Genomic DNA, 122700 nt, shown 5'->3' with positions numbered 1-122700 from the left:
CTTATTTTCAGGACAGCTGGTTATTGCTCCCGTTGCTGACTCCTCATCCAAGGTGCGATGCCTGAATGGCACCAGGCCGCACGCCTGCGTCACTGCGCAAAGGCACCGCCACCTGTGGACAGGCCTTGGCCGATGGCACGCAGGGACGTATTTCCGCAAGCATGTCCGCATTCAATGAAGCCACCGAGGTCGCCGTCGCCGCTCGGCTGCAGGGGGCTGCCCCGGCGGAGCGCCACGCCGTCCTGCCTCCCCGAGGCCAAGCAAAATGGCGGCAAGTCTCGGCCCTGCCGGCGGCGGAGCGCTCGCCCCGCCCTCCCGCGCCTGGCCCAATGGAATGAATGGCCTATAAATAGCGGCCAATGGGGCGGCGGGTCGCGCTCTATATAAAAGAGGCGCGGCAGCAGTACCGCGGCTCCACTTCGGCTAGGGCAGCAGCGGGTCGCTGAGCGGGCGCGGAGGTCCTTGCTTTAGCTGCGGAGCCCTCGGTAAGTCCCGGGGCAGCCGAGCCTTCCTGCAGCTTTCAATAAGATTATTTTTTTAATTATTATTATTTTTCTGCTACGTGGGGTGGAGCCGGTCCGGCTGAGGAGGGGGAGCGGGGGTGCGGTGGGGGGGGGGGGCAGTGCGGGGCAGGGGCGCCCGGCGTGCAGCCGGAGCGGGGGACGGGGTGCAGGTGCTTACCAGGCTTGCCCCCAGCTGAAGCGGGCCCCGCTCTAAAACCAGATTAACCCGGTATTTAGCAGGGTAGTTACATATGCTCCCCCCAACCAGGTCCCCTGAGGGAGCCGTCTGTTGTGTAATGGCTTGTTGGATGCTTCCCACCCCTCCATTCCTAAGTCTGGGAGCAGCCGGGGCTCCGCGGGCGCGGAGGGCGCCGGGCGCTACCGCTGCTGGGGCCGAGGCGGGGCACCCCCAGCCCCGGCACGGCAGCGGCGGGAGGAGGCGCGACAGCACACCGAGGGCATCGCGGTGCCGCCCCGCTCACCTGCCACCCGGCCCGGGGTCCCCCCCCGGCCGCCCCCCCCGCCCCAGAGCCGCCGGCGGGGTCTGCCCGGCGCTACCGCGGCCGCTCCGTGCGACCTTGGGCGCGTCCCTTGATCCGGGCGGTGCCGCGGAGGAGCGGGGAGAGCCCCTGCCCTTGTGGCGGGGATGTTTAAGGACGGGGCAAGGCTGGTGGAGGTGAAGAACTTTTTTCTTTCCTCCTTCCTGGCTCATGTGGGAGGTGGTGTAGCAGCAGAGGTGTGAAAGGCACGGGTGGAACGACAGCCAAGGTGACCTTGCCTGGGTGCCTGGCTTTCCCCCGAACGGTGTGGAGGCCTGCGGAGCCCCCAGTGATAGGCTTCCCCTCTTTCTCCCCTAGTGACTGCGGTAGGGTCAGACATGCCCTTCTCAAACAGCCACAACCTCCTGAAGATGAAGTACTCTGCTGATGATGAGTTCCCTGACCTGAGTGTTCACAACAATCACATGGCCAAGGTGCTGACCCTGGACCTGTACAAGAAGCTGAGGGATAAACAGACTTCCAGTGGATTTACGCTGGATGATGTCATCCAGACTGGGGTAGACAACCCAGGTAATGGCTGGGGACCGTTAGATGTGCGTGACAATCTGTTCTCCCTCCTTCCTGGAAGTGCTTCTTGACAATGGCACCCAAAGCTCTTGAGCTGCTGAGAGGCAAATCTCATAAAGCATTGAGAGACGGCTCTGAATGTGTGACTGTGTAAAAAGAGGCCTGGTTCTATCAAGCCATGTTCTGTGCTGTGATCTGACATATCAATTCCCAGACGCTTCAATTATGTAACTGCTCTGCTAAATACTTTCAGTCTAAAAAAAAAAAAAGAGGGGGTAAAAAAAAAACCCAAACCAAATGCATTCTAATTATAACACAACCCGGGGGGGGGGGGAAATATAATGTTGGCTGTTCTGGTCTATTCCTATTCCAAACTGGTTATGTGATGTTCTGTAGCACTTCTATGAAAAAAGGGGGAGCAGACGTGTTTACATGTTAACATTACAGTATTTATTTTTACTCTAGCAATATCAAAATGGCCCAACTAAATAATCAGAGACTGCCTCCTGATGAGGAGTACCCGGACCTGAGCACCCACAACAACCACATGGCTAAAGTTCTAACCCTGGATTTATACAAGAAACTGAGAGACAGAGTCACGCCCAGTGGCTTCACCCTGGATGATGTCATTCAGACTGGGGTTGATAATCCTGGTAAAATGCGTTGAGAATATTCTGTGTGAGCCAGCTGAAGTAACTGGTGCTTTTGAATATGGTGACTTAAAACTAATCATGTGGAGGTGGTATTTGAGCATGCTACAGCAATGCAGCTCTGTAGCAGAAGGAACAAAAAGTGAAGCATGCTTGCTTACAGCAAAGCATGATTGTTTAGACATAGTTTTATCTGGTGGTCTAAATTAGCTAGTGAAGTTGGATGTGCTGTGCAGATCTGTCCTAAACAAAGCCTGACAAATGAGTGTGGTTTAATGGCAACAGCTGTGGGTTTCCATAGTACTGCGTTTGACTAACTGGATGAAGTGTAAAATGTAGGGTCTTTCCAGATCTTTTTATGTAAGAATGCATTTCTAAGTGACTAGACCTACCACTGGAGAACTTGCTTGGTTAGTGCTGTGCTGGAGTACAGCCAAACATCACCCAAACTTAGCTCTTCTGACTTTATTACCACTCCAGGCCATCCCTTCATAATGACAGTAGGATGCGTAGCCGGTGATGAAGAATCCTATGATGTGTTTAAAGAACTCTTTGATCCAGTTATTGAAGACAGGCATGGTGGCTACAAACCAACTGATGAGCATAAGACCGACCTGAATGCTGATAACCTGCAGGTACAAACTCTTCATCAATTACTGATGCCTACTGGTCTGAGGAGTGGGTAAAGTTGTTGACAGCTGCCTAAACTGATTGCTCAGGCTCTGGCCCCTTCACTTGCATGCGGCACAGATACATGGGCTGTGTGTCCAGTGCAATCGGGCTTGAGCTTGCTGCTGTAGGGTGTTAGCACCTGGATAGAACAGGGCAGCTGGCACCCAGGAGGAGCTTGCTCCGTGTGCTGCTGCTGCAACGTGGGCCATGAGCTGTAGGTTGTAGTAGTAAAGCTGAACAACACTGTCCTAGGAGTGAAGGACCGTCATAAACTTAACGGTTTCCACTATCTGATCTTTGACCTTAAATATCAGTTGGTGGTATCATACTATAGAATAGCCATTGTTATGGCTAGGAGTAGGGGGTTCTGCATATTTCATGGATTGCAAATGTTACTGTAGACTCTAGGAATTCCTAATGCCATGTTGATTGGCTAGGCGTAGCTTGTCTTGAAAATAAGAGACTCTAGATGACAGTAGTGAATAATTCTAATTTGCAAGAGTAAACACCTACCTGAAAAACAAGCACTTGCCTTGTGTTAATACCTCTAGATTGCAGATTGGAAGGGGTAACAGAAGCCCAGACCGTACTCTGAAGTGAACAGAAAACTAATGGTCAGGTGGTACCCCTGTTTTCTAGCACTACTTAGTTGCCTTAGCCTCAAAACAAGGGTTGTGTTACACAGATACTTGAGCTACTGCTGAAGAAAGTAGCCCTGGAGTAAGACACTGGCTTACAGACCAAGTAGTCAATATCAAAGTATAAGGTGCACACTGAAATGCATGGGAGCTATATGTGTTCAGAGTAGGTATCTTGGCAGCAGTGTTGTACTCACTGGTTTCCTAATTTTTAGGGAGGTGACGACCTGGATCCCAATTACGTGCTAAGTTCCCGTGTCAGAACGGGTAGAAGCATCCGTGGATTCTGTCTTCCCCCGCACTGTAGTCGAGGAGAGAGGCGGGCTATTGAAAAGCTCTCTGTTGAAGGTAAAGTGAGAACTTGGTGCCTTTGGGGAACTGAAGTCCTTTGCGCAAGCGCTGTTCTTTGCAGTTTGGAAATGGAGGCAGTTGGCAAAAGCTGCCTCCCTCAAGACTTGGTCTGAACATAGAGCCTTCCCTGAAAAAGGCTCATTACGTTACAGCTGCCTCAGCACTGCAGTTTGTAGCTGAGAGCAAGAGTGCATGTCAGAGGGAAGCTGGACTGCATTAAGTTGACCTTTGCTGATCTTGAAAGCTTCTTCATATGTGTGTGGGGAAAGAGGTTGGTTCATCATATTTCGAACCTGAAATGTAACAGGTATGTGGCAACTTCAGGGCTTGAGTCATGGTTGCAGTATTTTGTGGCTGTTTTTTAATTGACTTTCATTAATGTTCAGCTTAGAGGTGTAGTCTTGCTCCAAATGTGCAGTTGACTAGAGTGAGATTTAGTTTTCAGTGGAACTCCTCAGCTGCGGGGTTTTTTTTATTGCCTCCCAAATTCATCAAGTGAAAGGAAAGGATACACTCAAGGTGCAGTTCTGCGGACTTTATAGAGTGTAGTTCCAAAACCTGTCAAGGACTGTTAACTTGCCCTTGAGTAGAATAATACTGTTTGTTATATTCATGACCTTGATTCTCCTTGGAAGAAAGCACTCGACTTCTACAGTTAAGCAGCACTAATGATTCTATACTGCATGTAAGGGAACAAAGGCTACTTGTATAAGCCTGGAAGGTGCAGACAAATCATCTGATACTGCCTTAAGTTCTGTAATGCCACAAAGGCATTGCCGTTGCAGATGAAAGCAAGGGAGGAACCAAACCCAGCAGATCAGACATTGCTGTACTTTGTATGTGGTCTCTAAAGTGCTGGGAATGTCTAGCCCCTTTGGTCCCATCCTAAAAAGTGACTCTCTCTTTCAGCTCTGGGTAGTCTGGAAGGTGATCTCAAGGGGAAGTATTATGCTCTGAGGAACATGACTGATGCAGAGCAGCAGCAGCTGATTGATGATCACTTCTTGTTTGACAAGCCAGTTTCTCCTCTTCTGTTGGCATCTGGGATGGCACGAGATTGGCCTGATGCCAGAGGTATCTGGTAAGTATGTCTGGAAGTAAGGAATCATATGAAATGCCTGCAAAAAAATCTTGTAGTTTTGGCTTGTACTGTTGGGCAGAATGGCAGCTTTTGAATTCATATTATTGAATCTAATGAGAAACTTGTGTGATATCCTCTGGGGAAGTTGCATCTAAACCAGCATAACTTGGACAAGTGTTACCATGCACCACATAGGGCTGGTAGGAGGATCAAGCCAGTTTGGCTAGCCTGTAACCAGAGGCTACCCATCCAGCACAGGTTAGCGAAGCACCAGACAATAATTGAATCAGCTTATGAAAGTAGATCACTTCTGAAGGACTAGTTGTGCCACTACATTCAGCTCTTGTCTTGGGAGCTTAATGTAACCTGAAAAAAAAAAAACCCAAACCAAAAGAACCCACCAAAACAAAAAATAAAAACCCACACACAACGCTACAACACTGGCTTAGCTCAAGCTGGATACTGGATGCATAGCTGTTCCCTTGTAGTCTCATCACTTCTGCTTGCAGAAACTCGCTGATGCTGGACTAGTATGGCTTCACCTGTACTAGTGATAAGATTTTCACCCCCTGCCCTCGGAGACTAGGTGACATGAGTTGACTGATGCAGACATGTGGAATAGAAGGATTCTGCTTGTCAGATGTAGGTCTCCTGTATAAAACGCTGCATCTCAGGAGCTTCTGTAGCATATTTAACTTGCTCCCTTGTAAGCTAAGGGCTAGGTTTTTATCAGCTGGTATCTTATTACTGCAGCTGCTTCAATACAGCCCAGAGGAAGCATGCTTTGTTTCTGTAGGTCACCTTTAAGATTGCATCATTTACCTGCAGATTGCCAGCACTAGATAGCGCTGTCATATGAGCATGACTAATCTACAGGCTTGAAGTGTAAAGTCTCGGTGTTGCCTGCATAAATAACTTTCCCCAGGTACTGGTTAATTTTTGATCCTAATCAAGCTGAGAAATTATCAGCATGACAAATATTGGTGATAGTACTTGCTGCCAGCTGCAAGCTAGGACAAGAGGGGCTCATTGGTGTTCAGAGATTTTTACAGCATCTCTGAAAAGCCTGATTGATCTAAAATTAATAGTGAAAACTCAACTTAGTTCTCTAAGGTACAATGTATGGTTTAACAAAATCTGACAAAATTCTGATAAAAGGCTTTGCTGTACGTTGTCAGCTTGGTGTCATTATGAACATCACTGTACAGGGCTGCTTTGAAGTCTGTACCAATCACTCTTCTGCAAACTCTGTCAAACAGATGAAATCTCTTAAATTGGTAAACTTGGGCCACAAGTGAGCTAGGGGGATGACTGGATTTTACAGTTCAATGCTGTAAGGCTGGCTAATGTCATGTTATTACTACTTCTGACCTGTTTAGATGCAGGCCAATTCAAACTACCGCTTGAAAAGAGCAAGGTAGAGACTACTAGTTGAACTCTATTAGGTCCTGTGTGGACAAAAGAAGTAAGATTAATTGCTTTGAAGAAGCAACTAAGCGAGCCTCTTGAAATAAAAGCTTCAGTGATGAGTAATTTGGTGCTATTACAGTTATCTTGAAAATGTCAGGTGGGACAGACAGCAAGCTGTGTATCTTGTCTCCTAGGCACAATGATAACAAGACTTTCCTTGTCTGGATCAATGAGGAGGATCACCTTAGAGTTATTTCCATGCAGAAAGGTGGCAACATGAAGGAAGTATTTACCCGCTTCTGTACTGGGCTAACACAGGTAAATCAATATTGCCTGAGCTGTAGGTTCACATGGCACATATTTCTCTGGTTAGAGCTGAGAATGCAAACTTTCATGACCCTCTGGAGTCCTGCATAGTGGAGCTTCATAGCCTGGGTCTCTGGGAATACTCTGATGAGGTCCAGAGCTTGTGAAGGTTCTGAAACAGCTATACTGGCAAAACATTGTGGCTGTGAAATCTAGAAAAATCCTCTGATGTGGCACCCTTATCCAAGAGTCTAAACTGTACTTAAAGGATTTCTGCATGGTTCTATAAATCAAGCACTGTGATACCCTGGGTGGGAGGAGAAGTTGCTCAAATGTAGATGGGCAAAGCTGGACTGAAGTTTCTAGGTTGAATGCTTTTCCTCACCTTCTAGTCTTGATATGAACTTGAGCCTTACCAGCCCCTTCCTTAATCCTAATGGACGTGCCAGCTCGACATGTACTAAATCAAGCTTCCCAACAGATAGTGACTTCATATTTTGTAGTGTAGCTTAATCTTGCTCCTAGCAGTCAGACAGGCTAAATTTAAGGCCTTAAAAGCCCCTTGTTAGTGGCCCTTTTTTCCTAAAGGGAGGGGACTTATGTGACTGACTTAAATAGCTGTTCAAACTGTTGTGCCTGTTGCTACGTAACTGAAGCTGTAAATGAGTACTAATGGATGACCTACATCCTTCAGGCAGAGAACAATCTCTAAACATCCATTCTCTCTATTTATAGATAGAAACTCTCTTCAAGTCTAAAAACTATGAGTTCATGTGGAATCCACACTTGGGCTACATCCTGACCTGCCCATCCAACCTTGGAACAGGGCTCCGTGCTGGTGTGCACATCAAGCTACCAAACCTTGGGAAGCATGAGAAGTTTGGAGAAGTCCTCAAGAGGCTTCGGCTGCAGAAACGAGGCACAGGTGACAGATGATACAGTGATGCCCTAGTCAGCCTGCCCTAAGACACCAGCAGATGCCTGGCTATAGCCAGAGCCATGTCTGGTTCACATGGTGCAGAGCCTGTCAGACCATCCCAAGGGTACCCTTGTAAAGCACATGGAAAGAACCAAGCCTTAAAATCATATCCTGGAGGAGCTGAGGATGCCAGTGCTCTGCTTATACCTTACTGTATCTGGCTATCTACATGTGTCCTATGTGGTATTTTGAGTGCCAGATAAGGTAGACCTGGTGGCAGCTGTCCCATCCCTGCTTACAACAGGAAATCCTGATTCAGCTTCTGGCTAGAAAATAGCTACAGCAGGTGCTTCTGACCATGGGTTAGATTGCTCATGGGTTAAAAGAATAAAGAGCTGGCCTAAAGCCATCCTCAGTAGCTCGTGTTGGCAACCACGTGCAGCTTTATCTCCCTACATGTAGGAGGAGGCAGCAGTGGCAACTTGTAGAGAATTGTCTTGCTGTGTTCCCACCTCAGGCTAGTGAGGGAAGAAAGGTAGGCTGACCTGCTCCAGCAGTGGTCAATGTACTAACTAAATCTCTTGCTCCAGGTGGTGTGGACACAGCTGCTGTTGGAGGAGTGTTTGATGTCTCCAATGCTGATCGTCTTGGCTTCTCAGAGGTGGAGCTGGTGCAGATGGTGGTGGATGGTGTGAAGCTGCTCATTGAAATGGAAAAACGCCTTGAAAAAGGCCAGTCCATTGATGACCTCATACCAGCTCAGAAATAAAGCACTTTATTCTCATGCTTCCTAACTTATTGGATGAATAATAAAATGTCACTCCAATTCAAGCCCCTGGGGTCAGAGCCCACTTAGTTACACTGTAGAGAAGTCTTCCATCCATCTGTGTTAGAGTTTATTTTTTTGATGGCTGAGATGTTGCTGAAAATGAAATAAACTATTGTTTTGGCCTGAGATGTCTTAGATGTGTTAACTGAATGTCTTTGAGATTTAAGTGACTTGAGTTTTTTTTTCTTCGTTATGCTAGAAGTGGTAGTGGACAAAACCAACCCATCTTCCTGCCTGTGCTGCTGTAGCCTGCTTGAGTTTGTGTGGTTAAAGCAGTGTCAAAAGTGAACCTTTAACTTGATTGCAGTTGCTGTAAACCTGAGAAGTAGTGTTAAATATGAGTCACTGCACACATGCCCTACCTGCAAGGCTTTGACTTGTGCATCTGCTCATGGCAACTGTAAACTGTCATTATCCTGACTACAGCAAACCAGGCTGACTCCTGTACAGGGAGGGGAGACAGATCTGGGTACAAAGGATGACTGTTCTCAGATGGGTCCTCCTGGGGCTGCAGGGCAATGCTCTGAGGTTAGATTTCTGCCCATAATAATACTGACACTGAGCTAGTTTGTGTGGAGAAGATCACATCTTTAATCTGGAGATGTGTAGCTAGTTGGTGTAAACAACTAATTGCTCTTCTGGGGGTAAGGAGTGAGGTGAAACCAATTAAATCCATGCTTCTCTCTAAGCGGGTTTCAGCTCAGCCAGGGAAGAGATGAGGGCTGTAAGCTGCCAGTTACAGGAAAATACCAGATAACGAGCTTTCTTCAGCTGGCCCTTGGCCCATGTACCAGTTGTCCTGTGAACCTGAAAAGAAGCAGTGTAGTCAATTAAAACATGCAAAGTAGTTAGGGTTTTTTTCCACACTGGGTCTGGCTTGCAAGCTCAAGCTGTTCTCTGGGTGTGAGCTTACGGGGTTGTATCAAGCAGGTCTGTTCTCCAGAACGGCTGTAGTCAGCGTACACGTGTGTTTGCTGTATGGAAGCATTACGTTATTAACCTACAAGAGCAATGTTTTCCAGAAATACTGATAGCTAGGAACATCAGACCCTTAGTAACAACACCTTCTGCAGCCCATGCAACCTGGGAAACAGCACCTGGTCAACAGCTCTACCCGCTGCTAAAACCTGGCTTTTATGGAGGGAGCACAATGAGAGGCTGATACATAGCTTCACAGCGTGTAGCTTTATATAGGTTTGAGCAGATAACTGAAGCTTTCTTTTGTAGAGGCTGTGATATTTCTAAGGCTGTGATTGCAGGCTGTCACTTAGCTGAAGTGATGATTCTAGTTGGGGTAAGCTAATTAAATTTTGGAGAGGGAAAAGCTGAGTGAACATCTCCAATCAGATTTATTTTTTTTAATGTAGCTTTCTATATGATTCAGATTTAACTGGGTGGGAGAGAGGAGATCACATGTAAGAGTTTTGTTCTGTGCTGAATGATGTTCCTGTACTTGAGTTAATCAGCACAGGGATTTTTCTGTGTGAGGCTTGTGAGAGCAGGGAAGGGAAAACGGTGCAAGAGGCAACCGGTTGGTTCTGTATATTCTTTAGATCCCCCTTGCTGTGCTTTGTGTCACTGTTCACAGACGCTTGGCAAATAGCTGGTGCTGCATCTTGTAATCAGAGAATGTTCATTTAGTGGTGCCTTTCCTCAACACGGCGTCATTACTGCACTCACAGCAATTAATGGAAGGAGATTCCTGAAAACTTACCTATTTTTTTGAGCTAAATCAGCTGAACTAATAAAAACATCTCTTTCCCTATGCATCTTGTTTCTCCTGTGTACTTAGCACATCAGAGCTACATCTGTGTTGTTTTAGCCCCTGGGTCCCTGCAGTCTGAGGCAGGACCTGCAGCTGGCCAAAAAATTACGGTCAAAGCAGCAAGCTAGTCTTTAATGCTTGCATCCATCTAGAAAATATTTCTTTTTAATTGGTTTCCCTTCCCAGCCACCACCTTTGCTATGTTCCCTCCTGTTGCTGCCACAAGGAATAACACGACTGTGCTTTTGCTTCAGCTTGTACAAGGCAATTGAAAATATTTCAGAGAATGAACCTGTCACGGCAAAAGACTGGACACAGCCACCTACCCCAGCTGGGACTTGTTAAAAACCTGTGATCAAGAGAGAAATTAAACCTCCGATCCGCTTGCCTCAAAAGCTTTGGTTTGATTCTCAGCGTTACTTACCGTCGCGCCCTGGGCACCGCAGGTCACTCAGATACTGCGGCCATACGAGGTAGCTTGCATGGACCAGCTGCTCGCTCATGGCTTGGGCGCCTGAGGTGGTGCTGGGCAATGGCGAGCCGCCGTGGCTCCGGGGTGCCTCAGCCTTAAACTGAAGGGACGACCCGGAGGCCATCAGCCGCTGCTGTGCTTTATACGGGGGCACGGCAATTAGCCTTGCCAGCAGAGCCACCCGTGTCACGTAGCTTCTGGGAAGGATGTGGGAGCTGGCACGGCCGGAGGAGCCTTCTGGGTGGGTGACTTCATGTGCTGCATCACACCCAGTGGTGACGGTGCTGCTGCCCGGGCCAGGAGCGGTGCATGGGCTCCTCCATCGGCCGAGGGTGCTGACGATGGGTGCAGGCTGTGGGAGGAGAGAGGTCAGGAAGCCCTTCAGGCCAAGTGGAGTGTGTTGCATCTCTGGGCTTTCCAGCGACATTTCAGCCTCTACATTTCAGTCACACAGAGGTTCAGGAGCTATGATGGCCGCTGCTTGGGCAGGGAGAGCAGCCGAGCTCCGCCGGCCATATGTGGGCCTTGTGGTGGTGGCCACCTCTGCGCACCCTGCCTCCACAGCCGCCATGCTGTTCCCCGGCTGCCGGCTTGTCACTCAAAACACGCTCTGTCCTTATAACATTTTCAAGGGGAATTTCTTTTTGTCTTTTTGCTCTGAACATTTCCGCTTTCCTCCGGGGAGCAGCCACCTGGCCCCAGCCTGCATGCGATGCCTGTGCGGGGCCATGCCCGTGCCAGCAGCACCCAGCCAGCCCGGTCCCCTTCCCTTGTGGCACAGGCATCGCCCTGCTTGCTGGGACCCTGGTGTCCTTAGTCAAGAAACCAAGATTCTTGTGAAACCTTTTGGCTCTCACATTACACTTAACCAGCAACAGACTGCCTGTAAATGCTCCTCGTTCCACTTCCGTGCTATCTGCTGGGAAATTATTCATGGTCTTTCACCCGCTTGCAGACTAAGCCACACAAAGGCTGGTGGTAAGCCCAGCGTTATGGCGCGGACCCTGGGTACCCCGCCACGCCGTGGGAAACTCCCCGGCCTGAGTGAAGTGGTCAGGCTCCCCATACACCCCCTTGCACCCCCAGCCAGGCAAGAGGACGGGGCAGCTGCTTCCCGAGGAGGTCTGGGTGCACCAGGGAGGCTCCTGCTTCCCAGGATGATGTGGCCAAACCCTGCGATTCCTCTCTCATGAAAACAAAGTGTGGAGCAAAGTGGCTTTGCCTGCTGGCTGCCCGGTGAGAGTGCTGCCTGGGGCGTGGGAGGCTGCTGCTCCAGTCCTGCTGTCCACCGGGGATCCTCACCTCGCTCCGCTCGGCTCGGCCCAGGGCAGGGCAATGCCGTCCACCGGCTTTCCACCTTGCCTACCACAATTCATCCATCACTAGGCCAAGAAGAAAAAGGAAGGTGCTATTGCCTAATGTCTCCGGCACCTATCTGGGAGGGAGGAGGTTTAGGCTCCAGCCTGTCCTCAGGTGAACATTACCATATTTTTTGCGCAACATGAAATAGCTTGAGCAGGAGAGTTTGAGTGATTTTTTTTTTTGGTTTTTTTTTGGTGTTGTTTGTTTTTGCTCCACCCACCCACCCACACACAAAAACTGCGGTAGCGTGGTGGGCGGGCATGCTTCGGAGAAGGCAGACGGCATCACAGCCTTTTCATCTCCTGTTTGCTTTGTTTTTTCCCCTGGGGAAGCAGCCTGCCAGCAGGCTCCTTTGGCTGCTCCACGTTTCTCCGGCTAGTCTGCCTTCCCACCTCCCCTAAAAAAATCATAGTTACAAAGCTGGAAATAGCCCGGGTGACCGCCTGGCCCAGCCCTCCACCTCTGTCAGATTTTATTTGTCCGTCCCTCCCAGCGAAGGGGGAGCCAAGCCCAGTGATGGAGGAGGACACCCCACAGCCCGAGATGCTTAGATGAGAGGTTAATCAGGACCAGTTCTCTTGCATCGCTTGCCCCTTTCCCACTGGTTTTAATGCGTTAGGATCTATTTTCTTACACAGAAATTACACTCCTGATCAGCTCCGTTCCAAGCCATGGCCTGCTTGCCCTGCGTTCCTGGCCCCACGGCACCTCTGCCTCATGGGCTGCGAGCTGCTGGCCACCACATGGGAAAACTGGTGGTCAGGGGTGTCCTTGCGCTGCAGAAGCATTCATAGGTGAAGGCACTGGGTTTCCCCTGCCTTTTGAAAAACCATCTCTTTTTTTTGTCCTGTCCTCCTGCACGGAGCCAGGTTGAGTGTGCCAGGTGAGAAGCTGTATCTAGTACACCCACAGCGTGGGTCTAGTAATTCAGTTGGCAGCATGGGCTCCCACTGGGATCGACAATTAACGGGGAAAATCTGCATTACCAGACAGGGTAAAAATAAAGAGAGATGCATCCAAACCTACAAAAGATTTTTGTTTTCCTCCCCCAGACAGTAAGTAAGACTATGAGAAACCATATAATACATATACATGTGTATATTTATATATAATGTTTGGTTTTATATATAAAAGTGTGTGTGTGTGTGTGTGTATGAATACAAACTTTCAAAGGGCAAAATGTCTCATGCTCAACACCTGACAAAATGGATAGAAAGGGTAACACTTAGAAAAATGTGAATGTTGAGGTTTTTAATGAATGTCAAAAGCTTTAGCTAAAAATATGGAATGGGCAACCCCAAGCTTTCTATGGTGCAATTACAGAATAAAACCAGAATTGAAGATTAATTTGACAGGCGCATGTGCAAGCCCCAGATCTATGTAAAGACCTCGGTTTCTCACTGTGTTTAGTTCTGTCCAATTGCTCTTTCCACATCCATTATTGATGACTAGAGAGTAAAACAGAATAACCTGTGCTGAGGAGACCTTGGAAGTGTCAGCTTATAATTTTGCAGTGACTTATCATGATGGTGTTTTATGGTAGTACTCGAGCACAGCAAAGCTTTCCTGGATTACTTGGGAATGAGTGACACTGGAAAATAAGTGAATTAACTCAACTAAACCAGCATGTTCTTTAGCCTGGTCGGGCAGAGCAGTTAGTGCATACATTGGGGACAGGGGTTTTTGCGTGTAAATAGTGGCTGTTTGCAGTTCAAATGCTGCTGCACGTTCAAAGCACAGTGAAACTGGAGGGAAGACCAAGAGCAGGTTCAGTGCTGGTGCCAGCCCTGCCCATGGGAACCGACGGAGGTTGTGCACCAGCTTCAGCACAGAGGGGATTTCTCCTGCTTCGCTGCCCCAGCTGGCCAGGGACAAGCTGGAAGTGACCACAACAGTGAGACACAAATGAGATGGCTTTAGGGCACTGGGTGGTGAAGTCATCTTGGGCAGGAAAGCTGGTGTTTCAGTAAGCGTGGGCCAGGCTGTGTCCTTGCTGCCTGCCTGCAGAAACTGGCTGGTCTCCCTCCACGGCTGTGGTGAAATGCCCTGAATCATCACTACTCACCGCTCAGGCTGCTGATGTTCCCGGGCTGCTGGGCAGAGCACGCCTGCCATTGCCGGGAAGCCAGCAGAGCCGTCCTGTGCTGTGCTGGTGGTGCCAAACCAGAGGGCCATGCCAAGAGTGAGTGACTGAACATGTCCAGGTGGGCATGAGAGGCGAGAACTCCAGTGGGAATGGACACCAGGAGGTCTGTGGGACCATGCTGCTCCATGAGTGGGCTATCTTCAGCAAAGGGCATCAGGATACCATCGGATCGGATCGCTGCCGTAACAGCCTCCGAGTTGGGACTTGTCTGGGGAGAGACGGCTCCAGGGATACCCGTGGGAACTTCTCTCATGCACAAGAAGAGGATTGCAATGGACGGGAGTATTCCAGGCCCCCAGAGCGTCAGCTCCTTGCCATGGAAGAGTGATGAATGGCTGGGTTTTTTTATAAGTCATTGTTTTAAGGCAAAGCATCGCTGAGCATCTTGAGGATGCTCTTTCCTCAGGAGCTGGAATAATGGAATAAATTCCTTACTCCCTTCCCTCTGCCTCTGGGATGTGGCCTCTGCCCGGCCAAGGGGACACACTGATGCCAGCACCGCTTCCTTTCCTCTGTCTAGTGGGTGGCACGGGGTGCTCTTTGCTCCCATGGAAGGGTGATTGGTGGGGCCCCAGCAGTGCCCCCAAACTTGCATCTACCTAGAGGGTGGAAAGGACCATGAGAAACCAACAGCTCAGCTACTCCCACTGCTGAAAGCCTCAGGAGAGGCTTGAGTATTTCTTACAGCTGTCCTGGAGGCCAGAGGAAAGCAGAGGAGGGAATGCAAGGCCAGGCATGCACGAATGCATGTGCAAGTGCTTCCATGTACCCATCTGCCCCTGGCACTCAGCCTCAGAGTCCACCGGGTGCTCTGGGCACGTCCCCATTCTGCCTGTGGCTCTCTGGAGGCTGATCCCCAGCCTGCACTGGCTCTCACAGCATCCCAGAAGGTCCATCCTTCACCTCTATCAAACCCTTGTGACGCTTCATCCCAGAAGCAGGAGGTAAGTGCTGGGGAAGTGTACGCTTCCCCGCCGCAGTGATGTCCCAAAGGGCCGTGTCCTGGCAGTGTCCCTGGCCACCGGTGACCATACAGACCATTTCTCACTGCAAGGCACCTCCTGATTGCATTAACGTGGAAGAGAGTCAGGTTGATAGCATCTTGGAGGTGAGAAAGTAGGGGTTGCACCAGCTGGCTCTCCGCAGGGCTGTGTGAGAAGCACCTACTGCAGCAGCTGGTGTGTATCGCACCTTGCATCTGAGCATCAGCCAACCTTGTGCAACAGCTGAACTGCCCACTAGTTATCTTACCAAAGCGCTCGCTCTGACTTACTCATTCTGTGGGGTGCTATGAAGTGGGGCAGGGCTGAGGGCTTATCTAGGCAAAAGGCTGAGCTAACCTCACAGCCAGCGAGCGGGGGACAGACCAATAGAGTTGTAAGCTTTATTTTCTGTGACTTGGTGGTTTGGCTTTTTTTGGAGCTCTTTTTTTTTTTTTTTGGTGGTTTTCATTTTCAGTGAGCCCTGTGGTTTGCAAAGAGACTTGTCAGCAGGGTGGAGACTGTGCAGCTTAACACGGGGGGAGCTGCCTGCTTCGGTTTGCAGGCAACAGCCTGTGTCACTGCTGAGCCAGAACAAGGTGATGAGGACAACAAGGGGACAGAGAAGGTCTGTCTCCACTGGACCTGCCACTTGCTGCTGTGGGGCAGCACCCCTCAGCATGGGGGCTGGTTTCCAAGTATGTCAGAGGGGAAGGATCCCTGAGGCAGCACAGAGCTCTGCCTTGGTGCCTGTGCCTCACTTCCCAGCTGAAACACAAATTTTGGATAAAACCAGGCCCCAGTCCCAGTGGGGAATTGTCAGTCTGGCCCCAGCAGCTGCCCCTAGAGCATCCAGCCTCTTCCCCACCCAGCAGTCGCAGATGCTTGGCAGCATTTCATCCCGGTGGTTACTTGTGTCCTCACACAGGCAACAGGATTGCATGTTTCGGGATCTAGCCCTGGGCTGCTACCCAATGCTGAGAGATGCCACGTCCCACTCCTTTCCTGGGGGGACCAGGATGTCTCCAGGGGCTGAGCACCCCTCCCTGCAGCCCCTTCCTGCTCCCCTCGAAATGCCTTTGCATTGATTTGGGTGGTCCTGATGCCTGGACATGACAGCCCTGAAGGCATGGCTGGGAAGACCCTTGCACGTAGGTTAAAAGACAGTTTTAAAAGCAGACAAAAGTTCTATTTTGTTTTTCCTCACAAGGAATAAGAGGCCCTTGAGCAGTATTTATGAGCAATGACACCAAGCGGAGGGTCACCTGGAGCCCCTGAAGAGCTATAAGACAGCAGATGGCCAGTGTATCTTTTCCAAATACTTTTATATAATCACCGTCAAAGCCAGCAATGGCATGTCTTTGTGGTTAGTCTATGTGCCCTTTCAGCCTTTACTTTCCTGTGTACCTGTACACCATCCATCTTTTTTGAGATCATTTCCATTTCGCTTGCCATTGATGTGGCCACATTGGGATTTTTCATTCAACTTAGTTCAAGAGTGAAGCCTCCATCAAGAACAAGAACTCTAGAGAGACATCATCTCATATAGGAGTTGTTTAAATGCCCGGCTGATGGGCCTTTCGGCTCAGTTTATTCACCTTTGGCTAAAGCCAGCCTTGAGCGAGATTACACAGATTACCTAAAAGGGATTTGGAATAAACACATCGAAAAAGATATAGAGAAACAGTGAAATACATTTATAAATGCAAGAGCTATTGGAGGCTGAATGGGCATAGGAACAGTTACTAAAAAGACTCGCAAAACTAGGAAGCAAGGCAAAAATTTTTAAGATACTAAGAAACATCTCCACATGGGTACCTGTGAGGGGGGAAACACTTTGTTGTTTGCCAGTTCTCTTAGTCCCATGACACTTTCAAACACAAACATCCACCATTAAACCCTTATTAATCCTCCCTTCTGTTTTCTGTGCGGGTCATTTCGCATTACTTAATACTGAGCTGAGGGGAAAACCTAATAAGACAACCACTAATCTTTGAACTTGGCACATAATTCTCTGTTTGCTGTTTCTCAGCGTGTTCTTTCTTGTCGTTCCACCCCACTGAGAAAAGCCCTGGCGTGCCAGCAGGGGTACCTGTGGGCAGCAGCAGCCAGCTGCCGGCAGCGGCCAGCCTGTGCTCCCACCGGGACACGGTGGCTGTGGCCGAGGGGCTGCAGTTTCCAAACGAGCTGTTGTGGGAGATATTTTGGGACCTGGAAATGAGCCTCTCGGGAAAGGTAACTGGTGGTGAGAGACTATTATCAAGCTGCACTAAGACTGTGGGATCCTTGGAAAATAAGACAAGAAAATTAAAGACTTATATATTTATTTTAAGCAATGGCACTTACACTCTGCGTGAAGCGTGCAGCTTAATCATATTTTAGAAACAGCTAAAAGCTTGGCAGTATTTTCTTTCCTTTCGAAAGCAGAAAAGCCTCCTGCCACCCCTCAGGCAAGGGAACACAATGCTACGCTGGCAGAAGGAAACCTCCAGGGCTGGGCTTTGGGGGCTCCAACAACAGTGAAACCCCAGACTCTGATATGGAAAAGGAAACAGGATCACTCCTTCAGCTTACTCCGGGTTTGTGCTAACACTACTTTGCACTTGTACGATGTTGCATTTAGCAAAGCATCATGCAGGCTTTTATCATTAGCCCCATTTTACAGCATGGAGGAAGCAGCTTTGCTGAGGCTGGGGACAGGGTGGCCAAGGTGGCTCTTGGACATAGCCCTCTGCCTTCCCACTCACCCTCCCCAGAGATGAGGGTTAGCCTGGTCACTCTTCTTCTCCAAATGGAATATAGGAAGAAAAAAAACCCCTGGTTTGAGGTGGTGATTCCTCCCTTAGCTGAGTTCTCTCTCACATACAAACTCACTCACTGCCCTGAGCAAGGATTTCAACCAAGTATTTTTGTCCCAGCTAGCTGGATTGTATTTATGCCCCTTTTAGTCTGTTCCTTCCTCAAGATTAAAGAAACCACCACAACAACAAAAGTAAAAATAAAGTACAAAGGTCTCAAGAGCTCAACCTTTCCTCTCCCTGCTGCCTGTCCTGCACAAACAGAAAATTCCTGCAGAATTTCTCTTGGGAATGGAAAAGGCTGTAAAAAGCACGTTAATGGAGGTAAAGATTCCAATGGTCCACTTGCAGCCGGAGACCCTGCTCCCCCCTACGGGTCACCTCCCACCAGTGTGGGGAGGGCACCAAAGGGGACATCACCTTCCAACCCAGCTCAGGGCAGACCCTTGTGCCAACCCAGCCTCTGGCAGCAATAAACCCCTGCAGCAGATGTGGCCAACTCCTGGTCCTCAGCCCCACAACTCCTTGTGCCAAGCTTTGCCCCCCAAGTTTTGGCCAATTTGGAGTGTGGGCCGCCTTGTGCCCTACGCCCTGGGATGCAGGATGGGTCTGTGCCACCCCAGGTAGGCTCGGAGGGCTTGTGGGGCAGCAGGAGGCATTGCAGAGAGCAGGGACCACAGCGAGGGTCCACCTGAAGGAGCCCAAACAAGGAAAGGGGGTAAAAGCAGGGAAGAGCCAGGGAGAAATCTCCTTGCAGGGTAAAACCAGGGCTGGGAAGCCTGGCAGGCTGCATTCCCTTGTTCTCATGGAAACAGGAGCGATGCCCTCCAGCTTGGCTGTTTTCTTAGTTTATTTTTAAGGGCGGCTCCTGTTTATGTTGGCGAGCGTTTCAGCAGCCCCCTTCCTGGGGGCTCCCCCCGGCAGGACCCCTGGGTGGCCTTCGAGGAGCAAGGCAATGGGGCGGCATAGGAGGGAGGGTGCCCCTGCGCTGGGCAAGCGCTATCTAATCAGGGTGATGGCCGGAGCCCCATGAATGGCAGCGCTGGCAAGCCCCAGCCCGCGCGCCGAGGAGGTTCTGACGAGATGGTATTAACTCCTGTATCTGTTGCAGGTCTAAGTCACACTCGGCAGAGGCCAGGAGTGAGAGCTGGTGTCTTCTGACTTCCCCTCTGTGCTGAGCAGGCAAGGAATCTTCTAAAAAAACCTCCCTTGGCCCAACCGCAGGAAATAGCCGCTTTTCGAGTAGTCGGGTTGAGCAAGAGACTTCCAAATCAGGGCATCTCGGTCCCCCCACAGCCTTGCACCACCTGCGCGTGAGCTCTGAATGGGGAAAGCTCTTTTCTCCCTGTGCTAGAAACAGGTGCCTGTCTGTTCTATTAAAGGATATTGTTTAATCTCCAGCTGGGCTGATGTTCATGCAAGCTGGAAGCTGCAGCCCAGCAGAAATCCTTGGCAAATATCATTGGGACCTCAGGTCTGTTTCGGGATGCTCGTGTTTTTGTGAAGGGTGCAGCTCTGAAATGCAGCAGGGTGTTGCTGCAGAGCTGATGGGTCCTGGGGACTGAGCCCCCCTCCCAGTGCTTGGGTGGTGCTTCCACGGGGCAGCCCCCCACAGGTGGGGGCTTTCAAGCTCAGGAAAGGGGGACATGGCAGCAGCCCCTTGAGGTCCTGCTGGACAGCCTCCACCACGGAGGATGGACAGGTCAAGTGAGCACCCACCAGACACAAGGAGCTGGCAGCAGGGGACTGTGCTGCTTGCAGTGAGCAGGGTCACAGCACACAAGTGCACCTACCACCGGGAACCCCAGCAGCCGGCTGGATTTGGGCTAGGCTCAGGGACACTTAGCCTAGCAGGTGGTGAAGGCTGCCACCACCATTAGCCATGACCGAATGCTGCCAGCAGGCCAGGCACAGCCCTCTGTCCAGGATTTGGTTACTTCCAACGCCATTGTCCTCCAAACCCAGGCGGAGTCCACAGCAGTGGTGTGCAGAGGGGTCTCCACTCACCTTTGGAGCTGTATTTCCAGGCCATCCATCTGCAGGCGACAAACCCAGGGCTACCACAGGTTGCTGTGGTTTGGGGCTGACCTGTTTTAAACCACAGATTGTCCTTAGCATCACTTCAGAGCTGACCACGCTGAATGGGGCCAAACCTGACATGATGTTTCCTGCAAAGCATTAGGGTTTCTGCTGACATGTTCACCCTACTGAGGTTCATCTTGGCCCACAGGTTCACAAAAGCCATAGCTGACATCGTCCAGGAGCAGTCAGCAGGGAAAAGAGCTCCCTTGCTTTTTCCTACATGCACAACAAAGCATTGAGCTTTGCCTTTAGCTCAGACATGGGCAGGTCTGGCTGCCAGCATGCTGAGCCACCTCTGTCCCTCCTGTCTTCTCCTCCCGGCTCCTCAAAGGCAAGGAGAGGCACAGGCTCATCACAGCAGCAGATTACTTTTTCCACAGAAACAGAGGACTGCTTCAGCCGACGCACTGTCATTGTGTTGAGCTCAATCCCATCTGATCTGATTGTCACTGTTGTTATTTCCATAACAGTTTTTCCTCCAGACTTCCAACATGTTCCTGTTCTGGGAACACATTACTTCAGCCCTGCCTGCTCCTGGGGCTCAGAGGTTTCAAAAGGCATCTGAGAGACCTGTCCTTCCTGGTAAGGAGTGCTCCTACCCTTGGATCCTCCTGGGACGTCATCTGCAGCATGTCTTACGTGGGGAGGAGCTGCCTAAGGGAGCAGGACCCTGGCAGGGGCCATGGTAGGAGGCATGGCCCATCGGTGGCCAGCCCAGGAACCGCTTGGGCTGGGGCAGGAGGGAAAGTTCAGCTCCTGGGTAGCACTGAACCAGAGGGTGGCTTCACTCCTCTGCCAAGGGAGAAAACTTTGCTGGAATTCAAGCATATGACAGTCTAAGCAAGCGCCAGTGCTCAAGGTTTTCCTGGGTTGAGCAGGCTAAGAGATTCACAAACCAGCTTGCTGCTTCCTTCAGCGGTGGCGGTGAGATGGTCACAGTTATCCAGCCAGGGAGGCTTCAGCGTACATCCCCCAGCTCCCTCCCTGGGATGTGCACAGGACATCTCTGGTCCAGCTGGCACAGGTGGCCACGCTTTGGCCATAGCCAGGGCTGTCAGTGAGCTGGACAGCCTTTTTCAGCACTGCTTCAAACAGATACCAGCTCCTCACAGTGAGGATCCGAGAGGCTCTCTGGGTCCCCAGAGACATCACTGGCAGACCATCTCCCTGAGTTGACTCTGAATATTTATGACATCCAGAAAGGATAGCAGCATCTTGTACACAGACAAGTAACAATGGAATTGATGCGTTGTGCCTCCTCCTAGTTCTTTGCTGAGCTGTATGACTATAATACAAGCTTGAAGGTCCTCCTGATAGTGTCCTTGGCTGCTGTGAACCCCTTCCCTTTGCCTTCTCCAGGAGGGAAAGTTTCAGCAAAGTTCACAAAACACTGAAAAATTATTGCTTTGCTGAGAAAAAAATTTGGGACTTTCTCAAACTACTCTGCTTACATCTACCAACAGAGAGCTTTTGTTGTCCTACACGTCAGCCTACCCACACTCATTGCGGCGGCCAGGAAGAGATCTAACTTGAGACTTGGGAAAGTCTGACTCCTACTCTTCCTGCCTTGTGACAGACACTTGCACAAGCTGCACCACTCCCCGTGTGCGAGGCCAGGACCTTCCCTTCCCTTCCTCTTTTGCACAGGGTCTAGGCTGGGACACAGGGAAGGTCCTTCTGAGGAGTGGCCAGAAGAGCCCCCAGCCAGGCAAAGGAGAAGTTGATCTAGCAGCTAGACAAGAAACCAGGGCTAGGAAGCATCCCAGACCCAACCCAGCCTGGATTCAGGCCAGAACAGAGAAATGAAAGCAGCCGAGATAGGAAGAGGCTTTTTGTTATGATTAGGCAGCAGCTTGTCCTTCACCCGCCGCCTTGCCCTTGTCCTGGGGCAGCATCTGCCCTGCCAGCCACAGCTACTGCGATGTAGGGTAAGACAGCAGCAGACCAGGGTGTTCTTTTGTGGAGAACCATTACTAGAGAAGGATGTGCCACTGGATGATCTTATTTCTTTGGGTACTCCCCCACACATCCCAGGCCGGACCCTTGCTGCGGGCAAGCAGCAGTGACCACTGGTGACCATGCACTGGTTGCACAGGGATTGCCCCAGTGGGGTGCAGCGGGGTACAGCGGGGGGGGGGGGGCCTGTTGCAAGCACTAGACAGGGATGTGGAACAAGCAACTGTCCTAAAAACTGACCCAATCCTCCAGCACTGCCTGGTAGGAGGGTGTCGAGGGAAGGAACTGCTGCTAGAACATTTTAAAATCCATTGATCTATCATAACTACCTGAACACAGAATAGAGGCAGAGATCAGATCGCTCCAGCCTTTCCCTCTTCTGGACTCTGCTCCACTTCTGCTCGGCCTCCTGCTTTGGGAGATGGCCTAGTTAGGGAGCCCCGACACCCGCAAAAACAGATTTTAGTACCTTTTCCTGATTCTCAGCCCACTCCGGGATTTTCCACACGGCAGCTGGTGAGTGGGATTGCTGGCAGGCCTTTTTGTCTCCGATGGCATCAAGGCTGAGCAGGGCTGCGTTCTAGCTTCTACTGGGTTTAACACCTCATTTCCTTTGCTGTCTGCCCCAGAAAGGTGGGGAAAGGAGGCTACGTGCCCTTTAGGCTCAACAGCAAATTGTACAGCACCATGCAAGCACAGGCAGTTTGCCGTGCTACAAACCGAAGAACTGGTTTGGGAGCTCAGAGTTGTTGGTGACTGCGTTTTCTTTGTGCATATGCCGATTTCTAAATGGGCACAAGCTGCTCATCAGCACACCAGAGAGCTGGCGGAGGTCCTCTTAAGCTGCACAAAGTGGCTGCTCATGCCTCAGCCCTTTGCTCTTGCACCAGAAGCCAAGCTGGAGGGTGCTCTGCAGCCAGGGTGGGTGTCAGGTACCCCTTGGAAAAAAGGCTGAGGCCTGGGTCTCCTCTCATCTCGATACAAGCATGAATGTCAGGTACTCCAGCACAGGCAGTCACCACCAGGACTGGTGATGCCTCCTCTCTTGCACTGCACTTACACAACTGTAGAGCCTAGCTTTATAGCATAGGAGGTATCCAGAAAATCCTCTGGCACAGCAAGTTCAACATGGCCAATACTGCACAAGAGGTCCTTGCCAGCATGACCCACATGTTGGAGACGTCCCCAGTCAGTACACCTGTCTACATGGTGATTAAAGAAAAGGCAAGTTACAGCAATGAGCATTGGTGGTGCATGGCTCAGTTTGCTGTAATTTTCAGAGCTGTCTCCAGCACTAAAGTAATTTCATTTGAAAAGACTGACTGACACTATTGCTTCCAAGACATTGCTGTGGACATGGAGAAGTGGAAGCTCCAGGATTTGCCACCCTGGCAGGCTGCAGGGTGCTTAGGCTGGGTAGAGGCCATGGCTTCAGGTATCCCAGCCCCACCACTGGGGTTCAATAAACATTTGGATGTCATACCAAAAGTACACACGAATTTGAGCAGATGTTGGTAAAAAGGTTTGAGCTGTTGGAAAAGCGATACTGAACTCCTAACAGAGATGGCCCAGCACAGCTTCCCCCCTGCCCCTCCTTCCTTAGTCCTCTTCCCGTATTTGGTGGGAAGCCACTTTCGAACTGAATCAAGGTCTCCCACCTCTCAGGCCATGGGGCTTCTGCAGGTTAAAGCCGTGTAGAAGTGGATCTCTCCAGAGCTCTGGCTGGAGCAGGCCAGTGTAGCTTAGACTTGCTAAATAAAGGCAAGAAACTACCATTTTCTGTCTCCAGGCATATATAATCCTTGCTCTAATAAGCTGCGAAGGTTGAGCCCTGCTGGCAGGAGCAGAGTCCCAGCAGTGTCCCGCACAGCCCTTGAGAGTCAGTAGGGGGGAATCAGACCCCTTCAGAGGCCAGAATTGAGCCCACAAACTCTGCAGTACCCTGCCCACGAGGTTACTCTATCACCAGTGAATTGAGTAGCATAAACCCCCATTTTCTGCAACCAGCTGATCCTGCAGAAGAGGTGACTGCCACCATGGTCCATATCCCCAGCCAGGACACTTGCACTTGCCGTAAGTAAAGACAAAAGGGCCTGTTACAGCAGCGAGCAATTAGCATAACCACAAATTTCAATGCAATACCATGCTGATCCAGAGCTTTACCTCCCAGGATTTTGGTCTTCCATTTAGCAGCATGTCTATCTTTGGTTCAGTCCAAATTTAGGACGTGTTTCCATCGCCTGCCTTCCCTGAACTCAGCTGCTAAATCAATGTAACTCAGCTTTGCAGTGAGATGCTGAATGCTACTCCTTCCAAGACAGACAAGAAAACTGGGAAAAGGCATCATCCAAGTGACAAAACAAGGCAAGGATGAAACATTCTTTTTTCTCACATGTTGTTGTAGGACAGAAGGGGAGGGTAAGGTAGAGGTAACAGTAAGTTAATGAGAGATACTGGCTGCTGGTTAAACAAACAGCATGCCTCCCCATAAACCTTGGCTCTCATCCCTCTGCTTTACTTTTATCCTTGACAAATGCTTTTGTCACTGCCTTTACTTTTACTGCTTTGCAAAGGTGGTTCCACATTTCCCTGCTTCTTCAGCGAAATCAAACAGATGTGAAATAGTCAAGAAAGAAAAAAAATGTGTCTTACATCATGCAACACTCACCCTGGCAGACCCAGCTAATAATGTCAGGAACAGAAAGAAAATTGGAGAACTATCTTTGGTCTTTTAAATTACCCAAGCTATTAGGTGCACAAACTAGAGCCCAGCTCTCCTTTGTGCCTAGCAGAATTCACCCCTATTCCATCAGGATTCACCCCAAGTGTGGCTCTGACTTAAAAGTGACCTTTTAAGGACAGCTGCCTCTTGACGGGCAGATCTGGTCCCTGCTGTGAACTGTCATGGTTTTAGGCTGGTTTCCCAGAGAAACAAGCCTTATGTAGCCATGCACTGTGTGCGAGCGCCTGTGCTTGTGCACGCTCAATCTGTTCTCCCTGTAGCTGTCGAACCTGCAAACCAGCTTCCACGAGGGCTGGTGGGCAGATCAGAGAGAAACATCCCTGCAAGTGTCCCGCAGGCAGAGCTTGGAGGAGGAACGGCCCTTTCATACAGCCCCTGCGAGCTGCAGCTTCGCCCCTAGAGCTGTTTGCACCCACGAATACAGTGCAAGACAATATGGGAAACGGCACGCTGAGCCCCAGACGCAAATCCGTGTGAGCCAGGGGCCACCTGAGGTGGTGCTCACCGAGCTCCTCTTCTGCCACCAGCAAGCTCCCACCACCTATCCCTTTACACCTTGCAGTATTCCTTGTAATGCCTCTCCTAAGCAGAACCACAGCAACACAACTGGGACAAGCTTTTCCTCCCACTTATGGAGGCCTCCCAGTGAGAGCAGGCTGCTCCTTGAAAAGCCACAGCAACGGGACACTCCTGCCCCTGGTCATTCGCACATCCAGCCCACAGAGCAGTCTGGAAAGCACCTAGGAACTGAAGTCACCCAGAAGAGATGACTGTCCTTCCTCCTCATGCTGGAGACTGCTCTGAATTCAACCATTCGTTACAGCTTTGCACTTACTGGAGCTAAACTGCTCTCCAGGTCTGCAGAATCGCTTCAGCAACTGAACACTGGGGAGCTTTGCCATGCTCTGTACCACAGACCAGCGCTGAGACACTTCAGGGGCCCTGGAGCACTTGTACTCTTTCCCCAGCTGGAAGAGCACTTACAGACCCAACGGGCAGGGATTCGCAGAGCTCCAACACTGCAGGAGACCTCAAAAAGGGACCGTCCTTCGAATTGAGACTAGCTCAAAGAAATGTTCAGCCAGAAGGGTTCAGCCAAGGCTCATCTCTGGAGATAAGGAGAAAGCAACAAGATGCCAGGGACAAAGAGGTTCATAAAGGGGTCAGTTAGATAAAACTACTGAAATATATATATATATATATATGTATATGATCCAACAAATTTGCTCTGGTGGCTGCTCCCAGACTGGTAACGAGAAACAGAGCTTCCCAACAGCAAAATTCTGCTCTTGCTGCTACTACCTACCACACAGCCATGCACGAAGTGCTGACCCTGCACACGCTGCTCGGCACGACTCCACTGCAACCAGTGCTTTAGGGCATCGCCTTGGGAGGCACAGGAAAGGGCTCGGCAGTAGCCGATGGGTCTGGCACCGCAGGATGGAGGGGACAAGTCACAGGGCTCCATCACACACAGAACACAGAACACAGAGCAGCCCGAGACTGACCAAAACAAACAGCTTCTCCGTTTCTACTCACCAAATCCAAACACCCCAGCAATAAACGTTAGTACCAGTCACTATTAATCCCCCAGTGACAACACTTTGGTTATAATAAAAGTGAAATCTGCACCAGAATATACCTTTTGTAAAAAAATAAAATACCCTGAGCAAGTAAGGATGTTTCACTTGCCTACTTGAAGCACAAGCAACAAGATTTGTTTGGAGATTCAAACAGACTGCAGGCACGGAAAATGCCAAGCATAAAGCTTTACAGTGTTGCTTAATACAGTGAAATATAAATGGCAAGTGACCCCAGATTATTTTAGAAAAGGCTGGCTGCAATTTACAGCCTTGATTAGACTGATTACTAAAGGATGAACAGCAAAATAGTTTCAGTAATCAAATTTCTGAACAGGAAAATGCAGATTCTTACTCTTTAAAAGGCTGGAAATGAATTTAAATATTCCGTATGACTTTTGCCCTTCACAGCAGAAAAGCCTTCTGCCCAACACGGTCATTTTCTAGGAACAGAGATGGAACAAGGCTTGAAAAAGAAGTGGAAAAGGGTTTTGCAGCCCTACAGGTCTTCCATGGTGAAGCTAAGGGTTATTTAACTACACCTTATCCTCAAAAGCGATAAACCATAATGTAAAGTTAAATGTAGCATTAGGGTATTTTTCAACCCGAAAGACAGGCGACTTCCATCAATACCTTGTGGCGCATTTTTCCCCCTACTGCGTGTATAACAATAAGTCAAAGTTGTCTGAGCGGATGGTAGCACAGATAACCGATGTGAAATCACTGCTCTGCATAGAGCAAGCAATCCTCGGAGCTCTTTTCTAAAAATACTCCGGATGAACACCAACCAGAGCAGCGTTTCTGCATTTGGGAGACATCCTGTGGCCGCCGCTGACACTGCAAGGTCCCCCTGCAGCTCGCCCTCCCTTGCAGAAGCGGCCAGCCAGCCCACCCGCCCGGGCCATGCAAACACCTGCTCCCCAGTGTCCCCGGGCTCCAACCGGCAGGGTGTTTTTCCCATCTGTGTGGAAACACGTGTGAAAGCACTTCATTTCATGCCTCTTGGCTGGGTAAGCTGGGGGGTGGAAATAATTTTGTGCTTAGGAAGACTGTGTTGTTTGTAGTTGGCTAGAGCGCTCCCGCCGTGCTTGTCTCCGTAAGAGATGCCTCCAAGCAAACAGGACTTTACCTTGATAGGCAAATGATTGAACCAGTATTCTACTTCCCAGTTTTGCACCCCCGTATGTTTTAACACAATTCTTTCCGTGGTATTTCATTATCTGATTTTATTCACCTAATACATTCAGTGTGCTCAGCAGCTACAAGGAAACATGGAACTGTATGAGTATTCTGGTTTTATGCCCTGCATTGCATAAGGCTAAGCCTGTAACATAAGGGTATTAATGGGATGAGAACAACATTTCTATGCCTTGAAATTCAATGCTGCCGTTCCCACAGCAACCCTAACCATGGCCACTCTGCATGAATTTTACATCAGAGGCTCGGAACACACAGCTCCCAATACTCAACACACAAGCGAAAACCAAGCAAAAGCACTTTTCCCGCCTGTGGCAGATACCTGCGAAGTCACAACACTACAAGGTGTTAATGGCACTTGTCGGTGAAGATGAACTCCCAGCAACTGGCGATTAACGCCCTGAACACGGCTCCCATGCAGATACTTACGGGATTCATAGTGCTGGTATTAAAGCAGCTTCTGTTTCCCGTTATTGCTGGACCAGGAGTCCGGTGTTTGTACCAAAGGTTCAAACATTCATAGAAGGCTAAAAAAGACCAGTTAAGGGTCTTTCAAATTCTTTCGCTTCACATACCGTACTGTCTCAACTTCAGAAGCATTGGGTGAAGAGACAAGTCCTCCATGGTTTTGCTCATTTTACCCTGCCCTGGTGCTTGGAGGCAGTGCCTGGTCGTACATTAAGAAGTGTCCAGCAGAAACGGGAACATGAAAACCATCGAGTTATCCAAGTTTAAAGGTTGGCTTTTTCCTGCTCTTGTCAGAAGAAGCACACACACGGAGAACAATTACTGTATCTGCCTTGTGTTTCTTGGGTTTCTCTAAGCATTCACTGTCACTGCAACCAGGCCACTGACAGGCCTTTGGTATGAACATATGTAAATTAAAAAAAAATATAAATCTTACCAATTGCACTAGGTTGAGCTTTTATTCAGAGCTTATGCCCCTTCCTGCTGCGTAACAGTTGTGGTATTTTTTCTGAAGCGATGGAGTAATGGGCAGTGGTAAAATCCAGAAAACAATTCACTGCTACCAGAGGGAAAAATTCCAGTCAAGGGTGGAATTTTCACAACCACACTTCATCAATGTCAGATCAAGGGGTTAATCAGCAGCACCGGTGAGTTGTAATAATGTGAGCCTATCATTACATGAAAACTCCAGGGCTTTTCTATGAATACGTATAGAAATGAGATTGTATTGACAGTTGGAAATGGGGGAAATTTGCAAATCAACGTTTAAAATTACACATCAATTTACAGTGGGATCAGCTCTCCAAAACTGTATTTAGGCTGCAATGTGAATTAGAAAACAAAAATTTTACATTAGTACGACTCCCTCAAACAGCAGAAATACCATCTACGACCATGATTCTCTAAATATTTAACTCTTAGGCTACCAAGAAAAGACACTGTCTTCGATAGCTGATCGCAGACTGCACAGCAAGAAATACCCAACCACCCCCCCCTTGAAATACGAAGAACAGTCCAGCAGGACACCGCGTGAGGCACCCGAGCCCATCAGGAACCGAAACCAGCCCAGCCAAGAGGGTTTTAACTCGAAGTAGCCATGATTAGAGCTGCTGCTCCAGACCAGGGCTTAACAGAGAAAATGGTTCCCAGGGCTGGCTGCAGTCCTAATTAAACTGCAATCCACCACACGGTGTGTGACACAGCAGCTGTGGGAAAGGCTGATTAAAAGCCTCTACACATTATCCCAATAGGCCCATGGATGTCTGAGCTTTTAACCAAATTGGTGTCTATTTAAAATTCCAGATCTGCTTCAGTCTTTCCATATGACTAGAAGGACTCACTGAAGCTCTGACTTAATTTAACATAAAGTGTTGGGTTTTTTTTAAATAATCTTGACAAAAAAATGCAGCAATTAAAAAAAACTGGGGTAGGGTATCCCACTATATTTGATCTTGAAATTTCACTGTAATACACGAGAAAAAGGTGAACCTTGCCCAAATCTGTACTAAAAACCTTTGAACCCAGAACTAGCTGTTCCACTGACCTACCTTTCTCCACTTCTTCTCAACATGGTCAAGGACCTTAGAACTTGTAAAGAGGTCAGATTGAAGTGTTTTAAGAAAGCCCAAATACAGGGAAGGCTTGCATGAGGAAAAAGTTTATCTGAATTTGTTTGTAGCTGCTTGGTATTATTTTTTTCTAATGCACCTATCTCTATAAACACTTTTGTTTAAAGCAGTCAACCCCCTGCAACCCCAACTCTTAAGATATTTTTCTCTGCCAGACCCTGTAACCAAAAGACATAGTCAGAGCTGGATGACGTGGGTTTTAGTGATGCAAATCTTTAGTCGCAAGCCCATTACAAACACCCCCGAACACACCATTGGGACCACACATTCCATGACGCCAGTCATGCCATTACATAAAATCACTTCTCAGTTGCTAGACGCACATCTCAAAATGCCTAGGCCTGCTGCTATCTCATCACCGTGCACTGACCTCTATTTGGTTTTAAGATTTGTCTCTTAAGGACAGAAAAGACAGCTGTAGTTCTGCAGAGTCATAGCAGCAGCAGTGCTGATAAACCTACACAGATTCCCAAGGAAGATGCGCAAGTAAAAGGCCTGTGTTCAGGAAGAAGTTCATCCCCGGTTTGGCGATCCGAAGAAAGCAGTCTTCCTTTCCAGACATCTTCTAGAGGCTTGAACAGTAAGTGTGGCAGTATGCTAAAGAAACACGGGTATATTCTTGCAACTTGGTAATTTTACAAGGCATTTGGGAAGTTAGCTGTTAAAAACCTGTTTCTGATTATAAGTAATTTTTTTTTAATGCCTCAAATACAGATTTACTCCTAAAGAACCTTTTGAGAACACTAAGAAAAATACTTAAGTACAATCTTTAAATATCCAAAGTATGATACTGGTGGACTTTTTAGAAACAATTACATACTTAACAGGTGAAGTAGGAAGAGAGTATTTCAGAAAACATTTAATATGAAACCTTTTGGAACTTCCATCGAATACAGATTTACATCATTTTATCAGAACACTTTTTCAGTTCAGACAACAAAGTGCACTGCTGGGTGAAAAAAATACATTTGGAGGAGTGCTTAAAACAAAGGAAGTGAAAGGATAGGTGACCATTCACCTGAGAAAGTACAATGACTGCCCTGAAATGTCTTATTGCTATTACAAAATGGAGTTTTCATGGAAAAAACCATACTGAGCAGCACAGGCATGGGCAGAGCACTGAAAGCCAAATGAACTCCGGTAGCACCTGGAGTTCTCAAGCCATGGTATGATACAGAATATACAGAGAATAAAATGCAAATTCAGGAACATCTACTACATTTAACAACTATGATTACCCTTTAAACTAGCATAATCAATACCAATGCTTAGGGGGGAAATGAGGGGAAGTCTGCTGCCTTCACAGACTACAGATCACAAGAACTAACTTGCAAAATGCTAAGGATTTTGCGTTTTCACCTCGGGTCAAATCTGAACTGTGTACTATGAATAACTATTAGCTCACTGCAAATTTAAAATGCAAATTTAGGCTCCAGTTTAAAGCACATGTTAAGTACATGCTTAAGTGCTTCACTGAAATATAACCATAAAACATCAATACAAAAAGTCAAGTAGATAATGCAGGATATTATCTACAGAAGTCCTCGATGAAATAAACAAGTATCACTAGGAAACAACGCATAAGAAATCTCTTTGTTCTAGTTTGCAAAATCAAATCTGGCTCACCACAGCGACTGTTAAAAAGTGGGGACCATCCCAGAGTAGCTTCGCGTCCTACAGAAAGCTAGCTGGCCATCAGAGAGTTCATCAAGGGAAGTTTTCCACACTGCATGTTAAAAGAGCGACAGTGGACTCCCTCTGCAGCAGAAGCTACAGACACGACTGGCACAAAGCCATAAAAAGCAATACAACCAGAGCCAAGTGGAAGCAGGCTGGAAGAGAGCTGCAAGGAAAAGTTTTAACCGCTACTGCCTATGGCTGTAGTTTAGCAAGTTGGATGTTAACGATAAAGGAGTTAAGTAGCCAATTTGATTCCCACTTTTGGGTTTAAATACTGTGTGCGCCCAGAACACAAAGGACAGTGCTGCCACACGTGCAGCAATACCTCAGACGGCACAGACTTGGACGTGGCGACTTGCCTCAAAATACGGTCATTATTTGAGAATCCTTTTGTGCTTTCTATCAGTCTGACCTCACCTAATGTGGAGAACTTGGTCTGAAAGAAAAAGTCACTAGTCAGCATTTAGCACATCCTGCTCATTCTGTAGAGGAACAGTGGAACAACAGAGAAGTGTTCTTAGCTGCAATCAATACTCATAAGCCAAAAGGACAAAGATACAATTTTAGTAGTTGAGCAGAAGCAGAAGAATGGAAGCGTTTACCCAAATTTTAATGCACAAATCAACTACACTTTTAAAATTTGATTCAGACTTAAATAATAAATAGCTGGGCAAAATATAATGCAAGACTTACTCAGTAAAAGTGAATTTTTAATAATCTCATGAGTTCTACTTAGAAAACAGGACTAATAATGTTCACAACCGTAAATCCAAACCCTTCACACACTGGTGGTTTTTTTGTTTTTTTTTTTTTGCTTAACACAGCAGTGAACTGTAAACCTGCATTTACTGGTTATCGCTTCAGTTATTTTAAATATTAACTCAAGTGTTTCCTCCTTGGCCATTTCAATTTTTAGCACCAAAATTAGCCCAAAAAGAGGTACTGGTACAGCTTGATGTTGTAAATGGATTGTTTACATATAATACTTTATATATTATACACACATACTGTACATTCACACGTCCACACAAACAGGAGGCATATTTAAATGAATATATTCTGTGTTTCAATTTATGTCAAAGACTTAGGAGCAATGGAAATAAAGCAGAAGGGGTAATATTTTACATAGTAGGCAACTTTAATGCTGTAGTGCACTTATAAAAAAGTCCAACTCTCCCTCCCAGCTCAGCAGCTTTTTTTTTTTTTAATATCACTATTCAGAAGGATGCAGAAGTTATTGCCTAAATGTTATTCTATACATTTCCATCGGAATTCTCAAAAACACTTGAAATTGCTAACTAATTTACAACTTAACTATTTTTTCCTGTTACAGCTTTAACTCATTGGCAATTTTGGAAGCAATGTTTTTAAAAGCTATGGATGTTCCTGATATCCGCTTAAAGCGAACTCCATTCAGGGACAGTCTTGGCAGTTTACACACCTCCATCTCCCACTGTACAAGGTTTTCCGCATGCCCATCCCCATGGACACAGAAAAGCAAGAAACGCTCTCTTTGTTCATAGTCACAATTATTGGCATCCAAGACCTTTCGTATTTCCCTCATCATATCATTGGGATCCATGGAGCTGGTGGTTTTCATGCTCCAGGTAAAACGCAGTGACCGGGGCTTGGCTTCCTTGTTCTCATCCTTCTGATCCACAGCTACATTGCGGCTGAAAGACAGGAATTTATTAGTTAGCAGGGCCAGCTACCTTCTCCACGCTTCATGTTAGTAAAGCAAACTAAAACTCAATGCACACTACCAGTATTAGAGCAGCATCTAGAGGCTCCGGCTGCGAGCAATGCCCCACTTTCCTAGCTGCTGTACACACAAGGTAAAGCATTAGCTGCTGGGGCCGAAACAAAGGTATGGTACAACGCATGACACAACTGGAAGTCACTGGAGTCAGGAGCACAAGGGGAAGGACCTACGTGCATTACCTATGAATTGATTTTAAGGCAGGTTCTGCTCAAACCCCTATTCTTGGGCCACACGGACAGCTGAAACACCTGTTCTGTGCTAGAAGTTTCTGGAACATTCAAACAGTGGCGACTTGCACCAAAAGGGTGCTTAGCCCAGGTCATGGGAGTGCCAGGCCATGGGAGATGCCCGCTCAAGCCCGTGCAGAAAGATCCTAGGGGTTCCTCTGTGTTGCGACGGAGGGAAGACACAGTCACTCAATATGAGTGATCAGCAGACTTCCCTCTGTGGCAACACCTCTGCACCTCCTCCTGTGCAGCATGTTGCAGACCAAGCACTGGGAGGGCCCGCGGAGTTGCACAGTAGTTAGCTGCAAGCAGGAGGAAGGACAGCAGGACCAGGGGCCCATGCCAGGGGTCACCCACCTCCTGCCCCGAGGTCAGCAATACGCTGCCCAGTTCTGAGCTGGTTCAGTTTCACTCTGGCTTTTCTGAACTTGTACATGTTTGAGAGGATCACCACACCATGGGCTACTGGGGTTACCTTCAACAGGGAGGAAATACTTTATCTCTAAGTTGGTCAGTAACTTGTTTAATACCAACAACCACCAGAAGTAAAGTGATGAAATCTTGCTGCTACAAGCTATGCAGCTCAGTGCCTTTGAGGCTGCAATGTGGGAAGGAGAGTTTGAAGTCACTATCAGACACCTCCTCAACCTTGCTGGTAAAGACAGCGAATTAGAGGGTTACGATTACTGTCACATTTCTAAAAGATAAAGCAAAAAACATTGAGGCTGCATTTCCCAAGTCTGCAACTTTTTTTTTTTTTTTTTACTAAAAAAAACCCCTCTTCCTTTGGTAATGACAGTTACACAGAAATGTTCCAGAAATTTCTAATTTGCAATGGCTCTTCTACTTCAGTTAAAATCAGTGGTCACGGAGCTGAAGAATAAGGAACTACATTTGGATCGCCAGAGAAAAAATGTGACAGATTTGCTCTATGAATATTGGCGTGCTGTCAGTCACCTCTTCAAATTCACTTGTCCTCAGAAAAGAGAATGTCATGCTTAAGCATTTTCGGAAAATGCTTAATCTAACTGACCCCAAACCACGCAGTTTAGGTCTCACATTGAGCTTCGAAGTTCATTTTACAATATTAAGTCAAGCTGCTCTTTACAACAGTTGGCAATGAATTTCTGGTTACACAATGCTTTTGTTCTACCACCATTAGGGAGGCAATTATGAAGAAAAATAAAAAGTGATAACAAGGTCAAAACTAAATATATTTCTCAAAGATAAACCTATTTCATAATTTTACGTTCTATTAGAAAGACTGCCAGTAACTGCAAGTCACAGGATTATGATGTCAAATTCAGCTATGTGATTTGCCAGATGTTATAAAATTCAGCAAGCGAATTAGAGTGCTTTGTTTTAACTTTAAGTTTTTATTTTAATAAGGCCGTAATGGGAGAACATCAGCTTTTATTCAATGCTCATTTTATTTTTGAAAGCTTTTTGTACTTGAAAACAGCTGCCAAAACCAGCACAATTTTGATAATTTCTACTAATTTTTTTGATATGCAGATTTTGGAAGAAGAGTATAACATGAAAAATACCGTTTAACTAGCTGTGATTTTGGAGATGAGAAGTATCTTACCACACTTCAATGGTTATTCCACGTTTGCAGCCTCACTAGAGACCACTTACCTACACATCTACAAGACAACAGCAAATTTTAACAACTAAAATGCAAAAACCACACCACACAAGGGAAAAGGCAAGAGGAAAGATGAAAGTTTAGAACCAAGTCAGTCAGTGCTTTACTAGCCGTCTTGCAGACAGAAATGCTTCTTTGTTAATTTCAAAGCCTTACACAAAACAAAAGCTGCTGCCTGAAGCCACTATGCCACATAATCAAGGGGGGAAAGGTTCAAACTCACCTAAGGAACATTTTAAACAAAAATTTTACCCTCACCTTGAGCCCTCAAATCTCCCGTTCCTCTCATATTCAGTCGGGAGCCTCATTGAAAAGAATGCAGAAGCAAAAGGAAGTGGGAAAGAGAAGACAAATCTTACACTACAATATACAATATCTGAGTAGTTGCTAAAAGATACTGCAATCATACCACAGGTGTGTTAAAATACAAAGCGACAAAGATGTAAAGAACTTCATGGGTTAGACCAAACTCAGAATGTAACACATTGCCAAACCAAATGGAAGTCTAAACGCTACAGTTTTTAAGATGACCATAACTAACTCTTACAGGGTGTGTTTATATATATTAATACTGTAGAATTCAATGAACAAAGTTTAACTTCTAAAAGCAGAAAATGTGAAACAAAAGTTACAAAGCATATTGAAGTTATTGCATTATTTAGTAAGTACCTCCTAGAAGAGGAATAACTCCCAATTATTTTTAGGCTAATGATCTTTAGAAGTTTTATTTGGGAATACAATATACTTTTGAAAAAAATACTTAATTTACAGACAAGTCTGGTCACCCTGCATGCACAACAGATCTGAGGTATTAGGTGTTTAAACAATACCAAATACCTTAATGCAAAAAGAACAAGAAGCATATACATTTTAACAAAAGTTTAGAGGCAAATCCAGGATTCTTGAGCTGTGGTAACTCCATGCTGTTAATTCCCACACCGATGCATCTTCCGCATCCAAGAGTAAGCTTAAACTTTCTGTCTTCTTGCATCGCTTAAAGCCACATTGCTGATCACTACCATTTTTTAAAAGCCCAGTATCAAGCAGAATTAAGGGGAAAATAATCTTCCTCTACCTTCCCATTATTGCGGTACCATGGTTCAACATCTCAGTGTTAATTCTGCTCAGAGGGAAGCTGCCTTTGTAAGACTCTTACCAAGACTACTCTAAGCTAGTACACAGCTTAACTGAATAACGTGAATTATTAAAGCACTTTGATTGACAAGTGTCTAGGGACAGGAATGTAAGACAGCTTATTTTTTTGATGCACAGCAGTATTTACACGAGGGTGTGTGGAGCATTACCAGACTTAATTTCCTCCTTTCCTTCCTTTTGAGGGTCATGGTGAGGGACCAGGATTGCGAGATGACCCTGTGCAGTCCCTGCCACCAGGAAAGACACTGTGGCAGTGCTGTGAGGAACGTGGTGGCAGCACTTGCTGCATAGGCTATGGAGCCTGCTCCCTGTTCAAAATTCACACTGCTATTGCAATAGAATTCAGTTAAGAAAGTGGTAAGTCACACAACTATGAGCTGCTTGTCACAACAGCATCTAATCAGAACCCTCCCTCTGAGGAACTGCACAGCGCAGTACGACAGGGTCTCTGCTAGGAAATGTTCACCACTGACTAACGAACAGCTGTCACAAACAAAAAGGGTAAGGGAAGCAAGAAGAAAACAACTGACAAGTCCTCAACTAATTCACAGTGGGGTTTTAATGGTGGTTATATTCATGAGATCTTGTGCTACTTGCCTATGGAGGATACAGGAGAAGGTAGAAAAAGATTTTAAGGCCTGCATATACAATCCATGAACAACTCAGCAACTCTGTAGGACCAAGAAGGTGGGATGGGAAAACCATCACGTGTACCAGCTGAACAAATCCATGCCTTTCAGATGATCTGGGCAAGGCTTGTTTTACTGGGCAAAGCAAGCAACTAGTTCAAAGACACTGCTCAACCGAAAAATTGAGAGTACTTGAATTTTGAAGAGCCTACTGTGTTCCTACGAAGTGAAAGATGACAGCTTTGTTAAGAGCTGCAAGCATTTAGGGATTTCTGGGTTTTGTGTGGGTTTTTGTGTTGTTTTTTAAACTTGCCAAAGGTTGTAGAGAAACAGGAGCATAACCAGTTGCCCCAACAATTAAGCCATACTGTTGACTGGAATCTGTCCAGAAATGTCTGCGAGGAAAAATCCCTGATGATGTTCTTAGACCCTTTTTAGGTTGAAATTCAGCCAAACTGTTCAGTTTTTAAACCACTATACTCTCAATCTAAGAAAGGTCATTATTTACCAAATACCTGCCACTTTCAAATAATAAACACTCTTTCACAGAAGCCTCTCAGAATATCCTTACTTTTCCCATGTTTTTCCATGCATCAATGTTCCATTCATTTAGCACAAGAAACTGCATTTGGTGACGTGCATCTTCAAATATGAGCCATCATGCCAAGCTTTGGAGGGCTGTACCAGTCTCTCTAGATGCTCCTTTCTTCACAAAGGACATGGTTATGGTCCAGTTCCACAGCCCAGCACTGGTGCTTTGGGAACTGTTACTCACTGTACTGCCAGTATTGTTTTGGTAGCTCTGCAAGTCAGATGCAGCCCGAGGCTTCCTCACTGCTAATACAACCCTCACTTCTGCGGGAGCTGCAACTGGCTACTTTATGCTCTAGATGTTCTGCTTTTGCTTGTATGTTTACGTAAATTAATTTTATGAACCAAGATGCTCCTTGGTCTTGAGAATGGAACAAATATATAGGAAAGTTATGTTTTCACTTGTCATGCAATGCCTACACACTACCTCATTTATGGTTTGTGAAAGGCTTTCAAAAATAAGAATGTTTCCATACATCTGAGTCATGCAGTGTTTTCTGTTCTTTACATCTTTGTACACTCTGTGTTAAAAATCCAAGTAGATACAAAGAAAACTGTCTAAAAAAGATGTGGAAAAACAGCAAAAAGTGGAAGATGCTAAAATAAGATCAATTTATGGAAATGGAGTAAAGATGCTACAATAAAATTCAGATCACAGAAATTGATTTTTGCTGTCAGAAAAGAAGTTACACTTCCACGATATGCAGAATGGCAAGCACAGGGCATGGTGCAAGATATATATATATTTTATACCTCTGAGTACCAAGTACAGTATTAGAACTCAGTAGTTTAAAAAAAAAAAAGAGCGAAAGATTATCTACTTTTGTTCAGCTCCCTAGAATGATGCTGCAGTACTATATATACACATGCTGTTGAGTTACAGTAGTTCTTTCAGTATCAGTGACAGTGAGCTTAGGTAAGATTCACAGCATATAACACAAGAAGAAACTGTCAAAACTCCCAACATTTTCAATTTCATTTTGTACCTACATGCAGATCAAGTATGGAGGGATACCACACACGCTTAAAACAGAATTTAAAAAGCACAGTCTAGTCCTGTGTAGGTGGTGTAAGCCTTAGCAAATCTCTTATTCAAAGACATATTCATGGAAGCTATAGCAGCTATTTCCACAAGAGTCTAAGATTCCTGGCCTCAAGTCAAAGGAAAATGTTGAAAAACATCAAAATATTAGCTTTAAGTCTCAAATTTGAACAATAACTTTCTAGCTTAATATTGTACTCATACTAGCATTTTCCATCTTTCTTCAGAGCAGCAGTGTAACAAACTTACATGCATCCAGTTGCGGAGATTGCACAGATCACAATCCCTTTTTTAAAAGCAACGTGACTACAGAGGCTCAAAAGCTCCCCCTCACAAAGCAGTACGTATCCACAGCTCACGATGCACGATAGGTTAAAACTATTGCTACTGCTCAGTTTCATCTGTATGCTGTGTTGGATGGTTTCTTTCCTTAAACTAACAGTTGGTGCATGTTCCTTTTCTCAAGTAAGCTTGTGACAATGCCAGCCAACCCAACCAACACCAGTTCTAAACAGTCATTTTTGGAAGAGCTCCGATTATTGTTGTTATTCTTCTTCTTGTGGTATGGAATTTACTTGTTTAGTTGGGTAGGGACATTTAGACTCAGACTGTACACAATAAACCCAAATTCAGTCAGCAATTTACATATCTTGGGTCTCCCTAATCTAAGTATTTCCTTGAAATGGTCTGACAAACTTCAAACCATAATCACATGCACAGACTTGCATTTTCAAAGTTAAAACAGACGTCTGTTTTTTGGTACTGTCTCCCTATTTTTGATCAGTAGTTGGAAAATGGAAGTACCATCCCCTTTAAGAAACTCCGAGATATGATACAAATAAATAGAGTATTACAAAGTTATACTGGAAAATCTACCTGCAGATCAAAATTGCATAACCAACTTTCATGAGTCATAGCGAATTAACGAGATATATAGCAAGCTGAATCATTCTCAAATTGTAAAACTAAATTCAATCTTTTGGGCGTGAAATGTGAATCAGACTTCTGAGCTTTTCCCTTTTGTTAACAAATTTGCATAGACGTTATACTTTTTGTTTATAACTGAAGTGCTCTATTTGCAGTTCACTTGTAATTCACTTCAGCAAAGGCATCCCATTTTAAAATACACAGCCACTACTGCACCTTCATTCAGTCTTTCATGCAAAACTCTTGAGATTCACAACTCTGTTCAGTTTGCTTTCCATTGTATCAACTGCAGAAAACACTTCAGACTGATTTTTACAAAATATCATAAAACAAAAAGATAGAGAATGTAAATTTAGCATCACTTACCTTTATTTGCTTGCAACCTTATGTTTTGTTTATACTTTCATCATTGTTATCAAACACCTCATTCTTCAAACATAAGCATGCTAAGTGTATTAGTACAGAGAACAGAATTACTTTGGCACTACCAACTCTATCAAAGAAAGAAGAATTCACAAGGCATGCTTAGCATCTTGTTATACAGGTGCCACAGATTCTTAAGTATCATCATGAGTTAATGGATTTATTCTATGCTTTCCTCTCAAGAGAGAAAGTATTTAGTCCTCAGCAGAAAGTTTAGTTTTCAGAAAACCAAGGCTAGAAAGCCAAATCTGTTGTTAATTGCAGGAGCCACTTTTTTTTAAATATAAATAAATCCTACCTTTTGATAAACCTGAATGACATGTTTCTAAAAGAAATTAAGCCAAAATAATAATTAACAAAAAGTTTTGTACAAAATAAATTGAAAAAGCCATTTAGAGCGAAACATGCAAAAAGATCTCATTTAAAATGCACAATGAAATTACACTACATACATTCTGAGATTAGGCAGATGATTTAGGGTCTAAAGAGTCAAACTCTTAGCATTGCTACTTCCAAACTTAATTTTTCTGGGAAACATGGCACCAATAGTTATTAGGAATTAAAATACGTACTGGTGTCGAAACACAAACTCACAATCTACAAGGTCACATAAAAATATGTTTGGATCTTCTTCATATATTCCAAAGAGAAAGCAAAAATCAGTAACTCTTCTATAATTAGATCTTGAGTATCTTCAGTTAGGTTTCTTCCTTCACAACATTAGGTCAGCCATGTTGTGCCAAAAACTGCCTTAAGTATTTAGTTAATTTAGTGCAGAAGCTGTTAACAATGGCCTACACCAGAACATAAGTAGTTCATAATCAAAAGGATTCTGATTCCCCACAGAGAATGCTAGAATAAATTAACAGGTTTTACGGGTTTTTTAAAAAAAATATTTAAAAAGAAACATAACCATGTCCTCTGATGGCACTATCCACCTCCTTACTAGTTTGTACAGCACCTAGCGTAACAGAGCCCCAACTGTAAGAAGTCCTCCAAGTGCAAACTTAACCATCTGTAACAGTGCTATTGTGTTACAACTGTATGTTATTTAATCAAGTCCAGATGGAATTTAAACTATTGTCAAAAGCAGTGCGGAAAAACTTCAAGAAAACCACATTGCACTGTGAAAGCTGAAACACTGAGGTAATGGTAGAAGTTTGAATGCAGCCTAAACAAGTGAGCGAAAAGCTTGCAAGTTCACAGTTTGAGCGTCCACATTTGGAACATCAGACAGAAAATTCAGTCAGGATATTACGAACAAAAGCACAGACAGAAAGATGTGCCAAAAGGATCTGTCTGATTAAGACTTCATTTGAGAAAAAGCAGATGACTTAATTCTTACAAATACCAAAATTATTCTTTTATCTGTCCCTATGTTTTAATTTCTTATCTGTTATAATTTCATATAGCACAGTATTCCCAAGGAAGCGTTAGCTAGAAGACAGCTGAGCAGGGTAAAACATTTACCAAAGGCTAGTCTTCGCGTTATTGCTTTTCACAGAAAAAAAATCTCACATTTTAAATAAATTCATTCCCTAAATTGAAATCAGCCAGTTGTGAAAAACTAGAGTTTGGTTTAGCATTATTTTATAGGAATGGAAGACTATGAAGAGGATGCTGAGAGGGAGGCATGTATAGTCACAGAACAGACAGGAAGGAAATGGCTTGGTGCTGATGTGACATAAAACTTAAAAGAAAAGCAAGCAGGCCAAGATTACAATAATGTATTTCAAAAAAGTTCACATGATGAGAAGGATACAAAAGCATGGAGATTACCTTAAGAAAAACAAAGCCTCACTTCTGCAAACACAAGCTGTGGATATCAGAGTGGTCTGAACTACACAGTATGTGAACTGACAAATTTTAAATGTAGAAGAAAAAGGTGGTTTTCAAGTTTAGGGTTTGTAGGAACTAATTTAAATCATACATGGATTTGAAACTAGAAGTCCAATTAGAATAAAAACTTAGTGCAGGAACACCTGCTTAAGCTAGGCTTTGGCTAGACCAACATACCTGCACACCGAAACCCGAATCTGCACATGAACTAAAGGTCAAAATAGGAGTCAGTTTCTCAAGGTTTGACCAGACTCCTGTCTAAACTGAAACCATACTCCTGCCACTATTTTAATTATGACCTATGCTAGCACTGCTGCCAAAAGAAGCTTTTGTCTCCTGCCTCTACTCTTTCACCTGCAGTATTTGTGTACTGCCATTGTCCACTGGCAGCCTAAGTTATCAGAAAACATAAGCTGAGCTTCTAATGAGCTTCTATGTCAAATATCAAGACTGGAATCCTAGTTTATGCTGTCTACTGATAGACTGTACAGTAAGGGTGAGCAGCTTTTGAACTGGAGTTGAAATGTTCAGCTCTGCAGCATTTGTATCTCAGACATGAGAATGAAGAGCACAAAGGAAACAGCACAAACTGTCTCGCTTTTTATCCCGTTTGATTCAACTGCTAAAAACAAATGGTTTCTGTAACCAAAAAGACCTACAAAAAAAAATTGTAAGCCAGTGCATTTTAAGCTGCAGAATTTGTTAAGCCATTAATCAGAGAATATGGATAAAACCACCTAAGCAATCAGCTACTAGGTATTTCCACCACCCGATGACAAGGAGATGTTGCATTACCATTTCAAGAGACTTACCTTCTTGTTAGTTTTGAAGTTAGTTTACTAAACAGGTTAGTGGAACCCCTGGTTCGAGTCTGTGAGAGCGGTGTTGCTTCATGGGACAGACTGGGGGAGGCTGGCGGTCCATTGTAGGTAGCAGTACGTCGCTCCCTGAGCTGGCCGTGGAAAGTGCTCCGACTAGCCGTTCCTCTGGGGAAACGAATACGATCAGGTGTGGTTGCACTGCTAATGCTGTGAGTTGAAGCAACAGGAGTTCTTTGATCGGGAATAGTGCTAGAGCAGAAAACAAAAAACAATGCTAGAACTTCTTTACAGAAGCACTACGGTTCCGCAGGAAACACAAAACACTACTACAGTAAAGCATAAACAGACACTTTTATATAGGCCAGGGTTGGAATATCAACGCTATTACAGCACTGTATGGAATCAAAACTTGTAAGAAGTTAGGATTAAAAGGCTGCCGAAACAGAAACCTACATAGGCAGAAAAATGGAACAGGAGTGTCCTGGAAAAGACCAGATAAACTAGGCATACAATGTTTCACTGAGAAGACTGATAAAAGAATAGACGAGTAAAGTTTCCTCCCAGGAAAGAGAAGCAATAGGTAACTTTAGTGTCTCTCCCTCCACATTCTATATATACATCTTTGAAAATCTTACTAATTTGAAATCCTACACAAAATTTTCTACAAGCAAACCACTCCGAGTAGCGAAGTCCTTCAGGATACACAGTTAAAGTCTCCAACAGACTATGACAATAGGGAATGTCCAATACTCCTAACACTAGGAAAAAATTAAGGTTCATTATTGCAGGATTATGTCACAGACAGCCTGACACACCACAAGACAAATGTAAACAAGACTGAAAAGATGAGGAAACACACATCTTGTGGGCAATGTATACTAGAACAATCTAGGACTAAAATTCCACAGCACAAAGTTAAGAAGCAGTGGGTATAAGTTAGTTTCACAACGATTTCAGATTCTTACATAGGCCTGAAGTTATCTGCGCCATTGTCTATTGGAGGCAACATCATCTTCGTGTGCACAGAGGCTGACATGGACATCGACTTCTGATGTCGCAGCCGAACACTGGAGAAGGATGTAGTACAAACTGAAGCAGGGCTAGCTGCGTAAGCGAACATTTCTGTCAGGCTGTGAGGGGGTTTGGGTTCAGGCAGAGGCAGAAAGAAGAGCATGATGGACCAACAACAAACTACTGCATAGAAAAAAAGCAAACTTTTCCTTCTATTAACTGATTTATCAAAGAACACGAACTCTAACAGCCCTCCTTGATGTAAAGAGCAGTAACTACCCTACGCTCCCCTTAAAAAGCATCCTTACTATAGCACTTGACATCTATGAAGTGATCATGCTCTTACCATTAGCATTAATTTGGTGTGATACCCTCCTTGATGTACAGAACCTGAATAACCCAGTATTCTGTCCCAAAGAGTAGTATAAAGCACTGATGTAACTCATACTGGTCTTAACATTAAAAAAATGCATTAAAAAACCCCACCAATTGCACTTTCCACAAGACTGATGATGGCTTCATTACTGCAGCGAAACACTTTGTTTTCAGAATGTGTCCATGTTAGAAGGAATTGCTGTAAGGTGGGCAAGCTGTCAAATTTCGATCTACATCTGATAACTGAGGGACTTCACAGGCACAATTGAAAACAACAATATCATGATCTTTAACAAGTCCAGAGAGGCCCAAACAAAAAGGCTACTATTAATCAACCTGTACATGTAGGAGGCAATGAATAACACTTGGTGATCTCTAGAGAAAGAGCTATGACTGCTGAAAAGCATTTCATATTGCTTGGCCATGGACCTTAAATTCTCTAAATTACCATTCAGGCTTTGAAGGAAGGTATACAGCGCTGTCTTAGCAGAGCGGCCAGTAAGCTGCCAGCTGTATAATATGTTAAAATAGAAGCATGAAATCTTTTTCTTTCTTTGGGACACAATAGTCTTTGCAGCCTTCACACTATCTGATAATGGTAAGTATGGAAGAAAACTGAGAGGCCACAAGATGTATTTGGCCTTTCAGCCTACACCACCATGTGTCATTCATCTTAAGTTCACTTTAAAAGTATGGCAATTCTAATTCAAAAATATTGTTTGAGGTTAAGAAATCAGTGATTGTCAGTGACAGTTTCATGACACTGCATGTTCACTTCCAAGCTACTTCATGGTTACACATACTGAAATTCGAGTCCTGTTATCTCATTTTGGTATGTCAGACTTTGGAGAGGAGAATGTCAGTCCAGCTACAAGTATCAGCTGACCCACTTCTCAGGCTTAGCTCTCACAAAGCACTAGCAGAAAAAACACCTTGCAGTTCAGACATCAGAACTGCTGGCTAAAACGGTTAGCAAAATCTACTTTCTGTTTTGAACTTCTCAGAATCTAGAGAACTTCATCTGAGTCATGCATGCATCTCCTTACAATGCTGAATCAAGCAGGCTGCCAACTACAAGCACTACTACAACAAATCCTGCAACACAGCCCAGCTTTCACATTGCACCCGGGTATTGAGAAATTGTAAGGAAATGAACACTCATCTAAAAAGCAATACCCCAAAATGAAGTAATCCCCAAATAATTGGTCACTAGCCTCTCAAGCACTTCTAGCTCCTCTCCTCTCAATTTGTTGTAAAAGATAAAGAATCTAGTTTCACAACACATTAGACCCACGTTCCATTTAGTCATTTGCCTCCAAAGATGTAATAACTAAAGGTTTCAATAAGGCAGGAGAGCACATATTAAAGCATTTATATATCTTACTCTAAAGCCTTGCTAGAAATCATCTTCCTTGGATTACTAGCCTGGGAACACAGAAACAGCGTGCTAACATTCACCAATTAGTGCCAAGGCTTATTAAAAATCTGAGGCTGTTGTAAATCATGTGTTACAAATGATTTCAAGCAATTGCCTATCATTATGAAGAGCGTTTCACGAGTCCCCAAGTGCGTTAATTAATGCTCAGACTTTGGAGGAAAGCCAACCGAGTCATCTCCTGCAGAATGCCTGTGTCAGCCACACAATATGCTGAAGTAGGGATGTGAGACTTAAAAACCCTTTGCTTCTACCAATCTGGCACGGGGTCTTCAAAACTACTTTCTCCAACATCAAGTCCACTACCTGGACTATTGATTCTTCAAAAGCTTCCTTAGTTTCAGAAATAGTGCCTTCTCAGAATTCAATGTGCAACATAGAAACTAACACTTTCTCTATGGAAAGTAGACTTCAAATGCACGCATCTTGCACGCATCGTCTCCCAAGTTTTCACTGGGTCACAGCTACAGGAAACCTAAAATCCAGTCTCTATAATTACTCCTGCCTTTAACACGTCACCAACAGACATTTCAAAAGCAGAAAAAGCATTTTTAACAAAACTCTGGATTTATACAAAGCCCAGGTTCTATTTCAGATCTTGTAACCTTGACAAGTTTCTGAAGTTACTTTCTGCCAAGTTGGGTGTATAATTAGGGATACTACAGAGACACCTGAAGGCAGGCAGAATTCATTCTGAAGAGCCAGTCCCATCAACAGCCATGTTGATTTAGCCTGCATTAAAGGTCCCTGCATTTCACGTGATCAGTTAAGCCTTTGTCCAGTTACAGCAACAAAATATATTCAGATGTAAATTCTGAATTCTGTGCCAAATCACAGTAATTCTGAAACTGTGCCAAAACAAATGTGCAGTTTAGTGTTGAAGCATTTCAGACAATGAGAAGTCTCCCAACTGTAAAACAATTAACAATGCATTCTTATTAACTTTTCTCATTTTAACCCTCTATAAAGACTAACAAAGTAGTAATCAAAAGTATGCAATAAAAAGCCATGAAGATTTTTTTTTCCCTGACAGTGAGAATACAAATGCTCAGACATTTCAAATGACCCAAACAGAGGGCGAGTCTGTAGGACAAGTAAATGAAGTTTAGATACCATATTGACAATAAAAGGTAAAATAACGATAAGCAATTATGGATATAAAATAGAATGAATATAGTTGCCAAGTAACACTCAATATTAACTTTGAGCTTCATGCCCATATGTGACAAAAAGCAGAAAGGCAATAGTTTGAGAAACTCAAAGCTGAGGGGAAAAAAATAACTTCAAAAGACATCTTCTTAGGAATATGAAGTTACTCCTAAATTAAGGGGACATCTGTATCTCAAGCATTCCTAGTAAGCAATATCTAACTTTAAAAAATGTAATAAAGAAATTGTAGACAAGATAGTGCTAAGATATTAGTTTAAAGATGAACAAATATGTTATTAAAACAAGAAATCAAGTGATCAAATCTGACCAAAACTATTTTGGACAGAAAGATTCATTTTCCAAAGAGAGCTTGGAAAGAAAAAAGCTATTAACATATCAAATCAAAGAAAGGATGATGAGCTTTAATCTAAACAAACTTGGTAACATTAACAAGGACTAACCAATGAAGGCTGAGACAGACACACTAAAAGACAGTACCAAATAGCCGTGCTGTACTTCACAAGACAGTTGACTGCAGGCCCAGGTGGCCAGCTAGACTTTTGGCACTCTTCAAACTTATACTTGACTTTTTCCTTAATCACTTTCAGTTTGCAGAAAGCTAGGAGGAAGAGACAGGGTCAAAGTCATGTTCTTTATCCCTAGGCTCCAGGAGTCAAACAAGGGACAAAACAGACTTTCCATTCAACATCACAACTTCATCACTCTTCCTTATAAACTGCTGAGAGGGTGAGGAAAAATTCTGTGCAAAAATGGCAGATCTTTCACCAACTTCAATACGAGCTAGAAGAAAAGTATTTTCTTCCCACCCTTTACAGTATATCACAAAATTAGGAAGGGGTGGAGAAAATCAGGAAGAGTAGGAGGGAGGTACACATTCCTCCAAGCTTAAGCATTTTTATTAAGTACTAGCTATCTGGGTACTCTCCTGGCAATGGTCAGCTACTTAATCATTGCCAGCTTTCAAGACCAGTAAAACTCCGTGAACAACAGTTGGTTGGATCTTAAAACACCTCAGCCAGCCAGGAAATTCATTGGTATTCCTCACAATTGTTACTCTATACCTAATGTCTACATTCACAATTATATTTATTTTCTACAGCTCTCCTCGATCTTTGTTACACAGGGAGGAAGAATGGCACTAGATGTTGCTACGGTACTAACCCATGAATGGTTAACTCCAATTCCACTGCATGCTGCAGTCAGGCTCTCATTCAGCAAAGTAAGAAGAAACCTGTTATTCCTCTGACTGTTTTCACTCAGAATATGGAGATATTAGTGCTTCCCTTCTCAAGATGAGTTCTGTAAATACTGGGAAGCAGACTACAAGAATATCAGTAAGGAACGTTATTAGTCCAAGACAATGGCCTATCACAGTTTCACCTTTGCTCAGGAAAAAAAAAATAAAATAAAATCGACTTTCTCCCTGAGACTTAATCCCAAAGTATAGATTAGAGTGAAATGTAAAAAGAGAACGGCCCAAGAACGATGGACTTTGTAGTTTGACCTGAATAAGCCTCTTCTACAAGCGTATGTTGTTTGGCCACAGCAGTTAACAACTGATTTAAGATGAAGGCTGTACAAATATGACATGTACTTAATCAGAAATTAGGAACTTCCTTTTACATTCTAAGTATAAAGACTGTATGAATTAAGTATAGGAAAAAAAAAAATCCCAACATACTTACAAGCGCTCCATAACCAAACATCTGTACTCACCTTTCATTAAGAATTACACTAGAATATTACCGATTTTTAAATTAGACATTACAACTTTTTGGAAGTGTGAAGACGAGGGACAGACACCATAGGAAGACATTTCATATACCTGTTCTCCTTGCCATTTTGTATCACTGAATGTCTATCAGCAGTGGTTCTTTCACTACAAACGTAAGTGTTGCGCCGCGTCATTGCTCCAGGGGCAGTATTATTCTACAATTAAAAAACATAGGCTTGTTATTCCCCACAAAAGGCTTTTCTGGGGTTAAGTTTACATACAGTTGAAGTCTGTTTTACTTCATGCTAGTTCTACATAGTTATAAAACTTACAATAATTAAATAAGTTAATACACAGACACTTTCCAGTATTTTTAAGCAATAATGGAATCAGAAAAAATAATTCTAACAAGCTGTTCTTCTCTTATGTTGATGGCTCAAAATTAATTTTGCTCAAAGTTTTTAATTACCAATGTTCTAAATTACAAATTCTCAGCACGTATAGCATTCATCTACGTCTGGATAACTTATGTCTTTATGGTCTATTTTTTAAATACTTTACCACTTGTAGATTGTAGAATTTTCCTTTAGTTAAAATCATACCCTTAAACAAGACAGGAAAAGCAAAGACTGAAGAAACAAATGTGGTAAAATTCAGTGGGAAGGTAAACATGGACTTTTTAGTATTAAAATACTATAAAACTACACAATTTTTAAAAACAGGGAAGAATAAGTCAAATTAAAGAGACAAATTGCAGAGAATTTTAATAAGACATTTTAAAAAATATACATCTAAATACAAGCATAATACATTGAGGACAAGTGAACCAGGGGAATTTAAAACTACAGACCTTACTTTAGAGGGGAGAAAAGAAATAGAATTACTTTGCCTCTGTCTTTACAGAGAAAGAGGGTGGAGATATGCCCAAGTTGGCGGTCAATTTTCCAGGAACGACTGAGAAGCTGGGTAATTCACAGATAACAGAATTATAAAACGTTAGATGCAATTACTGTAGGAAAAGCATGGTGGTCCAGATAAACATGCACCCCCAGGTTGTAGAGGAAGTAAAAGCCGGCAAGCCTTATATTTTTTCTTCCCACCCCAAGAACATAACACAGGTAACTGCATATGGTTGGAAAGTGGAGAAAACCTTTAAAACTTTTCTTTAAAGAAAAGGATCACGGGGCAAAGCAGGAAGCAAAATAGACTATTAACTTTAAACATCACTGCTGGGGAAAGTCTTGGAGGAGGCTAGCTTAAGGGAACAACTGGTCAGCACCTGGATAAGCACATGTTGAGTAAGGATGGCCACTAAGAATCAGGCAGGGGACATCATGCTCAACTAACCTTTTGGAGCTCTTTGAAGAATTACTGCTATGACAGACAAGGGAAATTCAGCTGATTTTAAAAATAGCATTAAGAAAAGGTTTCACATAAATGGTCACAGTAGAGAATCATGGGAAGGATAAAAAAAAAAAAAAAAAAAAGGAAAAAGTAGTTCAAGCACAAAAGGAGAGTAGCCAAACCTTTTTTGTTTCTGAACCTGAAATAAAACTGTTAAAGTGGAGTATTCTCAATAACCAGCAAAAGCTCTTCCAGTGCCGTAAGGCACAATATCTGCTATATGGGGTGTCTCAACTAACATGATCCCCGAGCTGCAGATTTGACAATGAAGCCATCTTGTCTGTTTAAAAGATTGGTGGCCAGTCACGCATCTTTACATGAATATACAAATAAAAATGAGAAAGTCGACTGTGCAACCTTCTGGCGTTAAAAAGTACAAAGAGTATCAAGAGTATTGTAGATTATCAGAACTATTAATTAAATCATAAGATGTAAGTAGCTGTTTTGTGGGTTCTCAGGTATTCTTCACTGGATATTCCTTAGGGACAGGCACGTGCCAAGCATGAACAGAAGTCCTTTTAGCCCCTTCTTTGTACCTCACTCCTCACACATCCCTGCCTTCGAGTGTGTTTATTTAAAAAACCCCGTAACCACATCATCCCTGATTCTTCTACTTTCCTCTGACATTTGTCATTGTACAAACTCTCCTCTCTTTACTAAACTTGCCAGCAATGAAAGCTGTGCACCTAAGGTGAAGTTTTGTTTATATGTTCTTGAGAGGTCACACTGCAAACCAATGGTACATTGAAGTACTGCATGTTAATATTTGCAGATCATTTTGTCCTGTGTTTCTGAACATATTAAGAGAATGAAGCACCTAGAATATCTGGCAGTTTTTCTGGTGAGAAACACACAATAATGGGTGGCTTCCTTCTTTCCACCTGCTCCCTTAGAACATCAGGTATTTGTTTCCCTTGAGAAGATACCACATAACTTTAAAATGTACTGTGATGTTATACGTCAAGAAAGACAAGATGACAATCTGTGCTGGATCAAGCTTTGAAGACTATGCGTTTTCAGCTTTGGGAGTGGACAAGTTTGGGTATTCATATCTGAAATCAGAGGACTCTAAAGATGCACTTTCCCAACTCCTTCTGGAATGCAAAGAAGTATCAGTATACATTTTTTTATGTTTGGCTCAGATTTCAGAGGTTGTGAAAGGAGATCTAAGCATTTCAAGCTCTCAAGTTTCAGTTTTAGGAAGAATACAGCCTTTGTACTGGGGCCTTTACACTTTTTAGCGTAAGACCTTTCATGATGCATCAAGGAAGTTCTTCAGCTACAACTTTTTTGTTCAGCCAATCTACAGACTATTAATCTCTGGACATGACTAAGTTGCACAGGTGCACAGCACAGGAAGCCCCAAACTGGTGTCAAACAGCACTACAGACCCTGATGGAATGACAACCCTTAGGGTCAGGGCTAGCTGCATAAGTTCAATCCTCCTGCCGTCATCTGCCTTCTTTGCAGGTGGTGTTGACACTTGCAAAAGCACATGTTGAGACTTCTGAGCACATGCACAAGGTTCAATCACGGCACAAAGGATGAATTTGTGGTACAGAGTCCTCCTCTTTCCTAGTTTTGTGTCCACTTTTAGGCAAGGCTATATTCACATTAAGAGAGATACCAAGGTGAGGACTGATCAAAGACTTTCAAAGAATCAGCTTCGGACTTACAATAATGAACCAATCTATTTACTTAAGAGCACTAGTATGTTTTTTGGTCCCAAATGATTTTCCAAACATACCATCTGTTCCCCTATTCCAGTTTTCTTAAAGCTATACTAAGGGCTCTGGGCAGCCTTATTACAAGCATTGAGGAAAAATCCAAAGCTGTGACTATTAAACAAGGAGTTATTTGTTGCTGCTAACTATGCAACCCCTGTAGCAGGTTTTGATTATGGATTTGATATTTGCCTGACAAACTTGAGGTTTTTGACATGCACTTGTTTAGCTTGCAGAACTAGTTTGCAAGAGTTTAAATGCTCTGTCAACTTTAGAAGTACAGCTTAGAATCCCTTACTTCAAACCCAGACTTAGCTATCCGCTCTAAAATCACAATACTTATCCTTAAGTGCATGCTTGTAAGCTTTGTTATTTTATAAGAGTGGCACGCAACTGGCTAAGGGTCTCCAGTGAGGACCAGTTCTACTACTTTTGCTGTATCTGTCAAAGTAATAATTCATTTTAAACAGTATTTTTCTACCTCTTCAGTGATTTTTTTTCTCATCATATCACTGATTTTAGGACTTAAGTGCTCAGTGAGAACACAAACTCATTCCACCTCAAACTTTCTTCAACTTCAGGACAATATGGTAACTTCAACATTCTTTTTTTCCTTCTAGATGCATGCCAACACTGTAAGAAATAAAACTCCCTAGTAAGTTCCAGGAATTGTGTAAGAAGTCAGTGCTTCCCTCCATCCCCAAACGTCAGAAAGCAAAAGACTATATCCAGCAGGGAAAAAAAAACCCAAACAAAAAGGTAAAAAACAATCAAACAGCTTCCACTGTCTGACAGGAAGAGCTATAAACAGAGAATTTTAAACATTGACTGAATGACATGACAAGTTTGATTCCATCTTCACCACCTTGTACCACTGTTTGCAAAAGATCACTTGGATCACTGCGCACTGCATCAGAAGAGAGAAGTATCCTATGGTTATAAGCTCAAATTTTATTGCAGCTATAGTAGTTTGAAATTTGAAGTAAGGCTACTGGAGTAAATCCCCAGGATTTGGGCATGATGTAGAATAACAGATCAAAATGCTAAAGGTACTAAAGGTAAAGAATGTTGTAACTGTGATATGAGGCTCTTGAATAAAGCACTACACAGTACTGAAGTCCAATGTAGGACAAAACTGATTTGATTATCCTATCATGTAAGTATAAACAAAATCTGAATGGTTTCTGGACTGATCAAAAACCAAGGGAAAAGGCAGGGGACCACAAAAATCAGAGAAGGGTCCCCCACAATCATGAGCTTTTGTTCACATTTATGAGTAACAGCTGCTACCATAGAAGATGTGTCTTCACATGTAATCTCTCTGCCAAAACCCTCCAGCCAAGTCACTATCAGCCACTGAACCAACTGACAATACAGTGCCAATAAAGTAAAACAAATCTTATTTTACTTCTTTTGCTTCAGGTTGTTAAAAAGCTGTGAGCTCAGAAAGTTCTAAGTAATGGTGCTAAGTATATGACCAAATATTACAGCTTTGTGGGATAAATTGTTTTTTTTTTAAAAAAAAAAAAAATCACTCCATTGTAAGTTGAATAAAGGACTGGGAGGTTATTTCTTCTGAAAAGGACTTTTTTCAATACAAAATCCTGACGTTTTAGAAATTAAATGTTACACGATGAGAGTTAATGAAATCTGCTTATGAAAACAGATTTCCAGCTTTGCCTCAGAGGGAGGCACCACAGAGTATACAAGTTAAAGCCAAACTGTACAAAGGATTTTCCTTCTTTTGGCACACTGCCTACTGCTCAACCCTGTAAATTTACTAGTTATGCACCTTGTTTTTGTTGTTTCTGAGGTTTAGGGGCTGGCGGAAAAAGCCCACAAGGACAAAAGGCAGACACTGCTTTTAAAAATGGGTTGAAATACACTTTGACAGGTTTTAGAGCTACATTTCTTTGATAATCTTAACATACACTAACTATGACCTGGAATAGCATGTTGAGAACAAAGATTAGGTGGCTTCTTATACACATGAAACTATAAAAGAGGATAATGAAATTAGAGATTTCACTCTTCTGTACAAAGGCCACAGAAGAGTAATTGGTGATATCACAACAACTCATATGAAATTTCAGGGGACAGCCTTTGGGTTCAGTTTCTTTTTTTCTTTTTTTTTAATTGATCTTTAAATACCCAAATTATCTCTGTTCACTAACAGATATCCTACTAACTACTTCAGGAATATAAAAGAGGTAACTTGAGTAGCTGACTGATGCAGGGGAAAAAAAAAAAAAGCAGCAGTATAAGATATTTACATTTACTCTTGATGAATGAGAAGTAAAATCAGCACCACTAATAAATCAACGGTTTGACACTTTTTCACCCTTCAAAAACATGTAACTTTTGATAAATAAGTGTTTCTACTTACACTAGGAACCGCTGAACTTTTCTTACGTTCAGGAATATCAGCCTTATTGGGATTGCTGGCATTTCCAAGCATTGGACTAGCCGGTGCAATTCCTCTTCCTGCAACAGCACTACTGCTGGATTTTCTTGACTGAATTCCTTCCTCTTTGAGGTCACTGTCTGTAGTACTAGTCTGGCTTCTTTTGGGATATGCCACTACTGAGGGGATGGATGGTCCAGCTTAACATACAAACAAAAGAAACAAGTTCAGTAGCTGTTTTTCACTACAATACAAATGTATTCACACATGAGAATCAATGTAATTAACACTGGGAATCAGAGCTGCAGAAGCTCATTACTGAAGTTATCGAAATACTGTATTTTAGAAGACAGTAAATACTACTTCATTCCCATGAAAGAATTAAGAATTTAATGGAGGTTTCTGGTGTTTTGAGTACTGACACTGGTTTGGCCTGCTAGGGAACACCCTTTAGAGTCATCTCTAAGAGACTTAAGTAATTACCCACTCATTCAAATCAGATGATCCTTCATTAACATGAAGCTGGCACATGCCATTCAAACCAATTTCTGATAGAACTGGGCTCCTCAGACAGGTACCTGGTGACACAACCCTTGATCACCAGCAGCACTAATGGCCAGCTGACAGTGCCCCTGTAACAGCCCAGAAGCAAGGGCAATTTGCCACCAGCCTCCCTGGGTGTGCTGGGAACAAAAAACTGCTCCAGCATACCTGAGAATGAGGCAGTCCCTTCAACAGTCCCGAGCTCTCTCTTGCTTTAATAGGCTCCTGAACACTGGGAAAAGCCTGTGGGGATGTCAGGATTGTGTTTTCTGCTGTCAGTTACACTTCCTCAGAAGAGGATACATCAAGATACATCAACTTCGTAGTTAGTGTTTTAATAAAAATGAATCAAAAAGTGCATACATATATACGCACACACACATATAAAAATACAAAAATATATAAAAGCATCACAAAAAACCAGCAACCGTCATCCCAGGAGAATCCCCCAAGGAAAGCAACCTCTGAATGCACTTGAGGTATTTAAAAGTAGGCCTAAACAGGCTCCTTTTATGAGTTAGCATCTGAGCAGGAAAATGTTTAAGATAATTAGAAAACCCTGAGCTACTACCTTGCACACTCATTAAAGAGAAGAGTTCTAAGTTTGTCTGAGTCACTATTCTTCAGAAATTTAATTCCTGCAGAATTAAGTAGTCAAGTGACACTACCCTCAGGAAACAGGAAACAAGAAATATTGGCAAACTGACATTTCTTCAAGTTTTAGACACAAGCTGACCTACTAGTGTCAAAAGAAACAAAAGCTGAACAGACATACAAGAGCATGGGGGAGGAGTGCTGTGCTTTTCATGAAAAAGGGGGTTGCCACATTCTCTTCAATTTGTGAAACAAGAGTTTCCCAGTGTGGTCAGGAATGCAAGGGGCAACACAAGGCAGAATAAGAGAATTAAGTTGGTGTATTCAGCATTCCATTTTGAATGCTTTATTACATAACCAATTTTAAAAAAAAATCAGTTATTCAGTAAATTATTTAACCACCATGCTGTGAGCTACGCTGTTGTCATCCTCCTTACCTTTGGGGGATGGAGACAAATGCAGAAACCAAACAGAACTGGAAGTCACTATATTCTGCAACACTGAAAACAAGAATTGCTCACCATGATCACTGTACCGCCGCTGTTTCTGGCTAGAAGATATGCTTCTCTGAACTTTGTGATGAGGAGATTGTCCAGTGCTATTATTGAGATCACTACTTGGCCTAACTTTGGCAAGTGAAAGATTGCTGCTGGAGCTTGAATCACTCGCGTCCAACTACAATACAAATGAGAATATTAAAACAAGAAGTTCACACAAAACAAATCAAACGTCCACCACATTACGGAAGCAGTAACAGGGAGGCAGAAGGAAGATGGCTCTGGTACACAGGAAAATTTGTGACAGCAAGGAAGTTGCTTAGAGGTCCCAACTTCTCTAAAGATTCTTGTGTAACTGTCCTAGGTAAAAACTCAGTAGAATTTGCAGTAGTGGTCCTCAAAAGACACCAGAAAATGAAAATTCATCTCTACTTTCAGTACTCTCTCCTCAGAGTTCTCTAAGATTTTAACAGAAGGAGAGGATACTTTTCATAGAAACCACCACACCAACTCCTCAAGCAAAGAAACCAAGAACAGGTTACTGATGCCAAGCCCTCTCAGCATCCTTTGGAAAGGTAATCTGCAATGCAAGACCTTTTTTTAGCTTGACTGGTCCTGCTCTTTGGTTCTCTCAAAATATTTACAGCTGGCTTATTCACACTTGAGCTCCTAGACTAGACAGGACAGTAACTGGCATACGAAGTCCTTCAGAGGACTAACTGCTGAGCAAGCAGAGTAGTTTTGGGGAGCCTAAAGGCAAGAGCTTATTAAATCAGATCAGGGTGAGAAGAAACACAGCATCATTAGGACAGTTGACACTGATGATTAATGTGCTTTTAAGTGTAATGGGACTTTGTGCAGGAATGCAATGCCTATAGTTACTGACTTAATTTTTGCTTCTAACTTTGCTAAGGACACCAATTCCTTTGTTTCTTTGCATTTGTAAGAATGACACTTACTTCTGATGATTTCCTTCCTAGCAGTAAGTATGTAGCTGTAATTTCATCATACTTCATTTTACTAAGGGATTCTTGAATTTCTTCTTGAGAATATCCCATTCCTACCATAATATCTAAAAACAAACACACATTCTGTAAGTAATAGAAACACTCAGATGTTTAGGCTGGCTAAGTTCAAGAGAAAGAATGGAACATTTAAAGAATTAAACAAAACAATTAAGTGTCAGAACATAAGCCTGATGAAATATCAATATTAGAAGATTAGTTACTTATTCCAAACAGCAAACAAATAAAGAGTGATGGAAGAAAAAAAACCACCAACCCACCCACATCATGCAAACAGCATCATATTTTGAAAAATACTCAATTACCTATTCTTTTCTGGTCCGAGATGTCTAGTTCTGGTTCAACGAAAGGTTTAAGTTCATCCTCCTCATGCCCTGCGTTGATCCACCTGTCCTTCATAATTTGCTATAAAAGAAAGGCTTTTTAGTACAATACACGTAGCAGCAAACAAAAGGAGCTAATGAAAGAATTCCCTTATCTACCAAACACTAAGGCCTTTTCTAATTTTTCCTTTCTAGAACAGGCCCCAACACCTACTCAGTTTTGTTTTGCTCCAGTCAGAAGAATCAACTTTGCACATCAACCCAAGCTGCTTCCCAGTCAGCTGTATTCTAGCACACAGCTGAAAGCTAAAAGCCACACAGACCAGAAGCAGCGCGACAATTCTGACAAGTAGCAGGTCTGGCTTTTCTCCTCCATGATGGTACAAAATGCAGGCAAAAGTCAACCACATCATAACTTAGTAGCCAATACTTCCAGTTAACATTTGAAAATGCAGAAAGTGTGGAAATCATCCTGATGGATCATCCATTAATGCAGGAATCCACAAGGTAACCACGAGGAAAAGTTATATGACATACGCAGTGTACTTTCATATTCATTTTGAAAATAGCTGTGGAGTCAGGTGTCTTGTAACCCAAATAAACATAATCTTAAAAAGAAATCATATGCTTCACTCAACAACCTCCCCTTCCCAAACGAACTCCAAATAAACTGTTCAGGAATGCTATGACAGTAATAAGTTACAGCTCAAAAATACAGTTTGCAAAATAGAAGACTTAGCTTTCTGATGCACCTTATTTGTGCCATTACCTCTAGAGTGCCTCTTTTTGTTGGGTTTAGCACCAGGAAACGTTTGAGGAGGTTTTCACAGTCTGTGGACATGTAGAAAGGAATCCTGTATTTTCCCCTTAGCACTCTTTCTCTAAGTTCCTTGGTAACAGAAGAACAAACAGTAAGTTGTAAGCAGCAAATCAATTAATACTACATAAACATGCCCAACGTCCTACAAAAACGCACCTTTAAGTTCTGTCCATCGAAAGGAAGAGATCCACTCACAAGAGTATAAAGAATAACACCTAAACTCCAAACATCTACTTCAGGTCCATCGTATTTCTTCCCTTGAAAAAGCTCTGGAGCAGCATATGGTGGGCTGCCACAAAAGGTGTCCAGTTTATTTCCGACTGTAAACTCATTGCTAAAACCAAAGTCAGCTATTTTAATGTTCATATCTGCATCTAGCAATAGATTTTCAGCCTGGAAGAGAAAGAATGGTTTGCAAAATGAACTTAAAATACTTGATTTACAATGCTATTGTCCATTTTTACTCATTCTTAAAAGGCAAAAAGCTGAAATATCTGTTAACATTCCCTTCCTTCCAAGGTCTTTAGGTATATCCCTTAGTTCAAAAATCTCTCTACAACAGCGTCAGGCTGTGGAAGCTGTTACGCTGCCTGAAAACTGTGTTATTACCATCTATCTGTTTTCTCCACAGAAACGCGTCCCGAGTTATTTTAACTTATATTTTGATCTATTAAGATGGAAAGATGTAGTTGTGCTAGCCGTATTTAATGTGGCATTTTTCCAAAAGCTTGGTAATATACATAATCTTTAAACTTTTTTCAAGTTCTTTTTTTTAATTGGTGGTGTTTTATCTGTGGTTTGTTGGCTTTGAATTACAAAGCTATGATATATTGAACAAGTTATTTGGCATCGCTATTAATATGAAAGGCACAGTTTAATGAAGGGATATACCATTTCATGCCAAGCTACAAAGAAGCCATACTTCAGCTTCATCATCACAACTGGTAATTCGTTTTGTTTGAGACCAAAACTTGTCATATCTCTATGAAAATAATTTAAAAAAAAAAAAAAAAAAAAAAGATCTCATAGCTTAACACTGACTTGCATGGGATTTTAATCTGACCACAGGGTGAGAAGCTATCTTTCAGCAGCCATTAAATTTCTGTATTTAAAAGCCTTACAAATCCTCTCCCCTTTATTTGAAGTGGTTCTATACTATAAACATTCCCCAAAACTTGTTATAATACATGCAAGAAAAAATAAATCAGAAAGCTTAATATACACTACATTTTATCAGCACAAATATTACACCCACAGGTACAGAAGCTGACACACACACTTCACACACTTTTTCCTACTCACCTTGAGATCTCTATGAACAATATGCTTTTGATGGCAATACTGCACTGCAGATACTATCTGGATAGAAAACAAACCCAATTATATAAGTGACATCTCAAAGAAACAGGAGTTTTAATCAAAAGTTCAATATTTACTACTAAAGTTGACATGTACTTATCCACTCAGAACTACTTAACCAACTACTACAGTGACCAGCATATTTGGGGAAAAGCTGCTAAATAACTTGGGTGTTTGTTATTTGATCTATTTGTTTTCTACTACACTTGAAAGAGGATTTTGTTTTTCCTGTGTGGCTAATTATAGACCAATAGAAGCAATGACTTTCAGAAAGGTTACTGAAGTCTCTCCATACCAATGCTGTATACAGCTATAAAAGCTTTCCCTCTAGACTGAAGTTTTCCAGTTCCTCTCCAAAGGTGATTTTTCATGCTGCAGCATGGAGAGAAAAAGGTAAGAAACGGTCTGGAGAAACTACTGGGAAACAGATTGTTTATCAAAATTTATGCAGTGTGAAGCAACTATGCATCTGACTGAGGTCTGCTGTCTGAGTGCATATCGTTTATTGTATTTTGTACTGCACAGGAGCAGCAAGCACAATGGAAAAAAAATCTGTGTCTCTCAAGTGTAACAATTTCTTCAATCATAATTTGTAAATATCATTAAGTTTTTCCTGCTTTATACAGCAAATTATACAAGCTACTCACATAGCACAATGTCCTAGTACACTACTTTAATCATAAGCACTGCTGAACTCTATGTCTTATTGTCACATGACTGCAAATGTGGTCAAATACATTTTACTGTCATGCATATGTGGTCAGAATTGAGGCAGATGCTATGACTTCTTAAAAATAAGTGGAACTGTACATAATTTACTGTAATAACTATGCTTAATGATTGTATTTCCATTCTTTGTTAAAGATCAAGATGATTTCCAACATAGAAAGATAAGGTATCACTACTGTTACAAAAATAACTCATGATCAGACTGACCAGCTTAGCATAACGATCTTCCTGTACTGTTAAGAAGCGATGGCTCTCTCTCCCAGCATTTTGGACAGGTCAAAGCAAGATTCTGGTGGGTCAAAGAACTGACCTACCAGTCAGTTTTACATTTGAAACTTGAGCACCAGTGTTACGATCTTTGTGCCCCTGTATTATTGAATCATTCACATGCAAAACGCCACTTTAGAAACCAAACAGTCTATGACAAGTTGAAATATTTCCACTCTCTACACTTTCATTCTGTTTTTACTTGTTCCTTTATGTATTGGCTCCCTCTTTCAGACTCCCAAGTTCAGCTTTTTACAGTTACTGAAACTGTGAAAGTGCTCCCATGTCACCACTTGTATCACCCTTTCAATTTTCCTTCCTTTCTTCTCTGCTACAACTACTTCAGCACCAGTCACAAGCTCACTCTGCAGGGGCTTCCAAGGCTGACAGCATGACAAACACCTCAAGCTTTATTCGGGACTGCAGAGACTCAGCACTATACCACTCGCTCCTAAACTCCTTTCACTTTGACTGTCTAAGGGTTGAAGGTCTAGCGGATGATCAATCAGTAGTTTCCTTTGGAGGCGCTTTTGAACTACTCTGCATTGCAAAAAGATAGCACAGATTGCAGAAGTGAGTCCAACCTAAATGGAAGGGAAATAATGCAACATGTATGACATCAATAATTGAAGAACAGCAGTCAAAACTGAATAAACAACAGCACAAAGCATGGCTGCACTGGATTGACTCCCTTGTCTTCCACCTTCCACCACTTCCCATCGACAGCCCCCTACCCCCAACCTACTTGAGCATGAGAAGTTTGCTGGTGCTTGGCAGGTGAGCAGAAGAGAAGAAACGGAACACCTTTTTGCTAGAGGTGACAATTGGCACATTAACATACATTTCTTGGGAGGGATTTAAAAAAAAAAAAAGGTATAATCACACGTTTTAAAAAACAAGTTAGAACAAGTTACCTCTAGACAGAGAAACAATTCTTCATAAGGATTAAGTGACAAGAGGATAGAGAAATGACCTCTCAAGGTCCCTTCCACACTGCCACAAGTATTTTGTTACTTAATTGCAACATACAAGACTGACTTTGTGGACTTTTTTATTCTCCAAGATCTGTCCTAACATCTACCAGTATTAAAAATTCTAGTTTCTGCAAGGAAACAGGGGAAGACTGAAGGAGGCTGGGTCTTACTGGCTGCAGTGAAGGAACAGAGGGAACTCATACACATGAATTTTGGGAGGCCCTCTACACTGAGTCTTGGCTTCCCATTTTTGCATTAATTTTTATCCAGACAGGCAGATTTTTATATGGAAAAAGGATGGTAGGATGGAATCAGAACTGCTTGGAAGCCTGCACTAAGGGAAGAGAAACGAAGTGACATTAAGAATGCAAAATGTTCTGGATTTGAATTTCTCACACATGGCTGCACAAAAGGAGTTTGAAATGGAGAACTGCAGAGCACAGCTACATTTTCAGTGTTTGTACCCTCTCTCGTGTTACTTGTCAAGCATGACTGGAATAATGTGATCACTGTCTTTTACGTTCTTTTTTCCTGCTAAAACCCTTAAGTATGCATAACAAAATGGACCAAAAACGCAGTATTTTTTTTAACAAGCAAGGAGGGGAGAATTACCAAATTCTGTTCTTTGCCTGCTAGAGAGGAAGTACCTCCTCAGACAAAACACAAGTGTTTGATCCAGAAATCACATCTACTGAAAGAAGAAACATGATCTGAAAACAAGATATAATACAACCTATTGTAAGAACAAAGTTCAATATCATGGCACAACTGTTTCTTCAGTTTGAAGAGAGCCACCGTCTGTTAAACCAGTTAGCAAATTAAAAAAAAAAATCCCTATTATGTCATGTCTCTATCTAACATAAGAACAGCTGCATTGAATCAGATAAAAGGTCTACAGAGACCATTCTCCCTCCAACAATGGCTAAAAGCTGTAAGAAGCTATTTGGGGACTACAGTAAGATGAAATTAATATTATGACCTGTAAACCCAGTACGATCTAGTTTCCTTTAACTGTCCCACAGCCAGAGTCCTAGTGCCTTATAAATCCCAAGCTCTGATCAAAACTGCCTGATTTCTGTTCTCTGTGCATCCCCTTCTCTCTAGCAAAGTGCAATGAGCTTGTGGTATAGTTTCTCTTGTCAGGTTATTACTAGAATTACTGGGTTCTTTTCCCCCCCAGGCAGTCATGCTTTTGAAGCTCTCAAGAACCACCCATTTTTGAGATCAAGATCCTCTAAAATTGGTTGAACTTACTAGGTGGGAAGTCAGCTGCTGAGGGAGGACAGAACACAGCTGCCTATGCTACGAGACAAGACTTACAAGAAGAAACTGAAAACACTTATGTGTATTCCAGTGATTCAAATGAGGTCCCTGTATTACAAACAGCATTTTAGTCTACTAAAGTACAAAAAAAAATTTCAAGCTGAGAATCTGAAGTACATAAAATCAACTCTTGATAGGTCAAATACCCAGCTCAGCAGATAACTACATTTTAAATTCATTCCCTTCATATTGCTTTTCAAAAACAAAGTTAGACATATCCTGTTTTACCCATATTATCCCATAAAATTAAGCACTAAGTGTACCTGTAAAACTTGTTTGACTTGTTTTCACTTAAAGAGGAGTCAAATTGTTTCGAAAAAAATAGGTAACTATTGAACAAATGCACAATTTCAATGGAATTACTGCAAGATCTTTTTCCACACAGCTCCTGATAAAAGAAACTGAGGACACAGAGCAGAGCACTGTACCAGTAGGAGTTTTCAGTATTGACATCTGAGAGAGAACAGCAAATCCTCTCAAGTTACTCTTGAAGCTCTTCAAGTGACATTACAAACAGCAAGGCAACAGTCTAAGATTTAGAAGAGATGGCTGAAACAGGAATGATCGCTCCACAGCCCATCATATCTACTCCAACACAGCAGAGAAACATATCAGAAACCCTCAATCATAAAGGAAAGTTCTCTACCCGCCAGAGTATGCAAGGGAGGGAAGCAGCTCTAAAGAGACATGTAAGATTTTGTTGAAGATGAAGAAAAATTTTCCTTACTATCAAGCTGCAGAACTCCAGTAATCACAAATCATTGCTGGGGATATAAAGTCTGCAGCAGCTTTTTTTGGATTGCTTGGGTTTTTGGTTGTTTTGTTTTGGTTGCGGTTTTATTTTTCTCCTCCCCCAAAAACGATTAAAGAGGGTAAATAAAAGATTTGAAGACAAAACAAAGGAACAAGGATTTTACAGAAATACTTTTGTTGCCTCCTTACATTGGGTTAAATACATATCTGTTTTTCTTTACTTTCATTGCTACTTTTGAGCTTATTGCCTATATTGCTTTCACACAATTCTTACTACATGAGACAGCGGGAGCAAAACAGTTGTGGCAGTTTCCTAGTTCCCACATTTTTCCTTTTGGTCACACTACCCACACCACAGAAGTATGAAAAGTTTTCTTTACAAAACATTTTGTGAAAGTCATTAATGAATTTGCTGCAGATCTATTACGTTAAATTTCTTCTACTTTTGTATGGCTATGCCTAAGAAGTGAAGCTATCAGAGCCTCCCCTTCCAACAGTGAAACTGACTTGACAGTGTTGCAATTCACCTGTTTAAAACCCCTACATATCATTTAATAAAACACTCTTTGTCTCTATTCATTATTTTAAAGTGTCATTAAGCAGGAGCATAATTTTTATATTTATTATTTTTCACAACATTATCTAGGTTATCCAAGTGACCAAAGGGACGGAAATAATGTAGGCATTTACAAACTGCTGCACAAAAGCAGAAAGAGTACCTCAGACCAGTCAGACCTGCAAATAAAACTCTAGATGCTACAAGAGCAGATATTTGGATTTAAATTAGTTACACAAAAATATTTGGTTATATTTAATACTGCTTTACTGTAGAATAGAAATGCTTTTTATGCATCAATGAAATTACAACATCTTTGCAGGGCCAGTTTATCCATCATAAAGAAAGCTAAACTAACAAGATATTACTTTTCTGGGATTTTTTAGGACAATTATTAAAACTCCATCTTTTCATGGAAGTGGATGGATATGAACAGATCCCTGTTATATGCCCTGCCTGCATTTTGAAACTGGCCCGTTTGTTGCCTGTTACATTTGAGTGACTTCCAAAAATGTTACAAACCAGCTGAACCAAGGATATATGAAATCAGCCCAGAGGAATTGCATTTCAAAATGGAATACACTTCCAAACCAAGCAGCCACTGTGTTCTTGCACTCCTGGACACCCTGGCACACTGCACTAAGGAAATGAGCACCACTGAATGGACTAACCCCTTCAAAGTACTACTGTAACCCAATTTTTTCCTCATTCAAGGGCTACAAGTCCACAACATGCTGAACACTGCTAGAAGTCAAGCGCAAAGGACAGCTGTTTTAGTCATTTCAGCATTAAAAACTGGGGGGGAGGCGGGAGGGGTGGGGGGATAAGGTTGATGTTTAGGAATGTTATACATACCTGTCTAAATTTAGCTCTAGCCTCCTTTTCCTTCATTCTTCCATGTGCGACCAGATAGTCAAACACTTCTCCTACAATTCAATAACGAGATACATTAATGTCAATTTCAGAATCTAGAGATTCCTGCCTAGCAGTTGCCCACAGCAGCTTCACTGGAATGACTGTACTTCAAGCTTATGATTACAGGTTAGCCCAACAGACCAAGGCACAATTGCCATGTAATTTACTACACCATCATCTCTTATACAAGAAAATAATGAATGACTGGATATAGGCAAAAAACCAAAACCATTTCCTAGCAGTTCTTTATGATAGAAACTGAGCAGCATACTTCTGTTTTATAAATAAAGATGACATGCACCACTTCACAGACTTTCTCACAAGGGTTTCTTTCTTTTGCCCCACAAAAAGTTTCATATATGAGAACACCTGATGACGTTTCTCAGTATTGTCACACCAGCACTAGAATTTTTCATTGTGCATGTGTATAAAATTGTTCTAACCAAAAACAGAAATCTTAGCTTTAACCTAGCCTTGGAAGAAGTACCCACAAGGAAGGTCACAATAATAAGCGTAGCAGGACACACTGATGTAATCCATCACACAACCACCAGATCTATAAGATACACTCAGAAGGATTGCTCCTGAACAAGCCCAATGTTGTCTAGCTGTGAATGACTAAAGAAGATTACTGAAGTAGTACTTAAAGCAGTACTAAAGACCTGTTGCATTTTGCTTTTTTTCCCTTTAACCAATCCAGCCATTTCGAAGCACATCAATACAGACTACAACATTTGAGCTTTAGGTGCAGCCAACTGGCCCATGGAACACTGACAGGTTTGAGACAGCACAGATTTTCTTTACTTAAAGCCAATAGTCACATACATAAGAAATCTTACAAACACAGACTGGTACACCGTTTCAAGAACTCTGCTAATATACAAAATAAAAAACGTAGAAGTGGATCAAATATCTAAATATTCTCTACTGAGGAAGAAAACATTGCTTTGCAGACAGCCACCTCACAAGGGAAGAGTTGAGTAACTTCACATTTATTTTTGAAAAGAAGCAACTCCACCAAATTGGAGGAAAAACCCCCGAGTCATACAACAGGAAAAGCAACAACTGAGCAATCTGAGGCAATATCAGAACTTTCCTAACAGCTTTATTTCCCTCTGTAGTGTATTATTTAATACTCAGCTTGGCTAGCTCTCAGCTGTATGTCACAGCTGTTTCTTCAAAAACCTTGAAGGAAAAAACCTGAACACTTCTCCATAATTCAGGCAAAATGGCACCAAATTTATCCCGTTTATGCAAAGTGTTGCAGTTGTAGCAACAGTTTCTTTCATCCTGTAGCCACAGAGTTCATACGTATCATGTGCAACCAGTATCTTGATAAAGAGGAAAACTGGGAAACTGATGCCTGCCACTGAGATGACCAGCCATTCCTGTCTTGCACAGCACTGCACAGGCAAAGGGTACTACTCACAGTATCCCTCCACTACCCTAAGAAAGATCCTCACTGCTTTAAAGAATCTCTGGCCTTCTTCCTCCTAGAAGCTAATCACTAGATGGCAACAGGACTTCACTTTTAAGTCCATCAAACAGCCCCACAGATGCCTCCAAAACCACCTGTATAACCAATATTTTAAGAGTATTCTACCAACTCTGTTTCTGTTTAGATAAATCTTGGCTGAGCATTTAGGGAGCTGCTAGAAGAAAAGATAGGCAGGTAGAGAATCATTACTTAGTTCGCTGAACTTCAGGTAATCTAACATCAGAGTCAGAATTCAATGCTGATTTTCTCTGAAAAGAAGTCTCCGTGCCTCCCTCCCAAAACTAAAGAAAAGCCACAACTATGTGAGATTCCCAGCTGCTGATGCTAAAGGGTCACACTGACAAACTGAGCATTATTAGGTTTTAGTCAGCAAGGAGTAACTTAAGCCCAAATACCTTAATTCTAGCCCTGGTGAAAATACCTGACACTGCATGATGCATGCTTCCCACCTTTCTCAGCAATCAGCAATAAATGTTTGTTCCTCCTAGAATAGCATAAGGCTAAGCCTAACAATTCTTGGCGGCAGAAGGTCTGTGATTAATATATATCAAATGTTATCAATATCTAAAAAACAGAAGTTGCAGTGCTCATGCTTTTGAAAGCAACATTTAAAGAAACACAGAAATGTTTCACCCAAACATATTTTTGCTAAATATATGAAATAGGATGCCAGAGGTAGGGAGTGGAATGCAATAAATTGAGAAGGTTGGCATTTGTGATGGACAGGAACAATCAATGGCTGAATAAAGATTTCCATTACATTTGAGTTGTGAAAACAACCCAAATGTTACTAATTTGCAGTAAGTTCAGAAGCTGGTTTTACAAATTATAATTACTTATGATGCCCGAAGAAGCTCTAGAGAATACAAAAGATTTTGCTTAATATTTTACACTACCATTACATCAATATTTGCTGAAAAAGAAAGCAAAACTTTAAAGAAAGCAAGTGCTTTTTCCCACTTGGCAATTTGTTTGTACGTGTCATCACAGCAGAGAGGTACTTACCTCCACTTGCATATTCCATTATTAAATAGAGAGTTTTTTCTGTTTCAATGACTTCAAAAAGCTTCACTAGAAAAGAAAGCCATTTATTAATCATTTAACTAGCTGCAGAGGTATCATGTTAACCCCACAGAGAATTCTGTCGGAGAAAAAAACCCCAAACTATTTGCTTGTTGCTTGACAATATCAGACTACTCCTCTAAAGAAGCTTTTCCCATCTAATGTTCCTAAATGGGAAATACTGTAACACATTTAGTCAACTCATACAGAGCACTCTGTCAAGAAAAAACACTTTGCTTCTGTTACATGAGAAAAGCAACTAAATTAAGCAGAACGTCCATGGATTTGATCATCAGCAATAGCCATTTTTATGCACTGAACTGGCACACATGATGACAAATGAGCTTTCAGTCAGTTTGCTGACAGTCCTTGAACAGTACTACATCATTTAAATGTACAATCCTGAACATTTTCTTGACCACTTCTTGGCTTTGTAATGTACTTATTTTTAATGACAGCCTGATTTCAGTCAAAACCAGTATTATATTCAAAAGGAACAAAATTAACAGTTAGTTATGCAAATAACTGTTTTGTGCAATGGGACCAAAAAAGAGTTGGGTTTTTTTGTTTGTTGTTTTTTTTTTTAAAACACAGCTCTGAAAAAGTATTTATTTTACAGTATTTACTTTACAGTAAATTGACACCCTAGTGCAGAATCATCTTTTAAACTCATACCTCAACAATTGTTAACAGTGAAAAAGCTAAAATTTCTCCAGCTGGAAATTATGTGAAAGAAACAAGGTACCTATATTTGGATGATTTAAGATCTTCATTATTCTTACTTCTCTAAAGAGCTGAAATAAACATAAAACATGAAATAAGTTAACAAAATAGGTTCTTCCTAAAACCTGGTCATTTTGATATACTTATTTAAAGACAAAAGGCAAACATTACTATTAGCATTTCAATGCAGTTCATGAAATAAGCACTTATTTGGAGGGAAGAGTTAAGTGCCTGCTTCTTTTAACACCTCTCCCAAAGCAAGTCAACCCTCAAAAACCTGAGAACATCCACAAAGCTCAGGAGAGAAGTGATCCTAGTTCTGTGGTGTGCAGACTTTTCGGGCCAGAAAACCGTTACGAGTCCACACAGCTTCTTGCTGGCCAGAACATCTCAGGTGATCTTTCACCCCCTTCACAGAAAATACTGTTTCCAAAGTTTTGTGAACCCTCACCAGAGCACCTTTTGAAGACCACTGCGGAATGTTACCAGTATAAATTCAACATTCTTTGGTACTTCATTACAGCCATGGAACTACTGTGCTACAACCGGAACTCACAGGTGAGAAACCAGCGGCTTATATCACACAAAAAGTGTGTCACCCAACTACATCAGCAAGGAGCAAGTTTTAAGGAGAGGTGGGGAGGCAAGGCTCCCCTCCACCCCCGGCTCTTCAGAAGCATTCCTGCAAGGTGACTGAGGCACAGTAGCATGTAGTCCTGGGTCTGTCACCACAGCTCCACTGACTCATCGCCAGACATCCAGCCTCCAAGCCTGCTCAGCCAGTACAACACGCTGAACATACTTGCCAAAATTAATAGGGCAGAACGCAAAGAGTGTTTTCCTGACCCCAGCAGAGAGAAGAAACACCATTACTTCAGTGGTACAGTCTCAAAGGGATCAGCCTGCTCCCACCCTCTTCACCATCCACCTTCTGATGCAACAGGATGGTACTGCTTCCCTTTATGCAAGCACTGGTGTTAACCCAGACTGACACACAAGGTCCAGAAATGAATTTAACAGAAAAATCTCACGAAACACAACTTACCCAAATAAAACCTTCATCTCTAAGTCTTTTGTGAGAAGCTCCCTTGCCCACCCCAGCACATCTGTTTTGGCAGGATGGATGACAACTGCCCATTTCAAGCTGCAGCATGATGTCACATCATCGGTGCTGCATCCAGAGACTACGTACCGACAGAAAGGATCTTGCTCCCCGCCCCAACACTAACACTCATGTGAAGAGGGTTTTGCTTGAGTAGAGATTTGCAAAGAGTTCAACACTGCCTGTCACACTGAGTAAATTTTGCCCTCCTACAACTGGATGACAATATAGGAATGGCAAATGAAACTGGTCTATTACTGATGAGCTGTTAATTATTTTCACCTCTAAAAACTCTTATGCAAAAAAGACAAAAAGACAAGTTAATTCTAAAAATGCCATTGATGTTTCTACTGCAATATAAAAGATTGCTTTTAATGAAGTTGGTTAAAAACAGATGAAGTAAAAGTAGTCCCACTTCCCCCAGAAAAGACCCAAGATAAAAAATTATTATAAAACAACCTTTTAAGTGCAAATACTATTGTATTTGGAAAACCCAAAGAATTCTAGGCAATACGCTGTAAGGCTGTCAAACATGTAGCTGTTCTCCCTCTGCAGCTCCCCCCATGCCAGCCCAAGACTCCAGAGGGCTGATGTTCTTAAGCCTTGATTATTTTTTAACAGCATGCTTCAAAATGCAGGAGTAATCAAGAGGTTTTATAATAAACCTAACATCAACTTCTACAGGCATACCAGTAACGTTAACAGATCATATTGAATTTAGTATAAAGAGACTGAAGCAGAACAAGAGTCCACAGCAACACAGACATGGGAGACAAGAAAGAGTTTTGTAAATAAGAGACAACAGCATTGTTATTAAGAGTAAGGAAGCAAAAAGTGCTGCTGCAAGACTTGCCTCAGGTCAGATTTCAGATAAAATGAAGACATTTAATATGTCTACATGTATTACTAGCGACTCAAAAATCTGTAGGTGTACTTAATAAAAGCAAAAAAAAAAGTGAAACATTGGAAACAAATAGAAAACAACCAAAGATTCAACAAAACTAAATCCTTGTGCCTTTGTCTTTTAACAAAACAAAATGCAGAGGGTGGGAGTTAAATAAATAAAGGGGAGTTGGTGGTGTCACAATTTGGAGACCAGCTGTTCTAAGCATTCTCTGCTTTCTGATGTTTCTAGAAAGGCTAAGATTTGGGGAGTAAACCTCACTGCACTGCCCAACAGCCCTTCCCCCCCATGCTACAGCCACACCTGTGAATGGTACACTACCTGAACACAGAGTAAAATCAAAGTTTTCCAAATGCTTTTAAAAATCTTATTATCATTATCTAGGTTTGCCTGACACTTCACCAGATGACAAGCTGCTTCAATGCAATCAGGATTGATCAAGTGAGCTTTTGGCCATGCAAAATAAGTTTCAAAAACTGTGCATGCGTGTTTCCCTCTTCCCCCAGAGAAGTAAGTAAATTGCCTTTTTCTTTTTTTTTTTTTTTAAAAAAAACTATGTTATTTCTGGAGCTTTTTCATATGTTATTATACAAGGTAGACTACTTCACCATCTCTCTCAATCATCAGAAATTTAAAAGCACCTGAATCCATAGCATTTTTCTTACTCTTCATTCAGTTAATCTGAACTGGTCTACAATATATTCTGAATTCTCCATTAATACTTTTAATCACAGTTTATATAACTGAAAGCCTCTGGTCAGCTTTTAAATTTCTGAAGACAGTTTGCTTAATTCACTCTCAATTGATTGTTGATATCTTCCACTCCAATACTCAGACAAAGCCTATTGGTTTAGATTCTCACCAAGGGCAACTCCACTGCTGCACAGGTAAAGACCTTGGCTGTTATTCAGCCGTTAGCCTATTTATCATCATGTCACACACACCCCAAAAAAAGATGCATTCACAGGATTAAGTATGGGAATACACGCAGTCATAATTAATGCCACCAAACAAGAACAGTCAGCTAAGGGTAATACAGAATAAGACAGTAAAAACGAGGCTAAAATTCACAGTATCATCATCATGTAAATGAATATATTCACTCCCTTTTTTTTAATAAATTATGCTGACTTGGCTGGAGCTACCTACTTCCTCTATTATACACTGTACATTCTGATGGTCTAACGTGATAAAGGATCTAAATATAACATTTGTCCACAAGATGACTACTCTGCATTACTGACATAAATGAAGCATGTCAAAAAGTAGCTTCTACATATAAGCCATTTGTTGAAGTGAGTGACAAGAAAACAAGCTTTTTAAGAAAAGACTATTTTTGTCTCAGAGGAAATTAAAAACATAAATACTTGAGAATAGGATATAACCACCAACAAATTCTTTATTACACTTTTAGTTAAGATAAATACACTTCAGACTGTGCTCCCCTCATCAGTTTAAATGTTGTGTGGCACTTTTGACACAGGCAGCAACTTCCACAGGGGTATCTGGAAATGCTCGACATTGTATTATGTATTATAATCTATTTCTGATAGAGGAATAAAATGTGAACATCATACAACTTTCACACAGTATGCTGAAAAACAGTTTCCCAGATTTCATTCCCCCCAAATATCATGTGCATCAACTTCTAGCAAATGAAGTAGTAATTATCATCATACAGTAAAACTCACTGCAAACAGCCAGGTATGATAAAAGCCCACACATGTGCAGTTCTCTGCCACAGAAATGCAGAAGTAGGTGTAACATCAGAAGAGGCAATGTGAAGGTTCTCAGTACAGAACATTTTCATACTTTTAGGAACCTGCTTGTCATAATGAGACCATAAAGGCAGACAGGCAACTGAAAACAATGCTTATCGGTTTAATTTCTAATATTGAGCTTAAAACCTACTCCAAATTTGTTGAACATCTCATTTTCCATCAACAGGAGCTCTACAAGTGTTTCTAGGCAAAGACAAAGATCCTTAGTCTGCCAGACAAATGGCGTTCAGCTTTGTTGTGGTCTGTCCTGCGACTGTAAGCTGTGTTAGATATGGGGAAAGAATCACGTTTGTTTAATTCTGCTAGCCAACAAATTGAGGACAAAAACCCCACAAACCAGCAATGGAAGCACAGACACATACTGAGTAATAACCTTGAATCAATTTTACTTGAACTTTATTATGCTCACACATCCAAAACAATAAAGGAGTAGGGGGAAAAAAGCACACATCTTTTAAGCCAGCTCTCTTCGAACAAAGCAAAAGACAGATTAAAAGTGTTCCTCCATTAGCTATTGCAAGGGTTTCAGTAATAAATTATTTTAAAAATACCAAAAAAAATCTGCTAGAAAAGCAAGTCAGTACACTTGTCAGATGCAGAGCACCAGCATATCCTGGCCTCCTCCCCCCAAAGGGGAGGCTTTCACGAGGTGTCCCAAGCCAGCTCAAGCTAGACCTCTGTATTGGGTTCCTCCTGATAAAACTGCTCACTGAAATATGCTCTACATAGAATTAGGAGCCTCAAGCAGAAAGCCTTTAGACAATACAAGTTTGCCTCAGACAAACCACAACTTGAAAGCAGAAAAAAATACCTTCACAACAGAAAAGCCTGGGCATTTTAAATATCACCCTTCTCTTGCAGCTTTTAAAATACTGATTAACCCACGATCAGAATGGATATAGTCCATGTCAAAACTGATGTTTAAGAACTCTAAAAAGCATTAGCAAAAAAATGGCCCAAACAAGTGGGAAAACTTTCGTGCATAATAAACAAAAATATTTGGCTGAGGAGCTAAGTTCTAAAAGAAAAAAAAAAAAGAAAAATGAGAAGTGATTTAGTGCTATTACATGGGCTTGGTAAAAAAAACCTTGCATATAATGGAATTGCTAATTCAAAAGAAAAAAACGAAACTTTTTTTTTTTGTCTAGAGGGATGTGAACTACTGTAGCATCAGCATTTGTTTCCACCGAGACCAATATTCACTGGAACTGACTACACAAGTAGATTTGTGGAGAACTGTGATTATGACTAACACCACCAACATGGGAAAAAAACTCTAAGAATTCCCTTTTCTTTCAAAGCAGGGAAGTACCAGTCACAATTTCCTCTTCACTAAGCATGAGCAGCAGAGTAGTAATTAGGTCCTAAAACAACAGTTAAGAGTAGCTGCACGTGGCTACCACTGACTTCCTCAGCAGCAGACAAGAAACCTGACTCTTCTGAAGAGCTGCGCTGCTGAATATCGAGCTGTCAGGACTGCAGCCGCCTGTAGCTTACTGTGAGGGCATACCACGAATTACTGCTCCAGAAAGCAAAGCAAGTCTTTAACAAGGTTAACTTCTTCCCTGCAGCTGAAGTATCACTACTGAAGATGTAATACAAAGAAATCAGAACCAGCACCCTTAATCACCATTTGTTTCCCCACCTAAGGCTGACTAGGGTATGCAGCTACACTGCAGCTGAAACACTATATACCACACCCTCTTCTCAGCACAGCCACCATACCTCAAATATTTTATCGCTCTCTCCAGAAATGCAAGATCAGAAGCATTTCCATCTTAGCTTCCCCTGCATCTACAGCTCGCACGAGCAGTGGGCTTCAAATGCACCGAGGCTACAGCACTGCTGACAACATCAGGGGGAAAAGGGGCAAGGGTTTGCAAAAAAAGCCTTGATCAAGCAAAATTGGTAAGTAATACACTGTGCATTCACTGCTATGACAAACAGGCACTTAATTTTAAGAATATACTTTCGAGTTGAGAACACTGAAATATCCTGCTAATTTTTTTCTGTGCTCATTTAACAAACGAGCTTAGAGAAGAGAGCCCATGAGCAATCTCACTCCCCAAATCTGATCTGACTTCTACCCTGCTATTTCATACTATTCTTCCAGAGTCCCATTTAAGAAACAAGTGGTAGACAAGACCAATTTAGAAATTACACTTCATAGTCTAGTTACATAAATTGTAAATAAAAATGAAGTTACAATGGAGACACGAGTGGGCACTGAGCAGGCTGAAACCCAGAAACCAAAAGGCCAACAAAGCACACTTCCAGCTTGTGGCTTTGCCAGCTGAACACCTGTTACTTGTAAAAAGGTTTGCTTTGTACCTTAAAATGAGCTCAAGCTAGTATTATGGCCCAATCTCAAAATAACACCATTTGAAAAACTAAGATTTTACATTTTTGCCTGAAAAGGTGACCTCTCTACCTTTCTCTGACCATTCTTCCTATGCTCTGAACCATCCCTTTCACATCTCACAGCTTTTGTTTCTCCTCTAAGTGATTCAAGCACTTAATTTTTTTCAGGTATTCCAAGTTGCACAGATCTGCCACAGATCAACTTCATCTAATCCATCATATTACCTAATTTGCATTTCATTTCCTCCCTGCTTACCCAGAAATTGCCAATAACCTCAGGGATTAAGCAAAAAAAAAAAAAAAAATCTAAGAAAACTGGAACCACATTATCTACTTTTACTCCGTCCACATTCAGTAGGAAGCTGCTACCTGCTCAGATGACAGAGCTTTCTTCCTGCATATTGTTCTTTGCCTCTCAGCAAACCATACGATGTAAGAACTTGTGTGGCTTTCCAATTTACTTTTGCACCATTAATTTTGATAAAAACAGTTTGTCACATGACCTTTTTAGTATTTGCATAAAATCCAAATGTGTATATTCTCCAGTTTACTCTAGTTATGCTATTTAATTTTGTTTGCGGGTAAGTTCTCTGTATTCTCTCATTCAAACAAATATTGCAAGGAGCTTTTTGTTATCAAAGTGCTCAAAAGTAAATAAAAAGCCTTTGACTGCAGCACTTAAAAGGACAGAGTCTAAGAAGTCCTAGGTAAAAGTAACATTTAAATGTACTTCCTGCAGGCACTCCAAAGCAGACTGGCCTGCTTGATGAAAGAGCAAGATTTATCACTACTTTCTGAAATAGATAAGGCAATACAACTGTAACAGCACATTAAGCATTTGAGGCTAGAGGGAAGAAACCAAAATAGCCATGCCTCAATTTGTTCCATAAAACTGCATCACCTCTCCTGCTGCAAACTACATTAAAGGTATAGACACTGCTTAGCCTTCAGTCCAGAGGCAGTATTTTCAAGGCTAGTTTAGGAGGACAAAACATAAGCTTTGTAAGTTTAACAGTGACCAGCATGAAGGAGAAAAGGGGGCGTGACACCAAACCACAAATGTCCTCTCCACAGTTAGCTGTGCTTGGGAGACACAGGAAGTGGCTAACATCACTGTTTTCTCAGTTTACAGCTTTGTACAAGTTCACCTTGAACAACTGCAGAGTTGTCAAAAATATCTGTTAGAAAACTAGTTATTAAACACACTAGTCAGATGCATGCAAGGTATGCAATGCTTCACATTCTCCAGCACAGGCATTCAGGGTTAACAGAAGGAGGTGATAAAATGAAACAAGTTACAATACAGTTGAAAGATCAAATGTAAAAACCTACCTTTTGTAGACTAGTTGGGTTCAGCTGTGTTTTGTCAATTATTTTTATGGCAACCTAAAGGAAGAGTTCATAATCAGTATTTTCCGTATGAACAATGCAGCAATATTACAACATGGTCAAATCCAGTAACAGAAAACATGCAAATTACACAAAACTCACTCAAGTTTCTTCGGCAACTTATGTACTTGTATTTGAACTAAAAACGTTTGGAATTAATGCCTGAAGTGTAATTTGCTTCTACTGCAACAAACTAAACAGGAGAGTGGGAAAAAAATCTAATGTTTCAAGCATATTAAGGCAAGAAGCTCACTTAGTCTTCTGCTTGACATTAAGACCATCACACTTACTACAGGGGAAGCTCCAGCAACAGAGTGCAGTGTGCCTACAGATAATATTTACGCAGTATGATTACAGAACAGGTTACACAGTACTGACTGGGCATTGACAGTTTATGAAGATGCTTCTAAAAGCAGAGATTTCAGAGCAAATGAAAAGTAACTCCACAGAGATTTTGCAAGAACCAAGTTCACCTTTGGAAAGTCACTAATTGTTTGTATCAATTTGCTCCCTGACGGATATGAAAAGTATTGCTTGTACATCAACAAAAACCCACTGGCTGTAGTACAACAATTTGGGCAAGTTCATTCCTTTACTGGTTCTTTTTTTTTTTTTTTAGTAAATACTGCACAGAAATACTAAAGAACAAAATAAAAATTCCACAAAATAACTGAAAGAGAAATTCAGCACCATGGTAACTACTCAGAACCTGAAGATTTCAGGCAATGAACAGGCAACAGAGACAAGCTTCAGTGCAATGCAGTTTGGATATAGGATGAGTAAGAACAGGAAACTGGAATCTTTCTAGAGTTACATGCCAATTGGTATTTTTCCTTTCTAAATTAAAGACTAAACATACCAGAACAAACTCTACAGAAGCCAAGGAGATGGTGCCTCTCAAAGAGGCAAACTGCTGCAACTCAGCCAATTATAATACCTCACCAATACAAAGCGAGGGCTTTCAATCCTCCTTGAATTTTTGGCTCAAACAGTAGGTGCTGCTGCTTCCCATGCCACAGCTTCCACTTCCCTGCGTCTCTTGGTGCTGTCTTTGTCATCTCATTAACTTGGAGTTGGCCACATATGGAATTAAGAACATCTTACATCAAAGCAAATTTATTTCCCTATATTCAAGTGCAAAACCATGTGGATGGATCATCATGATGGAGAGGGTAAGAGGGGAACACAGTGTTCAACACTTGGGTGTATCACAGAATCATATGATGGATATGGTGCTTTCTGAAACTGAGATTTAAGATTTATTTTGAGCACTTCTAGATGCAAGATACAATGAGGCATCACCAAGAAGCCATCTAAGAATACTTTTGCTTCAGGGAGCATCTTCTCCTAAGGTATGCTACTGAAATTAAAGATCATTATTTCCCAAGGCAAATTTCCATTGCAAAACCTTGAGAAATCACTTCAAAAATACAAACAAGGAGATAAACACATTAAGCAACAGGCATTTTTATGTTAGCAGCTGTGTACGAAACCAGAAAGATTTTTATCTCTACTGTCACGCCTGTTGAACTATTGTCACAAAAATAACAAAGTTACTTATTTCCCACAATCTCTTATAAATCCATGCTGGATGTAGAGTGACCACTGCCCTCACCAGCAGCAGGTAACGTTACCTGAAAGTCACCTGGTGTCCCAAGACCACCCATGCTACAGAAGATGGCTGTTGGCTTGGTAAGCGCATTCCACTCAGAACAAGTTGTATTGTGTTCTGAGCTGTAGTATTCTGGTCAATCTTTGAAAGATGTAAACTTGTTTCAACCCATGAAGCCTTAAGCTATGGGGTTTCTGCAAAACACAGCTCACCTCTCTGACCGTGCATTTGTGTCAGATGATCAGAGAGGTCTCTGCCACTGGCAAACAAATTCAGCCCTGGAGATACAGGGAAGGTACACACCTCAGTTTTCTGAAAGGCAGACTCACAGGCCTATTCAGTGCATTAATTACAGCCTTGAAGGCAGGATGAATTTAGAGAATTCCTATAAACATGCATACTGAGAGTACAACGTGTTAACACTGATTTTGAGAGCTTGAACCCATCATCAGAACAAGGAGCAATTTCAGGTGCCTTGATAAGGTCTGCAAACCACAATCAAAGGGAGTCTGCCCTCAAGAATAGCCCTGAAGAAAAAGAAAATCCTCCATTTTACTAAGTGCAGTTAATAAAGCATCAAATTGCCCTCTAAAGCAGAAACTTTGTTCTCTTCACACAAAGTGAATCTGGAATGGTTTCAAGTATTGTGTGCTATGGCCAATGCTGGAGGAATGCAAGTCCACCTACACTGCTACACCACTGCATCAGCCATGACAGTGTGAGATTATTAGCAGAATTAGAATAAACTTTACTTTCACCATTCACAGTAACATGACTTAACGTATTCCCCCCTACATGATTCGAATGGGAGAGTTAAAGCAATCAGAAGTTGAGACACTGAGCAAATTGCCCGAACTGCTACTACTCAATGTTTTCTCCCTCTTAAATTTCATTTTTTCCAAGGGAAGAACAGAAAGACGATGACAATGGATCCTGAAAGAATCCTGTCTCAGTAGGAAACTTCAACTTCCTGGCTATTAACTGAACACATGCCTTTAACAAACAGAAGGATGCATTTATTTCTGGCTGCAATTCCAACCACCTCGGTAACAGCAAAAGGTAGTTTTATCTTTTAGATTAATTTTGGCAAGTACAGAAAACCTGTCAGAGGAAATATCCTTTGATAAATTACAACAGAAAATACATGGCTTAAAGTCAAAGAATTAACAAAAGCAGATTTACAACTAAGATTCTTGGTTTTCAAAGGGCAGACAGACTACAAGTAATGCTCTCCTGGACAGAGGATCTCAAAGGAACACGTTTCCAAACATCAGCTCTAGTGCAGTGAAGCTAACCTGCCCTCCATATCTCTACAGCGAACAGAAGGCCACACAGTCCTTGGCAGGACAATTCAACCCCCTCAAGTTAGGCTGATGTTCTGATTATCCCCTGAAGAGCTAAATATTTTTGTAATTTGAGGCTGGGCTCTCACCATACATCCTGCAGACGCAGTAAAGATGGAGATGAAAGAGTCCTGGAATTTAGTTACTAGGGTTGGAAACACGAAAGCTCTATCTCAAGCAACAGGAAAACTCATAGGGAAGGACTTCAGATGTAAGGAGATGAGCAACTGCCCTAGAAAAATGGTTGAACAAACATACCCTCCTCCCAAGAAGTGACAGAAAAGTGCTGATCTGCTGCATGATTTAGAAGTTAATCAGTGCAGAGATATAAAGAAGGAATTGCCATAAAATGAAACTGAACCGGACACTTAGAAGAACATTAAGAATAGCCACATAGCAAGAATTTGAGGGTTCAAATACAGCAAAGATACAGCAAAGACGAAAACTCATTTAAGCGTGACTCCCAAAATTAAGCATTTTATTTTAGGTTTTGGTACATAAGATGGAAAAAAAGAATATGAACAAAGACAGGACAGCCAGCAGGAATGAGTGTGTAAAGCAGGAAATCACAAATTCAGGAAGATGAGTGCCAACTGGCTGAGGCCAGACTGAGAATATTACCCTAGAATTCTTAAGAGTTGCATGTTTAAAGGAGAAAAAAAAGAAAAAAAAATGCATTCTTGTAGCACAGATTTCTAACATCAAGAACAAAATGGCAACACAGGTTTAGACAACTTTTTTTTTCCTAGTAGAGTGATTTATCACAAGATTTTTGAGCTTGAAACTTGCAAGCAAAAAATAGGGAAATAGACAGAAGGGTTAAATACAACATATTTTCCTACAGTAAATTGTGCCCTATGGAAACACACAAGATATGACCACCTGGACTATTGTAAAGCCTCATCTAGGAAGATGCATGGAAATTACTGAACTAGATAAGCTGAAATGTGCACACAGCTTTTTTAATTTAAAAAAATGGCTAAAGAGATATCAGGTTGGAAATAAATGAGTAAGAGTTTTTCAAGGACAGGACTTGGGATCAGCCCTGTTTAATATCTGTATCAGTGGCCTTGGCACGGGAAGTCAAATTAAGTCTGTTGAAGGAGTTAAAAGGCACCATCAAATACAATGGAAAACTGATATAAACAACCTTGGAGATGAGTTAGCGAAGAAAGAGAGACTGAGTACAAGGTGCTGTTGCTGATCACAACCAAAAAAACATCTACGTGACAGCCATGAAAAAGGTTAGCACAATCTAAAGATTGATCCGATAAATACTTCTGTAAGGGCAAGGATAAATTAATGACACTGGGGAAACTGTTATCCAGAATATTGTGAACAATTCTGGTCATACACATCTAAAATATGTAATTATTATCTATGCTGTACACTTCACCTAGCAAGAAAAGAAACTTCTACTCATCTCACAAAGAAAAAAAAATGTTTAAAATACCTTCAAGATATTTCCATAAAAATAGTTTAATCGTTCCCTTCAAAGGAATGCCACTTATTCTAGATAACCCTAGATATTCTAGGACCAATGGCCACGTCTTGGAAAGTATTCATGCTCTGAACTGACTGAATGACATCTATTCAATGACAGTTAAAAGGAACTTAATACTTGAACCTTTCCAAATTTGGCCAAAGATTTTACACTGTCTGTTGAAATTTCAAACAAAACAAAACAAAAAAGCCAGAGGTCAACAGTTATGTGCAAGTAAAAGAAAATGTGCTTTAATTTTTGCAAAGCAATGTGTGCTACGATACCTATCTCCAACTCTTATACCTATAATTATAGCAAAGAAATATTCACCAAGTACTTGCATTTCCTGTGTTAAGTATCACTAAAAAGAAGAGGGAAGTTATGTGGAAAGCAAGTAGCCAAAAACTTAGTCTACAAATGAGCACTAACTTCAACACCAGAAGACAACTGTTTATCACTGTCAGCTTAAAAAAAAAAAAACTTCCCTCCCAACAACTCTTGTTGATGTTTCCTCTATTCCTCCTAGTGCTACTGAACTCCACATTATCTCAGAAAAAAAAAGAAATTCCCTTAGAGTGCTGCAGTCAGCCACATAGCCTTCTTCAAAAGTCCTTGCCCAGTATCAGCAAACATTTACTTCATTAGACAGGTTTGGCAAGAAAAGGTCAACAAGGTGCTTCTCGCTTTTTCAGTACATAGAGCTGCTATTAATAAAACAGCACCAAGAAACACCTTGCAACAAGCAAACAGGACTACAGCTCACCAAATCAGAACCATCATTAAGTGCAAGTTATAAATTACATTGCAATGGGATGCAGAAACTAATTACAGAGCTGAGTTAGACACTATAAAGCGATACAAGAAAAAGCTTGTCTCTACCACACACCACTTCCCAAGGCTGCCCTGCACTGCATATACTAGCAGAACTCTGGGAGAAACATTGTTTTTGCAAGAAAATACTGCATTTGGGCTACTCAGACCATAATCAAGAAGATACATTAGTTCTCATTCCTGACTTCTCCTCTAATATGGCTCTGCACTACAGAGACACCAAGAAGCAGTCTTTCCAGGCAAGCTTATTTAATTGCTAAATACTGAGCTCTTTTTTGAGAATGGAGGATTTAGTAGAGAATTCTAGCAGCAAACTTTTACACAATTCATTTGGACAGAAACCTGTCAAAAATACAAATTTAAGAGACCATTTTCAAGAGAAATTGTTTTGCAATCATTACTTAGGAAAAACAGTCTTCCGTTTCTCTTCTTTTCTACATCAGTGGCAATATCTCCAGTGAAATGTGCTAAATGTTCACAGACTTAGATGATGCTATTCTAAGACAACCTTCACACCTACTGCAGTTCACTACTGTTTACACCCATTCCACTTTACCTCTCTGCCAGTTAGGATGTGCCTTGCCAGTTTTACTTTTGCAAAGTTCCCCTTTCCAATCGTTTTAAGGAGTCTGTAATTTCCAATATGTGGCTGCTCATCTGCGCAGGAAGCTATAGAGTTCCTGCAGCGAGCTCCAGAGCGCCCAGTTCGAGAGGAGACCTCCTGCCGTCCATCTCCATGGGACGTGTGCTGCAATAAAAACATACACAGATAAGGCAGAGACATAAAGACAAACACATCAATGATGAGAAGCATACAACATTCAAAAACATTAGCAAATCCTTTGAAGAAACCCTCAAAGGATCCAGCTCAAACTTCAGATTCAAGCTGAACCTTGTTCTGATGGGGTCAAATAAAGAGGTTCCCAGTTCACAAAACAATATCTATTTCATCACCTGGTAAACACAAAGTGTAACATCACCTGAACTGCAGCAATAGTTAAGCGTTTTTGAGTAACTTGTGTGGACTGCCGAATCAGTTACAGAACATGGAGATGTTTGATATTATTTCTCATTTGCATTACTATGCCTAAATAGAGCAGGAAAGCCTTTGGAAAGGAGATATGAACAAAATTTTTCAAAAGCACACATAGTAAAATGTTCGCCCTTATCAGACAGTTTAATACTACCAAGAAAATAATAAAAGGTGGGGTTTTTTTCTGTTGTACTAGACTCCTGTTCCTACAAAATATTATGACTGAAAATACCCAGGATGGCCGGAAAACAAGTGAAGAAATCTTACCTAATGTATAGAAACCTCAGATATTAATAGGCTGAGCACCAGTTACAGAGATCTGAGACACTGTCCGCAGTCTGCTAAGTTCCTTTCAGTTTCCCAGAACAGCTATTAATTGTAAAGATGAATGGGTATACCTCATACCTGTAAGTCTTCATTAGATCACACGGTTAATGTAACAGTAAAGTATTTTTTTAATTTCCTGACCGCCTGTTTATGAAAAAGCAGGTCCCTTCATGTTCTCAACTCATGGTTGAGGTCTATACCCCAAATTTACTAATTAAAGTATTAGTTAGAAATGCTCAGTACTCTGCAAATGTGGAGTAAACATCTGGCTACACAGAAAATGACATGCTAAATTCACAGTCATCCTAGAAATCCCAGATCTCACTCTTCTGCTACTACTCCTCTTGCTGAAACCCAGCAGGGACAACCCAAAATCTGGCATACAGCAACACAGTCTGAAAATCACTGTCGCATAAGGATGCAAGATTGTAGCTCAAGAGCTAATAACCATGGTACAAGCACAGATGAACAAACCCATGCTTGCATGACACTTGGCAAGTTCCACACTCTATTTAATAACCTGATGTAACCTTGTGACCATATACTCTGGCATCTTAAGTTCCTTGATTTGTTAATTTGAGTGCAACAGCTGTGACCAAATTATTTTTAAAAACACATTCACTTCACCTAAGAAATACTACTGATGGAAGTCTACAACAACTATTAGAAAATTGTTTCAAAAGTTACCATTTTAAAAAAATACATACATACACACCGTGCATATAATGTTTTAGTATCAATCTGGCTTTAGCTTCTCCTACTGCCTGGCTACTGCACTGTTGCCAGGTTTGTACTTAATTACTATGCTCACATACACCTTCACTTTAATAAGTTACTTGCTTAGGCTCCCTGAACATGCTGCTGTGAGAATAATTAAGGAGACATTTTTGTAGATCTTTTCAGAACCCACTCCTATTTTGCCAGCATCTTTTTGTGGGGCTCAGGCTAGAACTGGATATGCCATGCCAACAGTAGGTGCAGCAGGACTAAACACAGAGACTGTATCTTCTGGTCAACACCCCACTGACTTAAACGGACAGAACTAGCCTTCTTGGCAGAAGACCATCTGTATCTGACCACCCAACATTGACCCTAAGACTTTTTAGAGAATTATTGCTTCCCATTCCCTTTCCACACATGACTTTAATTCCTGCTTCCTTACATGCATGATCTCACATTTAGCTGAGGTGAAATGCAGAGTCTCCATACATGCAGGTTATTACATGTTCCTGATGATTGGCACATCCTGTCCTATTTAATATTCTAACAATCTTTACCCTGGTTTTCAGGAGCAGTAGCATACATTTCTTCCAAACCACTAATAAACTGACACATGAACAGGAAGCACACCCGTAACAAGATCCAGTAAAAATTCAATGCTTAATAACAATTCATTGTCCTAAATATCTCAAGACCTGTAACAACTGCATAAGTGCTTATTAGCCAACAATTCTCAAGGAGAAGGATGACAAAAGCAGTCACCCAGCTGAAGGACCTACAGAAGTCGGTGAAATCCTCTATTAACAGCTTCACTGTTTTGCACCCGCTTAACACCAGGCTGGCGCTGGTTGTTCAAGCCATTTTAGTTACCCCTGTGTGTACTGGCACAGTAATGCCAATTCTCTGTACTTCCCTGAACTGTGACTTCTAACAAACCTTGAAGCACACAGAACTCCTCCGTCAGCTCCTTTGGTACCTTCTAGTGTCAAATTATTCAGACCAGCTAGAAAAAAGCAGCAACTGCTGATGCTAGATGCTAACATCCTCCTACCTTGCTACCCCCAGCGATCAGGGACTGGAATGTCCTGTACAGGGCCATGAGGGTATTTCTTGGATATATTAGAGGAAGGCTCACTTTTAGTTCAACTACAGCATCCCAGGACCACAGCTGTACTACTTACATTGTGTTACACTGAGGTGATAACCCACCTCAGAAAAAGCAGGGTATCAGAACTACTTAGACTACAGCCCTTTCACACCTGGGCATGTAGCACAGGCACACAAGCTGGCTTCAGCAGGAGCCAGCCCATCTCCAAGTACGACTTAATAGCTTAGGCTCTTCAGCAGACATTCAACAAGTAGGTTGCTTTTGGAACCACACAGCTGACTCTGAAAACAGAGTATTTGCATCTGCGCTGTCTTGTGCTTGAACTAAAAAAAACTGTGTTAGACCTGAGCTAGCTAATGAGGCAGGTGAGATGCGGCATCAGGTACCAAGCATTTGCAAACCAGAGAACCTGTATGCAGGTTCTTCAGAACTAATCTTACTCATATGTTATTTTATATAAATAATACTAAGTAAAATAAATGTTTTGTTGTATTAACTAATTCTACTCCACATAGTAAACCACCCCAGTTAAGATATATTGAGAGCTTCACTGTCCTCTGTTGAGAAATGACTTCTGTGTCCTTTCATTTTTTTTCCATGCATTCTAGTTTTGCATTTAAAGGGAGGAATTAGCAGCTGTGAATTTATTTGGACTAGCATTGATAAATTTAACACAATCTCCTTGTACAGTGGTTTGCATTTCCACCCTAATCCAGAATATTTCTTGTCAAGAATATGACCTTTTTTCAGAGGTGGCTTTTGAATATCAAGCTGTGTTTTCCTAAGCAGTTCAGTTCTCTCCAAATGACTTGCTCATATCCATGTTTCACTCTGTAGAAATCTGTCTATTTGCAACCACATCTAGTTTGGACTTCATTTCACTTCACATAACTAAATCTATCAGCAAGTTCTTCCTCTGTCAAATAGAAGATTATCATATTGAACAGAACACAAGCTTTCTAAGCAGAAAACAGATTCCCAGTTTTAACATGAATTTTCTTTTGCTTATGGAAATAAATGAAGAAGAGGGCTTGGTAGCATACGGTACTAAAAGGCATAAACTCAAAACTGAGTAAAGTGTTTCTCCGACCAAAATGATTTTCAAGAAGCCATGATAGGTAGATGGGAAGCTAAATGGTGTAGGCAAAAAGAAGCAAAAATATAGATGGTCCAGAAAAAGTTCAAGTCACGCACTGGCTTGTACAGCATTACCTGTACTGTGCTACTTCCCAGGGTAGTTTCTTCAGCAAACATTAACAGCTCCAATCTCAGCCCAGAGAAATAGTAATAGCATGCTGTGCTCTCTAAATTGAGATGCAGGTCATTTGTCTTTTTCCCAAGCAGACCCTCAACTCCGCAGATTTGGTCTTCCTCACCCCCTGACCCCCAAAGATTCTGTTCAATGTCAGGCTTATTTCCCAGGTCCACGTTTATATGACTTCAATAAGAAAGGGAGTTTGTGTTAAAAACACAAGCATGTGTTTATTTGTATTAAGTTTCCATACATTGTGGTAGGTGAGCTGTCTCTCCTGGACATGCATTCTGCATAAGGGTAACACTTGTTCATGACACTCACTGTGGCTAAGGGACTCCCAAAATACCTGTCTTTAAGCAAAGACAGACCATTATACTGCAGACAGGGAACTGAAGCATGGAGACTGGGTTCTTTGTGTGGCTTCAGGCTAGCCAGAGTCACCATGTCTTTTAAGAGAAAAGTCTCCTGAAATCCACTCATGACAAGAAAACACTTGGTTCCATATCTTGACATGCATGAGGTTTCATTTCAAAATCTTTTAAATACTTTAAATGGCGGTTTGGTGCATATAGTGGAGGGTACCCTGAAAAACTATCCATTTTCAAGCCAACAAGACAATCTCTCTCAAAAAAAAAAAAAAACACAAACCAAAAAAAACCCCAGCAAACCATTCTCCTCCACCCAGCCCCACCCTGGTATTACTCAACCCAGAAGGAAATGGCGTAAAACATCTCCATTTGTGAGAGACCTTACTGCGAGGGAGGGACTAAGCCCAAGACCAACTATATTTGGAACAACGCAAAACCCACCTTTTCGCAAAAGCTTTCCCCCAATGATGAGCCGACATCCTTTCATAGCCAGATAATGATTAGCATGAAGAGAAAGAAAAAGAAAAGAAAAGAAAGTAAAAAGCAAATGAAGTATGAAGGTGCTGGTAACTGAAATCTTTTTGGTAGATGTTAGCTTTATCCAGTATCTGTATGATTAGAGAATATCTTAACATTAGGAACACACAGGGCAGAAGATTACTAGTATCAAAGTTCTTATACTGGTTAAGGTGGTCCCAAAAGATAAGAAAAACCTGGAAGAGACAGAATCTGATATCCATCCGAAGAGCTGAAAAACATTAAGCAATTAGAATGCCCAAGACCTTCAAAAATCCGTGTTTGTTTACAGCAAGTAGGAAGCTTTCTTTCTAAAACAGGGAGGATAAATAGTATCAACATTTTTTTAAAAAAAAGCATTAATTTTATGCAATAGCGAGAACTACTTTCACACCAGCCAGATTAACTAATAAAATGTAACCTTACAAAAGTCTCTAGGAATGTTTGTTACTTTAGCTGTTACCTCAACTTTGTATGAAATGCTACAAAGTGATACAGAATTTCTTGGAAAGCTGTCAGACCAGTAACAATGATGATATCCTCATTCGATTCAGCATTTTTAATTATTGTAAGAAAAAAATTGTACTTAAAGCCTATTCCTTACAATGTTAATGATCTAACCATTCTAGGACATGATGAACATTTGAGAAACTAAACTGCTTCGCTACCCGAACCTGGGCACACAACATACAAACACATGGCAATTTCTGGCTGCACACTCCCCACCAGCACTCTATTTATAGAAAAACTTACCAGGAAACATATCAGAGTTTTTTAAAAACACAAAAATATTTTTAAGTGAAACATGTGAAGGCAAATTTCACTGCACCCCTTCCTAACAATGTGTTCTATTTTATTTCCCATTCATCATTAACACTTCAAGAACATACAGACTGCTGAGTACTACTCAGTGTAAAAGAAAAAAGGTTAGCCCTAAGGATATTCACAAAGGTGGCATCTTATTGCAGGGATATATCCATGAAACAGCACAGCAGAGCATCCTGTAATTGCTGACGAAGGAATTCTGCTGAAAGTCAAAACACAGATTTACGGTTCTGGCAACCACCAAGAGGTGTCACAGCAAACACTCAACCACAATTGTTGATATACCAGTTACTGCTCTGGGAATCCCTAAGTTGTCATATATTATAAATTATGACATTATTCTCCTATATTATAATAGAAAGACATCAGGTGAAGATGTCCTGTACTTGTCCTGATTTTACTTCCCTCCCAGCACTGACCAGAGCATAAACAAGGACATGGAGAAGGTGGATTTTGTCAGATCCAGTATGCCCATGCAGATGTTCGCATAACCAATTCTTTGGTTCCAGCACATACCATTAAAAGGCATTTTTAGACTAGCTTGCTACATAATCAATCTTAAGAGTGAACAGTCATGGCTTCCATCTCATGAAATTTTAAACACTGTCCTACAAAGGAAAATGCTATCCCATGTGGCACTAAAGTTATCAATCCATGGAGGCAGATCTATTCACTGCAGTGTACTACAGCCCTACCATTATGGATGCTGCGATCGAATGGAACCACTGAGAGGGTTGGAACTCAGCAAGGGAGACAAACAGACCTCCTAGAAATATAGCTGGTAAAGGAGAGAAAACACTAATTTGGATGCTTCCATTGCCAAAAGATGAAGAATTCACTGTGTAATTCTCAGCATACCATGAGTACTCATTTCATTTAACTGGTATGACACTTCATAAAGATGAGTGGCTAGTTTAATTAGGTCGTATTTGTCAAACAACCAGTTTAAAGGCAGAACCTGCAGACTGAATGCAGTACTTGGCACACACAGGCTATACCTCTTGACACACACTCCTAATTGTTTCTAACCTCAGCAGGGAGGGCAAAATAAAGGAAGAAAACACGAGTAACACTCAGGACAAGGCAGCTACAGCTGAAACCAAGTAATGCAACCTCCTACACTGGGCAGCCTGATGCAGGTGGACAGTATGGACTGACATACTGGAGACTCGCTTGGCAGAGGAAGCATTGCTACCCAAAGCAACAGCTGCACATTCAATTCTGGCCCCAGACCAGTGGTGGGAAGAGTAGTGACAAATGCACCACTGCCCTGAAGATCAGAGTGGGAGAACGCCGATAGCAAAGCATTAACAGCCTTCAGCAAAGGAAGGATGCTCCCCTTCACAGACATACAGGGTCTGGCTCAGGAGTCCTTCCCATGTGTAACTACTACAGCTCCCACCAACGTATTTGACATCATTTGGTTCATACTCTATACAGTGTATGAAAGAGAGTGAAACTGTAATTCCATGATTAGCACTGAACAACACAACAGTGAAGAAATCCTGCTTATATAATCAAAAAGATAAGTCTGGTGCCAGTTAGAAAAGCTTTTTAAAAGCTCTTTTGTTGCTTCACATTATCAAGATCTGACATTGATCATATCTTTCCAGCCAAAGTTTCTTTACTGCTGATTAAAATGGATATTTATTGACATCAGCCTGGGGAATAATAGCTGAAGAGCCAACCATATTCTATTCTTCACCAACAATACTGCCAACTAAGTTGTTTCCAGAATCATCACTGTCAGTAATTACATGCTAAACAAAAAACCCCCTCACAGTTGGTTTTCAAAGACCACACTGAGCTTGCAGATAGAAAACTTTGTTTAGGCTTTAACCCTGCAGGAACAAATTTTATTTGAAAGTTAATTTTTGTTTATATATATACACACATACACACACAGAGCTCAACAAGTTGCTGCTTTATGGGCCAAGAATTCTTTCTTAACCCAAGGGTTTCACTCAGGAGACTGACTGGAGTGTTATCACAGGTGTACTTAGTACCTTTCAAGTTTATGTTTTAAGAGCTGTAAGTATCTATTCATCAAACGTTCTAAAGATTTTTAGTGGCAGATGATCTCCACACCAAGGAAAGCCAACCTTGATATGCCATGAGCCTAAAAAAAAAAAGTGACCTCCATTTTTGATCTGGCAGCATTACTTGACTGAGAAGAAGAGGAAGTTGCAGACATGTGCTACTTGTATATCATATGAAATGGAGATCTGAAGAGACAAATGCCTCCACTCTTAGAATTCCTTTGACTTGAATCACCTGAGGCACACAGTCAACAGGAATTGTCAACTTACATCAACATGAATGTCTTTTGACTACAATTAAAATGGAGAATCAAGCAGGTGAGGATATTAGGTGAGCAGGTAAGAAAGCCTAGGAAGAAGTCTATGAATTTTAGTGTACGAAACCCAGTATTTTCTCTTGTTTATATTCTTTCAATAATTTCTGTTGTGCTGTTTTTCAGACTGCTACTTCCAAGGTCATAATTTAAGTTACATTCAGTGGTGCTAATAAAATACATGAAATAAGTCTGACTTTTTAACAGCTTCTGGAGTAAGGTCCTGCAGCTTAGGTTTCTTGAGTTACTGAAATAATGTAAAGAGAAAAAGAAGTTTGTTTCAAGGAGCAGAACACCACAATTTGTGAAAGATGTACCACAGCAGTTACATACCTCTGTCTGTAGTTGTGGCACAACTCCAGTTATCTTAGCCCTAGGGTGCTGTGCTATGAGTGGCTTAAATCAAACCAAAACAAAAATAGTCAGAAGTATTTCCAGCCTTCCCCACCTGAACTGGACATTCCCATCCTCTCCTGCTGTGTCAGTATTTGCAGCCACACAGAATGGGGATAAACCCACTTTTCTTAAGGGTTCATTTCAATCAAATCAACAGCTGACCAGACTCATCATACAGCCCTGCAGTAATTAGTGCTGGCATAAACCACAGGTGGGAAGAGGCAGCCAAGGCTGATACCCCCCAGCAGCCACCTATCAGTTCAAGCTGACAGCGAAACCAAACAATTAAACACAGCACAGGCTGTTTAGCAGAGCTGAAGAATTAAACTTCTCACTTCAAAATGTGAAAATATTAGCAGTCAGTGACTCGCAATGTCACACAACCTAATCAGGTATTTTTTTTAAGTACGAACACAGTACTGGACCCATCAGGCATCCCAGGCAGTAAGAAATGCACAAAAAGCATTTTGCTGCTCTAAGTTTGGAATAAACACATCCCAGATGAAGTCCTAAAACAAACATTTTATTTCTAGTTATTTTCCCACCTTCACCTAATTTAGTTCAAATCAGAATACTTATGACAACTGGTGAAGAATATGGAAGAAGGTAGATGGTCCCTGTAGGATAAAATCCATCAGAACTCTTGGCCACAGGCACAATTCCCTCCCCAGTCCCTCCCCTAAAAAAACTAACACATGACAGTATTTCATGCTACGGAAGAAAGCATTCCAATTACAGATCTATTTGTAATAGGAGAAGACTGATAAATAATATATAAAATAATGCAAGCTTGCAGTCTGCAAATGCTCTAATGCATTTCATAGCTGATTGGTAACAAACCAAGACATACCTCACTAACCTTCATAGTATCTTAAAAGTAAATTTTTGAACCCAACCCTGCCTTTACTAAAACTTTTTAAATAAATTAAAAAAAGATACTTGCTGCACAGAATCCTTTTGTATAGGCTTGTACCAGCACAGTTGCCATCACACTGGTATCTTTCAATAGCAAATTTTTCACATTAGGCACAGTCATGGAAATAAGAGTATATTTTAGTCTCGCTTTTCCTCAAATTACTTAAATTTTTAAGTCAGATTGGCCTGTAGTACCAACACATTCAAAACAGTTACCTTCCCCCTTCAAAAAAACACAGCTGTACAAGGAGCACAGAGGTTCAAATTAAACTGTTTATTCTAGATTCTAAGAATTCTAAGATCTTTCTTTTCTCTTTCATGCTCCTAAAAAAAAATTAATCTACCAACCTCTACCACCTGTATTTCCTTGTTTCTATCTACAGTTCATTATCATCTTCCCACTCTGTGGGAAATTTTTTAATGAGTAGCTGTCCTACTACCCCCCAATCTTGTTCCTTCCGCTCCTACTACTTTGTCACTGGTTGTCCTCCATCCTGCCATATGCACATTCCTCTGTGCCTCCTCTTATGTTTTCCACCACCTATCTCCCTTTCCCATTATATTTCCACACTCTCTCCTCCTCCACCTTCCTTCCCTTTCTCCTCATCACTAGCAAAACAGGTTACTCATCCTTCTGTGAACTAAAGGTCCTCCTTCTGAGTCCACCTTGTCTCCCAGTTTTAGACAAAGGGGGTCTCTGCTGCCTCTGTTGCTTTTTCTCTCACATGCAGGACCTAATTCTGAAGAAGATACAAAAGACCTGATCCTCTCATTCACTTTTGTCCCCTAAGCAGCTGGCAGCCATTGCCACACAAGACATGGCCAGAGAGGAGCTGCTCTATCTTTGTGGTGAGAAGCCAGCTCATCACAGGCCAACAGCCAGCTTCCAACTGTCCAAGTGTGAAGTTCCTATGATCACAGATCATCTGGGATGCCTTTCCTCTCAAAACCAGGTGACTCTGAGCCAAATTCTTTAATCTCAAAGGCACTAAAGGCTTGATAGCTGCGAGTGGCTTTTGGGGAAAGTGACTGTGACAGTATTTCCACTTCAGCAGCACATGTCTTGATAAGGAGGGGTATACACTGCCTTAAAACAAAAATATTCAAGTACTGACAATTAGACCTTGTCTATTCAAGAGGAGTTGCCAACCACTGAACGTGGTTAACTGCAAGCACAGACAATAATTTATGCTCACTGTCATTCTGGAGGCTAACTTCATTTTCAAAACTGCAAGTATAGGCACGGATAAGCTATGATCAGCACGCTTCAACCAGATTCAACACCAGCCAAGCTTTTATCAGCAGTGGTAACCTTCCAAGCAGAGAAAAGGCATTAAGGGGGTCTGCAACCATGGCCCAAAGGCTAGTTAAATACTTCAGCACCTCTTAAGCCTCTTCTCACCTGAGCTTCAGAGTCCTATGAATATTAAGTAATGAGACTTCTCTTAAGTGAAAGAGAATCAAGGGCTCCATTTACTTGCCAACACAACAGACCCAGCTTTGGGGTAGAAGAACGGTTAGTTAAAGCATCAAAATCATCACATTTGTATTTTTTTAAAAAAAGAGACACATGGTATTCATCTCTGTAGGGGTAATTCAGACAAACTAAATGTCAGATTTAAATTTAGTTTTAAGCAAGCCTGAACAGAATGAGTTTTGGGGAATTTCTAGATAGCCAATGATCAGAACATCAGAGACAGCTTCTTGAGGGATACAGTATTGTACTGAGGGGCTGCTTCAATGGATTTGGCAAATACTCTTGATTAATCACTCCCTGTCAATATCACTACCTACAGGTATTTCTGTGGTCACCAGCCCAGAATACAGCAGTTGAAAAATATGCCTTAATCTAAACCTAAGGCAATTCATCTGCAAGCAAGACAATCCATGTATGTCAAATTATGAAGATTACTAAAGAGAAGCGTTAGACCAATATTTTGAAGTGAGAACAAGGTGCCTTAAGTGGAAGACATGTAAAAATCTAACTTCAAGTGCTCCAACACACAGCTTGTGAATAATGTATTTCCTCAAGCACATGCTAAGTCTTTCCACTGTCAAGTTATCCATCATAAAGTCTGAATTAATTACACTAGAGAACCTGATCTGAAGACTTTCTACAATGATTTACTGGGTGGCCTTCACACATATACGTGGAGCTCGAAAACCTTAGTCAGGTTCGCTTATAGACTAAAACAATTACACAAATAAACTTTGTATAATACTTTGTAGAGTACACCACAATTTCAACTCTCCCCATGGCATAAGAAGGGCCGCATAATATTTTAATTATTTTCTTCCACAAGGCAGGAAGCTCATTGAGATTTTACAACCAAATATGCTTAGTTGGCTTTTTGCTCAATACAGCCCTTAGCCTGCAGGTTGCATCTAGTGCTAAAACAAATAAAGATCACAGAAGTTAGAAGTGCCTATTATGTCAATAAAATCTAAATCCCTAGTAATGCAGTAATTGTTCCATGCAGCATGTTTTCTAACGCTTTGTCTGGTCTTGTTTTAAACAATGGGGCTACCATCACTTTTCTCAGACTATTTATGGTCTGGAACAATCCAACAGTTTTTCCTGATCTTTAACCAAAGAAACATTAACTTTTTATGCCAATCCACAACATAAGAAGCCCTCATAAAAAAGCCTCCTCTGTCAAGCTTAGCATCTGCCTCCTAAAGAATATCAGATAGCCTTTACAGAAAGCTGAATACAAAGTTCACTGATCGACTCATTTCAGACCACCGCTGAGTGACAACTCCCTTCTGTTTATCATTTGGGGACGTGTCAGAGCCTATGCAGAAAAATGGTTTGCCAGGACACACCGGCATCAAGTTAGTTTTAACTTAAAAGAAATATAAATACAGTTCCTGTCTGCAGAAAGGGAGTCTCCTACTGAGCTTCGTTTGTGGCTATCTGCTCATGTCATGTGGTAGGACTATGGGTGGTGGGTTTTTTTCTTTCTTCCTTTAGTATACGACCTGTGCGACTGCTAACACAGTGTTTCACTCAATCTTGTAAACAGTGTCAATTCCTAAACCCTCCCTTTACTAAGGAAGGAAAAAAAAAACAACCACAAACCGGCAGGGGGGGAAGGAAGGCACAGGCTCCCTTGTCTGGAGGATAATTCCAATAAAGAAACCCTTTTAATGTCATCTGAACAGGTGACTAGTCTAACAGCGTCATTATCATCGAGAACCCTGCAAATTAAGCAGGGAACAGGCCTATTATCTAGGTCACCGAGCCCACCCCTACCAAAGCTGAATTACTCCCCATCTGTTTACCTGAGGTTTATTCGGCTGCTTTTAGGAGTAAGTTTGCACGTTAGGACAAGACAGCAACCCCCCGGGACCCCCCTTCCCCACCCCATGACCAACACCGCAGCCCCGACGGACACACGAATAAAGCGTTAAGGGGGGGCTCCGGGTTGGGGGGATGCCCGCCAACGCTACTAACTAGATAAACCGTGCGGGGCCGGGGAGGGGGGTGGGGGGGTGTCGTTAAAAAAATAACTAATTTAAAATAATTGGCTAATTTGGGCGCAGTACAAGCGGTAAGAGGTTAACTGTAGTCTCCCGCAGGGCGATGACCCCCGGCCAGCCCGGGCCCGCTGCCCCCCGGCCGCGCCCCGCAGCCAGCGGCGCCCGGGGGTGCGCGGCCGGTCCCCCCGCGGCCGGCGGTACTCACGTTCTCGGTGTCGCGCTCGTTCACCGTGGGCAATGGAGTCCGAGTGGACATTTTACTTCACTCGGGCGGCCGCGCTGCCCGCGACGGCGGCGCGCACACACACACACACGGGCCCCCGCGCCGGGCTGCGCGTCTGCTCGGAGATGGTGGTCGCAGGGAGCCACCATGAAGGACGAGGTGGCTGGCGGGGGGCGGCGTCGCGTCGGTGCCCCCCACCCTCCGGCGTCGCCCCACGCCCGAGCTAGATCCCCCTCTGGGAGCGGAGCGGCCTCGCCCCCTCCGAGTCCTCCGGGCTCATCCTACAGCCAGGCCGGGGTCCGCGGGGGTCAGCAGCCGGGAGGGGGGCGCTTCATCAAGCGGGGAGGGATGGAGCCGGGGGAAGGGAGGCGGCGAGGGAGCGGCTCGGGTGGGGGAAACGCACGGCGGGCGGGCGGGGAGGAGGAGGCAGCGGGGCGCCGCGCTGCCCGGCTCCTCGCACCAGCCCCTCTACGCTGCAGCCGGGGCACGGCGGCTAGCGCAGGCCCGCCGCCGAGGGGGCTCCCCTCTCCTTCCCCCGCCGCGGCCCCGCTTCACCGGGCCGCCGCTCGCATCCCGGCCCGCCTCTACCCGCCCGCCCCAGGCTCCGAGAAAGCCGACACCCGCGGGCCGCGGCCGGGCTGGGGAAGCTGGGTGCCCGCCCGACGTCCCCCTGCCTGCCTGCCCCCCACCCCTCCGCCGCTCCCTGACGAGCCAAGATGGCCGCCCGGCTTCCTCCGCGCCGAGCCCAGCTCCGACATGAACCGGAAGGGCCCGCCCCCCGCCCGGGGAGGCCGGCGCCGGCGGCTGGTTGCTAGGGGCGGGGCGCGGGCGCTGCGGGAGGCCGGCGGGCCCGCGGCGGGGCCGGGCCGGGCCGGGCTCTTCCTCGCGTGGTGCCCCGGTCCGCGGCGGAGGGGTCGGTGGGAGCCCTGCCCGGTCCCCCGGGCACAGCTCTGCCGCCCTTCGCCCGCCGGAGCAGCCCCGGGGCGGCGCGGCGCGGCGCGGCCTGTTGGGGGGTCTCCGAAAGAGGCCCTCGGGGAGCCCCGCTGCGGCGGGGCCGGGCGTGAGGGGAGAAACGGTGTGAGCCGGGGCGGGGTGTCAGCTGTTGGGGAGCACCGTGGGGCAGAGGGGTTACAGCCGCGGAGGGGGGCTGGAGGAATGGCAGCATCTCATCCTGGGGGAGCCGGTCTCCAGCCGGAGCAGGGACGCGGGCACCGACCCAGGTGCCCGCCCGCGGCCCAGGGCGGGAGCAGTGCCATGTGGGGGCCAGAAGAGCGGGTGCCGTGCAGCGGTGTGCAGGGGTCGGCCCCCAGGTCTGCCAGAGCACCCCCTTCCTTTTCTTGGCCTTCGCCAGCCCGGGAGGTGGTGCGTGGCGGGCAGAGGGGCTCAGGCGTGGGGGGCTCTGAGGCTGGCGGTAGCTGGCCAGGTGCCCGTACAGTGTCACAGCCCTGCGTTTTCATCCCAACTTAAAGCTTTGCTCGTTTGGTGGAGGGGGGCAGAAGCCTGGGCCATCAAAACATGCTTTGTATATCCAGTAGTTACTCTGCACAATCATTTTTAAGTGTACAGGGAAGATCGCAGCGTAGTCATGAGTAGATCCAATTGAAAATGAGAAAGAGAAGTAACTTGCCTATAGTCAGTATATAGGTGATTTAGAAATAAATCTGTGTTGGTTTTTTTTGTTGGTTTTTTTTTTTTTTACACAGAAAATACGAACCCCTGCAGGAGAAAAAACAGCTACCTCTGGTGGGATTTGTAGAAACTTGTCTTCTCTGAGCATCTGACAGCCTAGCGGTAACATTTCATCTTTCTAAAGTGTAGTTTATCTGACAAACTTCATGCCTCATAAATATTTACTAGCTTAGCCTTGAAGTCCATCCTACAATGTAACTAGTATTTTCCTCGCTTTTAGAGACATGAGCGAGAAAAGATAGCTTTTGAACACTACCAGGTAAATGGCTTGTCTGGTACGTCATCATCAGGACTCCAAGATGCTCCACAACACCTGACTGGCAGGAGAAACCCACTAGACTTGCATGGAGTCTTACCTTTCTTCCTCGTTCTCAGGCTAATGCCTTGCTCTGTGTCAGCAACAGGAATTTTGGATTTGAACAGTCACCTCTTGTGCAAACAATCCATATTTCTGTGTGTACATATACATCTGTGTGTGTATATGCTCAGACGGTACATACTGGTTGCAAAGCTGCCCTTTCCGGGTAGCAGGCAGGAGGACCCTTTGCACAGAAAAGGGAGTGGGATTTGCCTCTGTCTGGCTTGTCAAGGTCAGTCACGAAGTCTGAAGCAAAGCCAGGAGGAGTATCCAGATCTCCTGACTCTCTGGTTTTGCCACAGGGCTGCTGCTTCATCCTTTTCTTTTCAGTTGCCAGTAGAATATGTTGTTTACAACGTGTTTGTGAAAAATTGTAATTGACTTATGACAGAGTCAGAAAAAGGGTAAAAAATAAACTGAGGTTTGCTTGGCTTGTTAACCAGACCAATGGTCTCACTCCGCACTTTTGGGCACTCCAGCCAGCATGAGGAGGATGAACTGCAGGCATTGGAGCCAGGGAGTAATTCGCAGTGTGTGAGCAGTGCACTGAGCTCAGTAATGCTGTTTGCACCTACAGGTTTGCCTGTCCTGAGCCTTGGCAAAGCTGAGATCTGTGGAAGTTCTGGGCACAGGCATGAAGAGGTATTAAAGCTAAGCGTTGTGTTATACGTACTTGCATTGCTGTCCAGGGAAGCAGTAGTCACTCAGATAAAACCTGATTTAATACTCACAGTCTACATTAAAAGGCACTGGGGAGAGGGTGCAGGGGGAAGGGGAGTTGTGGGGAAGGACTGTTTGTGTATTTCAGAGTCATGTTTCTGATTGGCAAAGTGACTTTGAAATAAGAAGTTTTGAAGAAATGCTTGAGACCACAAAAAGAAGAGCAGCCGATTTTGCTGTTTTATTGCCAATAAATGGCAACATTGATTAGTGCTGTTTTTTCCGTGTAGCAAATCTTGCATGGGGAATGACAAATTTTATTGTTGCTGTATTCTGTTTCTCCCATTTAAACAGATGAGTTCATTTCAGAGTGTGTTCATTTTCTTCTTAGAAATTGGACCATAGTAAAAAAAACCTGATTGCATGGTTTTCTGTTTCTTTGTTGTCCGTAAATATTCTGCATATTATCAGGTACTACTTAAGCTGCGTTCAGAAATCAGAAGGTGATTTTTTTCCTATTAAAGTCTCTGAAAACTCAGAAAGCAGTCTGATAATCAAATCATGTTTTCTGGTTCTTGTGCTATCGCTAGTGATAGTGACAGTGATTTCGTAAGTGGGACTTAAATGAATGTTTGTATGTTATCTCCGGAACAGGCTGCAACTGGGCTTTGAGCTGTATTGGCTACAGTGCTGACAATTGTAAAAACTTGTTTTTGCCAGTAGAGTTGGAGAATATGACTCAAAGACACAGAGGAAGCAGATCTGCTAGTTAAGGTGCCTTTTTTATGTCACTCTTTTGGCTGTCGCCACACACAGAAAACAAAAGAAAACAATATGATACAAAACAACATCATTGTGGTGAAGAATTTAGATATTTTTTTTTTCTTCTGGACATTAAAAGTCACACTAAGAATCTATTAACAATGCACTGCACAGGTAGAGTAGACCCTAACTCTAACAGCATTTGTGATCAGGGAAAAAAACATTGACATTAATTACAATTGCTGGACAAAACATAAGAATTTATTTTAATGTATTCCAATGCACAGGTTTTGAGTCTTGTGGAAGAAGGATTGCAAATGCAGAACTAACGAAGGAATTTCTTTTCCCCTCACCTCACTTTAAAGGCTATGAACTGAAAGGCAGCAGTTGGTAGAGGCAAGTAGAGAACCAGCTAATGTAATTGTTATAGCTGCCTTGTCGTGCGCTGCAGCTATGATAGTGTACAACAGCTGGGAATCTTCCCAAATATTAGATCATTTTAGTTTATACAAAAATAGCAGTTTAGACTGATACTTGTTAGCCCTGGTGTGAGTTGTTGGTGTTTCTTTAAGCCTTTATGAAACACATTTTAAAATGGGTTACATCCACAGGGATGTAGCCAGTATTATTCATTCTTATTCCACTCCTTTATTGGGTTTTTTTTTATTATTTGGGCTTTTTTTCTTTGTTTTTTTAATTTGTTGGGGGGTTTTGTAGACATTCTAGGATATTCTATGCAGTGGAATATTTCCAGGCCTCTTTTACTATCAGTGTTGCCTTTAAAACTAATTACTTGTGTTTGAAATCATTATTTGTATTTGTTTTTAAAATTTTAACTTCCACAGAATATATTATCTTAACAGTGTTTTATAATAGGAAGAATGATTTTGAAAATGGCAATTACAAAGCTATTGATAGAAAAGTACTGATTACTGTATGCAACCTGAGTCAATAGTCCATGCTTAATTATAATGAGGCCCAAGTGCAACCCACTGCAAGGCCAAGGCAAATGTGTGTTTTGGATGGCAGAGAAAACAACAGAAAGATAAAAGATCTTCCGTCTCAATTTTATGTCCGGCAGAGAATGAGATCTGAAAATGGGAGAATATTTTGTGTGTGGTGACTTCTTCCGTTGATCTGTGCCCATTTAACTTCTAAAGTTGCCTTTCCTTATAGGAGAAGAGCAACTCCCTGGGGACAGCAGAGTGGCTGTGGCAGTACAATTGCTCTGCATTTCTCAGGTATCAGAGGGGTTTGAGCACTGGGCTGCAACTATGAGAAAACAGGAGCAAACCATGGTGGTTCCTGGGCTGCACACCTCATTTAATTCCTTACTTGTAAGGCCAAGCACACTGTGCTCTGCCTGCAGAGCCATGTCTCATGATGTGTGAGATGTGAACCTTTGTGATGGGATTGCTATCAAGTCCTGAACTGCACTAATTCCACCACTATTTGTCACAAATGCCTATATGGATCATAGGCTCTGGGACAGAATCACACTGCTCCAGAGAGCTGGGTGAGAGCATTGCTCTCATGGGTTGGCACAAGGTCAGTGTTTAGAAAAATTAGAGAATTGAAAATATCTCCTTAGTTTTCCATAAACCTGATGCCTTGGGGGTTACAAAGGAAATGCAAATGAGAAGTAGCCAGTTGGTGATGATGCTAGCTCTGAATTTGACTCTGTATGTTTGAAGCTAAAATGGGTGTTTTATAACAAGCCTTTTCCATTCCTACTAGTGCATGACCCCAGCAGAGCTGTGTCTTAAACATAAATTCTTTCAGATGCTTTGCCATCTGAGTCAGGCACGTTACTATTCCTTCTGTGCTGTTTCCTGTGTGGTTGATACTGAATCAAAGACTCTATTCACAATGATGGGAAAAGAATAGATGACTCTACCACACTTAATGTTTTCAAGCACAAATTAGTAATTGGTGTGCCCCAGGGTTAGTGGGAAGTAATTGTTTTGTAGCAGTGAGATAAATTCCAAGGGTTTTGGGCACAGGTTATCTAAAAATGGTTTAGCCCACGCTTGTTCAAAAAGGAACATCTAAAATTGTTGACAGGCTAATGGAAAATACACAGCTTGGCTGAAATTCCCAGGGCCCACAATAATCCCCAAGAGCTGGGTTTTGCTTGGGGAGACTTGCCAAGGAGTTGTTAGACAGAACTGCCTTCTCTGTCTCCAACCCCAGAGCATCTAGCATCCAACCTGCAACTCACACCTGTAATAACCATTAGTATGTTCAGTGGTCAGCAGAGCCTCTCAACCACCATCCCTGTTGGTTATACCCTTCCCTCCTCTTCTCTGGGAAGAATCCTTTATTCTGAGACCTCCAAGTGTGTCACCATTTCAGGTGAAGGCCCAGGTTCATGCTCATATGGTCTCCAAGGCTTTATCAGAACCAAGCCCTGAAGTGCCTCTGTGTGGATTTCCCTGAAGTAAATTGTGTTTGATTTAGATTGTATCTTTCATTTAAATATTGCCAGAGGCAAGCAATCCATGACCAATCCAGGAAAACCATCCATGTGACTTTTCCCCCCTCAACATCAGAAACATTTGTTTCTGCTCTGGATATGCCTACAGATGACAGCTTCCAGCTATGGGGTCTACCCTGCTTTTGTATTGTGGAGGATCAGACTACTCCCAGCCAGGACTCAGCTCAGCCCGCTGCCATCTCTTAAATAGAGACGAAAGAGATTGAAATCTTGGGGTCTGTCACCAAAAGGCATCCTATTCCAATTTGTAAGCACTAGCATGCATGTTTTCTCTGATTTATCTCCACCATATCTATCAGTTTGTGCTGCAGATACCAGAGGTGAAGATGGTATTCCAGCTGTAATAATACGAAGCCCAAATACAGACATGATATTTGCTTATTTTGCTGATGCCACGGCCAAAGAACCTGTTTAGCCCTCGCAGATACTGTAACAGTGAACTCTGGGAGCTTGTGTTCAGCTGTGATTCACATGCCCTTCTCAGTATGTCTGACCCTTCCCCCTCCACATGCGTATCTCCTGTCTTGAAAGTATGCTTTATTATTCCTACAGGTATGATTTTTACCTTTGGTCATACCCAAATGTGTATCATTCACTTGAATGCAATTTTGCAAACTGGTTTGCTCTGCACCAGTGACTCATCTGATTTCCACCTCTCTTATCTATCTTGGTATCATATGCAAAGCCTATCAATAATCTTTTTGTTTCTTTTTGCAGTCCTTGATAAAATATCAATTGGTGCAGATGAAGAACCAATTGTGCAGGATTGCAGGACCATATTGCATTTTTCTGCTGTTAAAAGATCACTGGTAAGTAGTTGTCACCTTGAAAATACACATGATGCACTGGCCATCCCAGGGTGGGAAGGGGCTAGAGGGAAAATAATTCACAAAAATTAACTGATTACTAGAGTCTTCCAGTGAGCAAAGGGAAGGGGCGCAAGGACTGAGGGCTTGATAAATGGTTGTAGAGGGACACCGAGCCAAATGTCCGAGGGTAGCACCCAGGGAGCAGTACTTGCTGCCCTGGTGCCCCAAGCACCCTTCCAGGAACACAACATCCTTAACACAGCAGTGTTTAAGGGATGATTAGTTAGACAGCCATTTTATGTGTGTCGTGTTGGGTTTGTACTGTTCCCGTTTCTTAATCAACATGTCCTGCTGTAACAAGTTGAAGACCTTAAAGAAGTTCGGGTGTTTTACATCAGCTTCGTTACGTTTATCACTCAAACTTGCAATCTCCCTGGTGAAAGATAACAAGTCAGTTTGAAAAGGTCTCTTCCCATAAATTCCCGTTGATTGGCATTAATTATATTTCCCTCCCTTAATTCTTTGTTAATCTAGATCCCTGTGAGTCATTCCATTATACTGCCGGGACTCCTGTCAGGAGACAGGCCTATAAATACTTAGATCTTTGTCTCTACCTTTTCCAAAAATTTTCCCAACATCTGTTTTCCTTTGGAGCTTCCCCACTGCCCTGAAAGTTACTGGAGATCACATGCAGCTGTAGTGCTGTCCTTCTGCATTGAAGGCATCCTTGATAATCACCCAGACAAAGCCAGTCGCATTGTATGTTCTATTGAAACAAGGAGTTTTCGGGCAATGAATTAACTCTACAATCATAAACAACCTTTGCAAAAGCACAGGAAGATATATTTCATTTGCATGTTTGAGTCTCTATATCACAACCTAGTACTATGGCTACAAAGGATCTTTTTTTAATTGCATGGATGATTTTAAAAAAGGATTTATAGAAGACCAGCCAGGGGAATTCACAGCACAGATGGGTTTTGTGTATGGTCCCCAGCATGGGGCTTTACAGCACCTTTGTTCTTCTAGTGCTAAACCACCTTTTGCCTTCCATTCTCCTCAAACAATGACAGGAACCCAGGAAATTAAGAAATAGCCCCATACTTACTACTGTAACTGTAGATGTGTAGTAACATCATAATTTTTTTTGTTTGTTTCAGAACAACAAGGAGTTGACAAATACATAACATATTTGGGCTTGTTTCTTAGGAAAAGATGATCTGCTGCCTTGAAAATACCTGCTACAAGGTCAACAGCTTCAAATTGAATTGGAGAAATATCACATTAGTGCTGTTGCCCCAGTCCTGATTGAAATTCACATCACACAGGAACATAAAAACACTTTTGGAGAGAGGATGTTTCATCATCTAATCACAGGACAGTTTTCAAGATGCATAGAAGAACAAAGTGAATTAGAAGGAATGTTTTAATACTATCAAAATAAAAAGCAGGAATTAGGACTATCATCATTTCAAACACACACAAATAATAAATTAAAGTCCTGTATTCACCTGCATCTCTATTTTTCTGAACAGGTATCTGAAGTTGCTGGTGAAGACCAGGTTCCTCCCAGCTGCCCCTGCTGCAAGCCTGGCCAGCATTCCCTGGGAGGAAAGACGTGCTCCCAGCTCAGACTTTGAAGGAACAGGACATCTTTGTCCCAAAATAGTCAGGGCACAGTCTCTGCTTCTTCCTGGCCAAGAGTGCCAGTCACAGCTTAGTCTTTTTTTCACTGATGACAATAAACATTTTGGGATTAGGTCTGTGGTCTGTATGAATCCCATAGCTCTGTATGACATGCCTGAAATGCCTGGCGCTATATAAACCTAATAAATGAATAGTCCCTTTTGGCAGTGTAGTCTGTGCATGCTGCAGGTATTCTCCATGGAGAAAATTCAGTCTGCTGCATACAGCTGAAGAGTTTTCTCCATGTATCATGGAGTTTCCCTTTGAACAGTTTACATCGATTTTCTTTTCACATACTATACAGCATCACCATTTACAGGCAAACATCTACCTACAACTGTATTACATTAATTACCATTCATTGCTTTTCTTCCCTTTTGCCCTTCCCTTTTTTAGCCTGGTACTTCTCCTCGGACTTGTTGGACCAAAGTCTCCTTTCACCATTCATAAAAATCATAGAATCGTAGAATGGTTTGTGTTGGAAAGGACCTTAAAGATCATCTAGTTCCAACCCCCCTGCCATGGGCAGGGACATCTTCCATTTGACCAGGTTGTTCAAAGTGCCATCCAGCCTGGCCCTGAGCACTCCCAGGGATGGGGCACCCACAGCTGCTCTGGACAGCCTGTGCCAGAGTTTTGCTACCCTCACAGTACAGAACTTCTTAATATCTAATCTAAATCTACCCTCTTTCAGCTTAAAACCATTTCCTTTGTTCTATCACTACATGCCCTTGTAAAAAGTCCCTCTCCAGCTTTCTTGCAGGCCCCCTTCAGGTACTGGAAGGCTGCTATGAGGTCTTCCCAGAGCCTTCTCCTGGCTGAGCAACGCCAGGTCTCTCAGCCTGTCTCTGTAGCAGAGGGGCTCCAGCCCCCTGATGACCTTTGTGGCCTCCTCTGGACTCGCTCTGACAGGTCCATGCCCTTCTTTTGTGGGGGGCTGCAGAGATGAACACAGTACTCCAGGCAGGGTCTCACCAGAACAGAGTAGAAGGAGAGAATCACATCCCTCAACTTGCTGGTCACGCTTTTTTTGATGCAGCGCAGGGTACAGTTGGTTTTCTGGGCTGCAGGTGCATGTTGCCAGGTCATCCCCAAATCTTTCTCCTCAGGGCTGCTCTCAATCCATTCTCAGCCCAGCCTGTATTTGTGCTTGGAATTGCCCTGCCCATGTGCAGGACCTTGCATTTGGTCCTGTTGGACTTCATGAGGTTCACACAGGCCCACCTCTCAGGCCTCTGAAGGTCCCTCTGAATGGCATCCCTTCCCTCCAGCGTGTCAACAGCACCGCACAGTTTGGTGTGATCAGCAAACTTGCTGAGGGTGTACTCCATCCCACTGTCCATGTTGTTGACAAAGATGTTAAACAGTGCCCGTCCCAGTACAGACCTCTGAGGAATGCCACTTGTCACTGGTCTCCACTTGGACACCAAGACCACAATTCTTGAAGGGCAACCATCCAGCCAGTTCCTTATCCAACGATAAGATACTTATCCATCTGTAAGATCCATGTCTCTCCAGTTTAGAAACAAGGATGTCATGCAGGACGATGTCAAATGCTTTGCACAAGTCCAGGTAGATGACATCAGTTGCTCAAATACCATCAAAAATACTGTCGGAGCAGCCACAGCCAGGATTTTCTGGCAGCAGGACAAGCAGGGAGCCCTAGGAACCCTGCTGCTTGGGGAGTGCTGCTTTCAGAGGCCTCTGCACCCTTCCCCTGCCCTCACTGAATGCCCACTTCGCCACCTACCTTCTCCCTGGACTCGTTGCTAGTCTGGCAATGGAACGGTAAGTCTTGCTGGCAGGATTTACTATTGCAAATACAGGATCCCGTTGAACTAATAAATGCTTCCCGTCATTGCCTGAGATTGCCAACAGTAACATTCCCTGCCCCATTTATAGGAGACGCTGAATATGGCAGTGGTACTATTAACACCTTTAATGTTTCTCCCATTAACATTTTCTGCCCATAAAAGCATTTTCGTATTTTTCTGTTGGTTCTGCTTTTACTTTCTTCTGTGGCTACTGAAGCTTCAGCCACCTGAACTTTAAGGAGTCAGTCCTTTAAATTTGTTTTAAAACTTTCACAATAATTATAGATTCTTCAATCAATTTCAAAAGAGCAAGATAATGTTGGAGAGAAACACAGGGGTATGACTTTGAATGCTTTGGGAACCTTTTATATTTACCCTTTTTTCAGTAACGAGATGGAAAAAAGGAAGAGAGAACCAAAACACCCATGGAAAAGAGCCACTGATGACTTTTAATATAAGACTTTTCTAAGATTTGTTGAGCATACGAAAGATTCCTCCCCCTGGAAGCCAGCAGAATGGAGACTGCAGATTTTTAAAGACTCAGTAAATGCTTGCTCCTATTTTTCAAACAGCTTTTGCTGAAGCACTCTCATGTGCGTACATTAGCAGATGAAATGGTTTCAGCCCCAGTAAGCAGGGAGATGGGAGCAGTGCTGTTTCCTGCTGCCTTGCCCCACCGGGAGGGGAAGAGGACAGTGCTGGAAGGGCCGGGGCTGGGGGGGCAGCAGGAGGCTCCCCAGGGGGAGAGGAGGAGGGGAACACACATGTAGGACACAAAGGAAGATCTGACAGACTGGAAAAGCACATGGACCTGAGGGATGGGGGAAGAGCTAATGGCTGGAAAAACACCTAGGCACTAACTGTGGGAGAATTTTCTTTTTGACTAAAACCGCTCTTCTCATAAGAGGGAGCGGACCGAGAGGCCACTTTAGGTCCCACGCTGGGTATGAACCCGGATGGTTTGAGCTCTTGTTTCCTAATACTACCTGGCTTCAGTCAATATTGCAGTTGGTTATTGCAGGGAGGAGCCTCCAGGACATTCCTTAAGAGAAGGAAAGTAATTCTGCTTCCTTATATGAGGCAGATGACCTGCTAGGACAGCTGTCACCAGGGGACATTGCTGAAGGTCTGAGGCATCACCTGCAGCCACCTGAGACCAAGCCTGGTCTCACCTGGGACCAAAGTCTGACAGCAGTGATTTGAGCAGGGATGTTTGGAGGACATTCAAGGGCTCCTTCAGCAGGGCTGCCCTTTAGAGGAAAACGTGTTGTTTCCACAGGGCTGTGTTTGCTCCCTGTTTGCCATCTGCTGCCATGTCCCATAGCCCTCTCCATGGCATTGTGCCCTTGGACTTCAGGATCTCACTCAGGGCTTCTCCAGGAAGACCCAGTACAGACTGGGAGAGGACTTGGGAAATGCACTCTGCCCTTGGCAGATAGCAGTGTGGGGCAGACACAGCCAATGCACCTCAGCAGCGCTGGCAAATGCTATGTAAGCATCCGTCCATCCACACACACACACGCCTCTGTGCCTCTGTGTGCATATGTACAGCAGGAAACCACCCTCTGCTCCCTTCATAACAGACCCTCCCGGTATCTGCAAGTGTGACGCATGCTCCTCTTGGGAGTCCATGGAGGCTGTAATGTGTAACAGAGTAGGATTGATCATGTTCTGTAACACCCAGGGAAAAGACTAATAGTATTTTCTAAAGCGCTGCATTGTTTTTGGGTTCAGCTATATTGCTTTTAATATTTTATGTATGTGAATATGATGTACTGCAATGAAAACGCTCTTACATCTTTTTCTAGTAAGTGTGTCTTTCAAAACAAGGAACAATGTCAAATGATGGAGAGGAGCTCTCAGTCTGGAAGGCACAAGGAAATGCATAAAAGATGAAGTCCTATTTATGTTTCTTGCATGCACAAAAAAAACCACTAACCCACCTACATTAAAGAAACGCTATTCAAGCTACAAAGTAAATCAGCTGGCATGTGGCCTCTATGTACTTGCACGTTAGGATCCAGGCTTTAATTACAGGACTGCACGCTGCCTTTCCAGCGGCCCCCGCATGCCGGACCTGCTCCGGGGGCACAGAGCTGTGCGTGGGAGAGGAATCCCCTTTGCTTTGCTGCCTGAGGTGGCAAAGCTGTGGAGGTGAGGGGGAAGGTGTCTCCCCAGGCGACTGGAGCCTGCAAAGCTGAGTTCAGCAGTGACTGCAGGACTCCTGGATGCTGAAGTCCAAGGGAAGTTTGTGCAATCAGCTGTAAAGGCAGCATGGAGCCGGCGTGCTGGCCAGCATAGGGAAAGGAAAATCTCAGAGCTGTTCACCAGGATACGCCTGTGCTGTGTGGTTAGCTGGGTTTATATTGCTCTACCAGGAGCAATAGAAATGCATTAGTGCAATGGAGCGGGCTAATTTCCCCTAAGCTCAGCAGTTAAACCGCTTTAGGGCTTGCACAGGGCTGCTTCAGGTATCTCTCCAAGCAGGATTTTTGCTTAGCCATTGTTATGCAGGTGGGAACCGTCCATTTCGTGTGTGGAGGTGAGTCTGGGTGGGGAGCCTTGAGGAAACAGTGAAACGAGAAACATGCAGAGGCAGCCCTCCTTCGGCATCTCCTGACGCTGGAGCAGCCGGCTGTGTAACCTCCGCTTTCTGCGGGTCGCTTGCACGCATGTTTGCCTTTATGTGGGCACTCCTGGGTCACAGTGAAGCAAACTGGAGGTCCCCAGCAGGCCCACCGTGCCTTGGTGACGGGGCCAGCAGCAGAGCCAGAGCGCTGAGGCCACCAGGCAGAAGCATGATGGGAGCTAATAAAGCATTTGTCACAGTGGAAGGCTGCCATCCACAATGTGTCAGCTGATGTGAGCGCAAGACCAGGAGGTTTCAGCTGATAACAGAGGAGAAATGCAGATGTATTTTGTTCATCCCAGGCATTGTAGGGCACATGTCCTAATGGGGAGAAGGAACTCCTCTTTCCTTCTTCTGTCCCATGTCCTCTGAGGTCCATCTCTTCCTCTCCTCCTGCTCCTTATCCCAACTTACCCCTCCTCGTCCATTCCACACTCATCTCAGACTTTCCCCCTCTGTCTCCAGAATAATCACATCTCTTCTCTTTACCTCTTCATCCCAGAGCTTTCCCAAAAGGTCAAGGACGAAACATGTCACCCCCCAGCCTCTACTGTCTTGACCAAGATCTCCTGGTGCAGCAGCCCTGGCATGTCCGAGGCCAGCGCGGGAGGTTAGAGCCTGGCAAAATATAAGTGACTGAAACAGGTTGTGCAGTAAGAAACACCAGGCTGTGTAGACAGCAGGCAGTGCTGCCCGTCAGCAGAGATGTCCTGTGCCCCAGCAGCCCAAGGCTGGCTGGCAAAGGCACGGCAAGATCCTGCAGGCTTAATTCACGGCAGACCTGCAGTTGTAGCCATTAGAACAAAACCTGTGGATCATTCTTCCTTATTAATCTGGGAAAATAATCAGCTTGCTTCTCATGAACATCCTTCAACATCACTCGTGCTGGGCTTCATGGTGAGCCATTTCTGGGAACCGACTGCAGCTGGGAACAGGCACTTCTGCTGAAGCTGTTGTCTGCTGCTTTCCATCAGGCAAGGTTGTGGCTCTGAAATTTGTTTCAGTTGCCCTCTTCCCTGAGGAAGTTGAACCCTTGCATGTTTTTGTGGGCTTGTAAGCATTTCATAACTTAATAATAGGTCACATCATTAATTCATCGTTTTGCTCTGCCTTTACTCTTTAGAAAGATGGAAGTTATTTTATAAAAATAAAGCATTGCATATGCTGCATGTGGGAAGTGGTGATTTCTAGCTATGGACTGAGGGGGCAAAATTGTATAATTTATAACTATCATAAATAACGAGTCTGATGCCTGCGTTACTGTGATTTTACACTAGTCTAAAAGTGGAGTCATGAAGCCGAGAGTCAGCCCCAATATGTTATCACTCCATTGCAGAGATATTAAACATTGGGAACCAGATCCTTGGCTGAATAAGAAGAGTTTCATTAACTTTATTTTTCAATTCAGCTAATGAGCCAGGCTGCGAATCCTTTGCATGATTCAAACCCAGCACTTTTGCACCAGAAGGTAGGCTGGGGTAGGTGTGGAGTCTTGGACAGAATTCAAGGACTGGCAAGATGTCAGGAAATATCTGCTCATCTGGACTGCCTTCAGTGCAGCTACCCTGACTTGCCCCGGCTGATGAGCTGGCCCTGAAGTCACAAGGCAACACTCAAACCTGCAGCAGTGCCTCTGTTTTCTTTGAGAGACACGAGTGCAAGGCAGGATGAGGCCCAAACCTCCTTGGCAGCGTAAGTTCAGGAGCAGACATTTGCTGCTGACTTGCCAATGCTCAGTCTTCCTCCAACACATCTACAGCAGCTCCACTGCCTTGGGGGACTGAGTGTTTTGAGCTCGATTTGTGGTGTTCACATTGAAACACAGAATATGAGCAGGGTGAAAAACCAAATCAAACCACAGCAGCACAAAATGCTGAGGTACAGCTCCCCAGGTGTGACTTGTGTCCTTCCAGCAGCTGCAGGCTGTGAATAAGGAGGGAAGGTGAGGCTGGCACAAGGTCCCCTCCACTCTGCTGGCCCCTGCTGTGCTCTGTGCCACTGGGGACACTGTCCCAGGAGATGGCAGAACGTGGCAGACTGGACCCAGCTGCGAGGAGCCTGGGGCAGACTCCCCCACCCTAGTACAGAGGCACACACACTTCCCTTTGCAGCCTTTCACACTGAGACCGAGCTACGTGACATTTGCCCCCATGGGCTTATCCATCCTGACATCCTCAGGCTGCTCCGTCCTCACCCCACTGCTGCGAGTCTCGCCCCACTGCCGATGCTGCTGCCTGCAAAGCGGGCTGCCTCTCGCCCTGCCCGCACATCTGCTGCAAGCTCCAGCAGCTCCTCAAAGGCCTGATCCTCCTTTTGTGCCAGAGAGACAGCTGGTATCTCCACTGCTGGCAGCAAAGCCCATCCTGATGTTTCCCTACTTAAAATTAAACTCGGGCTCCTTTGCTGCAGGAGGAAGGCTTCCTGGCTGAAAGAAGAAGATATCCCCTTTCGTGCCCTCCTACCAACGACCCCTTTCATTACAAGCACTAGTAGACCTTTCACTACAGGCACACAACAGGGGAAACCACAACTTTGGATGCCAACCACAGATTTTCTAGTCCACTGAATCTCATGTTTTTCATTTCTCCAGCAGTTCCTCCGGTTGCAGGACCAACCCCATGCCAGGACTCCTTCCTCTCCCTCTGCAGGAATAGGGATAGTCCTTCAGTGGGTTTGCCTTTCCCTGAGAGGGGAGACCCCCAGGGCCATGGCTCCCATTCCCTCTGCAGCTCCCCATCCCCACGGTAGCTCCCAATCCCTGGGGCCGGCTTCCGCGTGCTTTCCCGGTGAGGTTACACAACGGCTGTGGGGAACAGCATGTTAGGACAAGGCGTGTGAGTCACCAAAGGTACCAGAGTCTTATATAACCCCAGCGTACATTTTTGGAGTGCACTTCAGCTGAAAGGGCTGTCAGGAGCCCTGACAAAAGCGACAGCCTGGGAGGAGCAGGGCAGAAGAAAGCAAATACTGCTGTTCCTTTTCCCCTACTCCTTACGTTTGATCCTTCTGCTGAGACCTTCTCCAGATCCAGGAGGCCCTGGGCCGTTGGAGGACCAGGGCAACCTTCATGTGTCCCATGGTGTCTGACAACAGCTACTCCAGGATGGGCTTCACCATGGTGTTTTGGGTCTGAATCTGAAATCTCCATAAGCAGGCTGAATTTACCTCCAAGCCCACTGTCCTCTGCTTCTGACCCAGGGCTTTGCCTTCCTCTCCATCAGCTGAGCCTGTGTAATCCCACTTTTCCCTCTGTACTCTTCTCTCTGCTGGTACCATGAGCATCTCCAAGGATTTCTACCACCTCACCTACGCGAGCTGCCAGGGCTACTGGGGTATGGGAAGAGCAGGGTTGCACACCTGACTCGCAGCTGACAACACACATCTGAAGCTGCTTGTACAGGACCCATGTCAGGATCTCAGCAGGGTCTGCCGGGGGAGAAGGGCTTGGCTTGGCTCACAATCAATCCTGCACACTGGCGAAGAGGGATGTGACACGAACACAGATGCCAGCCTGGGAGTGTGGCACGCTCAGAGGTATAGTTTAAGAGGGCATAGGTGAGAATCAGGAGAGTTTCCAAGCAATGGGGTAAATTTCCAATTGCTTTAATGTTGAACTGAATGCATCTTCCAGTTCCTGCATCAGGCCCTGAGTCTTGCGATGCAGTTGGCAGGTGACCTTTCACCAGCAAATAATCATTTGTGAAAGCCAAGATGTTTCGTGTTTCAGGTCATCTAAACTTTCATCAGGCAGCTCTTTTGGCTCCAGGGGAGGTTCTCTAGGCAAAGCCAGGGCCAGAGGAGTGTAAAGGCTTCTGGCACTCACTGGGCCACCAGGACCCCAAGCCAAGCTCCAGCCCACACTCACCAGCTCCCATCAGCAGCCTGATCCAGAGCCGGTAGGCTAAGGAGATGCAAGATGTTTGAACAGCTCTTGCTGGGCTGATCACGCTCCTCCATCAGCAGGAATTTAACCATTTCCAGGAGCGGGAAGCCCAGGTCCAAGTCCTGCCCCTGCTGAGGTTGAGTTGTGTTGGCAGAGGGGAACCGGTCCCCCAGGGGGGTGGGAGAGGGACAAGCAAGCAGGACATGGCGCTTCTTGTGTAGGGGAGAAAGCGGCAAATGAGGGAATCTCTTCTTACAAATCGGATAATTTTTGCGTCAACAAACCTTTAAGAAATTCTTGACTATATTCCAGGGGGGAACACTGTCTGCAACTGCTGTATTATGGGCTCCTCCAGACACCTGAGGCTTTCTGCAGAGCAGCAGAGCACGGCTGCTGTGAAGGCAGCCAGCGTGGCCAGGGACTGACTCAGCAGCAGCCAGGAATGACAACATGTGGGGCTGGGAACACCAGGGGCACAGCTCTGAGATGGACTTTGCTGAGCAGTGTCCACCATGGGTGCCAGCACGAGGCTGACACCTTTGCAAGGAAGCAGGGACTGGCCCCTGGCACAGCTCCTTCTCACTTCATTGGGATTTTCTCTACATGGAAGAGGGTTTTGGGGCTGAGCTTGGAGGCTGCATGAAACATGTAACAGACGTGACAGGTTACCGGCAGGAGCTTCCTCCAGGCATGCACTAGCTCAGGCTGGGGCACCCTGTGCTGAACCTTCCTCCTGCGATGCTCAGAGCCGGTGAGGAGACCATGAGCTACCTCTTACAGGTGAGGAGTCCCTCTTCTTCTACCCAAAGGAACCCAAACGCCTCCTCCATGCTTGGATGCCATGAACCTGAGATGCATACATGCATATCTCTGTAGTTTACAAACATAGGCCAACCCTGCGGGTGTTTCACATTCCGGCCAGCCCAGAAGGTCCTGCAAAAGAGCCAGCTGCTTCCACAGCTGGAGGGAAATGTCACACTTGGCAGGGCACCCCACGGCTGCATAACAACACATGCATGTGCACGCTAGCCCCAAGCACCCCTGCTGCCTGGGCCGGCTGACGCTGAGGAAAGAAGCGGGGCTGAGAACTGACAGCGGTGGCACTGCCAGGCCAGGAGGCTGGCGCTGCCCTGGCCATGGGGCTCAGGTGGCAAGGTGCCACCACCTCACGTGGGGCTGGGTCCTGGCTCTCTTCCCCTGCACAGCTGCTGGGTTGAGTAAACCTGGCGGCGGAGCCAGCCTCTCAGGGCTGTGCAAATGGTGACAGCCCAGGCGGCCTCCGGGAACGGGCCAGCCAGGTGCTGTGGCGACACGGCAGGAGGGATGGCTCCGGAGCTGAGGCTTCCCTTCCCTGCGAAGCAGCTAATCTTAACTGGGTACATGAGTGTCAACAGGTGCCGTGGAGGGAAGAGGGATGAGGGGATATTGGTGCAGCTGGAGGAAGTATTTATAGCTGCTTTTTAAAAAACCCTGTATAGATCACATCTCTGTTAACGTATGTAACACAATCGGGAACCTGAGCTTTTCGTGATCCCATGGCTGCAGGATTTCCTGTGGAATCCTCTGTAGGCCACAAAAACAAGCTAAAAATAAATGCATTAAAAATGAGGCACATACTGAAACGTGTGCATGCCCGTGCCTCCTAGCTGGCCAGAGAATTGGGTAGCGGCAGGAGGGGCAGGGAAGCTGACAGTCCCTGGAAAACTCTCTGTAATAACTGCCCTGGTCCCAGTCCCCAGAGAGCTCCAGGCATGCAAAGGTGAAAGCATTTGCTGTTGACAGAGATTTCAGGAGACCCCAATGTAAGAAGCAGGAGTAGTTATGAAAAGGTTATCCAGGAGTCAGAGAGCAGAAGCAGGTCGGGATTCCCCCAGCTGGAAAGCAAACCAGGGGAGCCTGTCTCCCCTGTGCAGGCTGCTTGTCCGCTCCTTCCAGCAGCACCTTCCAGCAGCCATGCGCTGGAGCAAGCACTGCCACACAGGGCGCTGGAGAAGCAGACCTGCATATTTAGCACTCCCATGTGATTTAGAAAAAGATGCACAAGTAGTGTTTTCCTGTGCAGTGAGATGGACAGGACCACCAGCTCATCCTTCACAGCTAACTAGGCTGGCTGTCATGCTGGCCAGCAACAGGCAAGGAGAGGGTTTGAATGCTCATGGGCCAGCCCCACAGGTAGCCCCACGACAGTGTTCATCACTGCTCTGCAGGGCCTCCCAAGCTCCCATGGGAACAATCTCCTGCCACTGCCACAACCCCACACACAGGCCCCGAATAGAAGCTCCGTTTGAAATCATGGCTGCAATACGATGCAATTTAGCTCCTGATAGGAGCAAAGGGACCTGGAAACGGTGACAGCATCACCTGGCCCTCAGCTTCTTGCCCCGTCTTGGGTTCCTCTTGTCCTCTGGAAGAGGATCTGGATGCCAGGACACCTTCTCCCCTCCGATGGGCAAACCCATCACCTTGCTGCTGCTGTCTGAATCATGACTGACACCTACATTCCTTGGGTAGGATCAGCCATTAACAGGATACATTGTTAATTAGGACAGCACCAGAGCTCCTCCGAGCTACAGTGTCCCTTGGAAGAAGGGGAGCGAGATTCCCTGCAGCTGAACTGAGCCTGAGGTTCATACCCTCTGATTATCCCAGGCTGTCATGATTCAGTTGTTACTTGCAGCAAACACCCTGCAGGCAGCAGAATAAAGGAAGGTGGCTCTTTCTGCAGATTAATTCAGTTGCTGTCTTTGTTCCAGCGCTGTCGCACTGCATAGCAGCTGCTTACCCCGTATACTCCTGTAACTGGACTTTTGGCAGAAGCACATGCTCCTGGCTGCCACCAGCCTGTGCTTTTTGTGGTATCACTGCAAACAAAGGTGGCTCTGTCCCGTCCCATCGCAGAGCTGCCTCCTGCCACCAGCACAGAGGCAAAAGCATCACCTACAGCTTGGAGAGAGGGGAGATATTCTGGTCACTAATCTAACTGTGTGTCAAAACCTTTCTCTTGCTAGGGGGGCATGTAATGTAATTAGTAAGAAGGTGCCTTAGACAAGCTGCTTTGGCATATGGTCCCTTCCCCCAGCGCTCTGCTATTAGCTGCCAGAGATAAAAAGCTGTGATATGCAGAAAGAGAGCTGGAGGTGTCAAAGATGTCACCAGCAAGCTGCTCTTTGAGGGGATGGGGATAGGATGGGGATGGGATGGGTGAGAGCAGCCAGCTGGGGGGACCAGAGTGGCCTTATACCACAGAGGAATGCAGTAAGGGTTCGGACTGCTCGTCCTTCTCCCACCCTGTGCCCACGCTGCAGCCCCACCACCTGCCAGACTTCTGCCTGCATCCCCCATGCTGCAGGGAGGATGAGGCTCCGGCATTTCAGGGATGCCTCCATGCATGGGAGCAGCAGGAGGGACGGCGGTGCTGCAGCGTGGGTGCTGGCGAGCACAGACAGGTTCTCTGCAGTTCACCAGGAAAACTCCCTTCCCAATGGGGCATCTTGTGCAGAATGAGCTACAGATGTAAAGGCTGATCCGCTTTTAATTTCTGGAGTGATTTTTAAGCAGCACCAAGGGAAGGGAGGCAACCTATTGAGAAAGAGGTAGTTTTACCCTTTCTGTGCTGGTGGGGAAGAAAGGCTACAGGGACAAAGGCTGTTGGTGTCCACCTCTGTTCAGTGTTTGGAAGTCAGACCCCATCTGCTTGCATATTTCTGAATATCAAGCTAGAGGAAAGTAGGATAAGGGCCTTCATGTCTAGGCCAGCATGATCTCTCATCTTGTATGCTTTAACCTCTCTGGCTTTGATACATCCCCTGTCACTGCATGTGCACCCATTCAAAGCACTTCTGCAAAGCTTCTTTTCCTGGCTTATTGCTTTGACAGGTTTTCTTTGCATCACTTCCCTGAGTTTTTCTTCTCTTTCTTCCTTATTGCATCCAGGAAAAAAGGATCTGCCTTTTCCTGGAAGGCCTTTTACAGCCTTTCCACTTCAAACCTGTGGTGCCAACCAGAGACTGGTCGCTTCTTTGCTGGATACTTGCTGTGTTTCCCAGCAAATAACCATCCTCCCTCCTTCTATACAGGTATTTCTACCTTGCAGAAAGGTTCCTGCGAACATCTCCTCACCCTCCTTTTAAGCCTTTTTTTAAAACCTTCCATTAAACTTTAAATTGGAGACAAAGCAAAGAGTGGTGACCCCAAAGTCCCACCCACTGCTGCAGCTGTGACCCTCCAGTGTGTCTGAACCATCACCTAGCCCCACACATGGCTGCTTCACACAGGCATAGCCTCTTCTGGTTCTTCCCCCTCCTGCAGCTGTTCTGCAAGCCTCAAGGAACTTCTTGAACCTCCTCTGAAACCAAATCGCCTCAGCCCCTGCCATTGCCCTTGGTGGCCAGTGCTGGAGACTGATGGATCCTGCCCTATCCCCAGCCTCTCCACTAAGCTGCTGAGCCCACCCCGTCCACATCCATCACCCAAACACTTCTGGGTTTGCTTCCTTGCAGAGGTGGGTGCCTGCAAAGCAGCTCGGGGCTCTGCTGGGTGCCATGGCTCTGAGGTGGCCAGGTTGTGAGGAGCTCTGCTGGGGCCATGCTGCTGGGGTCCGATTCCTGAGGGAGCAATGCACCCACAGGTGAAGTGAGAGGAGCCTGAGCTGCCCTGCAGCTGTCTTCAGGTTGATGCCGACATACTATGTCTCCAAGGAAATGGGACCCTACCTCCATATTTTTTCCTTCCTGCTGTGGACCGGAGCACAGCCCTGGTAAGCCCTGGCAGGTCCCGGCCGCTGCAGTGGTGACGAGCCAAGCAGGGTGCATTCGGCATCCCACTTGTCCTGGGCTTGAAGTACAAGGCTGCCCAAGCTTATCTGCTGCTGAGGGCCATCCCTGCTTTCCCAGTACCAAGAATGAGATGAATCTGCCCCCAAACACCCTCCCACCCTGGGCTGGTATGTGCAGATTGGTGTCAGGAGCACTCAGAAAAGCATAAAGTTGATACGGCTGGGAAGGGGAAAAAGATTGTTTTTCAGTGCTGGATTTTGGGGTGTTAGAATAAGAACATCTTATTTGCAATCACTGTGTGGCATCACGGCTGCTCTGGAGCTAGCCACATCAGCTAGTCCTCTCCTTATCCCAGCTGGATGGACTAGACACAGCCCAGTTCTCACAGAACTACAAGGCTGGGGTTATTTTTCTGTAGAATTAACTATGAAGGTCCACAGTCCTCCCTCCATCCTCCATTAAATCCATTTCCCTATGAAACTGGAAACCTTGATTAACAGCCTGCTATGGGAGACAAATCCCTGGGGTCTGTCTGTGTGCCCAGGAGACTCTCTGTGCTCCGGGGTAAACGTATGCTTCATTTTTGCTCTGCAAAAGACAGAAGGGACTGAGCTGTCTTCAAGGAAGCCTAACAATTCACAGGAAAAACTGAAAAATACCCACAAACCGAGCAGTTTCTTTGGAAGTAATTTTCTCTTAAGAAGTTCTGTCTGCATTTTTTATTAATAATACAACACCCTGGATATGTCAAAAACACAGGAGAATACATTTCCTGGTGGGGAGCTCCAGGCTCACAGAGCCAGGCAGTGCAGCTGGGTTGTCACTTGCTTCTTGGAATTTAATTTCCTAATCAACACGTCTGTGAAATCACTGTATTTTCAAAGCTCAGTTTCCAGAGCTGCTGGGATCAAAGACTGGGGAGGTGGGGGGAGAGTGGGGAGGGGAAAACCTGCCGTCTCCATCAGCTGTCCAGCATGGAGAAAATACCTGCCTGGCAAAGCCTGAAAAAGAGATGGTTTAATGCCCTGACCTGGGTTTAATGTTTCAGAACCAAACAAGAACATAGGGATGCAGAGACACAGCTCTCATCACACTCCCCCTTTGGGGAAAAAAATCCGTTTCTTAGAAATGTGGGAACCCTCTTGAGATTTGTGGGGTCTGGTTGGCCCCTCCTGGGGTGGGAGTGCTATGGGGAGCCCTGGAGCACAGAGGAGGGGGCTGCAGAGACCCCCCTGGAGCCACTCTGTCTTTCTGTAGGTGATGTGAGTGTCATTGCTTTCACACTGTCCCCACAAACAGCACCCATCACCCAGGTCCAGGACAATGACTCACCTGGCTTTTTGATTTCGGCATCCAACTGGTCCCACCTCCTGGAGAGGCTTGGGGCCAAGCAGCCTTTCCCCAGGCATGAGATCTCACAAGTATCAAGCAAGAGGAGCTCAAATACGTTAAAATTGCCTGAATCTGACTCAGACAATCAGATTTTTGCTTCTCTGACACCTGCAAAAACCTAAGTTCACTTGTCTGGCAGTCACCTAAAAGCCCTCCCAGAAGATGCAGGCTATGCTTGTATTTGAAGAAGTTAGAAACATGGGGGTGGTGGGGGTGGGGGTGGTGGCAGGGAATCTATCAAAGAAACTCCCAGCCTTCTGGGGTCTCTATTATAATGAAAAATGGTAATTTCCCCCCCCTTTTCTCCATGATGATCTTTTCCCTGCTCACTGTCTGTAGCAATGCTTGTCTGATGCTCAGCAGCTACTTGCACTGTGATACCACCACATTGAGGAGCACCCCTTCAGTTCCTAGGCATGAGGGAGATGCCCACCCATGTCTCCTGGAGATAACCATAGCCTTGGGCAAGTGGAGTTACTTGGCTCTGGGATGCTGGTAAGTCAGGTGAATTAACCAGAGATGCTAAGGCGATACATGGAGCTGTCAGCCACCTCGATCTGCACCCACTGCTCATTTGCAGCTGTGTTTTGGGTGGCAGCTTGGTCAGCCTCTCCACCGGGCAGGGGCAGGCACAGCATCCTGCAGAGAGACGTGAATCCACGCTGGAGGATTCATCTCTCCCTGTGGGATGCTGTGCCTGCCTGTGCCTGGCAGAGCTGCACGGATGCAGCAGATGCCAGCGGCAAGTTTTTGGACTGGTGTCTGCCATCCTCTGGGCTCTGGCAGAGCAGCTGGAGCCCCCAGCACATTGCACTGGCAGATGACTCAGCCTTCATCAGCCCATTCCACCACCTCCGTGCCACCTCTCTCACTGCCCAAGCAAAACCAAGATGTTCAACTCAGCTGTCCAGGAGCAGCTTCGGGTGGGACTGTGTAGGGAGCTCTCTCCTGTTGCATGGCTGATGCTCTTGCCATTGTGCTTTTCATTCAAGTTTTGCTGTGTGTGGCATGATCACAAAAAAATAGCATCACAGTAGAGTAGGAAGACAGGTATATACTCAGATTCATCCTATTGGACTAATGGGCAGGAGGGGGATGACATTGCCAGGCCATTACTTTTATTTTCTCTGCAGCTCCCTGCAGCTGTGGGTACCCCTCGTGCTAGCACAGCTCTTTGGAGGTGTTAATTAATTAGAGTATCCCGGGTACCACGTATGCCGATGGAGGGGGGGACAATGGGACAGCAGGGTACTGCATGGTGAGTCACTGCTGCTTGAGAGGGGACTGCCTTTCCTCCTGGAACCACTGCCACATCCTGTGCTGGAGGAGGAGGGTTTTGCCTCTGGGATCCTCAGCAGGACAGGGCACACACCAGTGCTGGCGAAGTAGCACCTGGCTGTGCGTGCAGGACCCCCTTGCCCGTGGCATTTGGGCAAGCGCAGCCAGTGAGGTGGCTCATTCACAAGACGTGTTACGTGGAGACAGTCAGGAGCTGCACAGAGGATGCAGCTCCTGACCCTGTGCAGCGTTTGTTCTGCTGGGTGCAGAGATGTGGTGGTTGTTCCTGGAAGCAAAAGTGCTGCCAAGGCTAAGCAGGCTTGTGTGACCTGAATATATTCTGCAATGTAAAAGGAATCATTTTGCCCTTGGAGCACATGAACTGAGATTACATGGAGCAGGGGTTTAAGAGCACCCTGCATAACACAGGCTGGAAGGTATCAGAAAGCAAGTTCTCCCTGAGTGTGACATGGATGCATTATCTACCTTCTGGAAGAAAATACCTCCTGGTTTATAGACTCTGTGTGATGGGAAGGCAGCTGTAGCTCTCCCTCTCTGTCTCAAACACTTTCTTGACAGTAGTTTTGGGTGAGGATTATTTCTAGCACCCTCACCTGCATCACCCCCTGCCCCATCACACGGCTCCCCACCGGGTCCCACAGAGGCATCTCCTCTGCCACGATGCCCGGGTCACCCTAGGGCAGAGGGTGGCAAGGCAGCCGCTCTGCCACCTCCCTGTCCCAAGGCTCACCACCTCTCTCGGGGCCCTGTGGCAGGTGTGACCCCGCTTTCCAGGGGCTGCCAGCTGGGGTGGGTGTGAGGCCCAGGGCTGGGAACCCCCTTTCCATCCAGCACAGAGAATTTGGCACTTATTCCCCTACAGCGTGTGAAAGGAGACGTGAGCACAGTGGGTGCTGGGAGAGGGGAGACCAACCCTGGCAGATCCGCAGCCAGAAAATTCAGGAGGGTGAAAACTGGAGGGAGGGGGAGGAATTTTTGTGAGTTTTCTTTGTTTTCTTCTTGTTTTTATTTTTTCCTTTTTTCCCTTTTCCTTTTTTTACTTTTCTCCTTTTTTTTCTTTTGTTTTTCTTTTCCTTTTTTCCCCCTTATTTTTCTTTTCTTTTCCTTTTCTTGTTTACTTCTTTTCGCCTCTATTTTCCTTTAATATTTTTTTTCCTTTTAGAAGATTTTTTCCTGTCTTTCCTTTTTCGCTTGTCACCGCTGCAGGGGCGCTTCGGGCCGGGCCGGGCCCGGGGCGGTGCCGGGCCGAGGGGCGGGCGGTGCCGCCGGCGCACGGGCCCCCCCTGGCGGCGGCGCGGGGTGAGCGCGGCGGGGCCGGGCTGCGCGGGGTCCCCGCCTGAGCCCGTGCCCGGCCCAGCACCCGGCTGGCACGCAGAGCCCGGGGCTGGGCGCTCGGGTGCGGGTCACCGTGTCACCGTGCCTGTGGCCGCGCCCCGGGGACGCGTGTTCGTGCCTGGGGGGCCGGGGTCAGCCCCCGCCGAGACCCCCGGCCGGTTCGCCGGTGCTGCAGCCTGGGGGGGGTCACGGGGACTGGGTCGCTGCTACTGTCAAGAAGCAGAATTCAGGGAGTGAAAGCAAGCCATGGCAAGTTCCCCGCGCTGGGGGTGGGTTCTTTGGCACGCATCCCTCCGTGATGCCAACCCCCCGGCCGCGACGGGCGTCTCTGTCACAGACCCCCCCAGTGCCCCAGCCACGGGCCGGGGCAGAGTGTTTGCCGCCAAAGCAAGTCCCATGCGGTAGGAAAGGCAGCGTGGTGCAGGGGGAGACATTCCCCTCCAGTAGCTCCTCGCAGGGTGCCAAGCCAGGCCCCGAAGAGCAGCTGGCCTCTGTGACCCAGGGGATCCGGGTCCAGGGATGCCGAGAGCAGGGTCGCAGGGTCGCGGGAAAGGGGAAGCACAGAGGACGGTGCCTGTCGCTCCCCACCACCCTCCAGGCCTGCGCCGTGCAGGGCAGGTTGGGTCACGCCTGCAGCCGCTCCTTCCCCATCCTGCAGGCATCCGCAGGGTTTCCTGCAGAACAGGTTTTCTGGTATTAGTGATACTGCTCTTTCCCTCTCCCAGTCCCACCCCGCAGAGCTGAGCGGGGAAGGAACAAAGGCAATGACAGTATCACAAAAGGCTGTGCAAAACCGCAGCAACCGCAGCAGGCAGTGCCATGCACCCCAGCTCCCCGTGCACATCACTGAGCACCCCCAGACAAGGCTCTCACCACACACAGGTCCTGCTCTCCCACCAGGCACAGCGAGTTCCCCTCCGTGACTCAGATAAAGCCACCCCCTTGCACAGGACACCCTGCTGCTGTTACCAGGCAGGAGGGCCTCACGGGTCGCCTCTCACTCCCCCACCACCCTGGTACCGTGACCACCTTCACCTCCCACCTTCTCACTCACTGCCCTGGAAGAGGGTGCAGTCAGCCCTCCCTGCGGTGCTGAGCCCCCCTTCCCCGCCCCTCCCTCCCAGCCCCCGTGCTCCTGCCCTCCCCAGGGGACCAGCAGACATTCCTCTCGGACACCCAACCCTGGCCACACAAAACTAGAAGCATCCCCCCAGCTCCACGCAAGCCAGGAGAGGGTGGCTGTGCCTCTTGCTTCCCATGACTTTCATTTTGCCAAAGTAAAATGCATTGCTCCTGTCTTCTGTCATTGGGAATGACCAGGAGCAGGCCTGGAGGACTCATCACCCCCCCATCCCCTTGATTTTTAATCAGCAGGAGGAGCACACAGCTAGTAAGGTCTGCCTACATTTTACTTTTTTTGTGTGGTTTTTTTTTCATTCCCAGACTCCTGACTTCAGTAAGTCATGCTACTCGCTAAAAGCTTTGGCTCCTCCATTTGGCTGCAAGGTGAAGGTGGTGGTCATCGGTGACCTCCGCTGCCTAGAAACCAGCCTGCTTTCCTTACACAGAGGTTTCTCTTCCCTTTTTCTGTACTACTCTAAGCAGGGGCTTTGCTCTTCTGGAGGTGGTGTGCTCCCGGCAGCAGTCCGAGTGGGTGCAGTTACCCCATCATTCTGACCTCACAGGATGTGGCTGAGAGAGTTTCTCTCATTTAAACTGGTTCTTTGGATTTTGTTAGAAGTCCACTGGTAGTCAATGCCTTTTTCCTTAAAATTGTCCCTTCTGCATTCTGGGTCTTACACAGGAGTCTTTTCAGCAGAATAAAACAAAATTAAAATCTAGCCCTTCTGTTCATGGAAAAGGCATGGAGAATACAAACTCCTGAATTAAATGTCAGTTGACAAACAGGAACCTAAAAGACATTAAAATCCCATGACTTGCTCTCACTTGTTCTGTCATTGCAGCTCTGTTCCTGCTTCTTGTGTTGGCACACACCCCCCACCCCCCACCCCGGAGTGTGCCTGCCCACCAACCATAACCACCCTGAGCCCCACAGCACATCCAGCTGTGACCACCAGCTCCCAGCTCCTCTGGCTCACGATGCAGAATAGAAAGAACAATGGAAGCAGGAGATGGAAGCCTTTAAATCCAGGTTTTCCAGCCTCGGAGACCACATGAAAAATGCTTAGCCTCTTTATTGACTTCTTGACTTAGTCTTTCCCTATGTGAACTACTTTGTTTACAATTTCTATACCCACAACTTTGTCCATGAGTGATTATAAATTAATGAGCAATTCCCTCACAATACAGGGATATGCTCCTGGGGAAATATACTTTCTTCATGTTTCTTTTAAAGATGCCAAATGTCTACCTTAATTGCACAGATAAAAAGCTAAACTCCACTGATGTCAGTGTTGTTAGCTGGGTTTTAATAACAGATAAATAAAAAAAAAAATCAGTAACAAGCAAAAATTCAGAGAATAACGCAACACCCACACAAACCTCCCATTCAGGAGATCCTGGTAGTGATACTTCCCTTATTTGCAGCACACGGCTCAAGTGCCTAGGACCCCAGACCCAGACCAGAGCTCTCCTTTGCATTACCTCTTCCCCCCTTGAGGAAGAAAATCCTGTGCAGAAAACGTATCCAACACCATGGTGATGAAGTAAAATTAGTAGTGGAAAAATCAGCATTCTCTAGCTCCAGCCTCAGAAAACGCCAGGGTCCTGGGAGCAGGAAGAGGCTCTGCAAACTCTTGCCCTCCCCCCTCGCAGGTGGGTGGCCGCCTGCGTTCAAGGTCCACTCAGACAGAGTGCAGCAGAGTAACCTTGGAGCTGAGCAATGCAGAGGGAGCAGTGTGAGAAAGAGCTGGAAAATGATTAGTCTGGGGCCTCCCCACCTTGGCACTTAGGCTGGGCCCCCTGTGAAGCTTGCACACCTGTACAGGCATGCCTGCGCCCAGCCAAGGGCTTTGCTGATCCCAGCCCTGCCTTACTGATCTGGCTTCCCAGCTTCAGCCTGGACATGCCCCATCACAACAGATTTGCGCGGCCATCAGTGGAAGCTAATGGCATCCCATTCACTGAAACCCAGGACATAGTGATTTAACCTCAGCAAAAAGCTGTAGCTATTTGGTAACCACCAACTCTGAAGCATGTGCAAGCAGAAACACTGATGTCTGAAAAGATGGTTTAAGATTTATCAGATTTCCCCAACACTCATCACAACAGGAATAACT

The 122700-nt window shown here is 44.2% G+C and overlaps 3 protein-coding genes across 33 annotated transcripts; 2 read left to right on the top strand and 1 right to left on the bottom strand.

The window, feature by feature from the left end:
- The first annotated feature begins 347 nt into the window (after positions 1 to 347).
- CKB (creatine kinase B) lies at positions 348 to 8554 on the top strand. Of its 2 annotated transcripts, none has more exons than XM_056345442.1 (8): positions 348 to 485; positions 1361 to 1573; positions 2701 to 2855; positions 3746 to 3878; positions 4791 to 4962; positions 6567 to 6690; positions 7414 to 7603; positions 8188 to 8554. In XM_056345442.1, the coding sequence occupies exons 2-8, from the start codon at positions 1381 to 1383 to the stop codon at positions 8364 to 8366; spliced, it is 1146 nt and encodes a 381-aa protein (XP_056201417.1). In that variant the 5' UTR covers positions 348 to 485; positions 1361 to 1380; the 3' UTR covers positions 8367 to 8554. The 2 variants fall into 2 exon arrangements, with proteins under 2 accessions (XP_056201417.1, XP_056201418.1); XM_056345443.1 differs by lacking the exon at positions 1361 to 1573 and adding an exon at positions 2036 to 2223 and having other exon boundaries at positions 354 to 485.
- Positions 8555 to 30447: 21893 nt separating this feature from the next.
- Positions 30448 to 93997, bottom strand: MARK3 (microtubule affinity regulating kinase 3). 16 transcript variants are annotated; one of them, XM_056347717.1, is made up of 20 exons: positions 93856 to 93992; positions 85604 to 85642; positions 80908 to 81099; positions 75026 to 75079; positions 67568 to 67616; positions 66766 to 66831; positions 64203 to 64273; positions 58689 to 58745; positions 57543 to 57779; positions 57336 to 57455; positions 56549 to 56648; positions 56178 to 56290; positions 55243 to 55396; positions 53567 to 53784; positions 48164 to 48267; positions 43313 to 43477; positions 42339 to 42596; positions 39986 to 40012; positions 35179 to 35223; positions 30448 to 32956 (listed from the first exon to the last, which is right to left on the bottom strand). In XM_056347717.1, exons 1-20 carry the CDS (start codon positions 93904 to 93906, stop codon positions 32611 to 32613), a joined length of 2466 nt encoding a protein of 821 aa, XP_056203692.1. In that variant the 5' UTR covers positions 93907 to 93992; the 3' UTR covers positions 30448 to 32610. The 16 variants fall into 16 exon arrangements, with proteins under 16 accessions (XP_056203692.1, XP_056203699.1, XP_056203696.1 ...); XM_056347724.1 differs by having other exon boundaries at positions 42339 to 42512; XM_056347721.1 differs by having other exon boundaries at positions 43313 to 43414.
- A 23-nt stretch (positions 93998 to 94020) lies between these two features.
- LOC130153213 (translation initiation factor IF-2-like) lies at positions 94021 to 102496 on the top strand. 15 transcript variants are annotated; one of them, XM_056347750.1, is made up of 7 exons: positions 94021 to 94948; positions 95577 to 95664; positions 96498 to 96562; positions 97630 to 98583; positions 100139 to 100322; positions 100557 to 100648; positions 102184 to 102496. In XM_056347750.1, exons 1-2 carry the CDS (start codon positions 94021 to 94023, stop codon positions 95627 to 95629), a joined length of 981 nt encoding a protein of 326 aa, XP_056203725.1. In that variant the 3' UTR covers positions 95630 to 95664; positions 96498 to 96562; positions 97630 to 98583; positions 100139 to 100322; positions 100557 to 100648; positions 102184 to 102496. The 15 variants fall into 15 exon arrangements, with proteins under 15 accessions (XP_056203725.1, XP_056203709.1, XP_056203710.1 ...); XM_056347734.1 differs by having other exon boundaries at positions 95783 to 96562; XM_056347735.1 differs by lacking the exon at positions 102184 to 102496 and adding an exon at positions 101858 to 102177.
- The last annotated feature ends 20204 nt before the right edge of the window (positions 102497 to 122700 follow it).

Source organism: Falco biarmicus, chromosome 7 (assembly GCF_023638135.1).
Source record: "Falco biarmicus isolate bFalBia1 chromosome 7, bFalBia1.pri, whole genome shotgun sequence".
In the NCBI taxonomy this organism is placed as follows: Eukaryota; Metazoa; Chordata; class Aves; order Falconiformes; family Falconidae; genus Falco; species Falco biarmicus.
The sequence above is the reverse complement of the archived record's forward strand: the minus strand, read 5'-3'. Positions and strand labels throughout refer to the sequence as shown.

Coding starts and splice junctions, on each gene's coding strand:
- CKB (XM_056345442.1), top strand. CDS start 1,381: ATGCCCTTCTCAAACAGCCACAACCTCCTGAAGATGAAGTACTCTGCT. Junction 2,856..3,745: donor TGAATGCTGATAACCTGCAG/GTACAAACTCTT, acceptor CCTAATTTTTAG/GGAGGTGACGACCTGGATCC. Junction 3,879..4,790: donor TGAAAAGCTCTCTGTTGAAG/GTAAAGTGAGAA, acceptor TCTCTCTTTCAG/CTCTGGGTAGTCTGGAAGGT.
- MARK3 (XM_056347717.1), bottom strand. CDS start 93,906: ATGTCCACTCGGACTCCATTGCCCACGGTGAACGAGCGCGACACCGAG. Junction 57,780..58,688: donor TTGTTCATAGAGATCTCAAG/GTGAGTAGGAAA, acceptor TTTCTCTTCCAG/GCTGAAAATCTATTGCTAGA. Junction 35,224..39,985: donor TCATTCAGGTTTATCAAAAG/GTAGGATTTATT, acceptor CTTTTCAATGAG/GCTCCCGACTGAATATGAGA.
- LOC130153213 (XM_056347743.1), top strand. CDS start 94,021: ATGAAGGACGAGGTGGCTGGCGGGGGGCGGCGTCGCGTCGGTGCCCCC. Junction 94,949..95,576: donor CGGGCGTGAGGGGAGAAACG/GTGTGAGCCGGG, acceptor TTTTTTACACAG/AAAATACGAACCCCTGCAGG.